Below are 144,179 nucleotides of genomic sequence, written 5' to 3'. Positions count from 1 at the left end.
CTTACATGAGATTTGTCATAACCAACAGTCTTATTTGCCTTCAGAGCCTGTAGGTTGTAACATATAATTTATGTACCCATTTTAAGAAAAAATTAATAATAACAATATGTGACACGATTTATACGTTAACGTAATGTAAGGTGTGCTCTGTGTACTGCCCTTTAACAAGATCTAAAATGCTATCAAACTGTAACATTACCCTTTCTTACTTCGTTGCTAATAATGATAACACTTTTGCATATTTACAGAGATCCAAAAGACAAGGAGTCTGAGGTGAAACCGTTTAGGCTTGACCTCTGTTGTCTCTCCCCTCACTGTGCCCGGTTTATGTTGTTTAGTCCTTAGCTGTGTGTGAGCACCATGCCCTCCCATTTCAGACTCATATCTTTTCCCCTCTCTCTCTCTCTCTTTCCCTCTCTCTCTCTCTTTCTCTCTCATCCTCTACTGCCACTCTAGGTCTAGGGCTAAGAGTGTCACTGTTTATTAATGGGGTTTGAGGTGGAGTCGGACGACAGGTTCGCTCTTGAAGATGGTGCCTTATTGCTTTCAGTGAACGTCTGAATATTTATGGAAGGCTTTTCCCTCTAACGTGTGGTAACTGCATCAGTGTGCAACCTGGCCCTGTATTTACAGAGCCAGACCTATTGTGTGTTATTTTGCGGGTATCAGAGCTTCGCGTGCCGTGATGCTGTGAGAATCCCGGATGGGGGGGGGGGGGGGGGGGGGGTCTGCAGTGCACACACTGGACAGCAGTGGGAAGGACACAGCAACTGCACACACACACACAAATCCTGGCCATAGCTGTCTGCACGGGGTGTCAGCAGTTCGCATTAACCGGGAGGGTTGTTGACCACCAGTTCATTTAATCGGGACTATTAGGAAGTGTAGATCAATTTGTGATACTTTCAGCCCTTGTATGCATTAAATATTAATGGCCATCAATTCCCCCAGGACCAAGCGGGAACTTTAAAGGGCAGTTCATTCTCTCATTTGTGTGATTAATAGCGACCAGTCTCATGGTATGACCATTAAACGCGAAACTGCTGTGGCCGTTTTTATCAAAAGTGATAGAACGCATCAACTCATTAAAGTTTGTTTCATTTTAAAATAGATTCTAACAGGAGTGTGCTGTCAGATGTCAAGCCAAAGAAAACTTAGCCTCCTTCATAACCTTGAAGAGAATGACAGTGCATGTGACTCTGAACACCACAAATTTTATTTGCTATATATAGAAGTCTTGTAATCAAATTTTGTACAAACTTTTGCTGAACACACAAGGTCTTGATAATTAGTAAACTAATCATTTTTCCATTAATATGTGAGACTTGTATTACTTGTTTAATAACCTATGGCAGCAATTAACATCAAGTAAGACTAATATTTTGTCCAGAATTTACCTAGACAACTTTGATGATTGCCGAAGAGTTTAATGGTAATGAAATGAAACACAAGAAACAATGTCTGATCAGGACAATCCAAAGCAGAGTCTTTGACGTGAGAAGTCTTTCACTCCTAACATTTTGCTCTTATATTGCTGTATTGGAGGTCCATTTCACTACGAAGTCTCTATAACTGTAACTGTACAGTCTAACTATATACTATATAGCGGGCCTGACGCTATGGGCGTGTATAGGGGTGCATTGCACCCCCAGACGGACCTCAGCGCACCCCCAGTTGTCTCCTTATATCCCGATGTCCACATAGTATTTATGACTTTTTGTGCACCCCCGTGGATTGCAGTTGCACCCCTCTGAATTTTCTCCTGGTGCCGAGCCTGCTATACAGTGACTGCAACTACACATGCTAACCACGCTGTAGTCAGAAGGTATCTGTAACTATGATTTCCCTATAGCCAGGGTTTCCCTCAAAACCAGGGGCTCTGAGGGAACCTTTTTTTCCACGGGACACAATCCATTAAATATATGAGAACCCCACTCCAGGCATGAAGGCAATAATGAATCATTCTGCCAGCTCCCCTTAAGAAGGGGCTGATTACTCTGCCATGCCTCGGAACAGGAACCTTATTTAAAAACATGTGATGTATGGAAGGCAGGCTCTGTGCTGCTGGTTTATTTCATACAACTTCATCCAGGGTGTCGTTCGATAAGGAAACAGCCTCGCAATGTTTCACTGGATTGTGGGTGTCTGATAATGTGTAGTACTTCCTGTGCAATAACATATCTTTTTGGGAGAGTGGGTGGAACTGACTCGTACACTCATCACTTGGTCTCTGATTGGACAGTGCACTGCTATTCATGCATGAAGCATACCTTATCATAATTTAGCACTGTCAGTTTGTGGTTTTATTCATGTGCCCTTGGGAACTTGGACTGCTTTGTGTAACCGCTTCCATTGTGCTGGATAGTGACTGAACACAACTCTGCTTTAGGAAAACATGAGCAAAAGTGTGAAACTGGATGGTTTTAGGAAGTCACTGTGTACAGAGGAGCGACTGTAGTGTAAAATGTTGCTTTTAAATAAATACGACAGAGCTGGAGTAATGACAGCCCACAGACCCATGAGTACCTTGAGGAGATGTAAATTACAAAGCTAATGAAGTCATTAAAAAGAATGGTGATGCACTCTTAAGTTCTCTCACTGCCTGTAAATTATTGACAACTATAATCATCTTATTATTAAGGTGTTAAGATGTGTCAGTTTATTTATTTTTTATTTTAAACATCATTTGATATTTTCTCATCCATACAAAATCATTTTCTGCATTATATGAGTAAGTGGTTATGTATTACAATGGCAGTTGTGATGTGTGTACTGTTGATGACTTGCTAATGAATTATAGTACAACATACATATTTAGACATTCTTGTTTCCATGAAGCATAAATAATAAGTTTTAATAAGCAATTAAACAAACAAACAAATAGAATTACATGGACAAAGCCAATGTGCACAGGAACTGAATTAAAAGAGTGAAAAATGAAACAATTTCAACCAGATTTGAAATGACATACACTGAACTCGCAAAGTGTTGAGTACACAGTGTCACAAGGAAACAACCATTTTGGGTGGAGGTGCTGTTTCTTTTATCTGATAAAAGTGCTGCAAGCTGCTGTATGAAGTTTCTGGATGTTATCCAGATGCCTACAGCAAATCCTGTGCCCTCCTGCTGGCAAGAAGGTGCTGTAGGTTTCTGTCCTGTTTTTGGCGACAAAATGACACTGAAGGTGAAAGAAATTAGTGTGGGGAGATTTTGATACTTGGAAGGCGGATCCCATAATGTGAAATCAAAATGACATTCATGGCGTTTTAAAATATCATATTGTATCATTTGAAACCTGGTTCAATACAGGGTTTTCCTGCTTTAAGTTGAGTGCAGGTTGCACGGTGGGTGACTGAAGAACGCCGAGGAGCACACAAACTTAATTCTTTTCTTGTTTTGTTTGTTGCAGTGTCGCCCAGGGCTGTTTTGAGTGGGTCTGTGCGAGTACTCTAATTTAATCTGCCATTTGCGGGCTGTCAGGTGATGTCTGAAAATGAGCCCGTCAGAAAGTGAGCCCGTGATTGGATGAAAGGAGTAACCTAATGCAGGATTCCATAACACCGTGAGTGCTGGGAACCGGGCAAGGGGGCCGTAAAAGCTGCTACACCAGCGTGACTCACAGCGGTTATGAATAAAACGTCAATTCAGTGTGCGATCAATCTGCGATGAACCGAACACAATGTGAGTGGGCTGAAGCTCCGGCGCGTGTTAAGCCTCACAGCCCGGCCCTGTATGTGGATTTTATGGAAATGCGTGGGAATAATTAAGGGTAGGGTTTTAAAGGTACCCTCATAAATAATGTAAATTCAGCATTAAATGTCCCTGACATACCATGCTTGCACTGCAGAAAGTCACCCCTCGGAAAGGCTGAGCTTTCTGTCTGGTCATCACGCTCATTCCTTGGAGTGCCATAAATTGACAGACCAGGAGACGTTGTGAGATATATGGGATGGCTTGAGTGAAGAATGATTCCAATTAATAATGTTTTCATCAGGGGGGATCACAAAGTCTGCAGGAATTCTGAAGAGGAGAAAATAGATTAATATAAATAATTATATTAACACCTGTCAGGCCTGCGAAGGCTTTTGCCTATGTTGTTCAAATTGACCAGGAAGATCAACGCGTCCAAGTTGATTTTAGGGATTGATAGGATTTACTCAGACTTTCATTTCATTTTGATACTTCTTGGCAATTTTCATTTAGTCCATCAGTCTCTAAAAGGCAACATGCATGTGATTTTTGAAAGACGAATTTGATTAATTTCATAGTAGCACTGTCCACATCTTGATTAACTGTGTATTTGTCCTTTTGGTGTGTTATCAAGAGAATAGCATTTTCTTCACAAAGCACTGAAGGAAGATCAGTTCCACCTAATCACAGTGGCACGAATACTACGAAATGCTGTTTGGAGAAAGTTCCACTTTCCTGAATATTGAATTCTGTATACACTGCAAATGAAACCTTTTATGAGTAATACGAGTTTAATGAAACAAACAGCAATGAATTTTACACTTGGGAGCTGAACTCTCAAGAGCAAGAATGAAGTAGTCCGTGATTGGGTTTCATTTTCATTTGATTGAGGAGAAAAAAAAAACCCATCCCTGCCAGACAGATAATGTGACGATGAATGACTCTCGTGGTATGAATGGAAGGAACCCTGAGATGCTGACGCATGCTGTTAAACAGAAAGGCCTTATGGGAGTCTCTGTGAATAATCCTCCCGGGCACATCAACCGCAGGTTCTATGCAGAACTGTAATTGCAGCACCGGAGTGGTGACTGAAGTTTTCCCAGGTGCGTGACAGCATTTTCTCTGCTACTGTGGCTGTGTTTACACCTGCTGAGGAGCCACTGGTGCGCTGGAAACTCGAGGTATGGCGCTCCAAAATGGCTCTGAGTGGCTGGCCTGCAATATCAGCACTTTGCAGGAAGTGAAAAATTTCTGCATGCGAGAACAAATACTTTATTTGCACCCTTAATTACAATGACATGATGGTAAGAAGGCTGGCTAATACCCCTAGTGTGTTAAACTATCAGTATGAGTAGTATGGGTAGCTGTTCCAAAATACAGGCAGTTAGGACATTGCTGTAGTCTATACCATTGGGGATGGCATGCTTCTGCACTGGAGTATTGAGCCAACATGGCTATCTACATATAGTTATATAGTGAGTGTTAAGGTTATTCCTGATTCATTATATTTACTCAAGATTGTTATATTATTGGCACACATACAGTATAGGCCATTTCTGTGGACCGTTCATCTGTGTGATCATTGGAGGTAGTAGCAATTTTATGTTCAGTTCAGCTTGATGCTGACTTAATTGTACTAATCAGTGCTTAACACTCTCCATAAAGCTGTTACTGCTCTGCCTTACTGTGGTTAAACCAGCAATTGGTGAACTCTAATCATAATGTTGTGGTTTGGCTTCCAGCACAACATGGACGTTATCCCTCCTCAAATGCTCTCTGCCAGACGTTTTGCCAGAGCAGATTGAACCATGACACTTCACTGAACACAACATTTGCTACAGCTTGCGTTAGGCCAGTATCTGTTGGCTTGACTTTGTGTCTGGGCCCTATGTGTTGCCTTATGCTGGTTACCACCACACTGACATGTTTACAGTTAGTGTCCAAAGCCTTCTTTCTGTCACCAGCACCTGGCTGCACAGGAGCAGATTTGGCTATGGAGACATCCAGGTCTCCCTGTGGCAGTTTTGGATGACCCTGGAAATCTCCAGGGGATCTACTAATGTAGCCAGGGCTGTGGCCGCCCTGAACAAACTGGTCTGTAGTGTGTGGCAGTGTAGCATAGTGGTAAGGAACAGGGCATGTTAACTGAAAGGCTGCTGGTTCAGTTCCCCGCTGGGACACTGCTGCTGTACCCTTGAGCAAGGTACCTAACCCAGAATTGCCTCGGTAAATATTCAGCTGTGTAAACGAATAACATGTGAAATTGTAACCTACCTAAGTCACTCTGTTCTGTAAGCTTCTGTTAATAGACAACAATGCAATGAATGTGTACTGACTGCAGATATGATGTTGTCAACTGCCACTCACCAAAGCATCTGGTGAACTTGCACCTTGCCTTCTGGGACACGGCCTTTCTGCCCTCAGCATCCCAGTGGCTGCTTCCCTTCTACCCCGTGGCAAATCAGAGGATTTGTTTTAGACATAATTAGAGTGTGGTTCCTCACCTTCTTAGTTCCAAAGCCACAGGGGCAAAAAATAAAAAAAAAAATCACATTTGTATGTCTGCAAATTTTACTTGTAAATGGTGTGTTTTAAGTACATGAGTGGCTGAGCTTTTCGATTTTTTTTCTCAAGTTTGAGTAATTTATTTTCAGGACATTAAGTGAATTTCATTATTTTTAATGATAATTTCTGAATATATACTTCTTAAGAAATACTGGATCTGAATAATGCATTATTCTCTGGGCTCGACTTGAGGGAAAAAGTGCACCAGGTAGGCATAAATCATGCCCTTGCAACTCTTTATCCCTTTGTTACAAACTCAATACTAGGGTGAGGAGTGCAGAAAATCGAAATCCTCCCTAGCTTGGACTCATGTGCAGCTACCTACTACTACACTCAATGCTGCTAGTTTGGATGGTCTGTCCACCTATCATTGAGTCATTTAAGTAATCAATTTCCCATTTAAGCAAACAGTGATTCAATGAATTTATCAACCAACCCAGCAAAACAACAGTGGGATTCCTGCAATAATGTGCAGACTGAACTACAAGTTATTCAGATATCTACATGTTTTATTTTTAATTCAGAGAATTGCAATCACAACATAAAATTGTTTCAAGACATCATGCATGGACTTATCCAATCAGTAAATGCAAATGCTACTGAATTCAGACACATGAAGTTTCTAATGTGAACTTTGTATCTCTTCGCAGCTTACATCTGGCTTCAGCTGCTGTCCCGCCCAAAAACTGTTGCACCTCCTTTTGGACCTCGCTAAGGCCTCACTAAGTCTGCTTGGCGCAGACCCATATTGTTTGTATGCCTGACATAATGTCTACTGATGCTCCCTGACTCCTGGGTAAGCATGCATGGTTTGAGAAACCACGCCAAGGTCAGTGCCGCTGTGTCACCACGGCATGGCCTTGTGCATCGTGTTTAATCAGAAACCTGTGTGAGATCAAAATGGACGTTGCTTTGCGGTAAAAACCTGTGCCACTGAGGCAACCTGTGTCATTATCCCCATCCACCCTTGTTATTCCTACCTATAAGAGCGATAATAACAAGCTCTCAATGCCTAAAACATGCTTTAAAGCCTCTAGCAGACATGGTCTGGAGGTTGTGGCACAACCCCCACTCTGTTTCAGCAGAAGGCAGTTTCATGCAATCACACCTTCATTTAAATTTGACAGCCTGCATCCTCCACTAGATTCCCCTCTCTTTCTGCAGAGCTACATCTGTTCATTTTAATCGACTGAATTCATATTAATAGAAATATTTGAAATATGGTATACATGCTATGTTACATGTTCTTATCCAGAGTATCTAAGTGCATCTAAAACATGAAAATTTGCGCAAACAGGACACCACTAACTACATATGAACAAGAATCAGTCCCAATGACATCTTCTATCATGTATCATCATGCTACATTATATCATCATATATTCTATGTCTTTATGGAATTGTGAATGGAAATGACATGGTTAAAATGCATTTATTTCTAATGTAAACTGCTAAAATCTCACCACCAAGAGGTTTCTTAATGCTAACAGTTTATTTCCAAGTTGGTTTTGTGATACTTAATTTATAATAATAATTTAATAATACATTTAACTTAGTTACCAATTAAACTGAATGTATGATGGTACTTAGTAATTGATTTAAAATGTCTTCATTGTCTTTTAAATGATTTAGCTCTAAGTAATATGTTACCAAAATGAACTGACCGGAGTAGAAATCAATTTGGCTCAGGGAGAATTTTATAATCTTTTTACCCAATAATTAATTTAATTTCAGGAGTACATTAATATGAACTACGTTATCACATCAGCTTAATATGTCATGGAAAATGCCAGCGTGACACTGTAAACAGATTGATCCCATGGAGCATAGGTAAAATGTCACATTATAATCAATTGCTCTGCTTTTTTAATTAGCGATTTTAATTAAGTAATGTAATATAATTGTCCTGAGGAAGAGGAATCAATGCTGATGTGCAGGTATGTCAATGTAACAGCAGAAGCATTCCACCACACGCAGAGCCTCCTGTAGAGTGAGAAATGGTGGACCTAATATTATGTGCAATTACACCATGTGTACTCTAAGAGTCATTTTATAAAGAAAGGTAAGCCTGCTCAATCCCGCAACCCAAGGACAGCAACACAGAGGCCAATAATTTATCCAGGTCCAAGCAGTGTCACGACGGGGGGAATATTAATGTTTATTTTTATGAGCAGGCGAACGACCTGCAAGGTCACCCTGCTTGGTGCTTTGCTTTGAGGGGTAGTGCTGACCTCTGCGGCCGCAGAGTGTGTTCTGAACACTCCTGAACACAGGCTGCGCAACTCAAAGGGGGCAAAAAAAACCCCTTACTTGTCAGAACACATCCACCAGTGGAGTGGAACTCCACTAAAGAGCCTCTGGAACAGTTTCCGTCAGCGACCAAATGCAGTGTCGCTCGTCAGTGGTCTTCAAGGTGGAACTAATTTAAAAGCCTTGCTCTTTTCAGGGGAGGCCACCTCTCTTTACCTGTCACCACGTTACTCAAGTGGAAACAGGTGTCTTATTGACCATGCTCCTTTGCTGGCTCTCACTTCCTCCTTTATTCCTGATGGCCCCTGCTTGCAAATTGAGTTGCTCGTCCCTCGGCTGGCTTTCTGCATGCTCTTGACAGGTCTGGGAGACCACGGAGACTTCCTCGATGACTGTCTGTCAGGGTTTTAGCTGAAAAAGGACTGATCCCTTTGTAAGGGTGGTGGGGGTGGTGGTGGTGGGGGGGGGGGGGGGGTGATCACTGTAGAATGATGATGAAGTCAACGAGACCTCTTCCTTCCCCTCAGTGAGCAAGGCTGAAGGAAACAGACTCTGCCAAGCTGAATGAAGATGCTTGTGTCACCAAGAATACTCTAATCTTTTAGCTTCAGTAAAGGTTCTACATCTCTTTCATTGACAGTCTTAAGCATAGTGTGCATGTCACTCGATTTGCGCACTCACAGCCTGCTTTGAGTCCCATTTTTTGATGTTTGATTGACAACATTTCTCCATATAGCTTTTAAAGTCATAGTACAATGCCATCAGTATATTGGACAAATCAGGGTTTCTGAACAGCAGATACTGGGATTATTGTTTTGACATTTTATACCCGCTTCAATATAATTGCAGTGCACTTTGTCCTTAACTTTAAATAACATTTAATGTTTAAAAAAGTGATATTTTTTATGTTTTTGCATAATACTTGGGCTCATGATGTTTTGTGAATGTTGAAGGAAAGGATACAAATATTATTCAAAGTTAGAGGCCCACTACATTTTGTAGTTCACTTAAGTCTGGGCCTTTGTTTGGTTATTTAAATCTATATAGCCACAAAGATGGAAACATTAATGTATTCTTATGGTGCATTAACATTTTGGGATACGAAAGAATTGTTAAAGCAATTCTTAAAGCTACAATTTCAAATGAGGCTGCACTGATTCAGAGAAATGTATATAATCCGTTTATACTGTATTAAACAATGTATTGCTTTTGATGTAAAAAAAAAAAGATTACATAGGGAAATTACCTGCTTTATGTGAAAAGTATAGGGGTTTATCTTGGGAAAGCAAACGTGAAAATGGAAACATTAGATGCATTTCACCTCATTTGAATATAAAGTGTCTATTTTTGTGCATGGACATTTCCTTCAGATTATCAGTCAGATCTCTGTGACTACACCAAGCCTACAGTCCTCCCCAGGGAATCTGATTTACAGTGCAGCAGTAATCAGTCATTGAAATTCCATTTGGCTTTCTGTTTACTTTGAATGTGAAAGACTCTCTCTTTCATTCTCTCTCCCTTCCTTCATTCCCCTCTTTTTCTTCTCCTGTGAATGCATTTTTTTCTCTTCTATAAAACAGTTTTGCCACAGTCGTTGACCTTTAATTAGAAAACTTTCAGGGACCCGTAACCTTCCTTTTACTAAAGCTGACATTTTCAAATACCGCGTGTCCCGCTGAATTGGCTTTTGTTGATGTCACCATAACGCGGCGCCTGATATTATCAGAGCATTTGTTAAGCACAGTGAGTACGGGGCATCGCTGAGACTACCTCTATGAGAAGCGATGCTGCAGGGCTTAACAGCCAGGCCATACATGTAAGGGGGGTGACAAAAACAGTCGCCATGGTCCCCGTGCGAGCCTATCAGTCACGACGGCGATGGAAACCAGAGATAAAGACGGTACTCTCCCCCGTTCCCGTGTTTGTGAGCCCACGACAAGAAATCAATAGCCAAGGCCTCAGAGACTCTTTTACAGTCCGGGCACCTCTCTGGCTTAAATGTTTGTCTGTTTTAGTCAATGACACTTCTGGGCAAACTATTACCCACCGGGAATGAAGAGCAAACATGAAACAAATAAACTAGGCGCCCGACCCATCCCCGGCATTGTTTACGCTTTCAGATGGAATTCGGATAGTGTGGAAATTTTCTTTACACAGCGTCACGGTGAAATCTATCAAGGCCGAGATCAGAGCCATTATATTGCAACCTTGGAGGAAATATTGCTTCTGTGCCGTTGCCCGTTCCTTTTTTTTTAATCTCGGAACTTTTTCTCCACCCGTCATGTGTGGGATCTGATGGTGTCGGAGGAGAACACCATCTTCCCCCTTGCCCTTGTGATAAAGGTGTGTTTCCTGACTGATACACAGGAGAGGTTATCTGGATCTGAGCGAAATTTATATGGCAGGCAGATCCAGCCACAGCTCTCCTGCCGAGAAACAGCACGGTGACACATACTTCTCGGCTGTACAAATAGGAATGTACTGCATTGGGAAGGCCCATATTCTCCTCCTTTCTTTTGCTTTACCAGAAAAAAAAAACAAAAAACAAATGTTTTTTTGTATATGTGGTCAATTGTGGTTAGCGCCTTCTTCCTGTTCTGTCAGAGAGCACCTTGGCCTGGTTTTAAGGTGTTCATTTTTCCCCGAAGAGGATCGATATGCTCAATAATGAAGTTCTATTTTTATATATTAAATGGCTGAAATAAAGAGGGAAATGTGCAATATATTTTATTAATGAGAAGCTGAGTGCTCTTAAAAACATAAGGACATACTTAAAGGGAACATGATTCAGATCCAGTAGTACTCATCTCTTCCTTCTTCTATCTAACGTCATTGTTGTGGATGTTTTTGCAGCTGAACAATGCTGAAGGCCAGCTCTGAGCACTTCAGGGACTTGCACATGCACATTTGTTCGGGAACTCTGTGCTGGCTTTTCTGGTGATGGAATATTAACTCATTGCCTGTAGGATTCACTTATGGTCATACTCATCTCTAGAACAGGAATTAATATTCTAATACTGGCTTCTAATATGGTTGACTCCTTACATGGCTTTTTGCTTGTGTTGTACTCTGCCTCACTTGTTAGTCTCTTTGGATAGAAGCATATGCCAAATGAATAAATGTAAATGTAAATGAATTATGTGAAATGTAATCAGCTGTTGGTTTCCTTTAAGATTTTTTCAAACCTCTCCTATAATGTTCCTTCAAATTATTTTTTAGTGAAACACGTTTTAGATGATTTCATTACTGAAAGCTAGAAAAAAAAGAAAATTTTGACAATTCTGTGTAGGAAAGATAAAAATAAAAAAAAAATAAATAAAAAACAAACAAACTGGTTGAAACTGAATCGAAGCAGTGCAAACAGGCCCCAGCTTGGCTTCACTCACCTGAAATCAGGCAGGATATAAATAGAAAGAAAAGCACTCTCTTTCTTTGTAAATGTTCCTTTGAATCTCTGTCTCCCCCATTACCTCTGTCATTGTGAACTTCTCAGCCGCTCTCTCAAAGGGCCTCTCCTCCCCCCTGGCCCTAAGCTTCTCCCTGCCCACTTATTCGAACCCCTGAGTTCAAATGGTTTATCCCTGTTCCAACAGCCGGCTTTCAGAATGAAAGTGGAGACAATGAGCAGGATAGTGCTGCTACCCGTGTCAGATTTAAATATTTATTGGGTTGCCAGATCTTTCATTTGCTTAGATTTTTTTTTTTTTTTGAGAATGAGTTTCCAGTTTTCATAGGTTGTACACAACATATGATTGTTGACAATATTAAAATACACCTGAAGGATAAACATCAGTTTTACCATGTCCATTAGCTTCTTCCATCATTGAAACAATGACCCACAGGTGTACAGTACCAGTCAAAAGTTTGTACATAACTTTTATTCTTTATTTTTACTATGTTCCACAGTAAAAATATGAACTGCAGAATTATGAATTATGCACTGAGTGGTAAGTGGTAAAAACCTGTTAGATTTTTCAAAGTAAACAAAAAATATTTTTTTAAATTAAAACCTTTTTTGGAAAGAAATTCATGCGTAGCCATCAACTTCATGGTTTACATTTGTGTAAGAACCATATTTCAAGCTTTAAAGCATAAGCCTTTAGATCATGAATGCATGTTTCCCATTATCTTAATCAGGTGTGTCCAAACTTTTGACTGGTGCTGTACGTTTCACGGTCATTTCCTCACCAACTTCAGAAAGTAACATTACCTCTGAAATGTTTTTTTATTTTTAGAAGAACATCAGTCAGGTGTATGCGGAAGGTGAAGAGTGGAGCCTGCCGTGACTCCTGTCTCTGAGAGGCAATGAGGAACCTCCCTCCCCAGGCTGAGGAGAGCTCTCTCTCTGCAGGGAGTCTTGATTGATTGAGGAGCTGCATGAAGCCTTACGGACACCCTTCCGCGCGGTGCAGGGGGAGGACAGGGGATGGAGGGAGTCTTCCATCTGCAGGAACCGTCTACATATATCGATAAATGCGGCCTGTCTATGTCCCATTTATGAGCTGAGGCACTTGTGTTTGCCTTCTATTAAGTTGCTACATATGGACCATGTTTCTTAGGACCCTGTGTCCTTGTGTCCTAGAAATGTGCGTGAGTGTGTGTGTGTGTGTGTATATATATATATATATATATATATATATATATATATACACACACACACACACACACACACACACACACACACACATATACCCTTATAGTGGTGATTTGTTTTGGGCACCAGCTACACTTCACCATTGCAAGTCCCTTTTCTATGAAGAATGACTTGCGGCAGTATACTGCATGCTGCATCGAATGTTCTGTCATTTTTCATGTCCAACGCAATTCATGTTTTCTATTTAGTCCTGCTTTCAGACATGCATTCAGCCAGCAGGAGAAAGTATCTTCATTTATTCATGCATTTGTTGGGAGGCACAACAAAGATATCAACTAGTACAGCTGAGTCAGTTTACTGTGAAAACTGATTTAGGTTCATGATCAGTTTTGGTATCGCTTAAGGCTAAAACCATGGGATACATTAGATATTAAACACTTTTAATTTATCCCTCGAGGTAGCTGTAGGTAATTGGCAGATATGGTATGGATGTGGTGTGTTTCTCTCATAGCAGAAGTGACATGTTACCTTCTCTTTTTTTTTCTTCATCCATTTCAGTCTGCAAATGATTAAATATTTGCAGAAGTCTGACACACAAACACGGCGTGGTGTCTCCCTCATAACAAATGAGCTTGGCCCTCCTTTTAAATGTTAATTGCCTTCCCCCATGCCTTCACATTACACCCATCCTAATTGATGCTCTCCGTATCCGGAATTTTCCTGCGTTCCGGGGATGGTATCAAAGTTCTGCAGTACTGCACCCCCACTGGATATCTGACTCAAAAGAACCAAAACCAGCTGAAAATGTGTGAAGTATTTTCTTGCTGAAGACAGTGCACAGTTTTGATGGAATGTTGTTAGTATTGTCTGTTGGAAAACATTTTTTTTTTAGAAAGAATGACAGCATTCACTCAGTGTCCTGCATGACCTCAAGCATAACACAATGTATACATCAGAGGATTAGTTTGCCGCAAGAATGCTTGCTGCCCATATAACTGTTCTTTCCCTCTCCCATGCTGCATGATATATGGGGCTACATCATTAAAGATCAGCATTTCCCAAATGATGTGTTAAAAATGGATAATGACTCAATTTTATAGGCAATGTGTTTTACAGAAATAAGTGTTTTGTGCACTTTAAATGAGGCCTGAAAATGTAGGAATGGTAGAAGGGAGAATTATTTCCGCACATTTCTCAGAGTCGACTTAAATTGCATTTTCAGTTTTTTATCTAAAACTGAACTTTTGTTTCGACGCCATGCCTAGTTAACCTGTTATTCATTGACATAGGTGGTTTGAGTGGAGATATACACCTGGTCAAAGAAGTGCTGCAGTGCTTTATGTTACATAAGTGTTTCTCTGTGGCCCTGTCCAAAGATCCAAGTGTCAAACTCATTACGGAAAAGAGGACGAGAGTGCCAATCCCTAAGAGCCTGAGGCCCTGCACCTCTGTTTTCAACTCAGCTCCAGACCTCCATACTATAATGCCATCTGGCAGAAAGATCAAAACAGGCTGATCAGAAATAAGGACTTGCGTTTCTCACAAAAAATAAATACATAACAAAAACCCGTCTCACTGTTTACGTAATCCCAAAATACTGATACGTGTTACGTGTTTCAGACTCTCTGGAAGTAAAAAAAAGGAAGACAAGGTGTTTAACAGTGCAACTCTGAAGGGTTAGCTGCTTTGACGTGCCATGTAATCGCCTTCTCCGCCAAACCTGGAGACTCCGCCTCCCTCTGAGTGCTGGTGTTAATCGCAGAATATTAATTCAAAACCCTGATTAGAGATTGGTGGGGAAGAAGACTGATGTAAACGCCACTGCTGGGACTTGCACAGTCCAGTTATAGTTTAAATATCGCATGAAGCCTGTTTCGCATCTGAAGCTCAGCCATGTAATTATTTGGACAAATTAAAATGTCTGACGCACTCAGGTGGATATTTTTACTTGAGTGTCTCGTATTGTCCCCTATTTGTCATCTTCAATTGCCTCTACGATGAACAACATCCTTTTTTTTCATAGCTACGCAGAAGAACGCAGCCTCCGTCAGACTGAGAATGCTGTCTTTCTTTTCTCGTCTGAAGGTCATGAATTCACCTGGTTGAAATATGAGTTCCATGATCAGATCTGAAGGCTACAATTTGAAACCAGGTGGTCTGTCATGACAGATTGTATGACAGCAACATATTTCTGTATAGTTAAAGGTTTGGAAAGGACACACCAATAATGAGACATCTAAAAGGAAATTAAAGTAATTGCTCAGTTTACTGTTTACACCTCATTTACATTACATATTTGCTTTGCAGACACACTTATCCAAAATGTATAATTAGTAAATTATTTGTTACATTTAAATTCAAGTCTGGAGATCAAAATGATGAGCTAAGAAAATTTATTTTGTGCACAGTTAGCTATTTCTTTGTAAATTTGAATGCATGCTTTGAATAACAAAATGCACATTTTCAGTATTCAAGCAAAGCAAAATACCTCAGCAGCCACGCCTTTCCCTTCCTTGTAACTTAAACAGCAGTAAAGTGTGGGTCAGCTGACCAGCTTCTGTTATAACATAGTTATTGACAGTGGTGGTAATGGTTACAGTGGTTATTCACACTTTATTTCCACTTTGGTGGCTTCTTTCCAATGTTTTCACTGTTTACAAATGGAACCAATTATTGCCTTATGATTCAAATTGAGGAAAAGCAGAAACTGCATCTGCAAAAAGTTTAGGGAATATTTGTATTCACTAAAAGGGGACGTTAAATCAAAATAAATGATTTGATGATATGGAGTCATGGCTGCATGTCAGAAAAAAACAGAGAATGATGTACACAATTCCTGTAGTGCCATTGGATCAATGCGCCGTCCAGGATTTCTGTAATATATTAGCATTAGGGAAAACAACCATGAATAATTTTCTCAGCATAAATATATCTATGCATCTCATCCAATATATCACATTATTTATTTGTCCCAGAGTTTCCCTTTAAATTGGGACAAACTGTATGACATGCAATTAATGTACCTATCAGCAAGAGGTTAAGTGCATATCTGTGTAATCCAATTTTTTAATTATAGTGTTGAGATTCGGAACATATGTATGGATAAGACTAATGAGCTTCACTACAGGAATCTCCTCGTACCTTATGATGTATCATATCATGAGCTGTATAATGCAGCCTCTATCTTTCCATTTGATTAGCAATTAACAAAGCTGAAGCCCTAATGTTCAAAAATAGAAAAGTTACAGTCCTGCTGGTGGTTACTGTGGAAACTGTCAAGTTTCAAGAAGTGGTCAAAATTGATCTTCAAAGGCATGTTAGAAAAGAACAAGCTAATCAGTTTTGTAAAATAAACAATTTATTTTTGTGTTTTAAATCTGCTGATTCATAATAGCAAAACCTTCTCAAAATCAGACTTATATCATTCTGTGTACCGGAATATAGCCTTTTTTATGGGATTAAGTATTAAATCTAATTCAATGGGGCCATAAAGTAGGTGAATCTGGTACATGCAGAGTCTGCAGCTAAAAGTAGAAACTCCAAAAATCCCTGCTACAGATGGGAAGGGAAAGCTATTTCAGTAGATGCCTCACTCAGCAGAAAGACAAAACTAACGCGCGCTAGTGTGTTTCAGATTTTAAGACCCTTGACTCTCAGATTGCAGGCTCTCGTAGAACACAAAGGTAAGACAGACCTTGTATGAGGGGTCCTGTGGGGTAGTGAGAGTGCACTGTCATTCTGTATTGCTTATATTTGTTTTCACCTATCTTCCTTTCATTGAGTTATTGCTCATGAAAATATTGCCAGAGTGAGCGGCGTAACATATATCTTTGGAGCAGGGTGGGATTCCCACGGGACCTGAGGGACTGGTGAAATTTTGTGTGGGAACTGGACCCTTTTGGCCTGTTGCTGACAGGAGGGGGTGGTCAAGCTGCAAGATTTGCATGGGACGCTATAACCAATTAGTAATTAAAGGATTTGTATTTTATTCATTCTAAAATGATAAAAATCCTGTTTTTACTACGTAAAATAGCCTGTAGCTGGTATTGCATGCGTCAGGCTAAAGGGAACATTGGCATGTAGCACAAGCACAATGGCTATTGCTGTGATCATCACACGTCTAAACTGGAAATGTCGACTTTCTCAAAGCTTACTCTGTATTGTTCTCACTCCAACAGGTCCTTGTTAGTCAGGTCTACCCCACTTTAATGACATTTACAGTGATTTACTCTGCACCGTTAAGGCTAGGATTGACTGTGTCTGAGTTCAATAAAGGTAGCTGTCCCTCCAGGTGATCAAAATGATAATGATGTCAGCTGTCAAGGTTAAATATGGTTATCCTGATACGCACAAATGCCCTGTGCTTGTGTGTGTGTGTGTGTGTGTGTGTATGTGTGTATGTGTGTCTGTGTGTCTGTGTCTGTGTGTCCACTGTCTATTTAATCATTAAAAAATTAGTAAAGCAGCATGCACATCTGCTGTTGGTGGGAACTGCAGGGTCACAATCTTAGGTCACATCAAGAAATGGATACTGCATATTACTTTAAATCTAAAAAGTTAATTTCCTCAAAAATCAGACAATATTTCCACCCCCCAAGATCTCCTTTTGCATTTTTGGCAGGATCCCGAGGCATAGAATGTTAGTCCGTAACACATGCGAATAAGTGTTTACTTTTAGGGAGCATTAGAGAGCAGTGCTCAGGCCCCCTGTTCCTTCCTGTGCATTCACACAGAGATGATAGACCCATTTCACTCACTTCCATCCCCAATCCCTCCCCCCCCGTCTCCATCGGCTCTCCTTCCGCCGTGTAAATCGCGGGGAAAAAAAAAAAAAAAAAACGGCCTCCGCAGCTCCCGGCGAGAGGAAGAATGGCGTACGGTCTGACTCAGAGGCGGGGAGGCGCCACGCTCTCCGAGCGAAGTTTTGGAGCGGCGAGAGGGCCCCTGCCGTCCTCCGCGTGTATGGGAGGTGATTGAAGTCACACAGGGCCACCGGGGGGTTTAATCAGCCCCCCTTTCATGTCTTTGTGCATCCAATCAAACTATGCTATGCGGAGGAAGAAATATGCACCGCAGGGCCGATAAGTGTCCTATTAGTGTCCTCCTCCTCGGTTTTAAACCCATGTTGCGTTTGGCTGAACGTTTCAGGAAGGCAATCATTGTCATTGTTCACTGATGGTGACTGCCGCCACTAATGCACCGGATCCATTGTGCCACGCATTGCCATTCTTTCAAACCTGAGAGGAATCTGGAATCATGAAAGAGAGAAGCCATTGTCTGTGTCTGCATGACTTCTTCACCTGTAATTGTTGGCTAATAGGGTCTCTATACTGTTTGTTCTGTGAAACTAAAGATTTATTCTCATAAATCCTTACTCAAGCACGTGGCATATTTCTGGCAGGGACACCATTGCGCTTCTGGGTCTTGTTGGAAAATGTGATATATATTTTGCTCTTCATTAGAAATAAAAACTCAATCTATTGCACTTTTTGAGGTACAATGGAAATTACACACTCATTTTGGTGGTCACATTTTGTATGCCCTCAAGCCTAAGAAACACAGAAGGAAAACTCACCATGTACAAGCACTGTATATGTGTAAAGTGGTGAGTGACTCAGTAGCTTCATTTAGCTAGCATCAAAAAAATCCATCACATCTGCATAACTTCGCCAGACTGACAGGGTTATCTGCATATTTAATCTACAAATGCTATACTTGTGTTTAGAATCAAAACCTGTCGCTAGGTTTCTCAAAAGTGGTTATTAAACAGTTACTTTATTTGTGCATTTAACTGTACAAAGAAATGTTAGAAACAATGAGAATATGCAGAAAACACATCAAAGAGTGACTGTTATGTCCTGGTGAAACGGAATAGGTTGACATGCATCAGTATGAAATAAGAACTAATGCATTCATTTTCATATTGTTTTTTATGTGCCTCCGCAATGGCATTTGACATCTAATTTAAAACCAGGGGCCTGAGGCACTCTGATAAACATTAATTATTTGCATACAGTAAGTAAGAAATGCCAGCATTTAGAAAGTGTGATGGTACTAATAAAAGTAATTGCATTCTAGAGGGGGAAAAAAGCTAAGCAAAAAGACGCTACTGTTGAATGCAGAGCGACAAATACTCCCTGGAATCAGCCTAAAATGGATGACGAATGGTGGCGATAGGTTGCCAGAACCAAATATTGCTGTAATTTGTTGTTGTGATTTGATGAGTTTATTCTTCAATGCTTAATTTCGGGGCATGGAAAAGAGAGGCAATTTGTGTCAAACGACAAAAGAGCTGCAGTCTTTTGTCCCGGATCTTTGCTTTTTTGAGATAACAGCTATTATTAACTCTGGAATGTGTTGAGAAGGCTGATAAGTACATAGACCCAGCTGAAAAACCCAGATTAGCTGAGATTTTAACACAATGAAATATAATTTTGGAAGAGGAACATTTTTCTCCCCCTTAAAAAATACATGTAGCCCATAGAGCTTTTTTTTTACTGGTTTTACCATGCCCTTTGTTTCTATTTGGGTGCTCACAAACACACATCTGTGATGAAACACAATGAGGTCTGTCTGAGGAGCAGGCACTTTGGCCCACAATTTGAGCCCACATCAATGCCACTGGCCCCCTCTTATTGTAATTAGTATTCTGGCCATGTCCAATATTGGCTGTAGGCAATGGATGATGGGCGAGGTTTATGCTGGAGGTAAGGAGAACACATCAGTCTAGCATTTTCGGTCAATACCCGTGCACGCTAAATGATGGAAGGCCAATCAGGCGGTAATAAACACAACATTAGCACTGGCAGCCTCCGACAAGGCCAAAACATAAATATGGGCTATGTATTTCTGTGCTTTTTTCCATTGTAGTTGATCATTCTGAAAATCGTATCGTGCGTTGTTTATGTATTATTTTTTGCAGTCTACAGTGCATATATTACATTTTACATGCTGCTGCCTATGGCTATATTACGAGTGAAGACAGGCCTTTCCTGCTTTTACCATAAAATGCTTTTGTTTTGAGTTTTGATTGTTGTGAATTTCATCCTAGACACAATAAGTGAGGATCACAGATGTAATAAGCAAGGGTTACAATGAAGAAGCTAGAAATCATATAAAAGGTTTTAGAAATGGAAAGATAAATAAGGGAAGTCAAATATTAACATGATATTAATACTGCATAAATATTTGTGTACATAAACTTACTTACACACATAAAGTAGAGTGTGATATGGCGACATGCTCTATGTATCAGATTGGGTATGATGGACATGGGAAAACAGGAAGGTGGAACTTGTAGTCTTTGTACTTGCATTTATCGACAGGGTGAGTAAGACAGTGCACAGAGAGAAAAATAAGAAGTTCACTCCTGGGGTTTATCAGATGAACAAACTAAAATCAGAAAGACAACACAGAAAATCAAACCATAGGCCTGAATAAGCAAACAAAACACAACTTTCCTGCTTTTTAAAGACTTTTTTAGACTGCATTCATTGGCTTCTTCTCACTATTATTCTCACTTCCAAGTCTCTCTCTCATTCTAAATCAAGACTTTGTGCCATAAAACAATTAATGGCAGAATTTGTATAAATGTTTATAAATACAGACCATAACTCGAACCCTTGTGAAGTAGGGACTGCCTATATTAGCATGTGCTTGCTCCAGGTGAAGCCCTCAGTATCAAGCCAACGACTCCCACCTAACTGAATCCCAATGACCTAAGGTTCATGAGGGCAAATGAGCATTTTTTTTTTTTTAGTTATGAACATTTTTCAGAATGGACCATTTACATTTACCTGCCCAATCCTGACAAGTAGTGAGTCCTTCCATTCACTTAGTGTGAGAGTAAATACTCCAGAGCAACAGACTTCATTTTTTTAAAATTAAGCAATTTTCCCTTCCTTTTGTTTTTGAATAGCAGACAACGAAATGTAATAAACTACCAAACCACCCTCTTACAGATTTCTGTTCAGGAACAATTTTGCACTGTTGCATTTTGTTGTATAAGGCTTTAACACGGTATTTTAATCAGATCCGCCATAGACTTCATCATACTGTTTCACTATATATACATACATACTGTATATATATATGTGTATATATATATATATATATATATATATATATATATATATATATATATATAATGTGTTCCTGCAACTGACTCACCAGTGCCTCACGATGCTTTAGTCTGTAGGATGCTACAGGTAGAATGTTGGCAAAACAGGTCCAGTCATCTCCTGTAATCTCCCGTTCACTCCCAATTCCCTACGTATATTGACCAGACAAGTCCTGACAAGAGTCCTATTTTTGGCTTGGTGTACATGGGGCTTAAAATTATTCTCACGTGACTTGCGTGGTATGTATATAATTAACTTAAAATCCCATTATGTTACAGTAAGGCTTGCTATCATTCTTTAATTTTAACTCCTCCCCCCCAGCTAGGCCTGTCTAATCAAAGAGGATGGATTTTCCTCCTCTTGTGCAATACTTGAATGTTTAAGTCGACAACCTGTATTAAATGATGTTATTGATTTATGAAATATGTAGGACTCATCATAAGGAAGATAAACTGCTCCTTTACCCAAGAGGAGTTTATTAATATACATTTAATATTTTAAACCAAGATGTGGATTTGATCAATATTTCACTAAGATAATATTTGCAAGAAATTGCATCTTGTAATTTCTCAAGCTCTGAGAGATCAGACGCCAAATTAGGTAAGTGTCTTTGTGAATCTTTCGTCATCAAAACAAGAACATTGTCGTAATGGTCCCGAGTAGTAAATTGGTTGTTTGCCCTGAGTACAGGGGTGTGGGGCTAATTGAACCATCTAGTAGCTGGTTCTCTCTGAAGTTTCCCTCAGCATAGCCGCTCAAAGTCTTGCACTTTTATCTAGTAAAAGGAATGAACAGAGGTCTTGGGACTAAGAAGATCTCAGGCTATTTTCAAGCTTTAATTGGGTAAGAAACCCAGCTCCTTGGCTTGGAGTTGGGCGTATGATTACAGCTGCCTAGTTAGCCACTTTCGGTAAGCAGTTACTCTTGTGGGGTAAACTGAACCACATGGGATGAACCATTGTTTTAGGATGACAACTCATCAAACAATCATAAGTGCTTATGATTTGTAAGTTTTGCAGATTATACATTTTCCATTTGGATGGAGAAATTTTGTGGAGTAACATTATTATCTGAAGATGATGTATTTTACAGTAAATTCCATTTCAGCTTGGAATCTTGTTGATATCTACTTATACTGGAAATGAGAGCTGAGCTTCACAACCAAGTGAACAAACTCAGTCAATCTTTCCTTCTGTTTGTGTCCATCTCCTCAGGTGGAAAAATGTCACCAAAGACAGTGCTTGTTCCCAAAGGTCATCTTATTATGCTTATTACCAGAAAATAATCCAACAATGACAACTAGCTTTACAAGGGATTTCCTAGCAATCTGATCAGTTGTTGATAATGATCTAAGAGGTGAAACTGAATTCTCATGTTGAAAAATCGGCAACTGTAGTCATAATGGTACTCTTAAAATCAAAAAAAGACAATGAGGGTTTCGTGGGGATTATGGTATTTCCTGAGAAAGTGAGGTCAGCCGTGTTTCTACACGGTCTCACTGTGTTTACTGCCATATGACATTTAACGAAATGACCAGACAGGCTCTTCAACAACTGCGTCCTCTGTGCAGAAAATATCACCTCATGCAATGTTATTTTTACCATTCTTTTTTTTTGTGACTTCTTGATGTTCTCCAGATGAAAGGAGTGTTAAATTACTGCTGAAACCAATCAAATGTATTTCGTGTTATTTTGCAATTTTGGGAGCTGACAAAAAGGCCAAAGAGTACAAACCTGCTATGATGAGTTTATCTCTTAAAGCTTTGCTATTGAGGTTTTTTGTCTGCTTGATTTTTTCCCTGTATTGAAACCGAAGCTGATTTTTAGTCTATGCGATAGTTTAATCATTACTTTTTCTCCCCTAATTTCCTTCTGTTATCATTGCATTGTAACTATTATTCAATGGCATATCTTATTGACATTACCATGACATGCTGTGTGTATATTTCACGTGGGTTTACCATGTTAGGCTCATGGGAACAGGATCATTTTTTCTGTTATAATTTAGAGACAGAAACATACACACCCTGAAAAATTAAATTAAAACTACACTTTACCATACATTGTTAATTATTCCAGATTTATAAATATGGCTGGGTGCAATAGAAATGTAACTTTTTTGGAAAGGGATCAGTTGTCTTTCTAAAACAGGAAGTATCTGAAGGATCAATCTATCTGTTGATGAAGAGGTTTTAAAAGACTGCAACTGATGTTTGTTACGGCCCAGAAAAACACATTATGGAAAAGAAAAATGTCAAATAAGGTTCACATTTTTGACTTGTGTTTACCCCTTGGGATCCATCATATTGTATAACACTGTGAGTGTCACAACCTGCAGAGAATGTAATCCTTCACAGATGAGTTGAAATTGTGTTTAGACTGTGTTTCTGTTTGTGCTTTGTGATATGCTAAAACGCAACTTGCCCTTCGGTGAAACGTGTAGGTGGGACGTTCCTGCTTTCCTTCTGAATGTCTTTATAGGCATTGTCTGAGTTAATTCCCTGATGTGACATGCTGTGTCACATGTGTTTAGAATGACCTAGGACAGTCTCACAACTTTCATAACTGATTCTTTTTCTCTCTCTCGTTTCGTATATATATATATATATATATATATATATATATATGTAAAGTTGTAAATTAATAACATTATTGATAATATAATTCTTTATGAGCCTTAAAATATCTACCTTGTTGTTAAGTGTACACCCATTGAGATATTTCCCCTATTAGTGACTTCTTAGGTTCCATCTGTGAATGTGCATTACCCAAGAATTACATTAGCTGTGACGATGCATACTGTATTTCACTCAAGAAGTTTGTTATCTTTAAACTTACTGGTACAAAGAAAGCTTTTCCATTCACCCATTTTCCTGTAAGTGATAGATTTAGCAGGAACTAGCAAAATGGCAAAGAGAAAAAAATAATAATAATCTTCTTGACATAAGACATGACAAGTGAGCAGGCATAAAAACCCAAGCCAGGAGAAAATTGGATTTTTGAGACAGGCTTGTCTAACAAAAAATGACCGGTCGGAAGATGTTAGCGAAGCAGACTGCCTTTCATTATATCAGTCTTTCGGTGCTGCTGAACCATGAATATGGCTAAGTGATCTCTTGCTACCTTCTGTTTTACAGCTAAAGTGAAGATTAAACGTAATTAGAGGGCCTTTGAATGTGCCGTAGACTTTTGGAAGTAATTGATGTCCTACGAATGAAGCCATTTAGCAAGCGTGCCTTTGTTTGGATTCCAGAGCAGAGAGAATTGGTCAATGCCGATCGATCAGAGTGGGATTCAGGAAATAAGCCACTGCCTTTCTTGATTTGCCCTGAATGTGGAAGTCATTACAGAAAAAATAACCAAACGTGTTACATCTCTTGTGTTCCATCTATTCATGGGAACATTAACTGTGAGACATAGAGGTAGAAAATAAGGCTGCAGGTTACAGCAGAACTTAACTTATAACCAATATGATAATACATAATATATGAATTATGTATAAAATTATATATAAATATATAATTGTAACCTCAAGCCTCTCTTTAGTAAATCAACAATAATCCTAAAGCAATTCCACAACCTGAAATATCTTGATGTGAGCAGCTTTAAGGAACCAAAAAAATTGGCAAAATAAAAATGACAAATGTCATTTCAGGAACACAAGGTGAGTAAAGTAATACCTGTATCCTCCTGACCTTTAAAGATACGAAATTCATAGATGAATAAGTCATGGAATGGATTCAAATGGATAAGTGATCTAATCTATTTTATTAAATATATTGTCCTCCCATCACCCACCCCACACACATACAGACTGATAATGAATGAGCAGGACTGTACTCCTTTCTATGGGTAAGTCATTACAGACCTGATATCCATCTCACCCTGTAGCACACAGTGGAAACACTGGATTTTTTTTTTTACACTTTTTGTCTGTGACACCCTTTCTGCTTGGTGATTCCTTTTTTTTTCCAGTGTAGGGTGAGAAAGTCAGTCTGGAGAGCATCATCATCATCTCTCCTATTGCAGTAATCACCTGACCCCCCTGCCCCCTGAAAGCACTATTCTCCAATTTGCCAGAACTGCTCTCCCAGTCTCTGTGCCTGCTCTCCGCTGGTGAGTGAGACAATGGTCTCAGTATGACTGCCTCTGCAACACTGCCCCAGTCATACGGGCGGAGTTCTCATTTTGTTAAAAACGTCTTTTTCCTAATTTAGGATAATTATCCGACACAGCAGGCAGTACAGAGAGATAATTGTCCACAGCGACAGCTGAGTGTCCCGATGTGGAGATGAAGTCAGAGAGGCTAGTAAAGGTCAGACACCATAGTGTGTTCCACTAATGAAATTGATGGTGCCCTCCATCACACAGGCTTCTCTAAATCCACATCCAGAACCATTTTAAATATATATTTTTAGAATATTTTTTTGTTGTGCTTCAAGACTATATTTCAGAATATCTGCCATCAGGAATATAAATCCTAGATGCCACTTCAACACAATATTAAGAAAATCATACCATGTCGTATTTATGCATCTCTGACTTCCTTACTATTTCTTGCTACTGCTATTGTGTGCTTTATAAATGTGTTAAAAAATAAGATGTGCTGCACAGTAGGGCAAAGAAAGCCAGCCTTTGTTTGCAAACATTTGGTTTGCCAGGATAACATTTGGTTTACTAGGTTAACAATGACATCTATTTTTATCAGATTTCATTGCAGCAAAACATCATGCATCATTATTTGCCCATTAAATAATTCCTTACAGTGTGAACACTCTTTGACTAAAAATGTACATGGTCTGTACAGTGTAAAATGTACACTGTTCTGTAAACATACAGTATATCAGTGGTTAATCATAGCATTAAGAAAAGTACTGTCTTGTGTTTTAAATTTTACTAATAGATTTTGCAGTTATCGCTCACAGTTAAAATTCTGAAATGTTTCACAGACACTTAGAAACCACGTTTTCCTAATCGCTTACTGTGTGTTTTAAGTTCAATGGATTAATGATTTCTCCTCAGTGAGCGGTTAGACGTGACTCCACCAGTAGAGAATACATTCCGTGCTCAACATGAGATAATACTAAAGGAATGTGTTAGCTTTGTCAGCTTCTGTATAAAGCAACGCATTATCTTTGTTGTACTATACCTCTGCTTGAAACAATAAGGGGACATAATTTATACAAAGAGCCAGTGAAGCTCTTTCAGCAGAATGGGAGTATTCATTTCTGTATCAGTCTGTATTTCATTTACATCCCCTGCTTACCGAAACAAAAAAGACAATACGTTTCAGCACAATGGCACTCAGGGTATCATGACAAGGAACAGAGGCAAACTAAAGAATGCATACCCACACATTATCTCTGCTCCTTAGCCTTTGTTATTAAAGTTCACTGTTTGTATTGAAGGTTTTTGTTGAGACCTCTGGCATTTTCTTACCTGGCGTCTGGCTCCTGTGAATATTAACGCATGATCCCATGTTCTCGTTTCATGTGAACAGAGACGTGCAGAAGATATGGCTTACGTGTAGCCTCAGACTAACATTTACACTACAACAGCTATGTTTACATTTGATTGCATTCTGCTGTTCTGGAATATACTGCACACAGCACACAGAGGAATACTGATGCAATTGAGAGGGTACGTGTAGAACTGATTATTCTATACGGTATGTTTGGACTTGACAAATTGTATCAAATTGAATCCACTTCCATCGTCATGGTGAGCGTTCCCGTATTATTCGGACATCCTGCACTGCTCGTGATCTCTGTCTGACTCTGAGCTTTTGGTCTGGCTATGCTACCTTGTGTCTGCAGCCACCTGTTCTTAATACTAATGAAAGGGCCTGATGCGTCCGCTCCTGCCTCTCAGATATCATGACTGGAGGCTGAATTATTGATCTGAGAAGATTGATCAGCGGAGAGATGATACAGCAACATTTGATGATTTATTCAGGCTTTAATATATTGTGGCAGGGCGCTCCTCGGGGGCCGCTCTCCTCGGGCCCCGCGTTCTTTCATCATTTCGAATATCAAAACCTTTTTACAAAATGCGCCGTCAACTCTTCAGTGGGAGATGGCCTCCGCTCCGCCAGCTCGGCTCGCAATGAAACCTGACTCTTTTCATAAACACACCGTCACGGCCGGCACCCTTCAGGGTTTAATGATCAATGCAATTTCAGCGCAGGGATCTCTTTTCTTTGTTGTTTTTTTTTTTTTAATTAAATAAATCAGATTTGAATGCCACTGTTTCCTTAGCACTTCATCGTAGCTTAAAGTTTTGTGCTTTGGTCAACTGACAATGAAAGTATTAATCAATATTCATGTGTTTGCATCAGAGAGGCTTGATATGTCCTCCCCAAAAACAACCTTGTGATTACAGCACACCAAGTGATCTTTCTTTCAATCAGGGATCAGCACTGAGAATCAGAACTCGCTCCCCACTATCCACAACTATTCCCACAACAGAGAATTAAGAAAAAAGTTGAGTAACAGTACTTTGGTTCAGTCCATATAATTTCATATTGGATAACAACATAGCTAATTTATTTACAGCTGGTCTTGTCTTAATCCCGCTGATTTCTGCTGATTTCTGTATGCTCTATGTAAGTACATAGCAGCACTGGAACATATGCCACTATCACTAGCTGTATCCCTCTGAGGTGGCACTGATTTCTCTCAGCCAAATTAAAGGACAATTACTGGGAACAGGTGTGCGCTGAACCGAGCCTGGGTGACAAATTCAGCTTGTGTGTGTATGCGTAACCCTGCGGATGGTTATACCCACGCTAATATTGTTATTTATATCCTTGTTTTGTCTCAGATTTTGGCCGGGCTGCACTGATGCCCATAGCTGGAGGGGGAGACTGGCCTGTTGGTGTGAGAAGGCCAAAGGGGAGGTGAGGTCCTGTCAGAGACGGAGACGGGGGTGGACTCTGATGTATGAGTGTTTAGGCTGGCGATGGAGGGGTCAGCTGTTCCTCCCAGGCCTTGCTCCACACCCCATCTGTCCCGCGCCTGCAGAGTGTGAACGGAATAACAAGTCTACACGTCGTTCCCCCCTAATGAGACCCTCTCAATCTGCATCAGGACGTCAGACACAAACAGGTGGGCAGTCGTGGCGCACAACAGAGCACTTAATTACAAGGCGCTCCACAGCAAACCAAGTGGACAGCATTAGTTTGCCACAATGTGTACAGTACCAGTCAAAAGTTTGGATGCACCTGATTATGATAATGGGAAACACGCATTCAGAGACGTTTTAATCTAAAGGCTTTTAATCTAAAGGCTCACAAGTAAATTTGTTTCTCAGACAGATGTAAATGGTGATGCCTATGTATGAATTTCTTTCCAAAAAACTTCAATTAAAAAAATACCTTTAAGAATCTAAAATATAAGATAGTTTTGATTTGTTTAACACTTTTTGGTCACTGTATAATTCAATTTGTGTTTTTTTCACTATTTCACTGTTTTCACTGTTTTGATGTCTATTATTCAAAAATTTGGAAATTAGTAATAAATAAAGAACAGTCCTTCTATGAGTAGGTGTGTCCAAGCTTTTGACTGGTACTGTAACACCAAATTATCCATTTAACTCACATTACAACTAGGTCTACCTTCTGTTGAATTTCTAATACCTATGTGATTTGGCACGAAGAATAAATGTAAATAGACTTTCTTATGCTTTTTATTACTACCACTGTCTTCGCTCACACACTACTTGTAAAATAATACCATAAAATGTGCATGGATATCCCCCCTGGTATTTTAGGTTGGCACCTTCTTATTATTCTGAGAATATCAGTGATTTCCCCATAAATCCTATGAAGATTTTTACTACTATTACCATTATTATTAGAAGAGATTATCTAACAACGCAAGTAAATGTATTATGCAGAAGTGTGGTAGTATCGAAATTGCACCTGGATGAATTTGAGATCCAGCTGGCATTTAGTTGTTTTACTTGCTCAAGGATGGAGCCTTTTTTCCATATAGAAGTGTTTTTATATTGAAGTGAAATGAATAGTGAATAAACAGAGAAAAAAGAATCTTGACTCATGAGGATCCGGGTAGAAAAGGCCATCTCTCACATCCATTTGTTCTTGCCTTATTGACGTATGAAGGTTGTGTTAAAACAGATATTTTACTTAGATATTTTATTCTTTTTATTTTATTTCTCTATACTACAGTCTCAGTGCCTGGACACACTGAGATCAGCAAAACTAATTACGTTTGTGTGATCACTGACCTGGTTTAGTTTGTTCACAGGCCCTGGCCAATCAACAGACTACTGATCTTATTATTAATTGGGCAGATGTTCTTACCCAGAGTAACTAGGGATTCATAAATTTCACAGGAGCAAGGAGAACAGGAAGAACATAGCTACAGCACAACTTGTAACATAGTTAGTTGAGCAGCCTGCTGAAGAATAATGCTAACATATAAGCATTTATTATTAAAGTTATAGCAAAGTTACTTTTGAGAGCAGCTTACCTTCATCATTCATTGCTAACGTGTGCATAGAGCCACATAAAGATCTATTACAGCAGCGTTAGCTTTTACCATAATCTTCACATAATGCCAAACAATCAAGAGCAACATTACTTGGCATCATACAATACTCATGATATATACACTACACACACACACACACACACACACATATATATATATATATATATATATATATATATATATATATATATATATATATATATATATATATATATATATATATACATACATAGAAACTCATAACTCACAAAGTAACCTACATGAGACTGTATCAGACTGAACGAAGTGTTCAAATACCAAGGTCAAGTCTGAGCAGGTGGAGTTTTTGGTCACCGTTGGAAGATGGTGAACAATTTTTCAGTTGTCAGGGTTTCAGGTAGTTCATGCCATTCATGTCTATTCAGGCTTTTAAGTTCTGGTTGAAGGTAGACATTACATTACATTACATTACATTACATCCATTTAGCAGACGCTGTCATTCAGAGTGACTTCCAACACAAAAGAAGAAGAAGTGTGTCCATTCAGGTTGAATGTAGATAGCAAGGAGCCATGCCCTTGACTTCCTGATTGGTTTGCACCAGGGTTTTGAATGTGATGCAGCAATCGGGAGGCAGTAAAAGGAGATGAGGAGACTTATACGACTTCAACACATATGTTGAAATGCACCTCCCCCCCCCCCCAGTCTAATAATTCATCTGAAAGGAGGCAGACAGTAGTTATAAGTTATAATTCAAGAGTTTGAGTTTGTGTGTCTCTGTAGAGGTGCTTATGTGTTGCCTGCACTCATATTTTAGTCCTCTACTGACACAAGTGTCCTCATTAGCATAATGAGGGAACTTTTCTACCAGCTGTACTGATTGTAAAGAGTAGCATATTAATTGGCCTCTATTGTACTAATTAAGTAAATGGAAATGAGGACTAATTGAATTCCATTATTAATTATATATATATGTGAAATAATTATATATTATCAATATAAAACATGAGGGAAATTGTTTACCAGCAACTACACTGACAAAATCCCATTATCTATACCTTGAGGGCTTACTTGTAAAATCATAATGCCAGGTTGTGAAAATATCTGAAAGTTATAAAGAGATGTTATTTTCCAGCTCGGGTGGGAGTGAGATTCATGCTTAACCTTCAATCAGACCCCAAAGGCAAAGCTAGACATTGGGTCTGGCTCTGTTTGCTGTTAATGCAGACACGCTACCATCATAAATGTTAATGGATGGATATGTATTTTATGGTTTTACAGAAGAAAACTGAAAGTGCCTTTTTTATTTTTACAAAGAACATCTAGATTTGCATAGGATTTTAAAACTCAGCCCAAAGGTTTATTTGTACCTTGTTAAATGTCTACATTTAGAATCAGAATTCATATGCAGTTCATTTTATGGTGTAGAATATTTAAAGAAAATTTAGTTTCCCTTTCCCATTTCTACCCAAACCTACATTTCCTAGACTGATGTTTCACTATATGGAATCTCCTTTCATAACCCTAGCAATGTTTCATTAAGGGCTGTTTAGACTAACCAAGTGTAATCTAGTTACTGTATTTGATGAGCTTCACATGTGGCAAAACAATTTGCATGCAGTACCTTACCTCTGACAACACTGCAACTAAGATCCCTATAACTGAACATCCCAGACAGTTTTCATTTGATTATGAAGACATAGTTGGCCTCTATGTCCTTTTTATACAGTGACCTGTGACTATTTTTTTGTGATTTCTTTATATAACCTTATTGTTGACTCCAGGCAAAGCCTGAATATTGGGATGTGGAGATTAGCAGGGTGGAGAAGCCTTAAACCAATGTTTCTCAATCCTGCTCCTGGAGGCCCACTGTCCTGCACGTTTTCCATCTTTCCCTACTCTACCTACCTTTCTAAACTCATCAGTGGCACTTTTGATTAGCTGAGCACACCTGATTTAATCAACAACACACTCCTACTAGTCTCAAAACAGGAAGTGAGCACTAACGCCTGCAGTAAACGTAGCAATTTAAGAATATTTTATCTGGAGAATTCGTGTTAAATGGGAAGCTAGGAAAATTGATGTTTGTTGTCTATGGTTTTGTTGTTTTAGAATTACAGCTGCATTTCGCCTGCTAATTTAACTGCTCATTTCGCTCGCTTCTACTTAGCGAGGTAGCTAGCTATTTTGCTAGCAGACTAACGATAGTTTGTTCCACTGGTGAAACAAGACGGAGCGACGTGGTCGCTAAGCGAATGTAGTGATGGCCCAGTCCGCTGACAGGGTCAAAGAAGTAATTTAATGGTTTTCGTGGCTTTGACAAATCTTTCAGAAGACATGATGATTCGAAAGAGCACGTCGGTGGAAGTGCTCGAAGGCGCTGGTGTCCAAGTGGCAAAGCATCACTAAAAGGTAAAGAAAATCGGGCATTTCTGCGACGCTTGATCCGTGCACCCTCCTTGCTGGTGCGACAGGACATGGCTTCTGGACTAGGGTACGACGAGGATAAAGATTCTGACAGGGCGACGACAAGGAGTTAGTGGAAGTACTTGCCAAATGTTATGAAGTTCTGGGTGGCCATTTTAAATCTTGCTTCCGGTATGTCAAAATCAATTTAGAATGATCGAATACTCTCCATTTTGCCACAGTGCTAGAAAGACCAAAGTTATCACAGCCTGTTTTTTTTTAACAGTAACGTTAGATGGATGAAACTATCGACATAACCTGTCGTGCCCGTCTCTCCATTATTCAGTGATATGTGGAAATTACAGCAATCATCCAAGAACATTTCATTGTTTTTTGACATTTCAGAAGGTGGTGATGCATAGTCAGAGTTTACTTTGTGGAAGTTTTGTTAGCCTTATTTGATATCTGGTATTTGTTTTCATTGGCAGCAGACAGTTTGCAGTGAGAGGATTCAGTTCAGGAGAAACAGTGTACAGGAGTATAACACAGACAGGTATTCCACATTCAGAAAAGGACATAGGACTCTCCAGAAGGCTGCACTGTCCTCAAAAGGTAAGCACTTGAAAGACTCTCAATTTCTCATACTGCAGTGATTAAGGAGTATAAGAAATGCTGTGTTGAAATGAAGATTTGAATCCTTTGTTCTTGTTCTCCTTCGTCCTTGGTGGACTGGTGTTTTTGCAAGTTAATTCAGTTTCATTTTAATTGTAAACAATGAGCCTGTATTATTGCATTTGTTGCCTGATTAATTGTAGAATTAAGTAATACCTTCCTCACAAAAGTTGTCAAAACTAGACAATAAGTGATTTAAAAAACTGTATTATTTTAAAATTTTATTACCCCCTTCTGTAGTTTTAACCTTCTGACCTTCTACAATGTTCTGCCAGACCAGACTTTTCACCAGTTAATATGTGTTACAAACATTTGAACATAAATGTTTCTATAAAACAGATATTTCAAACAAGTACATTTGAATCTGATATAAAGCAGAATGTGTGTGTCAAGGCCTTTTGGTGAAATGTATCTGCTAGGGATTTCAGTAAAAATATCACTGAAATATGCAAATAAATTGTATATCTGCCATGGTCTCAACTGCTACAATCTGTGAGGTGAATCTTGTGAACTTTTCATCTCCTGAAATTTGTCTGCCTTGGATTTGTATTATCTGTACAGATTGATAAAGAACACTGTAAGACATGATTTCTCCACTTTTCTGAACATGCCAGTGGTGTAGCTACAAATGTATCATATTCATCATATTTTAAACAATGTATTTTGCCCCACTGTTGTTTTCATCATAACCTAATGCCCTCCACATCAAGGGAAAAATACCATCAGGGGCATAGGTATGGACATAAGAGGCTCATGGCGGTTTTGTATGTATGTGCAGGTATATGTGCATGTGTGTGTGGGTATGCATGTGTTCCTGGTATTTTAACAGCCGTTGTTGGTTCCCCACTTCTTTCAAAGCACAGGTGGAAGTGGACACACTTGTATCCTTTACCCACCGCTGTCAAGGAATTCTTAACCCTCTGACAAAAATGCAATTCTCTTGAAAAGCTCCACAGTTCCAAGAAAGCTGGCTAAAGACGCAGATACGATCTAAAATTGTACAGCAGAGAAATGCCCAGAGAAGCATTTATGTTGCTGGATAGAAGCAGTCATGAGGCAAACATCACCTAACAAAAAAAAAAAAAGTTTACTCAGAGGGGATTTAACAAAAATTTGGTGTGACTGGCATTTTTTCTTTTTTTAAAGAAATCGAATACAAAAGAAACAGCAAGTGTGTGGAATGCTCACTGAGGATCCAAAGCTTCATTCTCTCTGCAATAATACTGCAGTGATGCTAACCACTCTCTGGAGAGTGAAGGTGGTCATTATTGATTGATAAATCATTTTCCTGCATCTTTATTTCTTGTGCCTGTCATGAAAATATAGAATCAGTGGCATGTGATTCATATTTATTTGCTACTGACTCAGTCAATCAGTAACACTGTCATTTCACTTAAAACAAATACACATATTCTTTATCCATTTGCTATACCCGATGTATGGCTAGTATTCTTGCATGTGTCACTTTGATGACATGTCAATCAGGGTTTTGTTAGGTATTGCCATTGGTTGTTGGTAAATGCAGAAGCAGAGGGAAAACCTACTTGTATGCATGTTTATGCATCGCTAAAAAACACAATATCTGTTTTTAGCGATGCATGAAATACGATAAACGGTTTCTGTCAGGTTTATTGCCAGATTAAACTTTTATGCCTACATCCCAATCCCTCTGCATAAATTCATTGGTCTGGTTGCTTGTTTTAGTGATTGTAGCCATACAAAATCAAATGAACTGAACTTGATTAAAACTTGATTAAAATAATAGCGCACGTTAGTCGTGATACATTTGAAATGTGTTTTCTGTCTTCCTCACATTGTCCCTGTTGATTATGTGCACGGACACGAAACTTTTCATGTAGTTGACCTAATTTTTCAAGTAGAAAATGACAGCAGATTGCTTAATTGCTCAGAGAATGGAGGTGTCGTTAGCTTGTAAAGGGTCAATGAAACATGATATCAGCAATATCATATTTCATTTAGGATTCCTCAGGTCAGTGTATTACTCACAGCCTAATCTCCAGGTGATGACCAGGATAAAGGCATCAAGGGTAGGAGGCAGTACTGAATTAATGAATACTGTATCAGCCACTTGTCCTTCAAATGATAAAGGAGGTCTGTCTTAATTTTACTGTATATGAGTCATAGGTTGGTACAGTATGGTGTCATTTCTCTTATTTCTGGTGCTGTGGTCTGAACTGACCTGTTTCAGTATGAAACTCGGGTCCCTTTTAATTGTGTCAGAATGTAAATAACGGGTTTTGGCTCTGTGGTAAAGTACAGTGGTCTCTGCCTTAAATGATGCAAAGGTGGACTTTTTTGTCATTGCGTGTCTTAGATCAAGGTGTTGTATAGCAAGTCATGTTATTTTGAAAAATAACTTTCTTTCCAGTCCAAAAATCCAAATTCAGTTTGAGTCTGTTTCTTATCATTTGGATTTTTCCATTCAGATAAGTGGATTGTCAAGATATCAGAATGTTACAATAAGGTCCAGTATGCCACCTGTTCATTGTAAAGCAGTGACTTCTCGGTAAACCCCAACCTATTGTATGGTTGTCTGACATTTCGGTGTGTGACAGGTGCAGACAGAAGAGCAAAAGCTGTTTAATTGATTTCAGAATCAGATACATGTCCAGCATAATTAATTGAAAAATACTCCCCTCTAAAACTCATAGAATACAAACCATACATTATTGGATGCATGTGCATATATTGCATACATTCTGAAAACATTTACTTGATCCATCATCGCTTTTAATATTACTTAAGGTGTATTTTGAATTGCCTCCACAAGAGTGTTGTAGAATGATGGTGAATTGGCCAAGGCATGTTAATGATATTCACTGTGTCGCGGCCAGCTCATATGAGATCTGGAGTGTGTAAACTGCAGAAAGAGATTGTATCCTGAGGCAGGGGGGGTGCGGTCCTTCAGAAAGGGGCCAAGGAACAGTACAAACACAAACATCCACAGAGCAGATCTGTTAGTGGATATGCAGCCCTGCAGCACTCTAGTGTGTGTTTGATGGGATGGGTTTTTTTTTCCTTTCCTGTTTGCATTTAATGAGATGGTCTCGTGACAGCGCCGGATCATATCTGACCGTGTCTTTTACTGGTCCACTTCCTCGTTCGCGGCGTATTTATTATACCCATCCAAACGCAAAATGATTTCATGTAATATTTATATTGGAAAAAGTGGAAATGTCAGGTGTAGGTGACTTAGCTGTTTGAAATGATGCTTTGACTGTCAGGAAGGGGTGTACATTTAGTGGTACATTTAATGAAATGATAAAGGACACACTTCAAAGTGAAATTTCATTTGTCTTTATTTTGTTTTACTGCATTTATTTTTTAATTCAACAGCAGAAATGTCTGTTTATTAATAAAACAAAGACAAACAAAATTTCACTTTGAAGCAGCAAGTTATCTCTTTGGTAAGGCTTTGGATGTCTCTATGAAATAGCACCCTTTCTTTTTACATTTTTGAGCATTTGAGTGTTTCTTTCCGCTTGGCTGCAGGGAGTTCATCACTGTCTTTCTGTACTCTCCAGGTACACTTCCATCCTACGCACTTTGTTTCATCCCAATCTGAAGGGTGCGCACACGACGCCCCGTACCCGAGCCCTCCCGCCCAGCGTCTCTGAGCCCAGAATCGGCAGCTCTTTCCCTGCGTTCTCCGTGTGAATCTCAACAGCGATCGCTGCTTTTAAGACCAGTTCACAAATAAAAGACGAGTCAATCAGACCTCCCCTCACGCGAGCTCAGATCGGCATAATCAGTGCTAATGACATGCGGTGTTAAAATGCCTCTCCATGAACCAAAGCTGCTGCGGAATTGCAAAACCAAGGGAAGAGGAAATTGGATTCCCCACCTGTTGCAGAAGGGCTGTGCCACATTTTACAGGGGCACGGACCTCAAGTTCCTACTTTATATAAAACCCTTCCTGTAAGTGCAACAAATCAGCGATTCAATCAGGGCTACTCTGTAAAAGAAATTGAACTCCTGTTTACAAGCGTGTCTCCGGGAGGCGCCGTCCTATTTATTTTCACACGCTTCTCCAAAACGAGTTTCAGCATGGTGTTAGTGTGCAGCTTTCATGATGGACTGATGGACGGTGGGGGTCACCGGCGTTCGAATTGGACTTTCAGAAACTCCGGCTTGCGATCCAGGCATCACCATGTAGCTAACACCATTTATTACTGTCTATTAGCCTAGCGGACGCCCTTATCCGGGGGAGACTTGCCGATGTAGCTCACATTTCGCATATTATGAGCTTTAACAGCTGGGGAAATTCATGGAAGTAATTCGGGTTAAGTACTTTTAGACAAAGGGGTATAATAGGGGCACTCCACCCAGGATTCAGTCCTATTTTATGGCTGCAAGTCTGGTCCCTTAACCTCTGACTCATTTTAAGTAACATTCTAGTGTGCCCCTGTATAGCTACACCAAACGAATCATGTTTATCATTGTCTGAGAAATTATTGCCTTGAGAGGTGAAGCAGGTGTGGAGCCTTATCGTGAGAAAGCTAGGAGTGTGCCTTTAAGGCTTACTGGAAAGAGATGCTGTCAGTCTCTCTCTGGCGTGCATGTTCTCCTGGCTTGCGCCAGGCTCTGGGTTGCAGTTTTCGTACAGTACATGGAAAAAATACTTAACTTATTATGACAGATATGTTATCTTTGGAGGAATGATAGAGCCAGCAGAGAGCACAGAAACCTCGTTCTCTCAAAGGGTTCTCTTGAAATTTTTTTTTTTTTTTTGGTTTTTGATTTTTTCCCTGATAAGTTTCTTATCATACTCTACTACAAGTTCAGAAGTCATGGAGCTTATTTCAGTCATTAATGTAGCCGCAGTAAGAATCACTTTAATCTACTGATGAGAAAATAGGCTCAAATGCAGTGTTTTTTTTTGTCTTTTGATAGGCGCAGGGAGTGCTCTCTTTCTCTCTCTCTCTCTCTCTCTCTCTGTCCCTCTCTCTCTCTCTCTCTCTCTCTCTCTGTGTTTGCTTCTGTGGTCTGTAGCTTGTTTTATGTAGAGAACACAGACAGGGCTGCCTGCTTTTAACCACTTCTTCTCCCTCAGTTTTTTTTTAATTCACCAATACTGTTGTTGCTTGTACACTCTCAAAGTGAATCCTGAAAGGGTGCAGCACTGTGTTTAAAGCTGTTTAATTCACCCCTAAAGGTTCCTCTAAAGGTCTCTAACTCCCCCCCCCCCCCCAAAAACACACACACACACACCACCCCAACGTGCCCCGCATGACTAATCCCATTTGGGAAATACACATAAATCACAAATTAGAACAAGTGCTTTTATGTTTCCTATTTACATAATTTTGTTTGGCAAGCAGGGGGAGAGGCCATTAACCGCACTGTAAAAGAGAGGGTGAAAAGAGGAGAATCGATACTTTATTTCAGCACCCCTAATGTCATCTGCTTACGGATCCGAAGGCGGACACTCATTTAAATTCGCACTGGGGGCTTGTGATGCCACCATTAATTCCTGATAAAGAAAAGGGCCGTTGTGTTGCCTGCCTTAATCTCTGACAGATGCTTTTTGCCAGATCAATAGTGTTTCGTTTTATTTTTTGTTGCACAGGGAAGATTGATCACTGAGAGCGGGCCCCGGCGTTCATTTCCACTTCCCTTGCTCCTCATTACTGCTCCAATTAGTCACTCACTGGGGACCTTGCAGAAGACATTAGAAACCAGAGCCCCCCCATCCCGCCCCCCAAGGGATTACCATCAAGGGCCGGATTTTCGGCCCGAGTAACCTTTTGGCACCGATTTAATACGGCGAGAGAGCGCCGACGCGGCTCAAACAAGTGGATTAAGCGGCGGCAGTTTGCGAGAAGAATCAGGACGAGAGGGAAGTTGCAGCTCTCGCCGGTGAGGGGGAAATAATCACTATGTTGCTCTCTCATGAATTATTAAGTAGCCCCCTGCCTCTTTTAGCTCTACTCAAAATGCTGCATTTTCATCTGTGGGTCTGAGGCAGAGAGCAAGGGTGGGTATGTGTATGTGTGTGCGTGCGTTTTTTTTTTTTGACAGCTGTATTACTGCTGATAAGCAGGAGTCTGTGAGCTGATCAAGTACTGAGACAAGGATTGGGAGCGTAGCAGCCACCAGGAGCAGAGGCGGCAGTGTAGCTTCGGTAGCGACAGCAGCGGTAGCGGCGGCAGCAGCAGCAGCAGCAGCAGCCACAGTGATCCTGCCTTTTTTTTTCTTTCTGGAGTTGAGATCTGTTGAGGAGGCAGAAGCTGGGGGAGCGAGAGGGTCGAGCGGAGCCCGGGCTGATAGCTGTTATCAAAACAACCTCCCCGCCCCCACCCCCAACTGCAGACCTGGCTGCCCACATGCCGATCGAATTTGTTTGCAAAATCAAATTTGCAGAGGAGGATGAGAAGCAGAAAGGCAAGCCGGACGGGGACAGGGAGAGTCTGATAGAGGAGAGCTGCGTGCCCCCGGCCAAGGACCTGGCTGGCTTCGCCGAGTCCTGCTCCCTGCACGGGATCAACCACATCTTCGTCTCGGGGCGGCTAGGGGTCCGGCAGAGCCTCTGGGCGCTCGCCTTCCTGCTGTCCCTGGCGCTCTTCCTCTACCAGGCGGCCAAGTGCGCCATCTCGTACCTGGAGCACCCGCACGTCACGGCGCTGAACGAGGAGTCGAGCCGGGAGATGGTGTTCCCCGCCGTCACCATCTGCAACATCAACCGCTTCCGCTTCTCCGCGCTCACCGACGCCGACATCTACCACCTGGCCAACCTGACGGGGCTGCCGCCCAAAAACAAGGACGGCCACAAGCCCACCGATTTGGAGTACCCCGCGCCCGACATGCAGGACATCTTCAACCGGACGGGGCACCAGCTGGAGGAGATGCTGAAGAGCTGCAACTTCAGCGGGCAGAACTGCTCCTCCAAGGACTTCTCGGTGGTGAGTTAACAAGTGTCTAAATGCATGCCGGTTATCCACCGATGCGTTTTACTCAGGCACACTTCTGTCTGAGCTTCTGTGTACCGCGAAAGGTGTGACATGCAAAGTCGGTAATGTTAAAGTGCCACGTGTAGGGATATGCTGTGCTACTGTAAGATTAGAAAGCAAGAAAAAACAAAGGAGATTCACAGCCTGTTGTAAAAAGCTCAAATGGCGAATTTTACAGGGGCACAGACGTCAAGTTCTTTGCACTTTTGTAGTTTCTACTTAGTATAAAACTTTCAGCAGCAGAGCTCTGGACCAATTAGTGCTGCTTTGTAAAAGAAGCAAAATTCCTGTTTTTAAGTCTGTCTCCAAGAGGTGCTGTCCTATTCATGTTCACATTCTTCTCGAGACCGGTTTCAGCGCTTCCGTTATTACGAAGCCTTCAGCATGGGAATGAGGACACTGGCGTTAGAATTGTTCGGATCATTCACAGTTTATCTGAGTGTGTAACTGTACGGAGCAGCTGCGGTAGCGCTAGGGGAGAAAGGCAGCAGGGTTGCCGTGTTTACTTTTCCCAGGCAAAGTGTGGTTTTATACTGCCTCCAATGCCGGCAGCCGAGAGGGTGCATGGCAACAGACTCCACTTTCACGAGAACTCTCCTCTCCGTAGCTCCTCAGAGCAGCAGCCTGCTCTCCGCCCCGATCCCCTTTCAGGAGGGAAGGGGTAATGTTCCGCTAATGTTGCATTTCAATCTCGCCAATGTTCAAATGAAATATTCAAAAGCACATACATGGTTCTTGCATTAGCCAAATTGACAAAGATGAATAAAACAATTTCCGAAGCTTTTTCCATCTGGACAAGGAGGTCCTGAGTGTGCTGTATACTATTTATTAAAGGTAGAGTCCAAATGGGAAATGGATTTTTTACCTCGCCAGACGGAATGGAATATGCGATTGCTTTGTGATGATTAAGTGCTGGTGTCAAGTCTTAATAGGACATGTTGCACACCGATACACTCACTTTCCTGAAAGCTGAAAGCTGTGCCTTATCATGGTGATTATATAGAATGAGCTTTGGAAAGCCGTCTTACTGAGAAAAAGAAAAATCCTCCCTACTTTCTGAATCTGTGGCAGTGTGTTTTTATTATTATTATTGCTGCTGTTGTTGGTATTGTTGTTATTATTATTATTTTCATTATTATTATTTTCATTATGTTTCTGTGGTGTATGTACTAATAATCTGATCCATCGGCGACACAGATGTGTGACCTGCTGCTGAGAAATGTCTTGCACTAGACAGAAATAATGTGTTATTTTACTTTTTAATAAATGGCTAAAATTCTGTTTTCCAAAGGAGCCATAGGATCTGTATATATGTTTCGTCTTTATCCGATATGTTCTATACCCAAGATACTTACATTTCAACAAAACAACATGTCTCTGACAGACACTGTGACAAGCCTCTGTTGATATATTAACATGAAATGTCTGAGTTCCAGTTTTGGGCTATTCCGTGTAAGTGTTGTGCTGGCGGTACTGCCCTGGGTTCCAGAAGAACTGCATTGTTCACTGAGGTGCTCGCAAAGTTTCTCTTGTCCCTTCTCTGTCTGTCTCTCTGCCAACTTGAGATCTGCATCTGTGGGACTGTCAGCTAGATTTGTTACAGATGTCTGTGTCTCTCTATGCATGACAAGCCATTTACCCCGTCCCCACAGGCAGCGCGACTGGGAGCCTGAGAGGAGCTTGGGCGGGGGCACTGGCTGGGGGCAGACGCAGTTCTGTTGGCAGATGTGTCAGACCTGCCTCTGGCTGTCTGTCCTCTGCTCTCCAGTGAGCACGGTCTTTGAGGGCATACATAAGACTTGTTTACACTGCGAAAACCCTTATTAGGACTGTCACCCAATTTAAAAACAAACAAAAAAAACTATGATTCATCTTGAGGTTATAATTTTTAAATTATAACTGTGGTTAGCCACGGTTTTTATTTTAACTTTGAACTGTGGTAAAATAGCATTTTTAGAGTGTTTAGCCATTGAGAATGTGTTAAACTAAACCATGAAAATGTATATAATTGTTTCTTTTGAATTTAATAAAAATACAAAAAAGTATAGGTTTTCAGTAAAGCTATTGTTTATTAGTGCAAAGTTCTGTGATGACACAGAATAAAAAGTTATCAAGGTTCACGGTTTCCATTAGAAGCACAGGTTATTCATAGATCAGTTGCTTTAAAGTAATAATACTTGGAGCAAAACATATTTTATCCTTAATGAAAGAATGAAATTCAAGAAAAACTGTTCTCCCTCTAAAGAAATGTACACTGAACACATCTGAAGGAAATTTCACATTCATGGGAAACATTCATTTAAGGCCTGAAAATAATGAACTTTTGACTTTGAAAGTGCCATATGAGAAATCTTTGTACTGAAGAAGGAAAGCTTTTCAGTACCAGTCTTACAACATAAAGTAAATGCTTCCCGCAGTGACAAAATGTGTCAAAGATCAACACTTTACTTCATAATAGCCAAACGGTCAGATGGTTATGTGTGTGTGCGTCCGCGTGCGTGCGCATGTGCGTGAGAATTTTCATGAACAGTTCATGCATGCAGGCATGCTTATATGTTCATGAAAAATTTTCACCAACATATAAATATTACAATAGACAAATGCAGCTGATTAGGCTGCCAGTAATTCAGATGGAAAAACATAAACAGCTCTGGCTGGCACAGTCATACTCCAGGATAACGTACTTAGTATGCTATGTGTAGTCTTTCTTTTAACGTTTTTTTTTTTTGCTGTTAACAGTTATGAAAATCCAGTTATGTTACTTTGTATACAGACATGCAAATAAGGAACAATATTTTCTATAAGAGAAATAACGGATATGTTTAGAATTAGTGGGGAACATGGTGTAAAGCGTTCTCATCTGCTGAGTGTGGAAGTGAATAGTCCAGAAAACTTTCCTTGGGGTTAAACGGATGGAAATTCCACCTATGTGAAGTGCAAATCCTATTGGCGTGTAATGTGCCTCTCCGCCAAAGTGGCCTTCACATTAAATTATCTATGAATAAACAATTTCACAAACTGTTGATTTCTGAAACCAACACAGCCTTGCACAGCCTAGGAATTACCATACCAAATAGGACACAATTTCACAGTAAATTTTGAGATTGACTTTTGTAAAAAAAAAATAAAAATAAAAATAACATAAAAAGATAGGCCAGTTACTGAAGCAGATAATCCTTATATTTTTCATAAGACTTGAATTTTCTTCTTCTGTACATTGTTACCAGAGAGAGACCCCTTCCCACTACAAAGCTATTACAAGACTAGTTTGCTTTGTTTAAGATTATTCAGGCGATTTTCCGTGATCTTTTTTCGCTGTTCTGACCTGTGTCATCTCAGCCCGCTAGCATTACATCTTCCTGGCCAACTTACAAAAGAGTTGTGGTTGGAGCTTGTGAGCTGCGTAACTATGCTGCTTCCACTGGTGTCAGGGCTACAAACATGAAATAGAGAGAGAGCGCAGAACTGGGAGAGGACCACCTCACAGTTCCTGATCAGTTAATAACCACAGCAAGATAGAAGTAATATTCAATGCTTTTTTTTGGAGGGGGATAACCTCAACCTTCAGCTGAAGAGGAAGCGAAGGCGGTCATCTCAATCTGGATAGGTGATCTCATCCAACATGGCGTCACCTGCTACAGCTCTGGTTGTAGGTAATGCATTGGAAAAGGAATCATGCTGTACCAGGTCAGCCAGCTGTGGCTGCAACTCATACCGACCTGAGTCTAGCTCTATACTGGAAAAAGATGTATGAGGCAAGATGACTGTGAGGCATTGTTTTAGCAGATGTTCGTCGTGAAAGTAACATGGTAAACTTTTGTGGGCTTTCATCATCAATAGTGTTTTTGCTTCTTTTAGCAAGCAAGCCACCGTAACTCCCCCCAGCTGAAATAAGAAACTGTACCAGTGTAAATGAAGTGTGGTTACTGAAGCAGTCATGTTACAACAACTGCCATTATACTTTAATGAAAATGAACACGCTACTGGCATTGTAATTAACTTTTTGAGTTAACTAGCTAACATTGAGAATGCTTCATTGTTATTGAAATGACACAATAATGTCATTGCTGAAGCCGAAATGGAAATAACGAGAGAAAAAATGTCATTTTTGTCATTTCTTTTTTATTTCTTTCTGAGGAGAAATCCACTTAAGTACAGTGTGGGTTCCATGTATTATAAGTGTTTCCTTGCAATTTCTTGTGGGTTTTAATGAATCGTTTCAGTATGGAGTGTGTGCTGTGGCTAGGTACTGATGAAACAGTTGTGACTCCTCCGGAGGATTTCAGGGGCACTGTATCAGAGTCTGGCTTGTTATTTTGTGGTGATTTGCTTTCTAAGGGTCGTAGAAATTTCACCACTGGTTGGTCTGGGTAATCTTTGATGGCATAACACCCAGTAATGCTTTTGGTTTCTTCAATAATTTGTTACTGAACTACAGGTAATGATAGATCATAATGTGTGTAATCAGAAAAAATATACAAACTTATAGCTGTTTGCTGTCATTGTCATTGTCATCTTTATGGTGGTAGTTTTGTCAACATTAGTCACTATAATTTATGATATGTATACTTATGATATGTACTATATATATATATATGAGTATATATAGTATGGCACTACAGAAATAATTTTGCACTGTGATCGTATTATATATGGCCAATTATATGTGCTAGCTGTCCTGGTATCTGTCCTGCTTCATGTATCCCTATGCTGTGAATCCTGGTAAGGACACATAGTACTGCAATTATAGTACAGTAATATAATGGTATGTGTGAAGAACAACCTGTGAAAACTGTGACTTAGCGTAGTTTCATGGAAATCCAGGCGTGATGCGAAGACTGGGCTACTCGGCTAACAGAAAGAACCCACCATGTGTAGCCATCACACGTAATGAGTAGATAGTCGTTTTCCAGATATCTCTTCACAGAAAGCCAAAAATAAAGGGGACGTGTAATTTCCATGTATCTGAATTGCATAAAAAAGACTAACTTTGCCCACTGATACTTCTTCCTGTATGTATTTTGCAGAGTAAGACAGCGTTATTCTTTGGCAGTGTTCCTTTGTCATTTATTTGTTGCTGTTGCAATTAAACCTGCTGTTAGCTTTTTGACACAATTAGATCAATAAATGATTGACTCAGTAATCACTTTGAAAAACAAGAAATTCATGAAAAGGAAAACGGAACAGATAGCCAGACATCTGCATGGTTTTCTTCCCTCAGAGTAATTGCTGGTTTATGACGGAAGTGTTTGTAAACTGACACCCAACCCAGTAGGGTACACAGTAATCCCCTTTGCTCTCTCGAGGGGTTTTGTTCTTGTTTCCCCATTGCTTTGGTCTATGAAACTGACATTTTATCAGATTATATTCTGCTGTAGGAGATATTCATTCTCCATACACTTATGGGACTTCGAAACTGGTAGGGAGATGCTGTAAAATTATCTATAAAAAAGCTAGTTCGATAGGCAAGGTGTTCAAAGCTCATCTACCATTCGTCATGTCAGCTTGTAAGGTCCCCTGTTACGAGGCAGGTGTATTTGAAAAGATAATTGAATATTTAATGACATGAGACCAACATGAGAAGGTGACCTATGCATGATAACTCCATCCATTTCATCCGGATCAAATAATTAACATTTAAACGTAATTTGAATCCATCTCTGTTAACTGTGTGGGCATGGAGACCAAAGAAGTCACAGCTGGTGAATAGGCCAGAGTCAGCAGGCTTTTAGATTTAGAGATTTTACCCAGATTTTAGCTATGGCATGTTTTAGTGAACAAGGTTGAGAGGTAGGCAGATGGGGTCAATTACTGGCTCCCACCCAGACTCAAGCACTCATGGTCAGAGATAATAATCTTGGCCGGTGTGATGTCGGTTCACGTGAATGTTGTGTAAATGAGGGGGTCTCATCATTAGTGCCGATAGCACAAGGGCACGCCAAAACCAAGGGAGGAGGTGAGGAGTTCACTGTCTCTGCAAGGTAAACAGGGGGATATCATGCAGATACGAACCTTTCAGCTGCTTTGGACGGCTCCCTTAATGAGGCAGGACAGTGGCTATGCTGCCATCACAGGTACTAGAGATTTCTCTAGAGAGTCAATTTGTGGCGAAGTTTGCATTTAACTCTAAGGGTGTTGATTTCTGAAATTCTGCTCACATGCACATGTGCACATGCAGTGAAGGGGAATGGAAGCATACAGGCAGGAGTGGGGTTCAGTGGGGAAGGGCCTAAAGTTGTCATTGGAAAGTTGACAGTTTGAATCTCAGCTGGGTCTTCGCCTACATGGCTCCGAGCAAGGCACCTAAATTTTTTACTGCTTCAGTAATTACCCAGCAGTGTAACTACATGATCTGTAAAATGTGGATGGCCTGGTTAAGGATGTAAATGACACATTAGCAGTGCTTATCGTTTTAGCTTTGTGGCAGCACGCCTGATTTGCCCTGTGTGCAGTTCTCAGATTAACGTAAGCCGCACTCGCCACCGTAGCCAATCCTGTTACAGCTTCAAACATCAGATTTAATCAGAGGTATGGCAGCGAGGCTCTTTGGCACTGGCTGACTCACTCCGAAGGTTTTTCCCGCAAAAAGTTTAGGTACAGTTTGTTTACATCCATTTTCTGACTGTGTTTTCCGTGAGGGGACCAGTGTGGCAGTAAGAGGTGCTGTCTGTTGTTTTAACGTGTTGCATTTGGTCTCCTGGGGTTGGGGGTCTGGCTCGAGGGGGGGGAGTACTGACAGGGGCGTACTCAACTGTCACGCGATCCCCCCAGCAGACGCAGCTTCTGTCTCCTCTCCTCCCGCCCCAACACCCCGCCCCCACCCCCACCTTCACCCCCCCCCCCCCCCCCCCCCCGCCCCCGGAGACAGATGACCGGGGAGCGTGAAAATGACCGACTGCGGGGAGCTTTGTCCAAAGTGGGTCGTCAATGTGCCGCGCAGCTCTGCTGCTGAACACCCCCTCAGCCTACAGTGCCCCTCCAGCCCACAACATTTGTCCCCCCCCCCACCCCCACTCCGGCTCGAACCCTCTGCCGCTAACAGCTCGGCGGGCCACGTGGCATTTATGAAATTTCGCAATTGGCACGCGGTGTGCTGGAGATGCGAGGCGTGGGGGGGGGGGGGCTGATGGGGGATTAGCACTCTTCCTCCTTCCAAAACCACCCTGCAGAGAGGAGTGTGGCACGCTGAAATGTCAGACCTTTTTCAGTGGGTGAAGTGTGATGCCGCCGAACAAAGTGGATGGGAGTGTAGCCTGTGTTCCTCTCTCTCTCTCCTCCCACGCACCACCTTGCGTGCGCTCGTACTTCGGAGACCGAGAGGATCTAAATCAAAGCCACATTAGCACGAGGAGTGCCTACGAGTGTGGCGCTGTTGCGCTCACACAGAGAGAGACCGGACTGGGGCCCGGTCAGCATGTTGAACGGAGCCGGCATGTTAGCATTCCAGGTTTTGACGCTCTCATGCCTTTGGAGTGGTAACCACGGCTGGTGACCTATCAGAAATTTTTTTTAATTCACTTAAGCAATATTTCCTGCTTGTGAAATATTTTTCACAGAAAAGGCCTTTCTTATCCCAGGGACCACCTACAGAGACATTTGTTTCTTTTTGACAAATACCACATTGTGGATGTGTGTATGCGTGTGTATGCGTGTGTATGCGTGTGTGTGTGTGTGTGCGTGTGTCTTTGTATGTGTTTGTACATGTTTGTACGTGTTTGTACGTGTGTGTGTGTGTGAGTGTGTGATCGTGCATGCATGCTTTTGTGGGGGTGTGTGCACATGTATGTGTGTGTGGGTGTGGATGTGTGTGGGTGTGGATATGTGTGTGTGTGTGTGTGTGTGTGTGTGTGTGTGTACACATGCATGCTTGCATGCATGTGCGCTTTTTTCTGGACCACAGAGACCCGGGAGGGTTGAAAATGACCCCCGACTTCTCTTTGTCTCCTGCTCTCAGGATCGATACATCATTCAGGCAGATTGTTTCCCAGCCTTTAATCCTTTTGTGACTAATTACGCCGGGCCTTGGTCCTGCCGGAGCCCCAGGAATCCCAGGCGTGTTTGTTAACGCTTGTAGGGCTGGGCAGGATTTCCCCCCGACCTTTGTGTTTGTGTAAACATAAAGGTTCCCGGTTAAATCCATATGACTGTGACTAATACTACCGCTGCCTCTCTCCCTCACTGGGATGAATAATGTACACTTTGCCTATTTTCTCCTCACGCTAGATTACAGTGGTCTTTTTATGCAGTCACCCCATGGAAGAAATGAACATCAGAATAGGTCAAGTTCAATAGAGATTTGAGACAAAGAGTTGCCAGGTACGTTACGTTTCCCCTGGGGATATTTGAAAGATTTTCTTCGCTTGGTTTCAGAGCCCTGCGACGGATTAATGAGTAAATATGCTTGTAAAAATTAATCATGCTTGCTTTTAGACCGAACTACATAATAGCGTAGTGTGCTCCTCTTTTTCGGTTATTTTTGTTTAGATTTATTTTGAAATGGACAGAGTATGATTTCTTTTAATGAGATATCAAAAATATACATCATCGTGCTGAAATTTGCATTAAAATGTCAGAGCCTGGCAGGACTTCTGTACAGAAGGAGGAAATAATGAGGATCCTGAATGTGATGCCAGATAGCCTCCCCTGGTTCTTTCTGCATGAGGAGCTGGTGTGTGTGCTTGGCCGGGCAGCTGGCTTGTCTTCTCAACTAGGGCTAATGTGGCACACTCGTCTCTCGCTCGTCTTTTAACTTCATTTCAGCGCTTGCATGAGTATTGTGTGAGCCTTTCCTGTGTTTTACAAAGCCTATTTCTGCATACCCTTTGCTCCAAAGTTATTGCTCGGCGGATACCCTTTCAGAGCAACTTGCAGTCCATTTTTAGACGTTTCTCATTTGTACAGCTGGACGTACCCTGGTGTAGTTTTTTTACTTATGTTTACAACAGAAATGCTTAACCTGAGAACCGGACTGTTTTTGCCCATGAGGCTTCTTCCTTAACCACTAAAATGTGAATTATGGTAGTATAAACCATAAGTGTTACTAAATTTCAGCAAGTGAGACGGGGTGTTGCAGTGATGAGTGGAGCACTGTTTATGTGAAGATAATCAATGAATGAATCAGTCAGTCGGATAATTGGGCTGCTGCCAGTACACACACATTTAAAGCCTTTGTTTACTTTGCATTTTTGCATTTGTTGCACAGTTTACAGGTTATCAAAAGATGAAGCATTACAGTTGTTAAGGATGATTTGAGTTCATTTTTCCATAAAATATCACTCAGTTATCTATCCAATGTCGCCGGTGTTTATCCCTGTCACTGGACAGAAGTCAGTGGACAAAACAGGCCAATAAGTTGCAATCATCGTAGGTGCGATACACGGGCTCCCCTGCCAGCTCTCCAGCCCGGTCACAGATGCGTCCAGATGCTGGCTGTCCGGGGCTCTTAATCCGAGGTAACGCTTTGGCGCGGTCGGCTCGTTTCTGTGCTGCACAGGCCGTTTGATGTTGAATGCATTACAGTGTTTGAGCGCGAGCCAGAAGTAGCACGCTGCTGCCGTGTTAAAACGAGCACCTTTATTTTTCATCTTTAGTCATTTTTCCCTGGCGAGGTCAGGCCGGGTCTGCCTCGCCCTGGATGCAGGTTGTGCGGCTGTGTAGTAATACCACCCAAGCATCCTCTTGAGAATGTTTTTTTTTTTTTTCCAGCTGGTTTAGTACGGTTTCCTTCCAGTGCTTCTTCACTGGAGTCTGCCTCTAGACACTCTGTTTGCAGAGGAAATGTTTGCATCAAATGTATGTGTGCACACACAGATGTGTGCGCGCACGTGAATGCATGCGTTTGTGCGTGTGCAAATTGGAAGCCAGCACGTGGTCATATAGGTTACTTTGCTGTGCAGCTGTGTGGGTGGCAGTGTGTATTAGTGGTTTAAAATTTGGGCCTTGTTACCAGAAGCTTGCAGGCTGTATCCCCAGGAGTGGCACTGCACTTTTCTCCTCAGGTAAGGCACTTTACATGAATCACTTAAGTGAATATTCAGAGTTACAAATAGATGGGATGTACAGTATGAGTTATGCTAAGTTACCCTGGCTGGGAGTGTTTGCTAAGCAAATTAAGAATAATTACATCTCACAGAGATGTTTGATCAGATCCTTTACTGTTAATTCATCTGAAAATGAGTTTATACATAAGTAATAAATGTGGTTTGAGTGTCAGCATGTAGCTGTGACTTGATAATGTTGATCACACGTTCCACCACATCCCTGTGTGACATTTCGCTGTGTCACACCACTTTGGGGTGCCAGGGATCTGGGGTCCCTGTCGCTGTTACTTACCTAGACCAGAGTCTCAACACCGCAAGGCGCATGGCATATTAAACAGTAATCTAATCTGGAGGTTTGGGCGGTGCTGACAAGCCGTTCGACCTTCACATGCGGAAGGGTGTCATCTAAATCATAACACAGCAATGATCTCTCACCACCCAGCATGCCAGCGGAGTGCTACCTTTCAGCTGCGAGGTCTGGATGAATCCATAATACAAAAACTTACAAGGAAGAAAGGAGACAAAATGACTGTATTATACAGAAAAATCTGTATAATAAGCACATGTGAAATTGTTGCAGTGAACCAACGTACACAGTAAGTGAAATACATTTTACATTCATCTCACTAATATTAATCTTGTGCTGTTTGTGATTATCAGATACCATATAGTATATACACAGAAAGAGTAAAGCAAATTTAAAACATATCTTTTACGTTTATTCGAGAACATTGTTTTTGTGTTATGACCTTAATAGCTATTGTTAACTAGCCTGAGTGCTGCATGAAGAAGAGTGTTCATATTGAGCCGGTACAGGTATCATTTCCAAACACTTCCGTGGAGTGCTGGCCCCATTTGCCTTGCCCTGCAGAGGAAGGGGATTACTTGGACGAGACTGCGGTCAATAGAGTGTAGCAACTTAAATAGCAACCCGTGCAAACAGATCATTGATTTGGGAGTGGATCCGGTGGCCCAACCAAGCTTAAAGGATTACTCTCTTTCTAGAAAATGAAGGATTGTACATTTCAGTGAAAGAGTGCCATTCGGTCTGTGTTCTACCCCTCCTCCAAACTCAGATGGTTTCACAGGGTGAAATTGTAGTATGGGGGTCTCATTTATTAATCACACATAATATTAGTACTCTATTTGTTAGTATCCACAGACTGTCAAATATCTTTGACTTCATCACTTCATCTGTGCGTAAACATGATAGAGTCAAGTAAAGTCAAGTACATGTTCATGTCTGTTGACTTTTATATGGAAAACACATCCGATTAGGTGAACATGCTTTTTTATCATAATGGATAGGTGTACTTTGAAATTCATCATGTATTGGTGTGGACAAGGCTGGAATGTATATACTTATATTTATATGCATCTGTAATCTTGCCAAATATGTTTGGGATTGATTTATAATGGCTCCAGCTTTTTTATTTATGTGTTTAGCAACTGTTGCGAATAACCAATAGCCAATATCCAATAGCCATAGACAGGCAGTCTCCAATGATTTCATGATGATTCAGCTAATGACAAGCTTTAAATAGTTTATAAATATGCTGCCGTTAATTATTTCATGACACAAAGTCTGGATTAGCAACAAGCCAGAAGGCAGGAGAAAAGAACAAGGATGTGAAAAAGCTAACACTAGTGGAAGTTAAACACATCTGTAAAACAATGATTTCTTTCCTCCATCAAAGGCCTTTGTTGTGTTGTCTTATTTTTTATCGTTGTTTTCATGCAGTGGACTCAGGTGGGGGCGCTGAAGAAGATTTACATCCTTTGAGAGCATATGCTTTTCCACTCACTATGTAATGAACGGCTGTCTAAACACAGTGATTTGCATCTTACTGCTGTCTGTGGCTTGTCATTCCCCAATGGGCGTGTGTCACGACACTGAATATTTATACTGTAGTTCATGGATAATTGTGTATGGGAACCACCTGTATACCTGTGCATTGCTATGCATATAGGGTGTAGCACTTCAAGCAAAATGTTTCTTTTCATTTAATGAAATTATATCGGACAGTAGTATTGTACAGTGGCAGTGCACACAATTAAATGGTATGGTCTTTTCTTTACAAGGTTGTTCACAGATAAGAAGTTATTAAAAAATGAACCATCCCAACCACAGGCATTTCATGCAATTACTGTGAGGAGGAGACAGGACTGTACTTCAGCACAGCATTGTCATCAGCACCTTCATGGAAAGAATGTGTGCAGGCTGAAAAAAAGAGTGTACATTTGCAAAAATTTCTATATAATGTTCCGCTTTCATTAATCACATGCTTTGTATGAAAATTTGAATGTGCACAGTTTAGAAACAAATTTGTGCACACAAACAGTCGATAAATTAGGCCCCTGGTGTCATGTCTAGGGGGTTGCTGGTGCAAATTCCCAGATGAGGCACAGTGCACAGCAAAGTACGAAACCTGTGCAAATATATTCAGCTGTAAGACGTTTAGTATGTAGGCTATGTAGGCTATGTCAGCGACTCGGGATATGGACGTCTTCTAATAAGGTGATTAATAATTCTCCTGTCGGTTTTTCATCGCTAATCAGAACTCCCAGGGTTACATTGCCTTTGTTCTACCGCTGCTCAAAGGGATATTCAAGCAGGTGACCGCTGAAGTCAAATGGCATTACCTTCACACACCAGTGGCTGAGAAGTAAAGTTTATATTGCCAAAACAGCATGTCACAGAAATCGTCTGGCTGGCTTTTACAGCAGGCATTCACCTCACACTACAAGCTGCTCACCTTTGTTGTGACACTCACAGAGAACAGACAGCTAACAGAAAAAAGCTTAATTTGTAAGAAAACATCTGTGAACACCGAATACAAGTGAGAGCATCCAGCGTTTCACTCTGTTAGTGTTTTAGTGCTGCTTAAACTAGGACCCAGACTCAAAGTGACACAAAGAGCTTTGATGTTAACTTTGTGTGACAAATTTAGCATGTTTGTTCATATACTTTTTATTATTATTTACTGTAACAGACAACGTTTTTCTTTCATTTAAGTGAGCACTATGTGCAATGTAAAACTTGGTTAAATCGATAATTTGACCCCATCTTTCATAATGTGTCGGTGCTAAGGGCAAAGTTCTGTTAGATCAAATCTGAGCAGGGGGTTGTGTTTCTCTGTAAACAGCTGAAAGGGGGATGCACACTTCCTCTTCCTGTCTGCCTGACCCCTGTGTGACCCATATGTTTGCTTGGATCACCCCCCCCACCGTCTCGAGTGAGCAGATATCGAAGTGACATTCACACTGCTGTTCATAGACGAGTCCAAGGCTCCAAGGACATGGTGTGAGTTATGGATTAAGGTCATCCCACGACAGCTGGGCAGCTCCATGATGCCACAAACAACCCCCCCCCCCCCCCACTGAAAACAGCACTGGGGTAAAAAAGAAATAAACAAATAAAGGAAATGTCACATTTCTCCCATTCCCAGATGAGCCATTGTGCCCTAGAGCAGGATACTTAACCTGGGCTGCTTCACTAAATATCCAGCTGCATGAATGGATAAATATGTCAAAAGCAAGCTCAGTGAGAGCAGCAGCCCTCCCCCTGCATAGTATGTTTGCTTGTGCAGTTAGATTTTATTTTTAATGTGGCATTTCTTGTAATGGGGAAAAAAAACATAACATTTATCATTAGGTGAATTTTTCTTTCTGTTTTCAAACAGTGGCATTTTTTTGAAGATTTGCATCTTTCATTAAGTGTTTAATTTATGTTAAACTGTAGCTTGCCTGTAAAATGTTTCCACTCGCAGTTGATTGCTTTTCACTCATGCTATGTGATCTGTCAGCTGTGTGAAAAGCCTAGTGTAAAAACTAAAGCATTTTATCTGCATTAGCACTCATTGGTGCAAATTGTCCCTTTACACCCATAGAAACAGTGTGTCTTCTGAAGAGTCCTCTCTGTGAGGATCTCAGACTCGTTAGTGTATTGTTTCCAGGAAACGTGTTAAGTGTTTAACAGTACATTCATGTACTGTCCTTAGAGGCTGTCTGCTGATGTAGTAACTTCTGTGGCTCCGCCCCCCCGCCCCCCCCCCCCCCTGTGTTGTCCTCCTCCTGTTACTGCCTCTCAGTCTCTCCTGGCCGCACAGTGATACATTCTGTTTGTCCTAGTGTATGTTAATGAGAAAGCTGTGGGGATTTGATTGTCGATAACTTGAAATACAGCCCCGGTCCCTAAATGCAGGTGCCGCTCAATAACCTATTAAAGTTGAATCACAGATAACTTGGCACACATCAGGAAGGCAATCTGAAATTTGCACTGACATTGATCCGCCAGGAAGAGGACCCGGTGGCTTCTTTTAACGCTTTGGTCATCCCGTTGAGTGGCTCTCTGCTCTCGGGGGGGTGCCATCTCTGGGGCGCTCTGCTGTTCGATTTATGAACCCTGGCAGACATGTGAGACACATGGCTGAAGGAGAAAAGGTGTGGCAACAAGTGCTCTGCCATGGTACACTATGATGTGCAACACACAGGTTTCCATTACTTTTTTTACATTACATTATTGGCATTTAGATGACGCTGTTATCTAGAGTGACTTACATCTGTTACAGATTTTTTACAGCTGGATATTTACTGGGGGAATTGTGGGTTAAGTACCTTGCCCAAGGGTACAGCAGCTGTGCCCCAGCAGGGAATCGAACCAGCCACCTTTTGCTTACAAGTCCTGCTCCTTAACCAATATGTTACCATGCGGCCCCAGTTTCATGTCACCAGTACATTCCCCACTATGTATTAGCAGACTGATACCTCTAATGAGGATGCTACAGTTCTTGATTCAGATTTGTTTGCTTTATGTACATTGTCCAATGTACAAGTCCTTAACAGAAAAATGGCCTCCAAGATACTTGATAAAATTTTCAATTACATTCCTGCCCACCCTCTGTGCAAACATCTGATTTAAAAATTTTGCAGTTATTAAATGCGAGTTTGCCCTCAGTGCTGTATTGATGAAAATACAGTGTAATTTAATGCTTTTTGCTGTGTTTTTCCTAACTGTTGTTTAATCTCTACCTTGTGCCGGGTTAGCAGCATCATCTCTCCTCTCCGATTGCTTATGAGTATGAAGCAGACACACCACAGAGGGAATCACATCCATCAAAAGCTTAGTGCCACCAGTGCAGACTGAAAAGACACAAGAAGCTAGGACTGCTGGTGTTCTATACACACTGGTCTGAAACAAACAAAAAACAGGCATTTTTTATGTATATTGGTTTAATATTTTCTGAAACAGCAGCAACAGTTTAGATTTTTCTAATCTCAATGCAAATGAAATCCCCCTCCCTGGATAATATAAACTGCTTTTCCTTCCAATGCCCTGGAGTGGTACAGGAAAATAAAAAAAAATGATAGATGTGGTCAGAATTGTGATCTCATCCCTTCCACCCCAGACACCCCGATAAGCATTTAATAATAATCAGTTGGAATAAATGGTGGTGTTAATGAGCTATGGCACCTCCATCATGCTTATGTCTGTCCCTCTGACATTCTGTACAGCACAGAAATGCAGGGTAATAAGGGGTTTCAGGATGGATCTGGGAAGCCCTCCTGTTGTAAGTAAATGTCACAGCACAGCATTTATGAATCATCTTGGATTTTTCTTTGTTTGGTTTTCCATGAATATATATATATGTGTGTGTGTGTCTGTGTGTGTGTGCGTGTGTGTACTACTATAACTGGCATCCAGCGAAAAGCAAAGATGTTGCCTACTATGCTGTAATATTACACACTATCTGTACTTACTGTTATTTCATTTTGTTTTTGTTTCAGAATGTTCTGCATAGCACAGCTGGTTCATTCATGTACATTGCTGAGTCTGTCAGTCCATAAATGGAAAACAAATAGTGAACCATGTCCACGGCATGCAAGTGTCTGTATGGAAGTAGATTTGTTTACTCAGATTGTCAAATTAAAAAGCATATCATGCCGCATTGTTCAAAAGAAGAATTGATTTGGCCAAAGCTAAACGTCTTCTCATTCTGACGCAGGCTAGGCCATTGAAAAGTGCCACGGATTGTCCTCAGCATGAAAGAAAATGGTCAGAATGATTTCATTTGCCTCTTGCTGACTGGCTTTATGGCGAACCAGTTGGTACTGGAGCCAAACTGAATTCATTCTTGGTCTTTACCTTGCATGAACCCTTCAAGTAAAGACAACCGAAGCATTTGCCACTTTATCTCAACTGGTATAGTTAAGCAGCTTTGCTATTTAATCATGTATAAAAATCATTAGAATAAGGCATATGGTAGCTATTTAAGCATGCTACTCAGATGCAAAGGATACTAACTTGTAAAAATCCATTTATATACAGGAGTACAGAAAAGTAAATCCAAAAGAGGATTCAAAGTAAATGGGTTATTTCCTTTGATCTATTCAGAGGTTGTGCAATAATAGAGTACTGTATTATCTTCTATTGACTATACAGTCAAAATATGCAAACTGGAATTTGCTAAATGGCCCATCAGCCACTGTGAACACAAAACAAAAGCTAGCAACTGCTGTCATTCTCTGGGGACACAGTCTGATGTTTTCCTGTCATAACACCACTTTAATTCTCTTTAAAATCAAGTTTGAAAGCTGATGGAGTCCCAACTCTGCCCTAAATTGCATTCACTAGACTGTTGCTGTAAGGATCATTTAATATTACAGATAAATGCATATATTCCCCTTTAATGAGAATGTTACCAGGTCATGTAACTAATTGCATTAATTAATTAATTGTACTCTCTCAATAACCTTCTTAAGACAGTTTTGTAAACATCTGCAATGTGCTTGGCAAGCCTGCATGCACAGACAGCAATGAGAACAGGCCTTTGGGATCACTATAGTGGAAAACAGTGCCAGCAGATTCGTCCCCCACCTATTCATTTCACCTCCTAATCCTATTCCAACCACATTATTTATGACACAAGGGAAGTCCTTTTAAAAATGTAAAAAAAAAGATAAAGATAGGAAAAACCATATCCCTGGTGGCACGACTGCGATTATCTTCACTATATAGCCATGTATAACCATAAAAAATAAACATGCATAATATTTTAAAAATAAAATGTGTGCATCCTAACTTGGAAGGGAGTGAGAATGAGGCAATATTTCAGTAAATTTAACATGCACACAGATGCAGAGTTAATTAAACACTTTGAAACTCAAAAAGTGGAATAACCTCATAATTATGATCTTATTACAACAGAGGGGCTGGAGATGGATTACTGAAACTGGGGCCCCAGCCATCTGCCCGTTTGCAGTCTGAACAAGGAAGAGAGTCGCTTGAATAGCTGTCTCTCAGGGAGATTGCACATGAAATAAACATACAGTATATTTTTCAAGTGAGGGGAAAGCCCTGCAATTTAATATGAAGTGTGTGCTGAGAATTGTCGGTCCTGGATTGAAAGCTTGACACCACAAGTTACTGGCTTCTTTTTTCCTCCCTCTACACAGCCCTCAATTGTGTTTTCAAGCAATGCCACAGGCTAAAGTCTGTCTGAGCTGTGAGAGCAAGCCCAGCTCCCAGGGAACGCGGGCAATAAATTAACTCCTTTGAGCCCACCACAAGGTGAACATTAGCATTACGATTGATGGATGGTAGAGGAGAGTGTAGCTCGCTAGATACGTAAGCTGAAGCCACACAGCCCCAGAATCGCATTGGCGAATGCTGGAAAATCTCCCGCTGCTCTTCCGCCTGTTATCTGCGACAGCGACATGCAATTACCCCCGATTTCCGTCCCGCAGACAGATATGCATGCCTAGTGGAGCCGCAAACAAAGCGAGCCCAGGGGCTCATCGAGTGAGTCTGCGCCCCATCCACATAATTACAACGGAGACTTCTTAAACGGTTTAACAATTTATGTTAGCCGAGGCGTATAGAGTTTACACGAGTCTCCTGGTCTTTAATGTTGATCTTGCTTTTTTCGGGATGGTGCTTGGCTCTGCCCTGTGGATGGTACACCTCTCATGTATTAATCAGCAGGAAGAAGGCTTGAATGGAGTTCAGCGGTCCTCTTTGCTGCCTTTCCTGTACTTACTTGTTTATTTAGGAGTCAGAGGTTGAGGAGTGTACAGGATAAGAGTGGATCTGAGGGTATTTCTGGAAACTAAAATGATTTTGAAATTGGTGAGAGTGCCCTTTAAAAGCTGAATGTGTGGAAGCGCTGCGCTAACACAAAGCATACCCGTTAGTTCGGCAGACATTCAATTCAAAACAGCATACGAGGTCATCATACATGTTAATCCAGGGACAAATAAGAACACAGATGCAAAAAGCAAAGCCTAAAATCAATGCAGAAATATTAGTATTTAGTGCCTAACAGTTATCCTTAATTAGTTGCCCTTATTTGACATCTAACAGTATCTGCCAGTGATGATGCGATTGGAGTAATTGCAGTCTCCTTCATGAATATTTTGGTTTTGTGGCGTGTGCAGTTTTCCCTGATGCTACATTGCAAAGAGCCTGGGATGCCAAAATGTAATTTAATGTAGGGTGGCATTTTATCAGCGAAAAAGCAAACGGGCAAACTTGGGTTCAGAGGCAACTGCCAAAAACAATTAACTTGCTACAGCTGTGATGGTGCAACTAAACTCAAACTTAGAACTTCCTCTGAACTCAAATGGTGCTCCCACTGCACATAACTTTCTCCTCTGACCCCCCCCCCGTGAATTCCTCTTTTTTAACCCCCCTCCCACCTGGCATCCCCTCCTCCAATCCCCATGACGTTTTCTCTCGAACCCAGGAGGCCACCACTCCACCTATGCACTTAGAGTCCACACATAGCTGCCCCGCCCCCCCCCCCCCCCAGTCCTTGCCCCTGAATCATGCACAAACTGAACATTATGCTCCCTTTCTCCCAGTGTCCGCAGAGCTGTGATCGCTGCAGTATAGTAACGTTCTGTCGGAGCAGTGTGTGTTGTTCAGATGCTGGTAGGAAGCCTGCTCTGGACGGTGTTCAGTGGCGAACGCACAGACGAGGCAAGCCTGCTAAAACACAAGTCTGGTTTTAGAGCCCCCCCCCCCCCCCCCCCCCCCCCCCCCGCTGCCTCTGGGTAGGTGTGCGCTAGCGAGATGTCCCCTGGATGACCCACTTGAGTGCGGCGGACATGTCACTGTGGAACACTTCATCATGTGAGCAGCGCTCCCGTGATGCACCGGGGCCCACGCTCTCTCTCACACGCTCCCGGTGACGCCCCGGCATCTGCTCGCATATCACCTGGAAGCTTTAATTTACAGCTAGGTGCTGATAATTCCGTTATCCCCAGCCATCAGTTCCCTGCTACACTCTCAGGCTGTTCCCAGGTGCCAGCGCCGAGTGCCATTTGTGTATATCTCTCTCGCTGTGACCTTGACAAGTGTCGGTAGCGTGGAGGGAAGTGAACCCGAACACCTTCATCTGTTTCGCCTCACACAGAAAATATTGTGACATTCCATTCAGAACAGACTGTTCATTCTGTGATTTAAAGATTACGAGACGTCACGCTGTTTTGAGCTGCAAGACGGCTAATACTGGAAATGGAAATGATACGATCAATATTATTATTATTATTATTATTACTATTAGTAGTAGTAGAAGTAGTAGTAGTGGTGGAAGGGTGTTTTTCAGCAAATGTCTGGACTTCACTGCGCATTCACTTCCTTGAGGGCGTCTCGACGTGCCAGCGTGAGAGGCAGTCTGATGCAGTTAGTCCGCTCTCCATCGTTTAGCTGATACCATCATCTATCTTGCAGGAGCACATGGAGTCCCACATTCATCCCGCATAGTTAATCTTGCTGATTGGGGGAAGTTTGTGAGCTGTCCATCTTGCTCAAAGCCAGCGGAGGACTTGACTGCCCTTGAGTGAGGGTGGGGTCGGGCGGGAGTAGGAGCTGGGGGAGATTAAGTCCTGCTCTGTGAGAACTTGTGAGAATTTGTGTTCCTCTGCTCACCTCCAGCGCTCTGATCAAGTCCTTATGTGTGTGTGATTAGAGGCTGACCCTGACATGACACGCCCAAGAAATTGTTAAACAAGCAGAAAAAAACCTCGTCAGATCTGCCCGGCGAACTCGGCCGAGAAGGGCGCAGGAATTATTCTGATGGTGCTGCTGGTCCTCTAGTCTTGGGCGCCTTGTGGGTAATAAAGATTTCATGTATTCGTTTTACTCTGGCAAAAATTGCAATCTATAATGACCTGACATTTCTTTTTTCTTTTTCTTTTTTTTTAAAGTAACCAGGAGCCTCATGATTTGAATTTTAAGTGGGATCCCATTTGAGTTCAGGTGCAAAGTAGCAGAGGAAGGAAGCATGCTTTGAATTTTTCAATCAGTTTCTGTTATCCCGGGTTTAGCTAGACATTTACATGGGCTGTAAAAAAGCACGTTGGTTTATTTACATATTTCAAACAACAGAAACAATGCCACGGCTGTTCATGCTGTCCTCATACTGTGGACATTAGAGGATACTTTATATTCTGCCAGTTTGAACTGAGGGATACTTTACATGTAAGGATAAATGAGGCAGTAATATGATAAAAATGTAGTAACGGTGACATGTTAAGTTGCAGTTACCTTGCAGATTCCCTCAGTGTGTGTGGATTGTGACATTAAAATAAAGAGAAAATTAACAATTAAACACTAGAGCTAGAAAGTAAAATGCTGCCGAAAGTGATTTGTTGTTGACTGGAGCTCTTACTACTTTGTTATTCTATGTAGTGATTGTTATTCTAATCTTTCTGCAGCACTGGACACCCAGGCATATCCAGGCTGGGGAGAAACCCTTTTTTAAAGTTAAAATGAGCCTGTTCCCATGGTGGAAGGACTGTCTGTGGACACAGACCTCATGTAGTGTAGTGTACCTGCCTGGCAGGTGTTCTCCGCCAGATAGGGTCAAACTCTATTCACCTCAAGACCTAATATTCCGCAGCCAACGCATAGCTGTTTACAGTACCCATACGCCAGGTCTCCATGTATTAACTGAAAGTCTAATGCAATTTCTCAGCTTAGGCGCAGAAAGTGGTGAAGATTAGAGTGTAAGTGGAAAGTTCACTTCTATTTGGCATTTTCAACAGCGGGTAGAGTTTGGAGTTGCTTAAAATACTTTCAATGCCTGTGGGAATCTCTTTAATGTATGCTTCATCCCTGGGTGCCTGGATGTCCAATCCTGACCCAAGTTTGTAATCTCCGTTAGTAATGAGATCTGCAATGTGCAGTCTTTCCCCTTCTCGCTGGGAAAAGCCCTGTCTCTGCCTGCTATTACTGCTTCCTCCTGGCTGTATTTCCGCTTTTTTAGAATGACAAAAGTCAGAATACTCATTAAAAAGAACACAGCTCTTGACCTTTGGGTTTGATGTTTGGTTTGTAACCATACAAGAGTAAATTCCAGCACAGACTCCTATGGCCCAAATAGCCAGATCTATGTGCTTAAACAGTTAAAATTGCCTCTCTCCCGTTGTTTGAAGCTACAAGCAAATGTTTGTATTGATGGAGCAGATATCCAGATCCAGCGTTTTTTCCATCCTCTGTCTAGAAGGTTGTTCAGATAAGGTCCAGTGCTGTCTGTGATCCTATGCCCAGTCTGTATGGAGTAGACCATCGTTTCCCAAACCTCTCCTGGAGGACCCTTTGTTCTGCATGTTTTAGATCTCTCCCCGCTCCAACACCGCTGAATTAAATGAACAGTTTATTATTAAGCAGCTTCAGGAGTTCATAACGAGTTGATCATTTGAATCAGCTGTGTTGGAGCAGGGAGAGGATCTAAAACATGCAGGACAAGGGGTCCTCCAGGAGAGGTTCGGGAAAAGCTGCTGTAGACCATGCCCCTTAGTGAGTGTTACATTACATTAAACTATCGGCATTTAGCAGATGCTATTATCCCCAGTGACTTACAATGTTATGCATTTATACAGCTGGATATTTTACTGAGGCAATTGTGGGTTAAGTACCCTGCCCAGGGGTACAGCAGCACTGCCCCAGCGGGGAATCGAATCGGCAACTTTTTGGTTATGAGTTCTGCTCCTTAACCACTATGCTACACTGTCGCCCTTGTTCTTAACAAATCAGCGAATTGGAAGAACTGTAGCTACAACAATGGAAACAATAGGTAGAATTTTTAGTGTTACACTATGACCTGATTATCTGTCCGTATATTGTATATAAATCAATGTAGCCAGCACCAGAACCTCCTGTTGCCAGCTGGAACCCCCAGACAAGGAAATACAGAAGAATGCGAGGGTTGAATATCTGATCAAAATATAGAGTATCTGTAATGCCACTCTTATGACAGTGATCTGTGCTGAAATCTGTGTGATTGATTTTTGAAATTTGTTGATTGATTGTTTAATGGTGAACTTATTACATGACACTGTATTCTGCGCACGTTCCTGGCCTCCCACAAAAAAAAATTAATAAGGCATATTTCCAGACCCATTTTCTACCTTCAGCCATTTGTATTCCAGCTTCACCTACCAAGGGAGGGGCACTTTGTGTGAGGCGTGTTTGTTATGCTATATGCTGTATAATTAATCAGGAGATGGACAAGCTAAATCCTCAAGGGTTCCCAAAACATTTGCTCAGTATTGATAATGAATTTTACCCTGGCGACGAGGTCGGGCAGGGACTGTGTTCTGTCTCAAAATTTGCAGAAGAAAATGGTCCATTCAGTCAACGCTGAGAAATGCTTTAACTCAAACATTGCATTAATAGCTTATATTTTCAGTATTTGTTGCAGAAGTCTCTGATCAAAGAATACCTTCTCTGCTGTCTGTGCCACTCTGTGATTGCCTTGCATGGCACTGAGAGTGGGAAGCTGGTAAAAAAAGATTGCATTGCATTAATTGTTTGCTTAGCAGACACCTCTATCCTGTGCAAATTGCAATACATTATTTGAATTTTGACAATTTATTAGTTCATACAGCTGGATATATGCACAGAACCAAGATTAAATTTTGTAAGGGTACAATATCCAGCGCCTTATCTGGAATTAGGGCCAGCGACCTTATGGGGCTCCAGTTCCTTCACTACTGTGCCATGGAAAAAGATGCATCAAGGTGTGCTCAAGCTTCTTCAGACCTTTAATAACGCATGAGCATGTTCAAAATCACAGCCACCACTTGAAGTTCCAAACAAAGATTTGGGAGGAGAGTTTTTATACTGTTCCTATGTAATTAAGGAGCCCACCCCGTCCTCAAGTATAAAAAACCCACTCACCACTTCCTTTTTGTATGGGTTGTTCATGGCACCCCTGCTCCACCCCATCCCCTCCCTTTTCTATCTGTTCCTGTGTATGATATACAAACAGGGGGATCAACAACTTTGGCCCACACCAAGGTGCAACCCATTCCTCAAACTCCAAGCCAAAGACCAGCACCCCTATACCCTCATTGACAGCAATGCTTCTTAACGTATTAAAATTCATATCTACTGAATTGTCTGTTTGGGGGCGGGGAACAGGTGGCGAGTGTGACGTGGAGGAGGGAGAGCAGTGCAGGCCAGCAGGTTTCCTCAAAGTCTGTGGAGTCAGAATCGCTGTTAGAAAGAGGAGGAAGCGTCTCATGTGAGAGGCCCTACTGGGGATTACAGATGGAGTGGACAGTATGAACTCAGCTGAGTCTGCACGTAGACACACACCAGTCTGTTTCAGCAATGCTTCTGCCGTGGTTAGCTTTTCATTTGATCTCCGCACCCTTTCTTGTAACGCTGAATTAAAAAGAAGATAAGGTAGAAGGGGGGAGTACATACATGCTGATAGATTTTCATAAGTCTGTGAAGAAACCTGTGTTAGGGAGCCTGCTGTATTGAGGGAGTTTGCCCCGAATGCAATGAAAAGAAATATTACAGAAATTGAATTATTCGTTTGAATAGTAAGTGCAGGTTTAAATGGTGTCTTGGGTTCTTTTGTAGAACAAAACATTAATTATGTATTATCTTATCTTAGAACATGACATGTCTTAGAAGAAGGGAAGGCTAATGCAACCAGTGGAACTCAGCACAGTATAAAACATTACTCAAAGTCAGTTTTGTTTTTGCATGTATTTATTTATTTATTTATTTTTTTTAAAACTTGTTTCTCAACAGGATAGTATTAGTAAGGGGCCCTGCAATTCTAAAGTCACCCCAGTGCTTTTCAGCGTGTTTATTGTCTGTTCCCGTCCTCCGGCTCTCTTGCCGTCGTTGTGAAAGCACTCCGCTGTCTGCCGCAGCCCACCTCAGCAGAGGGCTAATGCAGTGCCCCCCCCCTGTGGGAAGTCAATCAGAGTCTCTCGCCGGCAAGCCATTCCTCCATCTCTAACTGATCGTTTTCCCTCTGATGCTTCAGTCCCTGCTTCGCAGTGGTTGATCAATGTTGTTGAAAACGGTAGACTGTCCATTCTGACTGAGAGCAGCGGGGAATAGCCAAACACACTAAATTGATGACTTCGTAAGGGGCGGGCAGGTGGGGGCGACGGGAAGGATTCTGTCGCCCGCGGTCTCTCCCCAGACCCTGTTCTCCATCACAAATGAATTAGCAATTCAAAGTGTGGCTCAAGGGTAAGCGGTATTTATGTGGATGCCCAGTGCATTGTGGGTACATATTTGTATCCTGTCACTGCCCTGTCACTCACTTCATACATTTGTGAGTAATTAGTGTCAAAAAAGGCCTACAAAAATTCAGCCAAGTCTGAGGTTTTCATTAACATCAAATCCCCTTGCCTGCCCTTCGTTTGCACATATTTTCAGCTATCTAGCACGGCAGAAGGTATTTGCAGAAGCCCGTCACTGAAGTCAACAGTGAAAGTTTTCTTCAATGTTAAACTGTAATATGATTGGCAATCAATACTCCTACTTAGCACTTCAGAAGCACTCCAAGTAGTAATCAGATTCTGAGATTATTTTCTCAGGCTCTGTGATCAATTTGCCGTTTGAAGTGTCCTGTTTATAAAGCAGAATTTATTCTCACTCAGCAACTTGCTAATGAGAGCTACTCTCACTTAAAGACATACATCGAGTGCGATGATATCACCATATTTCATTTAATGCATATTTTTAGCACACAAGCTGTGGGAACTTTTTTGTAGCAATGCGAGATTGCATCTGCAGATACTGATTCAGTAGTTTGTGGAAGGAATAATAATGGTCCTAATTAAATTAAGACAGATTAAGCATCTCCATATGCTTTTGACATGAGTGTTCATAATTGTTGCGGTGCTGAAACACATGTTTGCATGCCTCATTCATTATGTGGTTTGTGGGATATAGAGTAAAACAGGCACTGGCTAATTCATTTAGGTGGTGTCGGTTTACATTTAAAATGCATGCATATCAGCTAATTTACATTTGTTGGAAAGATGTTCATTTTTGCCGAGATGTAGTGATGTACTTGCAGTGGTGCAGTGCCCTTGTGTTGTCATCAAACCTTTGAGTCCAGTATGTCAGAGTTCTCTTGCCTTTTTCATGTTTTCTTCATCTCTCTTCTCTAGCTAGACTGTACTTTCTAAATGTATCATTCTCAGACTGTTTTCACGTTTCTTTATGCATCAGCCTTATATCTGATGCAGGATTGCATGCATCTCTTCTGATCTTGGTTCCTTGTTCATCGCAACACAGCTCGTCGTGACACACGCAACACTTGTCCAGTCCTGGCTCTCATTATGCTAATGATCACTGTAGTTAATCCCCTGAACCTTCGGGGTTTGAAAGCTGCGCCGGGGTCAGAGGGTTAATGATGGCCAGAAATGTGTGGAATGCATAGAGATCTGTCAGATGTGGTGGCGGTTGTCACTGATGTACCGCACTTGGGAATCAGGCGTGCTTTAAAATGTGCAGATAGATTGTCCTTTAGAGTGTCAAGATCATTTCTGTTTCCCACTGAAGGAAAAGGGTACAGCCTACAGAGCTATGTGAGCCTAGCGAGACCTGGTAGATAAGCTGCAGTCCATTGTTGTCCATTGTTGGATGATATTTAACACTAGAAAGCAGGAAAAGCATTTGTGTTTATCCAGAGAGCTCGCAGTTTTCTGTATCCCACACTTGAAAAAATAATTTCCCTGTAATGTAGTTAAGTATTCAGCTACCCATGTTCTTTATGGTCATTTTGAGGTTGGAGCAGCTGCTGCCACCACACGCCAAGAAAGAGCATCTCACCAGAGAAAGCAGGATTGAATGTTTAACCAAAAAAAGTTAGTAAAGTATGTTATAGGACAATGTGGGTGTGATAGAAAGCAGTATTTTATGTTATTTATTTATTTATTTATTTATTTATTTTTTGAAGTACAGTGGTTTTTAAGATTATATTGTTTAGGAGTTAGCACGTGGTGGTGATTTTTCTTCTGTCACATTTTTTCCATTGTTTTAGGACTGTAGACTGTATTTGTAGACATTTTTGTCTGTCAGACTAAGAATATAGTTGAACACACGTCTGCATAGAAGTTCTCTTAAAATTATTAAATTTCTTTAGAATGTTGGCATTTAGTTGACGCTCTTATCCAGAGCGACTCACATCAGTTACATTTTTTTTTTTTACAATGTTATCCATTTATACTGCTGGATATTTACTGAGGCAATTGTGGGTACCTTTCCCAAGGTTACAGCAGCAGAGCCCCTGTGGGGAGTTGAACCAGCAACCTTTCAGTTATGAGTCCTGCTCCTTAACCACTATGCTACACTACCACCCCAGGCAGAAGAGATGGGTCTTCAGTTCAAGCTGGAATATGGCCACAGGTTGTACTGCATAGGGGTCAGAACATACAGGAAGTGACCCGGGATGTACAAGCCTGCTGGGAGAGGATGTTCAGGCTCCACCAAGGTTACAAAGTGGGCTGGGAGGTATGTAGAGTCTGACAATTGGTGTAGTGTAGCATAGTGGTTAAGGAGCAGGCCTCGTAACTGAAAGATTGCCGGTTCTATTCCCTGCTGGGGCACTGCCGCTGTACCCTTGGGCAAGGTACTTAACCCACAGCTGCCTGAGTAAATATCCAGCTGTATAAATGGATAACATTGCAAAAACCTGCAACTGATGTAAGTGCTCTGGATAAGAGTGTCTGTTGAATGCCAATAATGTAATGTAATGTAAATAGGACACATTGTCACCATGCAGTTCACTAATCCTGCCTGCATGAACTTGGACTGTGGCTCATGGTTAGCCATTGTTTGGCTCAGGATAGTTAAACCATAATATAACACTATCCAAAACCTGAACTTAGCAGGCGTGCTCCCGGCTTTACAGTGGAAAAAAGGTATTGTTAAATAATTTTAAAATAATAACAAGAGATCATATGTCATTTCAGATCAGGTGCTCCCAGCTAAATGTCAAGTGTTTATTTTCATCAGCTGTAACTTTTTTTCTTTTAATCATAAAAATTACAGTAATTTTCTTTAATGAAATGCCCTTGTTCCTCATTAAGAGAAATGAAAAGCTTGAGTTTTTTTTTCTTCATAATCAATAAGTACAGGGGTGGCTGTTGTCATGTTCAGTCTCTAAAGGAGCACTGCTGTGTCACCATGGCAAAGAAAAGCTACTTGTGGAAAATGACAGTGAAGGAAATCACTTCCAAAATGAGGCAGAAAATAAACTGCACTGTAACTGATTATAGGGTGTTTAGAGACAATATCCTCTGAGGCTGGAAGAACAGTTATTGCCAGATATCTTTCAGAAATTATTCTTCTGTATCTTTTAAAATTTATTGTGATATTCTTGTATGTCTTAGAGCCTAAACTAATTTGTGAAATGTAAAGGGGACTAATTGTACATGTCTGTTTAATTGTGAACAATCGAATTATCTGACACAGGTCCCCATGGTAGCATTGGTAGACACACTGACTATGGTTTATTTTCAGCTGCATTTTCTCTTAAATTAAGCTGTCTTGGGGGTAAGCCTTCAAATGAAAACTGTTCAACTGAAATAAATGGCATCTGCTGTGCATAAGAAGTGCTCTATTCCTCATTTTATTATTTTTTGTTCCGGTGTGCTCAGTGCATTTCATGGTTAATGATTTACAGGCCTAAGTGGAGTGACATTGAGCAATTCTCCATTTTGCTATAGTTTCTTTTATTTCTCCTTTTAGAGGACAGAGGGAGGTTGGTCAGGTGACACAAAGAATCTAAATTGCCCCTTTTGTCATGACTTTAAAAAATTTATACATCTTATTGTGCATGGGTCTCTAATAGGGTACTCCCATTCTAAAGGTTTCATGCCATTATTTACTGGCAAATGTATTCAGACAAGTTGAACCAGTTCTCTTCTCTTTCCATTTTATTCAGAAATAAGCAGCACGCTTGTCCTTTAAAGGACCTTTCCTCTGTCATTCTCAATTACTCTGAATTTGTCAGCTTATTTATGGGAAGGATGGGAGAAACACTTTTGGAAGAGCTAAAAAACAGTATTTTTTTTATCAGTTCTTTTGTGATTTGTTTACACTAAATGTTGCCTTTGTTGTGCCTTGTTTTGGCGTTTTGTTTTACGGCAGATTTGTGGCGGCCGTGTACATATTCAGAATGCAGGCAATTAGTTGTTTTCAACAGAACTGTATACATTTTTGCTTCTTTAGTCACTGTTTTCATTGAGTTTGAGTTTCTTTTATTTATTATAGTAAAGGGGTTCTGCCATCATTAATATGTATCAGTGTATGGTACGTAGTTGGAATAAACAGTCGTGTCCTGTTTAGTTTTTTTATTGTATTTTTTTTTCTTGTGACACTAATCACTTCTGATGCTAATCTGGGTTTGTTTCCATCGTTACCTTCTGGGAAATGAGTTGTTTAACTTAGATGGTCACAGAAATTTGTTTATATCTAAAGTGCTTGCCTGTTGATTAAAGTGACACCAGATGAACAAAGAACGTAGATTTTATTTTAATGATTCTGTGTTCACTGTACCACCCATTTGTCAGGGCTTGCTGAGAATGGAGCACAGGTCAGCACTGAATGTTGGAAACACCAATAGATTTTTTTTTTTTTTTTTGAAACAGCAAGCCAATAAAGGTTAAGAAATTCTGAACGGAATGGTCTGGTGGACACAGGGTCATGTGACCAGAAGCTCCTGTCAGCTCAAAGCAGAACGTGGTCTGTAACTCTGCACAAGTGCCACTCTGGCATCACGGCAAGTGAACTTTATGCTGTCATCAACATAATGAGGCTTATGAAAAGCATAGCATAAGCTCACATTGCCACAGCACACACAGAGCTAAATAAACTGTGATTCTGTTGTTAAGTTCTTGCCGGTATGTCAGATGGTGTAAAATCCCTAGGGCTAGATAGTCATAATCAGTCATACCCAGTGCAGTGGTGTGCAGTACTAATACACAAAAAATGCTGTCCAATGTGCTCCAAGGGAGGGGCTTGAAAAAAGGGAAACCGTTCAAGGAAGATCAGTTCATGTATTCACTGCTGTGCATCCACATTGTCTTTCATTGACAAGGCATGGATTTTTGACTTGAGTCTGCAATTTTCCCAGTTATAAGCCCCTGTTACTTTAAGCAACTGGAAAATTGATAAGTAACCTTAAATTTTTGCAATTGATTAATCATTATCACTAAATGTATTTATGTATGTATGTTAATAATACAAAACATCACCATAGATAAGGGCATTACCCAGGCAAATAAACAAAATTAATCCTAAATAATTAGTTTTTTTTTAATGCAAAAGCTAATATGCTGAATGAAATCAGACTGACCCTTGAATTATAAAAAGTAATTGTTATAAATAAGACAACAAACAACCCTTTTTAACCATTGCCAGTCAGGTTGGTTTCTGCTGGAGTATTCTGCAATCCCACAGAAAACTCAGCGATGAGCTAAAAACATTTCACCAATGCAAGCAAAGTAACACCTTAAGGGACAGTGTCTTTCCCATTCATATAGGGCACTATGCAGCACTGTGTCTGCATCGGCTCTGGTTTCTACAGGCTGAAAGAGACCAGGCTGGGAGAAATAGTGCAGTTTTTTTGTTCAGAGTTTTGTTCAGAGCACTGCAGCTTGTGTGTATGCCTTGTGCTGTTTGTGTGTGTGTGCGCATGTGTCTTGTAGTGTTATGATGTGTGTGTGTGTGTGTGTGTGTGTGAGTGTGTGTGTGTGTGTGTGTGTGTGTGTGTGTGTGTGAGAGTGTGTGATTGTGTGTGTAAGGCATTTGTGCTAAGCCTGCAGGAAATGCCCCTTGGCTGTTCCATCAGGCCTCCAGCATGAGAACATGAAGTTCAGATGACCTTGTAATGCTTGTCTCTCTCCTCTCACAACGGGGAGCGCTGTCATCCTGAGGTAGCAACTGAAGCTGCCTGTGCTCCCAGTGAAACCTGAGTAACCCGCTTCCTGTCTGTCTGTCAGCTTCCTCTTTACCTTTCCTTGTGTTTTCAGGAAATTTCAAACACGCTAGTTACTCGCTAGTTACAAGGCATTTCCTACCAGGGCTTTAAAATGAATTTACCCTGTTCTTATGAAATCAACCAAGAACATGCTGAATGAAAATAATGGTGTTCTGTTCATCTATATTCATCTGTTTGATACACAGATGTTTTCTGTTATAAAGAACATGTTTTAGATAAATGTCAATGTTCTTCATTTTGAACAAATAGTATTCTGAATAATTTTCGTCATTACAAGAATATTGATAAGTATATATCAATATTATTTATATTTTTCATAAATAATGTTTTTAATTTCAGCTGCAGAATTGAATGAGTGCTAGCTTTCTGATTACAGAAACCTTCTGAAACAGGAAGACAGCATGTTTACCATCATGACAAGTGTAAATACTCACCATGAAAGGGGAAAAAAGGGACCTCTTTGTCTAATGCAGAATAAATAAAAATAAATAAGACTCATTGCTGCCACCTACTTGCAAAGAGAGGGATTTATACCATTACAGTGTTGCAATGTTTAACTGGAAGTGAAGGGTGGTGGTAGATAGTGCATAGAAAAACAGCAGATAGGACTACACTACAGTAACGCATTAGTTTTATTGGATACATTTTTTTTCCAGTGTATGAACTTTGAAAAGCTGCACAGCATTGATAGGGAGTAGGAATATTACGTTAGTTGGAATGTTAAGTGTGGAAATATTAGTTACATTCACCTCTAAGATTTCATAGCTTCCATCAAAAATGTTATTGTTAAGACATTTAAATGATAAATTGTTTATGCTGAAAAAATGCGTTTACAGGAGACACGTCTGTGTTAGATAAATGAATTGGATGTGCAAAATGTTAATTTAACATGGTTGTTTCTGTCTTTTCATGCAAGTCTCTAATTACTTAATTAAGACTAGCATGACTGATTAAGTAATTAAGAGTCTGATTGAAAAAAAATTCCTAAGCCACAAGAGCTGTCAAAGAAATTAAATTAACATGGTTCGCAGACCATTTTATTTATTTATATATTTGTTTCATTTCAGCTTTCTTATGACATTAAAGAAACACTGGGAAGAAAAACTTTGTTGGATATATTGTCTCTATATTTGGTTCTTAATATAATATTAAGCATAATAGTAAACTTGCTCTGAAGGTGTAAACCAATCCTGTTGGCCCATAAGAAACATGTCATTAACCTGTCTGTGTAATATGGAGGTAAAAAAGCTCACCAGCAGCTACTTTATATTGGGGGTAGAGTTTGCTTTTCATATTTACATCCTATGAAATTCAAGGTGGAAACTCTGATCCCTTCATGTGTGCTGAGTGGCACCCTCCAGGTTTTGCCGTTGGACCTTTGCCCTGCACAGAGCAGAAGAGATAACAGAGGCAGAGACAGCCAGATGAATTTAAAGCACTGTTGCTTTGGCTCCCATTGACACGGTAATAAAGTAAACAGGCCGGGAACACTGTTGAGGCTCTTGTAGCATTTTAACAAGGGCATCAAATGCTCTTCCCCTCATTGTTGCACCGTCCTTTATCTCATTTGCAAAGAAACAAAGATGTATGATTAAAACACAGGGAGTGAATGGACTGAGTATTTGCTTGGCGCGGCATAACAAATGATAGTTTGATAAAGGTTGAGGCACCCGCGCTTTATTTTCCCTGCCATAATGTTGGCCCGTTATTGAACGCGCGTGTGACTAATGGCTTGTTTCGGAGTATAGGGTTTGGCTTGTCGCTGGCTCTTAACCGGAGGAAGAAGAGTGATTGTTTTGATTTTTCAGCACGTGCGCCCAGGGCCAGGGATACGCTTGTGGCCGTGGCTGTGCTCCAGAGGATTCTTTGATCGGGAGCCTTGGGAGATGGTCCAGAGGCACGGGGGGGAAACCAACACGGGGATGAGCAGATGTGCACCGCCGTGGAGCGGTGCTCGGTGCACTGGGCTTATGACCAGAGTTGCGGGTTTAAATCTCAGATTGAACACCCGTTCCTGTGCCACTGACTAAGATGCCTCACCTTGGTTGCGTGTGTAAGGATCAGTTAAGACTGCGAATATGTTAAAGGCCAATGCAGATATCAATTAAGGTGAGGTTATTCTTGCAGAGCACTGTAAATGCTGTAATGTGAACATTGTAGCTTTGTGTGAAGTAATCCTATGGAGACATGCTGAAGATCTGTTCATAACTCAAAAAAATGAGTATCAGTTTCTTAGAGGAATCAGTTTCTGAAACATATGTGCAATACATGTGAATAAATAAGATATAGCCCTTCCACAGATGTTCATACATCAAGCTGGGCACTACAGTGGCTAGTATAAATGCATTTACTTCAACATAGCAAAACAACAATAATAATGCCGTAATTGAATAAACTATAAGCTACATTTCAATAAAGGGCACGTGGGCTTGGAAGGTTTGGGAACTCCTCTCACAGAATAACGTATGCTTAAACTGTGCCACATTGCTTTTCAACCCACGTACATAATATGGCATAATGGTAAAGAAAATGAGTTTATAAGCAGGTTGTTGCAGGTTTGCATCCAATGGGATTTGCTGCTCTTGTACCCCTGACCGAAGTATTTAACCTGGATGGTAAAGTAAATGCCAACCCTTATAAATGGATAACATGTAGGAATATAAGCTACAATGTGGAACTTGCTTAGATAAGCGCATCTTCTGTGCAAATAAACAATGTAATACAGTAGTTCCCTGGAGTCTTTTCCTCAGCAGTGATCTGTCTCTCACATGGAGGTGAACTCGAAAGATCCATTAGGGTGCATGTTCTGCCATGAACTGTATTAATGGAGCACTCATAGCCATTAAAGTAAAGGATGAACACAAGACCTGTAATGTGTAGAGTATTTCAGAGGCTTCCCGACATGAGAGAAATTATAATGTAATATGTTGACCTTTTCTGTACCCCATTTCTGGTGAAGGGTGAAAGTTTCACAGCTGAAACACATCTGTGGGAAGAGGAGGTGGTGTCTGAGCAGAGTAGGCCTAGCTGAGATTTTGTGGAATGTTCTAGAGACTGGGCTGTTCACACCAAGCCTTTACACTGTCTGATGACATGAAAAATCGTATGCCTGATGCCTTATGCCTAAATCACAAGCCTAAATGTACCTGATGTAATCATATGTAATTACAGCACTACTTCTTTATGTGAAAGCTATGTTTGAAGCCCCATCGTTCTTAGATTCAGAGCTGGATTTCAATGCGTGAAGTCATTTTAGATGCGAGTTTGCTCCCAGGAGAGGTCTATAGTTCAAAGTGCTGAGTGCCAACCAGAGAGACTTTAGGTAACATATTTTTAGTTCATGGAGGGACTTGGCCAAGAAGAAGCCTGCTAGTGTCACACTAATGATTCCGAACACTTGAATAATACCACAGGTAGAAAGGAGGCTTGAAAAGCTGTGACTGTCAGTCTTCATTGATGTAAATGTATTAGTACATGAAGACGTCTTGTGCTGAAGGCATATATTTATTAGCATAAGTTATACTTTATGCGGCCCTTTTTGGAATTGTGAACTGCACATTAATCTCATCATTCTGCAACAACATCTGCTGTCTTGCAGGAGCCCTGAAGTGTGATGAATGCAATCTCTCGATACAGTTGCATGTAGCCAACGGCAGTTTTTTCAAACTCTCTCACACATTCCCACAGTGCAGCACAGCGAAGTGGGTGTCAATTGGAGGATAGACACTACATCATCCAAGAAAACTGCAGGTTCCTGATGACTCACAGGGTGCCTGAGAGCAGTGAGATAAGCAAGCCTTGGCTGACTTACTCATTCCAATACTTAGCGTAACAAAACCAATTTGTTAGCTTTGGGCTCCTCCTTGCTGGCTGATGACATGACTGAGATGAACCTGGGCCATAGAGCTCAACCAGCACTCAAGTTGAGGGCCCGGCCAGTTGAGCCACTTGGGAGCCCTGGATAAATTATATTTAATCTGAGCTAGATCAGAAAACAACGCTATTCAAATTACCTTTCAAATACTTTCAATCACGGTGCTTCCTGGTTATTTCAAGCTGACTGCATTTCAAACTGACCGCCAAGGCTAAGAGTGGACTGCTGTGATGATATTTGGAGGTAGTGGAGTGTGTAGAAAGAAAATGTAAAATCCGCTGCGGAGCCAGCTAAGGGAGGTAAAGCGCCTCTAATGGAAATCAATGAAACTACTGGCATTTAAAATGGGCCTTGATTAAATGCGTGAAGTAGCCAAGGATAGGGAAATGAATTGATCAGTGAAGTAAGCTCATCGACAGAAGAACGCAGCGAATGTGTCTCTGCTAATGGGGTTGTCTGTACAGGTCATGCGGGACAGGGCTGAGTCTGTCGCCATTGTATAGGCGGGCAGGGGGCAGGGCGGTCACCTACGCCACAGTCAAAAGACCTCACCTTATTGGAGGTGCCCTCATGCTGTCTCAGGGTTTGGACTGCAACCTGCACCTGGCTGAATCATTTACAATTACATTTATTCACTTGGCAGATTCTTTTATCCAGAGTGACTTACAAGTGAGGCAGAGTACAACACAATGTAAGGAGTAAACAATATAATCAATAATAATAGAAGCACTGCACAACCAAGTTTCCGTAGTTGGCCAGACAAGGTACAAGCTAGCTGGTAGAGATACGAGTACATGAAACCATAGATTTAATTTTTTTTTTCTTTAATAAGGAAAACAAAGTTTAAGACACAAGAAATTGCTTTTGGTGGTAGTGTTTCAGGTGTGATTGGAAGAGCCGTGTCATCAGATGTTTCTTGAAGGTAGTGAGGGACTCAGCAGGACGGATGAAATGTGGAAGTTCAGTCCTCCAGGGGGGACCAACGGTGGAAAAAGGTCTGGTTAGTGATTTTGTGCAGCAATGTGACAGGACCACCAGACGCCGTTTGGTAGCAGAGCGTAGAGGTCAGGAGGGAACCTGACTGACGTAGTGCCTCTGACTGAATCGGGGAGGCTAAGCTCGGCTCAGAAGCGCAGACACAGGCTGGGAAAATTGCTAAGGAGTATGAGCAAGGCGTGCTGGGAAGCAATATGAATCAGATGGGTTGACGATGCTCTCACTGGGGGAACAGAGCATGCTACGCATACATGCCATCCATTTGGAGAGCGTGTCTGAGTGCACTCTAAGAGGAAAAAGATGTCCAGCCAAAGAAGGTCTTCCTTCATTCCCTTTAACAACCAGCCTGTATCCTTTAATGACGTTCTACCTGAAAGACAGAGCCAGTAATAAAAACAACACAATAAAGGGTTCATGAGTCTCACAGAGCTCGGCTGTGTACTTTTATTGGTAGTGGACAGTTCTGAGTCAGTGGTAGCAAAAATACAAGACGGTGCTCAATCTATACACATAGATTGCACATATGATATTACAGACATGTACTTAGGTGTATGCACAGCTTTTCCCCAGATTATGTATTCACATACAACTCCTATGAGACAAACTCCTATGACATCAATCAGTTGACCTTTTTGGGGATAAGGAGTTTTGATAGTAATTAAGACACAGTTGAACTGTCACCTAAATTCACAGGACACAGGCTATAGAAGTATTAATTGCATTCTTTGCAAACACAATACTCAGTGGTTAGTCTGTGACTTAAATATAAGGCTTAAAAACTGAAGAGACATTTAATGTGGCTTACTCTGAGAACTATAGTGTGAGGATCAGGGCTTGTCTTTCACTGAATTATAACTAAAGGTTCTTTCAAATCACCAATTTGTTAACAATTCACCTTTACACTTAAAGCCTGTTTCTAGGTCAGTGCTCACGATATTCGAAGGATATTCACTGACAAGGAATAGAAAACAGGAAAAAAAAATATTGAAACTCATGAATACCAAGCAGTTGAAGGGAGGCATCCACCAGGTCTCCAACATCTGTCTCCACTGTTTGCTTGTGGCAGCTGAACGTGCACCAGAGGGGTCACGCCCAGGCTCTTCTCACCAGGGCCGTATTGACTCTCCTCAAGGGTTGCGCATAAGTGGCCATTAAAATCCCATGATCGCTTAATGCACCTGTCATTAGCCATTGCCTGTGCATTGACACTGCAAACGGCTCATACTACCGAATACAGAACGCTGAAAAACGGTATCGAGGACCAGTAATGCTATTAGCTGTTTCCATTCAATCCTGCTGTAAACTTAGAAAGGTAATACAGGAGTGTTAATGGAACATAAAAGGCTTGCGATTACGACCCGGGTGCTCTTCCCGTTGACCGTACTGCTAATATGTTTTTGTTTTGTTTATGTTTTTTTTCCCCCCTCATGCTTTGTATTCAAGAGGAGTAAACGAATCAGACAGCGGTGTTAGGACCTCGGCAAGCCTGTGCAACGGTCTCGTAAACAGACTCATAAAAAAATAAGTGGCTGTATGCTGAAATGGATTTTCCCGTAATTGTTTTTGTGGCCCGAGGCCTCAGATCCAGAGTTCGGTCATCGTTTAGGTGGACTATTTACTTCTAAGAACTTCAAAGTGAAAGGTTTTTTTAAAATTTTATTTCAGCCCAAGAGATTTGCGAATGGAGAGCTTCTCCCAGAGTGTTCACACATTTTTCTTGCTTAAAGCTGGTTTACACTAATTTGGACATTCTAGAAAAAATAATATATATATATATACATTGCTGTTGTCGGCTAATTGCCTTTCAACATGCCTCTCTATATAATATAAGGCATTGTGTCTGGTTCTTTATGTAGAATCACTGCAGAAGGTATAGCGTTGAACATCAGATGGATAGGTGATGGTTGCTTTTGCATGACTTTGATGATTGTTAACTGGCTCTTATTACTCAAACATCTTGGAAAAAAACACCACATTAGAAGTGGAAGGGGGGAACTTAATTTACGCATCCAGCTTCAATAACAGAAAATAAACAAATGAGGATTCTGAGGAACTGAATTTTAAAAAGTAGTTTTCTTCATGGCACCTCTTCTCCTCTACTCTCCTACACTCTTGTCTTGCCATAAACAAGGTTTGCTATGAATGCTTCTGCCATCAGTTGTACTGAAGCCTTGCAATGGAATTGTGACATGGAGTTGCAAAAATCCTCCTAAAGGAACCAATAGATGCTTTTATTTCAATGCAGATTCAAAAAAAAAGAAACAATGTCTCAGCATGCTTGTAAAAACGTGACTTTTGGAGCTCTATATGTGCACTTGGATGTGAATAACTGTCAACTTTGTTTGCTCCATGTTCACCTTCAGCTGTCTCGAGATTGTAATAACCTGATTCTGACGCAAATAATTCACACTGTGTGTCTGATTGCATTAATCGACTTGTTTTCCAGCCGAGCTAATTCACGGAGAGCAAGGTCCTTTTCCAGCAACACTTCACATTTAGTTCTGTGCGAGGGCGTTAGAGATGGCAATCTGGAAATTGAACGTTAAAAAGGACCTAGTCGATCCGTGGCTGAGAAAGTGCTCTTTGTCAGGACGACCAGGAGACACCAACAAAAGGCGGCCGTGAAATTATTTAGCCCGCATGCCTGGTGCTGGCCCGCTCTCCAGAGCCCTCACAGAAATGGCAGATTTGACATTTCTCTTTAACATGCCATAATAGCCACCTGATGAACTGAGTCCTTCGCAGTATTTGGTGCTCTCTGTGATATTTCATGCTCATTCACAAGGTAATTAACACTGTAAGGTCATACCGATGTGGGAGTGAATAGAAATCTACAGAGGTGTAGCTCAGGTATTGTGAGTCTTTTCATCTCGGTGAAGGTTTGTTTCATGCCGGCAGTAAAGTGTTTGATGCAGTGCATTTTACTCGGAAGGCTCGTTTATTCAGTCCCTTGGTTTAGCTAACGAGCACGCCCGCAAATGCAGACAAGGCTTCTCCTTCCAGCGACTTGGGTGAAATGTATGGTTTCAGAATGGCTTTTTAATACGCCGCTTCGAACCATTTTAAAAAGACACAGCGACACCGGTATTCACGCCTGTCGGAACGTTTATGTTTTAATTAACCCCGGCGGGAGGAAAAAAAACATCCGTCTCGCAAAGCCAATAAAAAGAACGCTGAACGTCATAAATAAACCTCGGCCTTCCACCCCGATAGCTCAGATTAATCACTCAAAGTGTAAATAATTAAAGAATTAGATAGATGAAGCGGTCACATAAAACGCGTGACCCCCTACCGGCTCTGTGGTACCGCTCGGCGGAGTGACTCTCTGCGGCTCGCCCCCGCGGTGGAGTGGAGGCTGGAGAGGAGCGCTTAAGGCTGGGGGAGCAGCGAACCTGCGAGCTCCTCCCTGCTGCACGCTAGTGCACCGCGGCAGCAGGAGGGAGAGATAAGGCCTCCACAGTCCTCCACAGATTAAACAGGCGGATTAACCTCTCTCACCACTACCGCTTTTTTCACCCTCTATCGTGCTTTTCCCCCCTTCCTGCATTTGCTACCACATATTTGTACAAATGTCATGGTCGGTAAATAAATAGTTTTTAACCCCTTTCTCGCTTCTTCCGTCTATACCTGTCAGTAGTTTTTTTGCCGAATGCAAAAAGAAAGATGCAGCAAAGAGCAGATATTCCTCGCGACATGGTGAAACGAAGTAAAATTTTAAGATATTGTTTTATTTTTCTTTACAAATAAAAATCAGGTGACCGGAGCTGACATGCATCTCTTGTTTTGACATAAAAAGGAGCAAGCAAAGCTGGGCTGAAAAATGTAATGATTGAGGAGGTGCTGCAATAAACCGCCGATTATAGCGAGCTGATCTGCCTTGATTTTTACCCTCTCTCCAGCAGATTTAATAACTTTATTGATGTGGTTGCATATTTGAGTTATTCGTGTTCAAAGGAATATGGATGCCGGGAGCACCCATAAATTGTGGATGTGATAATGCTGTCCTCAGCTGTACTTCCCTCAAGCTAAACAGCAGAGATGATTTATTGTTATTTATTTATTTTACACTTCAAGGTTCACGGCTGCTACCGCGCTAAACTAAATTGCCCGGCTGCTGCTCACTGCACTTGTTCAAATGTGTTCTGTTTCATGGCCAATGGATCGCCGCACAGGAAAAATAATCTTTGAAATATGTCGTCTGAAAGAAGCAATCAGGTTGAGTACTTTGCTCAAGGGTCCAATAGCAGTATCTTTTCCAAGATTCAGATATGCAACCATACGGTCATTAGTGTAGTCTCTTTACCAGTACCGCAAGCTCCATCTTATGGTAGCCTCTGCCCTTCCTCTAACTGAAGAAAGAGGATTGGAGAATTCATTTATACTTTACACACATATGCACAAATACTACATGCACATGGTTGTCAATCTGTACTAACAGAATACCTACCTATGTGGTTGCATAGGTACCAACCCACTGTAATGTAAAGTAATACTGAGAATTTATATCCGTTTTACTTATTCAGAATGAATATTTATGGTATGTCGAATGGGTTGCATGCCAAAGTTCACATTTAAAGTGCTAAATTTATTGGTTGAGGTTGAGCTACCATGCTTTACATATTTGATCAATGGTCACTTTGTCGTTGCAGTGTGGTCACCTTCATTCTCTGGAAATTTGGTTATTCATTTATATTTTATTGTTGTAATTATTAGTAATTATGTTGGCATTATTCCTGGTGTCACCACTTAGTGAGCCTTATTGTTCATGGCATGGCTCTGGCCTGCAAGTTTTACAGTGTTTTCTTTCAGGTGAAGGCCTGTTGTATTTTGTCTACCTCGTAAATGACTAGTGCTTTCGAAATTAACTGCAAAAATTAAATTTCTCCAGATTACCACCTTTAAGAAAGGGAACGTTGGTGAGCCCTCTGTAAAACAATAAATGGCCAGTGTATTCCCCCATCACTTAGCCCCCCCACCAAAATCCCCCCACACCTCTGTGATTAGCATAGGTACCTGTGATAAGAGGGCAGGCGACCGGACGCGCCATGACATTCCATTGATCCAGAAAATTGCTGCGGAGCCAGCCTTGAAATTAGTTTAAATTGCTGAATCAAAAAATGTTATCCCCTGGTGCCAGTAAGGCCAACGTAAGCCCTCCTGCCTCTAATCCCTGGCTGATTTGAAATGTTGTCAGCGATCGCGCATTCCACTGCCCAATTTTGGTGTGTGTGTGGGGGGAGGGGGGGTGTTGGGATTGCTTGTGACAGGGGAGACATACATACAAGGAAGCGGGCTTCGGCTTGGATGACACTTAGGTCTGCGAGGGTTGTGACTTGCTTTTTAATTTAGGGGCTTGAGGAATTTCAAGTCTGATCAACAGAGGCTTTGTGCCTCTCTGTTCAATTACGGGCCAGCACTTTACACACAGCGTCAGCCTCCGATCCTCAGAGTCTGGCCAGTCATACTATCCAGGGTATTGTGAACACAGGGAGGGAGATGCTGTAATGCGGGTCATATTTCTGTGCATTTTTCATTTGGATTTCATACATTGATACTTTTTTTGAGCTGTCAGATTAAAGTGGATAATGGGTTTAGCCTGAGCCGTATGGGATGGAATGAAAGTGTAAAGTGGTCCTAACATGACACAGGTGAATTTATAAGGTAGATCTAAGTGGCAGTGTAGCATAGTGGTAAGGAGCAGGGCTCGTAAATGAAACTACTTCTGAAAAGAAGACAACCCATTGGTAAGGCACAACCGAAATGTGCTTTTTTTTTCTAAAATGCTGCACTCATATGACTCATATAATAAAACATCATCATCCAGAAGTAGTTATGAATGTGCTTCTTAGGGTAATTGATATAGGCAAAACATCATTGAATTATAGGGGGAAAGGAAATACAGTTATCTTCACACATCCAGACAAAGGCCAGATGTTTAGCTGTTGTGTCTCATTTCAATCACAGTGCTTTGTGTATACACGAAAATGGTTTACACTCTAGGAGAGGTAGTGGTATACATGTATGCTTACATGTCATGTTGAAAACAATGCTTGCCTTTTTACAAAAAATGAAAGATAGTGTAGCTTCTAGCATTTGATGAAAGTATTTTTAACCTGTTGTGTTTGAAAGGGCTCCAGAAAATCAGAAAACTCCTGATGTAAAACTTTTCTTCCTTTTTCCCCCCCTAGTGGGAAAAGCCGAAGCAGATTCTACCTTTTATGTCCCCCTGGGAGATAGAAAAACATCCAAAAGGTTACCCAACACATTTTAAGTAAGTGCAGAAAAATCAAGACATGCAAGGATTTAAACATCCTTACACTGGTCTCTGTCAGTGTCTGAAACAACATGCAGTGGATTAGACAGATTAAGGGACATTATCAGCTGTCATTTTAAATGAAGTTGAAAGAAGGCAGTGGATCAATGTACAAGTGTTACTGCTTGGCATGGCCAGTTGCTCTTTTTGTACACGCGTGCTGTTCTACACACAATGATTCAATCAGAGCCCGTACAAACTGACAGGATTGAAAAAGTGTGTATTTTACATAATTACACATACCCATTCATTCTACACCTTTAAAGATCACTGGTTTCACACTGCTGGACACAGGTAGTTGATTAATAGTCATCACAAAAAACTCACAAAAGACTTGGCCAAGGCTGTATAATGCAAAAAGAATCAATTTGTTTTGTCAAGCAATGCAGAGTGGTGTAGTGGTAATGAGCAGGGCTCCTAGCCAAAAGGTTGCTGGTTCACTTCCCTCACTAGGGCACTGCCCTGTCATGTAGTTAATCCAAAATTCCTTCAGTATCCAGCTTTATAAAAGGATAATATGTAAAATTGTAACCTCTGTAAGTTGCTCTGGATAACCGCTTCTGCCGAATGACTTTTAACCAAAGGGATGAAGGCATTGATGCGTTAGTGAAGGTCCATTCATCTTTGAATCATGCACTATTAAGCAATGCACAAATCCCATGTTTTGTTCTTTTATGACAGGCCCCTGATTTGCATTTTAACATAGCACGGGCCCAGTGTTAATCCTGCAGGCAATCAGCACATTCAGCAAACACACCCACAGCAGTTGTGTTTGGTCATTTGAGCGGTAATGTGGCTACGCCTTGATTGGCCAGTGCATGGCCACGCCGCCCTCACACTTCCGGCTCATTGAGCAGTTTCCTGGCCCACTTCTGCTGCTGGTGGTGCCCTCTGCGGCAGTTTTTTTTGTGCTGTCAACATGCCACATTTAAGATGATTCCACCTCCTTTGAGTTTAAAACTTTGGTATTGATGTATAAATTGACTTGTGAAATATATGTATATGTATAGAATATGTTCTGTTTCTGTGAAAAATGATTTGGCTTCCGAATAACTCAGTAGTTAAGGCGCTCACCTTGAGCGCAAGGTGAGCTTTACAGGTTGGGTTAAAGCCGACAGTGACTGGGAGCTCACAGTAGCAAAAGAAACTGACTTTGCTTTGCTGGGGACATGGGTTTGTTCATCTCAACACTCTGAGGCAACCTCTGATTCATCAGGTGGCTGTACGTTTGCTCACATGAAGTCACCTGAGCAGTGCCTATCCTTCAATGAATGTCTGCTTTACTGTAGGGCACCGTTTGGCCTGCAGTGTGACAAATAGGCATTGGTTGCTTGTGTGGTATTTGACGATTGCTTTTTTCTCGCCTCATCGTTCCTTTTTGAGTGTGGAGGTTGTATTGGAGGGACGAGCCTACTGTAGTACACAGTTTGCGATATGAAACTTCGGGTTGCATAAAGGGGAAAAAGCATAAGTATCTCTCAAGTGGTTAAAGTTTTCACTTTGAGTGCATACTGAGCTCTGTGGCCCAGGTTTGACCGCGGCCCTATCGTCAGCTGATGATGACCAGTAGCGCCCAGTGGCAGAACAAATCAACTTTGTTCTTCTGGGGCTAGAAATGGGTGTGTCAGCAGGAGTTGCTCGATATAGCTGTCACAATATATATCGAATACCTATTTTTAGTGCAGTAACAGCTGTACCCAGTATGTGGCGTTAGGTTTCTTCCCGTATTGTTTTCGCTTTAGGCATACCTGATGCGGGAGGACACTTCTGGTTTTGTGAGGCCATGTGAAATGCTTGTGAAATGCCGGGGGTAAAAACGCCACTCGTATCTATTCAATGTTGATATCACAGTAACAGCACTATGCTGCTTCCATGCGGTAGAGAGAAACACATGGCTACAAAGATAAAAAGTGAAAGCATACGCTATGGGTTTTTCAAAGCTAATGGGTAAGTTAACCAACATATAGATACAAGCGATATTTTCCTGCCCCGGAAACATTTCACTGAACTTTCGCGGTGTGCTCCTGCATCAGGTATTACTAAAGGGAAAACAATACGGGAGGAAACCTAACGCCGCATACCGGGGATAGCTGTTATTGCGCTAAAATTAGCTATTCGATATATTGCGACGGCTGTATCGCCCAGCCCAGTTGCTTGTCTCGTTGCTCTCAGGCACCCTGTGATTCATCAGTCCGATGTGACTCATCCCACAGTTGGCACGTAGCTCACTGTAATGCACTGGATCACTTGAAGTGTGAAAGATAGTCACAGTTGGTGCGTAAATGTATGGGAGGCCTGCATTTGCTACATCACAGCACTGCTTCTTGAGTACTGGCAAACATAACATAGCCAGTTGCCGCTTCCTGAACAGAGTTACATTAAGCAAGAAAAAAAAAAAGCACATAAACAATGGATTGAGTTTGTGAAATGCTGCAGGGAGGTACCTGGTTCTTTTTTTTTGCATTTGTCCAGACAAGGGTTTTTATAATGATGCCTGAAAGTACATTAGGTGCAGTGAGATTATGGTTACCACTCCCAGCACTCACTGACATCAGCCTCAATCTGAGCAGTAGATCCTTTTCAAATTGGTTTCCTGTGTTTACTTGCCTCTCTGTTGATTTTGCCTGCTCTCCGTTTCAGAGACCTTAGATAACACACAAACTATTCTGTGGCCTTGTTTGGCTTGCAGAATGGGCACCAGTAAATAGACAGCCACACAGAATAAGGTGATGGTCCCTTATTGGTTGGTTTTTCTCATTGGATGCCCTTTAACGTTGAGTGCTACAACCCTTTGAGACACTAATCGTTAGCGTGGAATTTGTATTTCAATCAGTATTGATTAAACAGTATGAGTAATCCATTAGTGTGACCTTTTTATTTAAATGCTCTAGGCTACAGCCATTGTGTTTTGTAGGGAGGGTAATGTTTCCATTTCTCTCCCGAATGTCTGACTAAGGTCTCTTGTATTTTTTGCCTCAGGTTGCCTGCAGTTCATGTCTGTATACATTGTGTGCTTGGAATTGGATTTCTAGGAATTGTAATTTTAGGAATTCCATTTGAAAAAGCATTCTCTGTATGTCATCACAAATTAGTTTCCTTCTAATTAAGAATAGACCCTTACAGTTGTGCATCTGGACAGTCATAATAATGTTGAATAGATTTTGTTCACAATGCTTATTCTTTTTCTCAAAAATGACCTCTTTGTCCAACAGTAGCAATGTTGACATGTTGTATTATTAAACCCCCAACCATTCAGTGTAGAGTCAATAGCATGCTCAGGATGGTTTGTTAAAATATGAAGTTGACCATAGCAAAGTTCTCAAGGTTGAGGATCGAGACTTGTGCATATGAAGTTTTAGGTGAATTCTGTGTGTGGAGACAAACATAGATGCTGTTAAACATGTGTAAGATTACCACTTCCATTTTGATATCTGTAAGAACCCTGAAACAAGCTGCATTTGTACTGTATAGCATGATGCTATCCTGTATCTTAATGGCTTTGTGGATTACTGTAAATTCCATCCCAATATATGTTCTTAACAAATTACTCACTGTATATATACAGATACTTTCTGAACTCTTGTAGGTCTGATATTCAAGGAAAGTCATAATCATTCTTATTAATATTTTAGTTATCCATATTCACTTATTTCAGCTCAGATATCATATATGAAAGTAACAGACGCCAAGCTTTGCATGTGACCCATCATAAGTGACCATGGTCAGGGTGAAAACCCAAGAGGCTGGGATTTGTCACGCTTTGTCAAGTAACAACAGTGAAACAACACATGCTCTTGATGTGGGAAGGGTGATTACAATCCTGAGGGCCATACGCCTACGGCTTTAATAACTGCCTTTGTATTGCTTGTGGATTAAGCCCTAGAATAACAAATGAACTGGCTTTTCAACCAAATAAAGGCTTAAATTAAGCAATCAAATCCTGAGCTGGGGTAAAAAAAAAAAGACCCACAAGGAGGGGAATCGCTCACTCTGACTGGCATACAGTGTATTAAAGACATTACATGGAACACCTCCAGTTTGTCGGACAGCAAGCTCTAACGTGTGGTACCTTAAGACACAAGCATGTCTGCCTCAGTGTTATTTCCACTAAGCAGATGGTCTTCTCTTTCTTTAATGCACACGGATTTGAGGATGCACTCCTTCAAAGGCCTTGTATCCATTTAACCACTCTGTATGTTAAAAATATCACATTGCTTCTCTTCAAGATCTTAATTTGAGGTGTTGGGGGTCATGTGTACATAAACTGATTTTGAATGTATTTATACTTATACCAAAAAATTATTTCATCTTGGTAATGGCAAGATTGTGTCCTGGCTGCGGCAGCTGTTGCTTGCAGTTATCTTGTCAGTAAACATTTTGTCCGGTATTTCTTATTCTCTAAAATTACCAATCTATAGGATTTTCCATACCTGAGAGTTGTATTATGGTGCTAAATTGTGTTATACTGTTTTTTTATTATAACTTGCTAATATTTTCAATATTTATCAATATTTTACAAGGTACATGTATACAGAGTGAGAAATGGGGTCAGGTGGTTTTTGAAAACAATGAGAAAAGGTACAGGTGATTGGTGTAGAGATGATCGGCAGTAACTGGCTTGGCATAGTTTGGATTAGATTGCCATTCCTTCTGATCCTGTTTTCCATCATTCTCAGACCACAGTGTCATTTTCTGCCTATAATGTCTGTGGCTGAAGGCCCCAGGTATTGCAACATCGTTCTGTGCTGAAAGTGGCAGTTTCAGTCCTCTGACACGTTATAAAAATGCTCTGTTAAAGAGGAGGAATTCGATAGGAATAGAAAACAAGTTATTCACCACTTGCTAAATATTTAGCTGCCTCTCAGTGGGATGTCTCTTCAAGCAACCTGAAGAAATTATTTAGAACATTTATTTATTTCCACACCATCTGGTAATAATTCTACATGAACTGGATTTCATAAAGTTGGAAAGAATGGCTCTGTTGAGTTCATACCGATCTAGTTCTGTCCAGTTATGGCATATGCCAATCCACAATCATCAGTTGTAACCACCCCAGTATTATTATTATTTATTTTTTTAAAATTACCATGACCCATATACACCACCGAAGTAGTCTGATATATCCATTATGAATTCTGTTTGACACATCTGATTGAAATTTTGGTCCCTTTTTAAACATGAAATTTATTTTTAAACTCCATTAGTATCTTTGTCATTGCAAAAGTATCTTTGACAGGGTATATTAGTGGAAATGTGGCCTAAAATTGCCTTTCTCTAGAATGAAAATTACACTTATCAAAATGATGAGAAATAATTAACACATAATTGGACACATTAAAATGAAAGAAATGTCTTTTGAATATTCTGTTCACTTTATCTATAAAATTGTTTTGGGCTGGTGTTTATAACTTTATTTTGAACACACAGGTAAATTGAAACTACTATAAACCCTGCTGTATTTTCAAGGAAAAGTACTGTGTATATTTTATCAGCTTGGAAATATAGAGTTTATGATCATAATATGCGAAATTGCTCAGATAGATAGCTCTCAAAATAACAGCTGTCAAACTTTATTCCCAAGTTCTGCTAGTATTGCATTTTTCACACAGAGGGTGCGCACATACTGAACCCATTTTATTGAGCAATGAAACCAGCTTACTGCTGCTGACTGAACTGGAAGGAACAAAGACACCTTGCAGACACTCCTAAAAAAAAAACCCTTAATACCCGAGCCACAGCGTGGACTGCTCAAATTTCTGTACAAGAATGAATATGATGACAATGTAATGAAGATGTAATGGAAAGTATAATAATAATAATAATAATAATAATAATAGTAGTTGTAGTAGTAGTAGTAGCTGAAGAAGTAGGAGTAGTAGTTGTCGCATACAAATATGATACCTTTCATGAGAAAATGAAATAGAACTTAAATTAGATTTTTACATTTTATTAGAATGTTACCTTTACATTTCAACTTGAATGGATACAATGTTATATTATGCTGGATAAGAGCATCTGCTAAATGTATGGAATGTAATGTAACATTATAAATATAAGCTGTAAAAATACTGGGAAAAAAAAGGATTTCCTGCATTCCTTCTTATGACTCAACATCACAGGAGTTGTAGAGAACAGTAGGCCACCGGAGGCAAAGAAAGAGGTGTGTTGCTGATGGATGACCACACACAATCCTGCAGCTGTTTGTTCACCCGCGCTGTGTTTAAAAATGATCCATCATGCAAGTTCCACCGAGGCGTGCCACCGCCATCCACAGCCTGGAGAAGGACATGCTTGCTTGATTAATCCTTAAACCGTTGCTCTTACAAGGGGTTCTTGACACAAGCAAACCCTTCAAACGTCAATATCAGATGTCTGGTGTTCCCCCCCTTGGGACAGTCTGGCCTGAATCCACCCCCCCCACCCCCATATGAAGAGTTTCTGGCGTGTATCTTAGGGTTCAGGCAATCCTCAGACATTGATTTCTTTACCAATACCTCCAAGCCTGTACAAACACAGAGATACACACACGCATACAAACGCCCACACACATCAGCTGTTTTACTCTCGTATGGATTAAAATCAAGCAGTTGGAGATATTTTCATTAAGAGTCCATAAATTGCTGATGACACACTTGTGTAACTTTGCAAGTTTACTCAGATCACAGTCATTAAATTTTACACAGTTGAGCAGCGTACTTTGTAGGCTGTTAGAAAGAACAGTGACTGAGGGGAAAAAAGTATTTTCTCTGATTCTTTCAAAGTGTAAGAACAAGTGTAAGAAAACGGCTTTAAATCTTCAAGCGTTTGCTTGTTTGCGTAATAGTAATGGTGATTAACTATCAGACTGTGTAAAATATTGATGTGCCAGCAAGGCTGTGGGTCTCCATTAAGATTACTGAGTCTGCCGATCTATATTACATGTCCTGCCATTCATTCACGGTCACTCATGCGTGTTTAAAAAGAAAGTGCAACGCAAATCCACTTAAGAGCAGGACCCCAGAGGGAAAACTGCATGCAATATTGTGTTTCTGATCTTTGATTAATACTGGTCTTTCATCTGGGTGTATTGGTAGTGGTAGTATCACAGAGGAAACTGTTCAAAGCAGTGTATGTACACAGGAGAGAGAGAGAAAAAATGAGAAAGAACTAAACAGCATTTCTGTCAGATGGTTACCGATTACGGTTACTGAAATTTATCCTTAGCTTTTGCCTGTGTCCTGTGCTGTGACTGTGACTGCATTCATGCACAGTGAGGCATTGCTAATGAAATACTTGCTATCTTAAAATTAAGTTTTCAAAAAATAATATTCTCTTACTAGTCATTAAAATATACTTCAGTCTTGTATATTAAAATTGATGATTATAGATGGTTTGATTAAAATGTTCCAGTGCTCTGAAAAATATTTTTAATTTTAATGTTTTTTTAATTGTAGGTCAAAGAAACATTTAATTAAACTTCTCAGTTAATTTATTAATCACTTCAGACCTGGGAAGTAATCAAATAGGCTTTGGTTGGAGAGGGCAGGTCCAACATGAAATTTGCCCATGCTAGAACAGACAATATAGATGAAACAAAATAGTGTTATATTATAATTTCCCTTTCTCACACAAACCACAATCACAGAGAACAAAGTGACAAGAAGAACAACGTGTTTAACTTCAGTATCTATCAAAGAAAACAAATGGTGAAGCTTATTTACGTCATTTCTGTGCCTTCGGGATTTGACCAAAGTCAAAGATTCATGGACAGGAAATTAATTTGACAAGAGATTGTAAATGATGATTCACGAACTGAGTTTATGAAAGGAGAATCTTAAACTGAGAATCTGTCAATGCTAAATAGCATTGGGAGGAGTTGTTGCTTTCAGAACTGTGTTTGGTACAGAAGATTTTAAATGAATCTACTGTAAAAATTACTTAAAACATATTTAGACTTAGAACATATCAAAACTCAACCAAGTGCTTTTAGAAATACTTTAGCAATAATTTAAATACTTAAATTATTGCTTGATATGTAAATTATTACTTGCATATTATAAAGCCTGACTACTGAATTTAAAAATATTAAGGAGTTGGCTTGTTTTTAAAAGAAAAAAATAGAATATTATGAGAGGCTTTTGTTAAGCAATATTCACTACATTATTGGCATTTTAGTGGACACTTCATAGCCATTTTTGCCATACATTGCGGCTATGATTTTAATGCTATATACAGTACAGCTGCAGTTATACGTTTGACATTTATCCATCTTACACTGTCTCCATTATGACCAGTGTGTTTGGTCTAACTTTGGATGAGTTCATTACAAAATGTATGAAACATATTGATTGGGCAATCTCTTTGAACTGAACACAATATTAGAATTCGACCAAATATGAGCCAAATTTAAGGAGATTCTGCATTTTCATAAGCAATAACCTTGTTAGTAGGACACTGCCTTGGGGTGTGTTTGGCCACAAATTGGGCTTTGGTGCTTAGGGACCTCTGTCAGGTAGGAAATATCCCTCAGTATCATGGTCACGATTTAGCCAGCCGGCAGTCCACATGTCAAACATCTGTGAGTATGGCCTTTGCCCACAATGTTAATGGCCCTACTCCTCAGCACAGTGGGCAGCTGAAGTAATCGGCGCTGGGTCGCATTGTTGAGATGCTAATGCAATGAATTGCAGCGGATCACTGTGTAGATCTTTGCTGGTCGTACCCGAGTATTACAGCAGGGACATATAGAAAGCTAAAGTGTACTCTTGCATTGTAACTCATTCTGAATAAAATCACATGCAAAATAAAAGTTTGTGTCAAATGAGGAAATGTAATGTAATGTAAATGTCAAGTTGATTCCTTTAGCACTATACCCACGCTACTGTGCATTCTCTGCACAGTAGCGTGGGTGCATAGCTCTGACAACATGGATGCAACAGGATGCAACATCTGCCCCAGGTTTCCTGCCAAATTACCAGTTAGTTTTCAAAGCTAAAATAACGACATATACTACATTTGAATTTTTCAAACAGATCACTACCATTATAAATATTTATTATAGTTACAGGCATAGAAAGACAGAGTTTCAAATGCATGGTGTTTATAGGCTTAGCGTACACCCGATGGACCTTATGAAGTACTCCATTGGTCGTTTGAAGCTATTCATATGCAGAGGTGAATCACCGTGTTACATGTGTGTCTTGAAGCTACAATTATTTACTCAGAATCAGTGTCAGTCAGTCAACTTCAGATGCACACGCAAATGACAACTACTGAAAGCGTGATGCGCTTCGGATGCTAGGGGTGTTATTTGACAGCTTTTTTGAAGAGGAACGCTTCCTGGGATGTTCAATGAGTGTGGTGTCACATGGATCATCAACCAAACTTTTTTTTTGTACATTAATATCCAAGCCTAAAGGGCTGTTTTCACACACTGCAAAGTGTGGTGTCTGCGTATGTGTGCACAAAGTTGTGTTATTTATGGAAAACATATGTAAATTGACTATTTGTAAGTAACTCTTAATTCATATTGGCGGATAACCAGCTTCAGTTGAAGGTTTCTGTCAAAAAAAGCCACTTGCTCTATTTTTCTCCTTTTGCTCAGTGACATTGTTTGGAGCATTTCCAATTCACTCTCTGCAGCTGGCATCTCAGTGTGAATGCAAACCTTTAAAATGTTATGAATACCGAAAATGTGACACCGGGGCCACATTCATCAGGCTTCTCAGAAGAGGAAATAGGCCCTAAGTGCTGGAAAATTCTGAGTGACATCAATTTTGGTCGTACTCGTACTCCTAAGAGTAAAAAGCAATTCATTAAGATTCTTTAGACTGTGCTTCCACCTTGGCAAGTGTTTGGGAGTCACAGCGAGCTCTCCCAACCCGTTAGGAGCTGCAGAACAGGTGGCTGCATCAACACAGCTTGCACACAATTTTGGGAGAGCTGATAGCCTATGTTTTATATACATTTGGAGCTGTTACTGGTCAGATAACGAGGGTATTTTATTTGTCACTGACCTTGGCAAAAAGCATTGCCACTTCCTCTGTGAGAAGAACATCACCACTTACCATTTTAAATAAAGTAATTTGAACTTTGTTGCCTGGCTACGTAAAGAAGTTTTTTTGAAAACGATTTCATCCTGCTCGGATGTCATTTATTTGGTGAAAAGGAATGGCTCCAAAAACCATGACGACTCTATTCCCATGACTGCTTGCAGGTGCAGAGCTCAAGTACAGCAGGTAGCTATGCATCATACATTTGTTACTTTGCAGTATTCATAATGATATATGGCAGTATATGAAACCCATAAATGAAAAACTAATTCACAGCAATCTTGGCATCAAATATGTCATCTACAGGGTTCATAGTGTTGGAATAGGGCAGTTGAAAAACAATATTTCATGCTCTTTGTGAATAAATCCGGACACTGCCCCCGAAAAAGCCAACCACATAACAATTGTACAATTCTGCACAGTATCTGCAAGCTATGTTCTTGTGTTGAGATGTGAGATTTCTATCATACTCTCCTTGGGTGAAATTGGGAATTAGGAATCAGTATTAAGTGTAATGAAAAAATAATGCCCTATATTCTTGGCAAACATTTTGTTACTGTGATTATTAACAAAAACTATCTGAAAGATTTATATTTGTTGCTTTCAAGTTGATTAAGAAAGAATGGAAACCGTCCATGGTGACAGAAGCGCCAGCAAATTACATCTATGTAGTGTTTGATCGTGTTCACAAACTGCAGTGTTCTGACTACGCTACTGCTTTCAGCTACTACATTTACAGGGCATTTTCTCGACACATGGAGACAGACTGTGAAAAAGGTCATCACGTCTGTGGCACTTCACATGGCATAAAACTCAACTACCTACTCGTAGGAAATTACCTTACTCCCAGCTGGGTGAAGGAGTAGGAATCTTCATAAATAACTAGCACTGCCCACTCTAAAGTAGGAGTTTTTTTATTCCTAAAAGTGTTTTTAGCAGGAGCCTTAGGATTAATTCTGAGAAGCTTGATGAATAAGAGCCCAGACATTATTTATGTGTGAACAGACTTATGTGTCTTTAGTCCGTGGTTATACTTATCTCAAGAGGAGTGCTCTGGGCTCAGAAGAAACTTTCCAAGGCCTGATGAACAAAACTTGTATTAAAAATGATAACATTTTCTTGATGTTTATTTTTGTGAGTGATGGTACTTTTCCCATTAAAAAGTTCTTAATTTACATGTACATTTTACTTTTTAAATTACATTGAATGAAAAGAAAAGAAATGAAAAGAAATTTCTCACAAATAGTATTGGGTGATGCAGCATATACCATGGGAGAACAATAATTAAGATACAGACAGGGTCTGTGAGAGGGGTAGCACAGGATGCAAAATCATGATGGAGGTCAAAATAAGTGCTGGAAAATTATATTTCTATGTTAAAATTAAAATCCAACAAATTAAAGTCAGCAGAAGTGGGCAGTTAGGAAAAATGCTTCAAGCTAGGCTGTTTGCAGCTGTGCACTCAGCTAAGGGCACATCTTTACCAAGCTCAATCAGCCACAGACAAATAGAAAAAAAAGAACAGAGACACATTGACCTGGGAGTGTAAGTGGGGCACATATTTAATGAATGGGGCACATATTTTATTCTCTAACGCCGGCAAAGAGGTGACAATGACAGGAGGTCAGGAAGGCTCTTGTGATACGCCTCCTGATTCCGTGCTGTGGGCCCTGACTATCCAAGAGGAAAAGAGTCTTGAGTGTGCCTTGGGCAAAAAGGGCACATAAGTCTACTGTCAAAAACTGTTAGCGTATCTCACACACACACATGCAATTTACTTAAAGCATTAGCAGCTAAATGGATGGAGCCAGAAATACTAAGTCCATTATGAAACACGCTCCACACAGCCTACATTTAACACCAAGCAAGCTCTGGCAGCACTTAATAGCCATTTAAATGCACCAATAGATACAGGTGTGCAGTCATTTTTCTACTTTTTTGCATTGCTTCAGTGATAAGCCCATTAGGAAAAGGGGATGTATTGGTCTGCGCTACTGTGCTAGAAACCAAAGGTGTACACTTCTATGCGTAAATGAGGGTATCTGAGATTTGATCAGGTTTAGATTGCATTACATTATTGTCATTTAGCAGCCACTCTTATCCAGAGAAACTTACATAGGTTACAGGTTATACAGGCGGATACTTACTGAGGCAATTCTGGGATAAGTACCTTGCCCAAGGGTACAGCAGCAGTGCCCAAGTAGGGAATCGAATCAGCAACTTTTCAGTTACAAGTCCTGCTCCTTACCACTGTGCTACACTGGTCTAGCTGCCAAGGTAGTCATAGTCCAGTGTGCTTCCTTGACTGGTCTGCATCCACTTGGTCATGATCGTAGATGCCTCAACTCTACTCCACTCTGATTTTGGCATCTGTGTTGTTGTAACTTCATGCAGTAAAATATTCTAAGTATTTCACTGTCTTTCGTCTTACAGAAATGTACTGTAACTCTGTATGCCCATTGTCACAGTGGCTGAGGCAGGGATAGGGGGTCTCAGAGGAAAAGCAGGGAGGTCCATCTTTTTCCAGGATTGGCAATTTTACCCATATCGAAAAATAAGACGTACCAGCACTCGATTAGATGCAGTGCTTTAACTGGAGCCTGGATCTCATACTGTATGTTTCTTCCTACCTGCGCTTTGTACAATTGCACTGTACACAAAGAAGAGCATCTTCTATACTTCAAATTATTTGCCACCGGTACTTCAGTTACTACACTGGTAATAATACCTGTTAAAGGCTGTTTTAAGAGCCAAGCAAATTTACAGCCCATGCATCGTTCTCGCTTGTTACAGGCATGGCTCTCTGGGAGCAGTACATCTTCGGCACTCATTATGGTGGCTCCATAGCTCTGTAGAGGTTCTCTGTACCTAATTGTACCTGTTCCTGGAGACCAGCTGTCATACTGAGGGCTACAGTACGTTTAGTGCTAGCTTGGAAGTAGGCAATAAATGCACTGAGATTCCACTATGCAACAAGCACACAGCATTGACAGGGCTTTGCCACAAACCAGCTTTGCACACTGTTTGCAAGAACAATGAGTTACTCAAAAAGACATTTGTTTAATGAAGTTAAGACCAGACATGCAGTAATAATATGTTTGATGGAGTGCCAAAGTGATGTCTGAGACAGAGGCTGTCCACGTGAGTGTAGCAAATGGTGCTGAACAGCATGAGCCTCTCGTTCTCATCCTGCTTATGGAGCACGTCAACAAAATGCTGCAGTTTACTCCTCAAATGCAGGAGTTACATAACCTTTTAGTGTATGGTACAGAGGATTCTGCAGTCAGGCCGAGGTTTGAGAAGTGTTGACACTGCAAATGTAATTTGTTTCAGATGAATGTAGAATTTGTCCTTCAGCGGTCTGAAATGAGATGCTAGGGAATGATGGGCATATCAAAACAGTTATTTACAAGTGAAACACAAGAACTCTCCCCTTTTAGATAATATTCTTTATTTCTAGTATATAGATTTCTAATACTATTTCAAATGTATGTAATATATTTAAAATGAATTCACATGATGGTGATAGTGTTCTCATTAAAAAAAAGCTCAGTTTCTGAGTTTAGCTCTTATTTTAATGTACATTTTTACCTTAGGTTGAATGATACACACATACATACACACACACACATACACACACATTTCTGAGAACAGACTTCAGTGGATTTTTATTCAGAAACATGATTACATGTTGGCAGTATCCTTGTAAAATGTGTAACATCTGTGAAATCAGTGTTACACATATTATCCTGCTTGTCATCCTCTGCTGTATACTTATGAAATGTGAATGTTAAGCATGTACTTGAAACCTCTCCCCTTCTCTTCGACAGCACATCAAATAATGACAAACACGTTAGTGAGATCAAGCATACGTTATTGAATGCGGTCAAAGTTCAAGTCTGAGCAAGCAGACCTATGGCTGTGGAGATTATTGATTTCTTTCTATAGCAGCCTGGTGGGAAATTTGGCTGTGGGTCATCGCAGGTGAACTTAAAGCATGACTTTAAACTCTTCACTCATCAGACTGAATGCCCCAGACAGTGCTAGATGAGCCGGGTCATTCATCATTGATGGTCCTTTCCTGAATCCACTCTGAGGCTACAAAATAGTAGGGGAACAACATGAACACTCCAGAAGGCAGAGCAGTTTCTTGTGCTTATTGGATCATTACGTAAGTGCAGACTAAACTTTGTCCATGCTTTACACTCCACACACAGCAGGTCTAATGCTTAAATGTATACAAAGTCCATTGAAGAGTATCACTTAAAAGTAGGTGATTTATAAAATAATGCAATAATGGGATTATGGGAAAAAAAAACATAAATGTAAAAAATGTAATTAAAAAAAAAAAAAATTATTAGATTGGTTCACATTTGTTTCTTTAATGTTTGGCTCGGCCATTCTGAGACTGCTGCCTACACACAGAACAAATGCACAAATGGTCCAGAAAGTCACACCCTCCCACTCTCTGATTGACTGATCGGTTAAGGCTGGTTTTCATCAGCCAGCCAGGAATCTGCATATAGAAGTGGGAGAGGCGGCATTGAACTGTGTCTATCACAACCAACTGGTACCGCATACTGGGCAGATTTTTTAAGGTGATTTGAGCTCTGGGGTGGTCAGTCTCTGACCCCACCAGGCCCCCGACACTCGCACAGACACACATCAGAATGCAGTTGTTTCAGATTAATGAAGCTGTTAAACTTGAACGGTGCATTTCACCCCTATCAAAGTCTGTGTCCCCAATGTTTATGTATGCAGACTGTCAGGCAGCCATACAGGGTGTTCCAGGCGCCGTCGGTAATGAATTTAAATCTGCCTTGTGTACAAATGAAAGACTTGCCGGTGACATATGCTACAAAATGGCAGGAAATTTATGCTCTGGAGAAATGCACTCAGGCAATTCTGATGGATTATTTCAAAGAGTGTGAGCGAGCAAGGGAGACTGTCAGATGGCTGTCATAAAAAGAGCAGTTATGGCTTTTATCATGCTAGGGCTTACAGATTGCATGTTGTCTTCCTGAGCTTGGAAAGGTAGTTTAAATGGAAGGGAAGAAAGAAAAACAGGAACATTTTAAGAAAAAGCACAGCCAGAAGAGTGTTAATGGCCAGACATTAAGCCCAATTAAGCTGGTTGCTTGAAGGGAAAGATTTATGCAAATGAAATGTAGTTAGGCATCTATCCAAAATATAGTTTAGAGGCCATGGGTTGCATTTCAATGTGGCTAACATATTATTAATGCAGTAGCTATAGCAAAGATGGGGCATTTACGAAAAATGTCATTTCTGCTCACATTTTCTAATTTAAGACTAAGGCCCAGATTCAGTGTAACTACTATGTACTTTTTTAACTTCTTCCTTAGCAAATTTAAGAGTGTATGTTTTTCATACAAAAGTTTGGCAATTACTGAAAAAAAAACACTGTATGGAAATACATAAAATGCAAGGTGCAGTGAGATTAGAATGATTCAGGGCATTGGACTGTAAGCACAAGTAAGTGGTTGAAAAACTCAAGCAATAAAATCTCATATGAAGGCTCTGGAGTAACTCCGTGGTTAAGGCCTTCACTTTGACTGCATAGTGGGCTCTGTGGCCTGGGTTTGATCCCAACTAACGAGGAGCTCACAGTGGCAGAACAGAATAGGAGTGGGTATGTCAGCAGGGATGGATGCCGTCAGTGTAGCCATGCCTATCCTCCAGTTGGTGCTCAGCTCACAGTACACTGGGCAACTTGCAGGGTGAAAAATAGGCATGGTTGGCATGTGAGTCTATTGGTTGGCATGCAGTTGCATAAAGGGAAAATAAGAATGATAAAAGATCTCATATTAACCTTTTTCTTCTGTATGGGGAGAGAATACAGAATCAAAGATATGTAACTTTTATTTAAATGAGTTCTTGGGTTAAGTACCTTGCCCAAGGGTGCAACATCAGCAGGGATTTGAACCAGCAACCTTTCGGTTATGAGCCCTGATCCTCACCACTACACCACACTGCTGCCTGCTGTGCTGCGTTATCTCCATCCATTCCCCTGGTCTGCATCCCTGCTCTTTGCTTCTCCCTTTATTGGACACAGAGGTCACTCTGCATCCATCTGGCCGGGCCAGGCAGCTGTCTGCTGAACTGCCTCTCCTCCTCTCCCATGAGAGTGTGTATTTTTTTCCAGGCATGGTTTTGGAATATGGGCCATAATCTACCTATAACTGGGAAATGAGCTTTTGTAATGTCCTTACATTTTTCACATTTTAATAGACAATTTAGCTCTGTCTGGATCGCTTCTTGATGACAGTGAGGACACACCTGTTCCATCTGGACAGCCAGGTCTGCCTCGGTCATTTGGTCTCCATGGCCTGGCTCTGCTCCCCAAGGTCCTTCCTATGGGCAGATCCAATCTCACTGCAATGCACTCTGTCCACAACTTTCATTAATGAATGTAAGCAAGTGTCACTTTTTTTCCCCAATTCCTACACAACACTGTCAGTGACTATGAAACTGTTGAAGTATTGGGGAAAAAAATATACCCCATAATGCCTAAAAACATTACTCAAGACTAAGAACTTGGTGAGCTACATTAAAATTAATCCGGTGCCCTACTCTGAGAGCCTTGTAATAGTAAAATATGTTGTTTTTTTTTTCCATTTAATTCAAAAATATTTTAATATTTTTTCATATGATAATGTCAGTTATGTTGACTGTATCTGACCCAGCAGGTACTGTTCCATGTCTTGTGTTGCATGTGTACAATATTGTTTTACCGGTACTGAGACCATCTTGCTTGAATGCTCTATATATTCCTCTTGCAGTGTATTGAATTCGGCACTGGTATTCCAGGCTTTTGTCTCCACAGTAATCTAACTTGCACAGTAGTGCTGATGTGAAACAAATGCAATCCTCTGATACACTGACACGCAGCCGATAGCCAACATTTTCTGTTGCACCACAGATCACCCAGCGCATTACAGTGGAGAGGGCTGTCATTGGAGGATAGATGCTACAGCACTGACATTATCTGAGCAGACTCACAGGCACATCACATGAATGACAGGGTGCCTGAGAGTGGTGAGATGGGCACAGCCTGGCCTACCTACCCATCCATATCCCTGGTGAAATAAAGCCAATTTCCGCTTTGGGAATCCGCTGCTGTGGGAATCCGGCCATGGGGTGTATTTTTTCAGCCCTGGGGTTTAGACTGTGCTTTAAATCAACACCTGCAGACTGAGCAACCATGGGACCCTATTTTGCTTTTTTTTTTTAAGTTTCCATAACCAGTTATAAATATGTAACCCCTCAGAAACTGGCCTTAATTGTGCATTCTCTTGGCAGTCTCTGTGTGGACTCATGTTGTCAGGTGTTTGCAGCTGCATATTTGGGGAATAGATACTATATCATTTATATTATCCATTTAGAGCACAGGTTTGATTTGACTAGAAATGTTAATATTGATGGATAATGATTGGCCTGCTCAAGGACATACAGAAGAATCACTTGGACTAAAAATGTTCCCTAAATAGGAGATAATGAATTCAATTTTGTACTGGCAGAACTGGCCGTCTTTTAAAGTACATGGGCACACACATACACACAGAAAGGTGGTTGGGGACTTTTCAGCTGTAAGAATCTGAGTGTGTATTTCTGTGGTTTAAAAGCATGTTTCAGCATTTTCAATAGGAAAGAAATTTGCTTTCACAAGTTCAAAGCGCCCTTTCATCATTTTGTTGGCCTGGTTGGATTAACAATCTTCCAAAGTTTTTTATTTTCAGCAGCAATGCAGTGCACCTGGCTGAAATTGAGGTGCTTTACCTTAGTAACTCTAGGACAAGACAGAAATAGAGAAAAGGGTTCCTCTTTTACGCAGGCTCTCAGAGAGAAGCTGCAGAGATGTGGAGTGGGTAAGCGGACTGTTTTCCAGCACCAAGATCCAGGAACAGAAGCTGCTGTTTATTTATGGAGGTGTCATTTGCTGTTACTGTGCTCAATGTTGCTGCAATACCTGCTCTGTCAAAGTCAGAAGCATTGAGGAATACTTATTTAGTGACTTATTTAAGTATTCCTAAGGTGGAATACATTTAACACTGTTTTTTTTTTCAGCAAAATCAGATTGAGTTGGTGAAGCTTAAGTCTGTCAATGAGCCGGGATAAATCGATGATAGGTGCTGTTTACCTCCTGAACTGTTCTGAGCCAGTCTTTAAGAGATTAAACCTACAGCAAATTAATAGTGTCAATCATAGAGGGATGCTTACCAGTGACATTTTTATCCTCTGGTGCACATGGTGTCTTTTTGCTGTGCCTAGCATAAATATAGACACACCTGGTTTGGCCTTGATTCTGAAATTATCCTTTTATCCTTTTAACCTAGAATATAACAAAATGCATCAATACATTGACAGTTCTGATCATTTGAGATGAAGATTTGCATTATCTTAAAAAGTACAAATTAACTTTAATGTGTAAAGTTAAGTCTGATTAAACGTCAGGCAAATATATCACGTTCAGACTGTTTGCTCTTTGTTCAGTTTTCTTTTATACAATGCTGTGTTTTTTTTGGAATTGTGCAGTCATTTATATTGAATGTGTTCCACAAATTACAAGAGGTGTGTCTGAATCAGTATTCCTTTGTCACCTTTACTGGTAGTGAGACATGGACCATAAACAAAGCAGTGACATATTTTCATTTAAAATGGTTTTAATAACAAAAAAAAAATGCACTGTGACGGAATATATCATGTTTGGTTTGTATTCTGTTATCTGCATGATAAAAGCTATCTTTATGGAGCGGTTTTGTTTATTCGATCATATTTTACGGTTGTTTCCCTCAACGTCGGCCCAAAACTCCTCTTTTATTTGAAGAAGAAATAGTCTGCAGTTTGTAGCGTCATTTATATATTATCAAAATGGGACAGTCATGCTCATATTTCAGAACTGGATGGAAGTGTGATGAAACGGAAAATATCAAATGAAATTGTCAACAAATTACAAATCCTGTTAAGAGGAATTTTCAGCTGACCTCAGCTGGCTTTGCGTCTCTCGGTTGCATGCTGGTTCCGCTGAAATTTTCCTGACATGGTGCATTTATGTGGAGCAGAAAATCCTACACACAGGTACACTGCTATTCAGGGGGGGCTGACAGTAAATAAACATGGGGGTTCATAGGCAATGGTGCAACATTGTGTTTAGATGGCTGAAACTTAACTCCCAAAGGCTTCATGTTTCAAATTCCACGTGGGGTATTGATATCGTGCATATTAAACAAGGTATAACATGCCAAGAAATATATAACAAAGGCATACCAAGTAAAATGTAGAGTGCAAGTCACCTTTGTAAAGGTGTAATTATAAGTAGTATAATTTTTTGATGTTTAAGGCTTTCCACACACTGTGCACTGTAACATGGCATACCTACAATATATAATCACATATGTCACTGTAACATGGCATACCTACAATATATAATCACATATGTGATTACATAGGACTGGGACAAGTGGTCCCCAATAGTATGAATAGTATGATCATGTGTACAGCCTGTTTGCTTTTTTTGTCTCTGTGACGTGCACGTAGTATGCTTGCATTATTTAGGTTACCAGTGCAGAACCGGTCTGTAACATTATGATAAATGCTGTAACCTGAGGCATGTTTCCTGGAGTCAGTCCTGTGGCCTGCTTACAGGCCGTGAGGAAGTCGGCAAACGATCTCCCGCGGCAAGGAGCTCTTAAGTCACAATTGCTCTTGCTGTCACTGTCAGTCGTGCGCCATTGAGAAACCACTTAGATGCGTCTCACAGCCCGTCAACCTTTGCATTTTGGTGGGAAAGCAAAGCACTAAGCACTCCCATAAAATGTACATTTTTAAACCTGGCGACATGAAAGTGTCTGGGTTTTGGAAGGATTTTTTTTTTTTTCTTCAAAGGACTAATTTTACATCTTTAGGTAAATGTATCAGTTCACCAAAACAGGCAAACACCTTAAATAGTATACCATTATAAGAAAATACCTATATGTCAAGGAATTCCAAATTATTACTATATATGGTAAATAACACATTAATGTGAAATATAAAACCTAACTCATATTCATTATTTGAACAGGTGCATGGCATGTACATGAGATTACACAGATAACACATTAAAAATGTCCTATCCTTTTTTTATTCAGTTCCATATTATATTGTTTTTATCAAATGATTTTTGATTATATTGTCAAATTTTGTCTGCCATGCTGGTTGTGAAGGAGATTGGGTGAAAAATTAAGTGGTATGTTTTATGTTTCATTTTTTTTATGTCACCATGACACAACATGTTGATAAATTATAGTTGTGTGCAGGGTTAGACATCTCAAGGTGGCATGGTCACAACTCAGAATGAGCCACTTTATGGTTATGCCTGTATACATAGTCTGCTTCTGACCCTCAGTAACAGGGGAAAAGGTATCTTTCATTATTCATGAATACACATATCATCAATACATTCTTGAATGAAGTATGTCAAGGTGGCACTCTGAAGGACAGAAATACGTGCATATTGGTTGTTTGCCTCAGATTTACAAAGGTAAATAGGTCAAGACAACTCAGTCACCATTTAACAGTGATTGTCATGGTTGCACTGTACACTGGTATTGCACTATACTGCACTTTGTCAATCTTGGATGTATTTTCCTTCCTTCTTCTGGTGTTTGATGACAGCTCACACACATAAGAAAGGTGTATTACCGCCACCTGCTGTACGGGAGTTTTGGTTCAGCTTTTTCTGTTATAACGAATGATGTTCCAGTTTGATCTAGCATACATAGTTTGCCGTGGCACTTTATCTTATCTGCCTTGTTTTGGAGTTTCCTCTCGCCACACTCATCTCTTTGAGGTGGCTCAAATCATATTGGTATGTACCAGCCTTAAAACAAATGAAAACAACCCACTGTGAGCAGATCCTAATGGACACAACGGCTGCTTAGCAGCACTCTCAAATACATACTACTCTCCCTGCATGGATGTGACATGATCAATATTTTGGTAAGAGGAAAGAGCTCATCCCGTACAGGCTGTTGTTGATAGGACATTTTTTTTAAAAAAAAAATCTGAGCCACACACTGTTTTGCTCTCATTTGAAAACTTGCCCTGTAACCACACTGATAAAAGTTGAAAGACTGGTAATCAGGCCTGCGAAGGTTCGTCTCAGCCAGCTGTGATCAAGCTGGGTTCAGCTTTTTTCCCCCAGCAATGACGGCTTCATATGCCTCTGATGAAACTGCTGCTGCTTTCAGTCTGTGGCCTATTTGTGAATACGTGCTCTGTGTTGTCATGGTGTCCATCTGAAACAGTCTACCCCAAAATGGTCCACGAGCTACAGGATAGGTTTTTGTTTCACAGTCATCCTGAACCTGTTTTTGATTGTTATGCAGAATTCCCAAGCATGCAGCATCACCTATTAGTGACTAAATGCATTTTTCATTTGATTAACTGTGACATGGAAGGTGTGCCTGAGGATTTCACATGTAATATATGTTTTATTATTTTTTAGTTGGTAAAAAGTGACACTCATTTCTGATCTCATTTCTGATATAGTAAGAATTATGTAATTGCACCTGATCTTTGCTCTAATCGAAATGATTTGATGTGAATTTTACTTCATTATGTAATGTGGCAGCTGAGCCTTTGTTTTATTTATATGTGTATATATAGGCCACCCCCGCCTTGGAGCATTTCACTATTTCATCAGTGTCAGTAAGAATATAGTCCCACAGAATCAGAGGGAGCGCTAAATTCTATTGAGTACACACTGAGTTACATTTGGTGGTATTTTTAACATGAACAATTTGATCACAATTTTTACTTGTAGGTCTACACACGATATGGGAAGTGCTACACCTTCAACGGGAACAAGACAACCTCCAGGAAGACAAAGCAAGGGGGGATGGGAAATGGCCTGGAGATCATGCTGGATATTCAGCAGGATGAATACCTGCCCATTTGGAAAGAGACAAGTAAGCCATGTGCACATGCGTCTTAACATGTGTAGTCATTGCTTGAACTGTGTTCATTTAAATCTGTACTGCCCTACCTTCTCAAAAAGAATATTTCACATGGAAACAAAAAGAAATACTTTAAGCAGAACAGATTATAATTGAAACATTCCCATCTTTGGGTTTGTAGCTGTTTGGTAAGGTGAAATGTTTTCTTTATATTGCTGTATACTGAAGGTTTTTATTTGGGGGAAAAAGGTTTTATGCTATATTTTCTCATTATTGGTTGCATAACAGCTGACAAATGCTATTTTTTGTCTGGATTTAGGAGTTTGTGAAGATGAGTCTTGGAGAACTATTTTTTAAGTATTGCATTGTGTCTCTTTCACGTGCAAGATGAGACATCCCTGGAGGCGGGAATCCGAGTGCAGATCCACAGCCAGGACGAGCCCCCATACATCCACCAGCTGGGCTTCGGGGTCTCCCCGGGATTTCAGACCTTCGTCTCGTGCCAGGAGCAGAGGGTAGGCCCGTCGGGGTGTCGGGCGTCCCGCCGTTTTTCGCTCCTTAAGCGGGATCCGCGTGGCGCTCAGGTCTGACCCGTCTCTCTCGCCCTCCCCAGCTCACCTACCTGCCCCAGCCCTGGGGGAACTGCCGCTCCACCGAGGACAAGATGATCCCGGGGTACGACACCTACAGCATCAGCGCGTGCAGGCTGTACTGCGAGACCAGGGAGGTGCTGAGAGAGTGCCACTGCAGGATGGTCCACATGCCAGGTGCGTGTTACATCACACTTATCCAGAGCGGCTTCCAGCACAATAGAACATAAGTGTACACATTCAAGTTAAATAAGCAGCAGTGTCAGACCAGGCTAACGACACTCCCGGACCAATGAGTGTGAGCACAACGCCATTCAAGCCCTACCACAAGTTTTAAACTGTGCAACCTGACGAGGTATATTGCTGTCGTGCATCTGCTGATGTCACTCGTCAGTACGTCCCTAACTCGTTTATCCCCTTCGCTCAGGTATCGGTATGCCCCTGTCAGTCACACACCTGCGTGTGGCTCATTTATCAGCTCCTGTCATTCATTAGTGTGTTCCCATCAATCAAACACCTGGCTCTGACTCATTTACCTGCTTCTTTCTCTCATCAGTGTGTCCCTGTCAATTATATGCTGGTCTCAGACTCATTTACATGCCCCTGTCATTCATCAGTATATCCCTGTCAATCTTTACAGTACCTGTCACTCCTGACCTGGCAATATGGTGGCAGTGTGATGCGCTATTTTGGGAGTTCTGTGTGGAATGTTCTGTGTAGGGCTTTGATGTTGCATTTCCATGAGGAAAGCACTTTTAACATGACTTACTTTAATGTTCAGATGTGCAAATTGATGAAATGTAAAATATAAGATCTGTAAGTCACTGTGGATAAGGGTATACACCCAGCACATAAATAATTTAACACTGACAGAAAGAAGGTTGTTTCTGATCAACTTCATTTTGCATTTTGTTCTCAGGGGATGATGATATCTGCACTCCCAGCAAAATCAAATGTGTGGACAGGGCACTGGGTAAGATACATTGGTAACACTTTATAGGTTGTATTTGAAATGCTTAGTACATAATTAATGATTGCATTGCATTGTTTCTTTCTTAAAATACTATGTAGCATAAATTAATGGTAGTAAAGGTGCTACAAAGCACCATACAGTGCCCATATCATACAAGACATTGTACCCTTTGTGAATATATTTTTAAAAGCAATTAAGATAAAGATATGGATATTATATGCAAAGGTATTGCATTGTGTGGCAAGAAAAAAGAAATGTGTAAAGCGTGTGGCACAACTGGATGAATTGGGAGACAAGTAAAGAAAATGCAGCCCTAACACTGGAAGCAGTTAATTTCACCATCATCTGCCCATAGCATTGGATGGCTGATGGCATGTTCATATCACCAAAAAAGGAAAAGAACTAGTCCAACAGAGTTAGAGTGGGTCAAATAGAGTGGGTTATTTTGAGGCAATATTCAAACTGACCACAGTTCAAATATAAACCAGAAATCCTTCTGATTCTGTGGCATGTTTCCAGCGTGTTTGAAGCTCAACGAGTGGACTCAGAAATTGAAATGATGCCAGTTTTCTTGCACATAATATCCAAACAAGGTCCAACTTCAATATTGAGGATGCTCCAAGCTACAGCAAAGCAGGGCTTTTGGCAGACAATGACTTGCCCTGTGAAGCAAAGGTTGAAAAAACCCATGTGAACACAGCTTGAGAAAAGCATTGCTGGCTACTGTTATATCATCTGAGATGTATCAGAGCATTATGAACTTCAGGTCTAATAAACCGTAAATTGAATTATCTTTTCAAAGGGAACCCAACTCAATTTAATGGGTGGCTGAACTAAATCAAAATAAATCTCACAAGTGTAGGTCATATTTATACCCACTCTGGTTCCTATTAAAATAATCAGAATAAATTCACTGAGTGAGGTGCAATAACTTAAAGCATTATGTTTCAGAGAAAAGTTCAGTCATCCTCTTGCATACATCTTTTTCATCAGTAGAAAGGTTGACCTCTGTCTTACCTCTGCATACAGATAAAATCATTACTCTATGGTTGTTATAGCCATGCAATTCACAGAAGTCTGAATTACTGTGATCAAATTCTAAAATCTGCCTTAGTATTCTTTTGCTTTGAATTTGAAAAAATCCATTAACTTTGAAAGTACGCAAGAAATCACATCTGTGTACATGAGAGGAGAGGAGGAGAAGAGAGAGGGGAAGAGGCATTAACACAATGTGTTTGACAACGTATGCGTGTGTTAATGCTATAATGTGTTTGTGTGCATGTGTGCATTCAAACTGCCTGGCAAACGTTGATGGGAGTGATCATGTGGGCAACACCTTGAGGGATTCATATTTTGAAAATGACTCGCTGTAAGATATAACTCTCTAAAAAAAATAAATCCTGGAACATTGACTGGGTGGCAGAGGTTAAGCCTGAATACATTCACAGTGTGTTCTCATTTGTAGCAGAGCACCCGGGAGAACAAGGCTGCACATTGTGGAAAGGCAGGCATAAAAATGATCGTGAGCGCAGACTGAATGTGCCGGAGGTACTTTTGTGTAGTCTGGCTTTATCAGACCCTAATCCCCCATGCATACCCTCAAGCAGACAGTCTGGTTTTCTCCTGCAGCTGTGTTTCAGAAGAGCGCGGGGGAGACCTGTCCGTGCGAGACGCCCTGTAACCTGACCCGCTACGGCAAAGAGCTCTCCATGGTGAAGATCCCCAGCAGGGGCTCCGCACGCTACCTGTCCAGGAAGTACAAGAAGTCCGAGGAGTACATCAGGTAAACGTCCAAGAATACGTTTATTTGGGCCAAGTCCCTTTCTGTCTTTAACAAACATCTGAAGACTCGGCTTTCCCACTCTCGCCTGAGCACCTGAAACGCTACCACCTAATGGAATTTCTCATGTCTCAACTGTTAACTACTAAACTATTAAAAAAATGTAATTTAATTGTTTAACACATTGAAACCTGGACATGCAGCGCTTCTAATGTTGACTCCTTATGGTTTTTTACTTGTGTTGTACTCTACTTCATTTGTAATTCACTTTGGATAAAAGTGTCTGCCAAATGAATAAATTTAAATGTTGGGTGGCAGTGTAGCACAGAGGTTAAGGAGCAGGACTTGTAACCGAAAAGTTGCCGATTCGATTCCCTTCTTGGGCGCTGCTGCTGTACCCTTGGGCAAGGTACTTAACCCACAGTTGCCTCAGTAAATATCCAGCTATATAAATGGCTAACATTGTAAAAAAAACTGTAACCTATGTAAGCTACTCTGGATAAGAACGTCTGCTAAATGCCAATAATGTAATGTAATGAATACACCAGGTAAACATCCAACTCACCAAGATTACGTCCATGATCCGAGAGTACTTCCAAGGTACATCATGAGTTCCTGTGTCCCTATGACTGAAGGACACAGACACTTCAGATTGTTGATGTAAAAAATTACATTTATTATGTTTCAATACACGAGAAAATGAGGTTCAACAACCTGAGATTCAAGAGACAGGACCCAAGATGTGTAGTTTAGTAATGTACCTGACTGCAGCAATGACTTGAATATGTAGTTGATTGAAGTGTAGTATTAGAGTTTAGGATTGCATTACATGGTATTAAACACTGATTGCTATATTGAATCAAATTGACACTGATGTCAGAAGGGGTATCATGTGTTTGTTTTCTATTTAAGGTGGCTTCATCTGTGTGTAATTATTTGCTAAAGGTGGCATATGCTAAAAGTTATCCTTGCAGAAACTGATAGAATTATGAAAGTACAACAAAAAATAAGCATTTCATTTTTAAATGGCTTTTATTTCTTGTTATGCAACTCATCGTTAAGCTTCAGCACAACAAGGTACATCTGAGTGAAACTTTTTTTTGCAAGTTGAGCATGTTCCTGAAATTTTATTCATATACTTGAGTTGGAGCTCTGGCTGTGTGTTTGGTTTGAGCATTAATATTTAAAAGTGGTTTTTAAAGTTGAAAAGGTTGAGAGCATTTATGCTTTGAAAAGCACATTTAAGGTTGAAAGCATAACAAGCATTCCAGTTTGAGCTTGGTTTTCCACAGCTACTCACATAATTCTGTTAGTAATATGGGGTATGCTCCACCAAACCTTAACTTGGCAGACAGTATGTCTGCCATTCCAGTCTACCTATGGCAGTATACTATTTTATTTGTAATGCAGAACAACAAAACAATTATTAGTATAGAACTAAATCTGATTACTTAGAAACTTAGAGACTGTTTCTACTGAAGTGAATTCTACTTCCTTCCTTCCTAATACATAGTTTTTTTCATTTATATCATAGGCAATAGTATTAAGATGGAACTATAGTCTTGCTATTGTAAGGTGTCTAATAACTTTTTTCTTTTTCAAATTACAGAGACAATTTTCTTGTTTTGGATATTTTCTTTGAAGCCCTTAATTATGAAACTATAGAACAAAAGAAAGCCTACGACGTTGCAGGATTATTAGGTGGGTTATTTTTTTTCAGTCATATTGTTCTCATCATTTTCTGGTCTTCCTTGATTGCTGTGGCTTTCATTTCACTTGATTCATGAGGAAATCTGCCTGGACAATCATATGATGTATCAAGAGAGCAGTTGAAATGTGATGAGTTTTCAGGACATTGCTCTGTTGCACCAGAGAGACATAAAATAAGCACTTAGCACTGTGCGACATGTGCTGTGTTGTATGACCTTAATGTCTGCTGCAGAACCACTCCTGCGGTACACTAACTCTGCTTCCTGTTTAGGAGATATCGGTGGCCAAATGGGCTTGTTCATTGGAGCCAGCATTTTGACAATCTTAGAAATACTCGACTATATCTATGAGGTACTTCCACTTACACACACACACACACACACACACAAAATTGATTCCAACCTGGTATCACTGCTCAAACTCCTAACTTCATTTTTTTTATAACATGAAATATTGACATGTGATACAACCTCAAAACATCTCAAATTGATGCTTCACTCATCTGAGAAAAGTGTCATGTATTTGTGATTTGGGCTATGAAACTAGGTTAGTCGATTCACTTGAAAAGGTGGCTCAATGACAGGTTGGGTCCACTCTTTTGGTGGAAGTTTTTTCTGGCTGGAATCAGCTCTAAGACAATATTTCATACCGAATGTTTTATCCCCATTGATCTTAACTGCTGCAGCTACGGTATGAGATATGCACATTACTATGTGCACAGCTAAAGCATCAAATGCAAGAAACTCTTCCTCTATGAGAAAATGCAGAAAGATATGAAAACAATATGCAAATCCTCTGTTGAGCACTGGTGTATTACCGCTATATGCTCCCTGGCCGTTTGTATTATAGTTGTCTCACAGTTCTCTCTCCTGTTGCCCAGGTGATCAAATTTAGGCTGCAACGTCTGCTGAGGCCGCCGAAGGAAGAGAAAAAGAAGCAGGCGGGCATCGTGGCCATGGTGGGCCTGGATGATCTGAAAGCCAAGGTGAGCCAAATCCGTGTGAATCCGCCGGCGTAGCTGGATTCATGTGGGGGACAAACCCAGAGGAGATGTAAAGCCAGCACTTCAAATGGTCATACTTACGATGTTACTCCTGCATTTTAGCCTCAAAACATAATTAATTTATTTTTGAAAAAATCACACTTTATGTTTTTGCAATGAAAAATCAATCACAATGCTCCTACTCTTTACACTCTCTTGAGGCAGCTGGATTTGCCTCTGGTCTTGTGTGAAGAGCTGCTCAATTGCTCACAGCATAATGCAGTCTTCAGAAAATGCTTGTAATCTATGGAGGTGCAGTCTATGGAATATAATACAGTCCAGTATTTTCCATTAACATTATCTATGAAACATGTCAGAGTGATGGAATTATTGTTCAGAGGTGGGGCAAGTCTCAAGTCTCACATGTCCACTGTTTTCCCTGGACTAGGCTTTGTATGCAGTTGTTTTCTGCCTAATATTCTGTGCCTTTCCCAACATTGCTTTTCTCTAGCAGTGTTAATATTTTTGGATATAGTTGTAATCTTACTCTTTTAACTAGTTAATGCATTTTAGTCTTAGCCATATTTCAGTCATTTCACTCTTCTTATAGTTCAGTTTTAGTTGACAAAATCTGGACATTTTAGTCTTGTTTTAATCACCTTTTAGTAATATTTTAGACTGCTCTGTCTGTTCTGTTCTCTTCTGGGGCTGTTGTCAGGAGTCTGGCGAAATGGCGAGGAGTCACCTTGGGGATGCCTACGCGAAAACAATACTCCCAAACCACCACCATCACGCGCAACATGGAGTCTTCGAGGACTTTGCCTGCTAGAATCGTCAGAGGTCTCTGAGGCTTCTGCCTGTGTTGGATTTGGGCTCAATAATAGACCCTTGGAAGCCAGCTCTACCTTGTCATCACTGAAAGCTACAGCCAAAGTCGAACACCAAACCTGTGCTCGTAACAGACCTCTTGTACAGAGGCACAGAACAGACACCACAGAGTGGTGCCCCATGGGGGCTTGCACTCTTTCCCTCGTCGCCTGGGAAGCTGTCATCTTGGCTACTCTGCGATTTCTATACCGATGATTTTTTGCTACGTGGACACTTCAGAGAAACAAGACAGGGCCGTTTGTGTGGTCTAGACCCAGTTTATATTCTGGAAGAATGACCTCATGTCTTTGTCATGGTTTGTTTTTATATTTATTTTTTAAGGTTATTAACTAGTGGATGATTTTAATCATACCATGTGTTATAATATCCCTTGTCCCACAAATTACTACAGCTATGTCAAATGTGATGTATCTCAAATGTGAGAGAAAAATAACAGGAATTCTATTGCTTTCCCCTGAAGATGCCACTTTCTGTGGGTGCAGACATTGTCATGAAAGTTTCTGATTTATCAAAAGGATTGTGACTGGGCCTAAGAAAAAAATCTTTCCAATGACTCCAGACATTGTAAACATGCATTTCCTTCCGGTAAGAAAGCAGCATTGCATGCAGACAGGTCAAACCAAAATCAAGACTGGACCAGCTGCTTTTTGCTCCCCGATGCCGACACTTCTTAGCTAAATAGACACAGTGCATAATCCACACAAACTAATACATTAAAAAAGATTTACATGCCACATTGGCTATAGTCATTATCTGAAAATCCACAAAACTGCTAAAAACACACAAGATGTGTAACTGCTGAGGTGGAATGAAACCACTTAGCTGACAGACCAACACAGTGCAGTTATACAATACCTGTACTCCTCTCTGTGCTAGCAACCATGGTTTTAGCCACTGGGACGTTTTAGCAGAATTTCTGAGAATGGCCCTGATTTTCCCTGCTCTCAGATAACCAGACAACAGTATCATTTAGCTCGTGCTGAGATATATCCACTTACTCTACATGGGCAACAGAGTATAAAACTGCTATTTATGTTACCTGAGTGAGTCCGATGCAAGTTATTTCTGTAAGCTTCTCTTAACAAATAATATGAGAAAATGGCAAATGTTTAAAAATGAAAAGCATCAGGCCCAAACATTAGGGATTTCTTACATTTATTTTACAGACTTATTGATACATAGAGATTAATTATAGTATATGTACTATGGGGTTTTTTTGTAACTTGTTATTTATATATTAGAGAAAACAGAATTTTCAAATGATCACATCATGGTTGATATGTTTGTAGCAGTTGCACTGAAATTTTGGTGTTTTTAAATGTGGGATTTCACAATACATTAGTCAACTCAATCACATGACGAACAGTTTTCATGAAAGAGCTATTTGAGTTTGATACTGTTACAGTGAAAAAGATTACTGCATATGCTTTTTGGTAGCTAGCACAATTATGTGCAAGCACAGTCTCTTTTTTTTACTTGGACATGCTCCTTCCCACTCTAAATTAGTGGATGTGTACAAGTTCCACTGTACTTCAAGAAAAAAAAAAACATGCTGACAACAGCACCATTTCACATATTGCAATTTTCAGTATATATAAACAAAAATACTGGACTACTTCCGAGTCAGAAAATGATATAAAATTGCTGTGGACTGTCTTCTCCTTGGCTGGCAGAGCAGTTTTACAGCAGTGAGGAGAATTTACTGGAACGGAGGGAGAAGGGTAAAGTGGCGACCAGCTGGTTTATGGCTCCTGTTTTTGGGAGCTGATTGGTTGAGATTGATTGAGTAATAACTGATATGGGCGGACCCAGAACTCGACAGGTATCACCTTGAGCAACCCTGCACAAATTTATTACAAAGTCGTATCACTCAGCATACATAAATTTGACAGCTCTGATAAAAACCTGTTGATGGACTTCTCTCTTTTGTGGCTCCCTAAATGAAATGTCTGTTCCATTATATAAGCATACTCACTGACACAAACAGACGTGCAATCTTAGTTTCCTCATTTCTTGTGAACAATCGCAAGTAGACCTTTAAAATTATACTCACGTAATGTTCAATTTAAACGTACTCCAAAAATGAACCGTGTAACATGTATGCAACATATCAATGAAATCATGAGCTCCACATGGTTATCTAATATTCAAAATCATGCATCTGAATGACCTTTTCAAGGGTCCCCTATCAAAGACACTGGCTTTGCTCATTAATCTCGCTTCTCATAAATACCATCTTAAGATGTGCATAAAGATTTGTAGCAGAGACTGATCTGGGTCTTTCCACAGACCTTATTAAAATACCCTCAACACATCTTTTGCAACATAGCAAACCTGTGTATTTCTACTTGATAACTAGTAGATTATTCCTTTGTATTATCTCATACAGGTTGTCTAAGCTAGTGTCCAAAGCAATGATATCACACTTGTAAAAGGTTTCCTTGGGCTGATAATATCACATACCTTTATTCCAGGCTGATTTCCCTTTCTGCATTCCTTCCTGGTTTGGCTGAGAAGCTCCAGTCGCCATTTAAAGAGTTCTGGTGATGGGACATTCAACTGCAGAAACTGAGTGTAAAGCATACAGAGTTCAGTATTTTGGCACTAGAAAGAGTCCAGTAATTCCATGATGGCCCCTACTGTACTGTGTTGTTGTAGTTATCTCTTGTGTTCCAGCAACACCAAGTCTCTGGTAACTGTTGGCATTATGGTTCAGTCCATATCAGCACAGAACTGGTGTTGAAGTGTGGTAAATTTGTCCTTTCTCACCTTTAGAATCCATTAGTTAATTTTTTTTTTTTAACTTCCTCCTGTGTTTTGCCCACCTTTGGAACCCAGCACTGTGTATAGATTGTATATCCACATGTGTGAGCTCTACAGTGTTTCTTTAATGTCTTCCTGTGGTTTGATTATTCAGTTCTGTGTCTTCATGTTACAGGGGGCATATTCAATCTAACCGCCATAGCCCAATCTCACACATTGCATTATTTCAGATCCTTAAACATGTTCACAACTACATTGTACCTAGAGAAACTAACCTAGACTACAGCATAAGAGTAAGGAAATGTAAGAATAAATATATAATGCTTAATTCCTCAAATACTCATATTTAGTGGTATACTATGCAACTTTTTTGTCCTTGGAATTTTGCCACAGAGATGACTTCAAATCTTCATGTGATCAAATCAAATGACATCAAATATTCAAATGATGACTTCAAAGAAATCAAATTGCTGCTACCCCATCAAAATCCAACAAATATGATGCAAACATGATTTATTTGTGTATTTATACATATCTATTAAATGGGTGAATCTCAAGCAAAAGCCAAAGTTAAGTTCAGGTGACAGACTGTGATGAGGTAGCAAGCCAACAAATATACCATTTGACACTGATTAGCCATTAACTACAGTAGGTAGAGCTATAACTAACTAGACACCTAACCAACATAACATTTTAACAGCAATTATCCATTCACCAGGAGGCTCTATGACAGAATGCTTTGTTTTCCATAAGCTACCACGATAGACTTTTTTTACATCAGCTACTAAATAGCTAGCTACCTCCATACTGCAGCTCGCTATCAACCAACAGTTTCACTCTCAAATCCAGCAACAGGTATGACAACTCTTCATCTCTTTGGATGTTAAAATCTGTTTAACTTTCTTCCCCTGACCAAAATATCACCAAGTTATAGATGCCTTTCTCTGCCAACTCCTAAAACCCAGTCTGTTTCTTCCACAGCCATTTGCATCTTGTATAGAAACACATAATGTATAACATACACATAACTCCTCGATAACAATCCTGCTTTGTTTTAGTCTTTGGTGAAGAAGCGGATCAAGCCACAAATGAAGGGCTTAGGACTGAGCTAATAATCGCCTTTTGCATTCATCAGACATGGATAAAGACAGTGTATTTGATTTTTGATCCAAGTTTACACCATATCAAGAATTGCATTCTCTACTTTTGAGGGTAAAATACCACAGCAGTTAGTTTGAATACCCCCTAAATAAGAGGAGTCAGGAAGTAAAATCCCAATGGAGCATGCAGCATATGACAAGGTATATGGTTGTATGATGAGGTAAGCAAATGGAATATTCATCGAAATTAAATGGGAAACGATAAATCTATTTTGTATAGAAGTCTGCTGTTGTGACTGTATTTTTTTTGTTTGTTGGAGCACATTTTATAATTGTGGTAAGAATTACGTTTCAGAATTAAAATTAGGATTGATAAATGACATGTTTCTGTTTTTTTATGAAGTCAGTCACTTAGGCAAAAGAACAATGAGTATAGTTTATCTATGGGCCTCATCATTTGAACACACACAGTCAGGAAAACACTCAATCTGTAAGTTGGAATTTTTTCATGTACATGGTCTAAAATGAGCAAAGTTTTCAAGGGTTGCACAAATAAGCAGAACACTTGAGGATGAGATTGCACACTGCAATGCTACTGTGGTTATTCATCACACCATCGCATCACATCAATGTCATAATGCCAAGCGCTGAGGTCAGCCACCACTAATTACCTGTGAGGAATACCGCCAAAGCTGTGCTGTAGTATTAAAACAAAGCATGTTGGGGTGGTGCGATATGCTAACAACCCCAGACATACACAGTTCCTCTCTGTCCAAATAATCATATCTACACAAAAGTGCAATAAAAAAGTTGTTGAAGTAGTTTGAAATTTAGGCCCCTATTCAAGCAGAGGATATAAAGCTTTCAAACACAGATGCAACTCCCTGCGACAGTTATCTCCTCTTTAATATTATAGGTTGTGATGAAGGCGGTTCTGCACACGAGCCAGTGAGGAAGCTGACCATGATTCCTTTAAAGAAGTCTTTACCTCACCACCAGGGCAAAAAAGTTTTTTTTTTTTTTTTTTTACACAAAACATTTATTGAAGACTCACTGCACAGGATTGGAATACAGCTACACCACAACTGGTGTGTTATGGGAGGGGGAGTGTTAAATAGTTAAGTTAAATTTATGGCAAAAATAATTACAATACCTGAACTAGTCACACAAAGGCACAATGTATAACTTGCTTTAAAAGCACAATCCATTAATGTTCAGTAGTATGAAAATACAAAAAATAAATAATTAAAAACAGTGCATGGGCCACAAAATCCAGGGTCCTCCCACCACACCCCTCATCTAAGATTAATTCTGTGCTGATAATACTTCCTTCCATTTTAGTTACTTATTTGACATATTTTAACTAAGAAAATCTAACTGCATTAAACATACACTATATAGCTGTACAGCATTACTACAGAGCTCCTAGAAATGAAATGTCAAACAAATTCATCCTGACACAACACTGTGAGAAAGCTGACACAGTTATCCCCATAGAGTCGAAAAGTGTCTGGAACACTTACATAGCTAGCCAGTGGTCTGAACCACAGCCTAACTGGTCCTGACCACCAGTGGCTCAGACCACTAACCTCAAATTACCACAGACCACAAAATATGACAGCCCCCATGTGTGATTAGTTAGCTTGGCAAAGTGCCTGGACATTGATTGAACGGACCCCCTGGCAGTAATGACAGCGCTGACCGATGGCTCTCGCGATTATGGAAATAATCAACACTGTAAATTAAATGCTGGTTTATCAGCAGACACCTCTCCCACTCCACTCACAGATCACCATTATTTCTGATCAAACGCTCCCCCGTCACACTGACACCGCACCAAACTTTACAGCAGGTCTTAGGAGGCAGAACTCCAAAGGTGTAAATGACCTGCTGCACTGTATCAAAGTACCATGTTACCCCCCCCCCCCCCCCAAAATATCTTTGACCACCACCCTTCTTCACTGGACAGAGCTGTACCACAATGGGGACTAACATGGCCATACCCTGGCATTGCTGGGGTCATACATTTACTGTCTGCACCATTTTATGCCTTTAAAGTCAGGTTCAAGGTGTGACAACTGATTTATCATTATTGCACCCTCAAGAGCTCCACAGTATATTTTATTTGATTTCATGTACACTCAGTGGATATGTTAGACTGCTTACAAAGAAACCCTTAGATGAAGTTTAAATCATTAATTTGCACAATCCCTTTGAAATAAAAAGAAAAATCTTTGGGCACCTGAAATAGTTTTTCAAGATACAGTGTAATCAATTATAAGTCCACCTGAGGAAACAACAGCTGTTAGAGGAAACAAATGAATATAATTAATCCAAGGGGATATTGTTGGTGCTGTGTTAAGTTTAGAATTCAATTTTTCATTCTGTTTAAAGACATCACTGCAAATGCATAGTGCAAAAGTAAGAAAATGTCAAAGTACTTGTTTTTAGCACACAAGTCTTCCTCCTTCTAGAAAATGGCAATCTAGTGAAAACACCTCCACTGAAAATGGTCAGGGGATGATCTCCTGTTCTTTTGCTGACACCTTAAGGCGGGCCTGAATTTTGTTAAATGATTTCCCTCTCATTCCCGTCTTGGTCTTGAACATCCTTGGTTTTTTGGTTGCATTTGTCTATATTTATAACTTTTCACCCGCGTTTTGAAGAAAATTCAAATTTCTTGATTCAACACAAATTTCTGAAAATTGAAGATTTATTTCATTACTACAAAAATTCGTAGAATAGTGTGATAAATATTACTATGGCAACAGTTTTGTGAATCTCATTTTAATGTTGTCATGCACTGGTAAAATCAGATGCTTCATCTCTATAGAACAGCTACTTTGGTCATCCTTTTTAAAATTAAGACTGCTGAATATATATATAAAATTACACACCTTAAGAAATGCATCATGTTTCTTGCAGTTCACCTAGTCTGTTGTGGAGAGATTGAAGAGATTGTAGATCTACGGATCCAATAATGTCTGTCCCCTTTTCTATTTACAGTGTGTGTGATGGTTAGCTTTCTATTCTTTTTTTATTATTTTGAATTTACTGATCACCTCAATCAGCACCTCATTCACGCTGTGCCCTTTTCATGATATCAACATATTTATATAATGATAGTTACTTAAAAGTCTTCCATAAGGTTATGGTGACTATATCCACAGCTAAAACCACTAAAACTACAACTGCTCTACTACCACTACTAATAATAATGCATATTCAAAATCAATGTTAGGGTTTTCAGAAAATCAAAAGTCACCAAGGACATTTTGATGCATTGAAAATATAAATTCATTAATCTTTAAACAAAACCACATCCTTTCTTACACCCCACGAGTGCAGTACCGCAGACCCTGGTGCCAAAAGTATCCTTGTTAGCCGATTTGTGAAATTACATTTCTTGTGAGGATTTGTTTGAGTTGCTGGAGGCCCTCTAATCCTCCGTGTCCTGTTGATTGTAAATATTTTCTTTTTAAACAGATGGCCGATCGCAAGCAGCTGCCATCTGTATATTCATTCTTGCAGCAATATAGCAGAACATCCATTTCTGTGAAAAGCTTGCCTCATCACATTGTAGCCTTCTGGTAAAAAAAAAAAGAAAAAAAAAAGCCCTGTCCTCTCCTGACCGCAAACTCATATTGCACTCGCCTGGTAGGCTAGTGGCACGGAATGTTTGCTAAATTAGCTCTTTAACATAACAAAACACAAGGCCAATTTAATTGGACTTCCCCATTTGAGGTTAGAATTACATTAAACGTATTCTGATGTATTCTGTATATGTTTAAAAATAGAAGTACATTTCCAAGAAAAGCACTGTTACTGTATATGTAGAGTATCAATGGCTTATCATTATCTATGGCCTAAATTGCATTAAGCGTCTCTTACTTAAGCAGGAGCCAGAAATGATTTTTAATATTGAAGGCTGACTAGATTTTATCTAATTAAAAGTTAACTTTCATGTATTCATATTCCAATGGCAAGAAGCCACGGTATAGGCCACTTCCAGGTGTGCTGTTGTATGACAGTGAACCACATCCAAGTTGTTCACATGCTCAAGAGCATGGCATTACCACTTTATAAGGCAGTTATTATAAAGTAAATATTGTAGTTTATGACAATTGACAGAGAAATATAAAGTTCTCTCACGCACGCTTTCATTTCTTACAAAAACTCAATATCACTGTGTCCACCATGTCATTGCATAGCGGTTTTTCTGAATGTTTTACACAGCGGAAATGAAATGCTCATGAAGCTGTTGCGTGTGCTTAACAAAGGTGTTATGAAGATCCACCTGATATATAATGTGAACGCCGTGGGATACAGACATATTTTCAATGGGGTGTGATGATGAACTCGGACAAGGTCACATGGACCGGTACAGCTGTTTGGATTTATAAAGGGGGTTAGGCAGGTCCAACAGCTTGATGTATTTGTTTACTGCACAGTGAGTTCAGGGCCATTCGGTCTGTCTGGAAAAGGGTGAGTTTGAAGAATCACACACTGTCTTTAATCAACCTGCTGAAGAAAAAAATAAAAAAAAAAATTAGCAGGACGCTGGAGAGTTACAAGCAGACCCCGATATTAGTTTCTCCAGTCTGTCCCTCACGTTCCTCTCCAGACCAGTATTTCAAAGTGCTGCATGGACATTTAGCTGTGATATGGCAGCACTAAAATTTTATGAGCCACTATTCCTGAGGGCAACTTTACCGAGTGGAGGTCTTCCCGTTTCTTGTTTGGGAAAGTCAAACCTTACAACTTCAAATTAGTCAAGTCAAGAGTTATGACACCATTTCCAGATGTGAGACAGTTTTGTGTAACAGTCTGTTCTTGGACGCACTGCCGAAATCCATATAGACTGACACTTGTAACTAATGTTGATTTTATAAACAGTCTAAAAGACTGTTGCTATTGCTTGATGATATATGTGCAACTACCTTTTTTTTTACTCACCTCAACCTGTAATACTATTAAAAAGTAATTTCTCTAGACAATATTATTTGTAGAGCACTACTTTTTACAAACTAACTGCAATGAAACTGACCACATAGGGTCATATATGAATGCAACTGATTCCAAAATAATACCAAAGTTTTTGTTACATTTTTATGGGACTTTGATGAAGTGAAACAAGCTTGATCTGAGATTGCGGACACTCACCCCCCTTTGACGTTATCCGGTGGTAGATGACAGTTTGGACTCCTGTGCCTATGTAGACAGATGAGGTCAGCACAGTACCCGCAGGGGCCAGGCAAGAAATACAGAGAGGATGCTTTCACTTTAGCTGTCAGCGTGGGTTTCTTGTGACAGGTTTCATTTTCTCAGCTCCGGCCTGATATCGCTCTTCTGGGGTGGCTGCCGCCAGGGCAGTCCCTAGTCACAGCAGAGAGAGCAGCCTGACACGGGGGCTGCCCTCCAGACTCCAGCAGACAGCTCTCTGGTTAGTCCCAGAACAGACCAAACAATGTCAGTGTGAACTTTGCTTCAGGCGGTGCAACCTGCTTTGGTGTCGCTTTTGTGGGCCAAAATACATTTTGGAGAGCCACAGGTATGCTCGTCCCGCCACGGAATATTCTGACACCACCGGAGATTTTGAGCGTCTTCTGCGAGGCGGCGTGTGCAGGGTGTCCCTGGAGTCACGGGAAAAAGCCGTCATACACTGAGCTGCACATCTGGGTGATGTTTGTCACAACTAGATGTCCACTCAGTGTCAGAATCTGTGTCATCTCCATGGAGGAGATATGAGTGATGGCGTGTGGGACCCATGGCTTATGAATGAGACTGGAAGGCCATGCCTTCAGGTTATGCCATGCAAATCTGGCAAAAAAAAACAAGAACAATAAAACAGTGACATATAATTATTTTTAAAAATGTGAAATGGACTATTACAGTGCTCTTGTGCTGTATTTCAAACCAGGGGACATCACCCACTTGGGCTGACAGTGTCTGATTGCATCTGAAAATATCCCACTCAATTGTACGGAATGAAGATGCTGAGCTGACCACAAAATACACTGAATCATAAATTATCTCAGATGTTACTTACTTCAATGTCCAAATGAGGTTTGACATCTTAGGCAGGTTGGAAGATCTTATGAATGTGTACAAATGTCACACAGCATCTTTTCTTTATGACCAGAATAATACATGAGGAATCCTCATATTATCGGAAGCATTCCCCAAAGGACGCTACTCTGTGACTGTGACTAATGTGGTGTTCATATTCTACTCTTTCATAGTGTTATACTGAGGTCTGATACCTCAGGCGGGTTATGGGAAGGCTACTGTTTGATGGCACCACATTCTGCTTGTCTTTTGTGATTAATGCAGTAAAAGAGTAAAGAACATGTGTCAACATCATTACAAAGCTGCCTGTCTTGACGACATTTTGGGCTGTGCTGTTGTTGACTCTGTAAAATCATAAAGCCAACGGGCTAAGTGAAGAAAATGCAGTTCATTACTCTGCATGAGTGAATGAAGTCAGAGTGAAAGGCTAAAAATATGCATTCCATTCAGCATGGAGGGGTGACATTTAAAGCACAAAATATCCAAATGGTTCTTCACACCTCAAGGCCACACTTGTACATACTTTAAAATACTTGAACATGTACTCTGCAATCTAAGGGATAGAGGATTTTATAAATCATAATATTAAAAAAAATAAATAATGGCGTTTGAAAAAATGTGACCGGGATATTTATTTTCAATGACTACTTACAAATGGAGTGCCACATTTTTTTTCAATCCAACACTTGCAGTAATCAGATATTTGTACCAGTCTCTTTGAAGTGTTTTGTATTATTATTAAAAATAAATAAATAAATAAAAATAACAAATAAATTGCAGTTTTCCCTATCCAGTCAGCACTTTTTTCCTGAAAGCACCTAGGGAGAAGTAAAGCACTCTTCAAGATCAATTTTGCTACCTCGCAAAGTAAATAAATTAATATGACATACACCACAGCTTGGGCAAATAACTCATTCTGATTGGTTGAGAGGGTGTTCATTAAATTGCAACAACTGCATGACTGAAACATTTTAATGCTGAGCTACAATGCAGTTCCAGCATAAATCACCCAATTCCTAAATTTTAAATTCAAGTCTTAACCACATCATTTAATGCAACGGTAACATATAGGTAGTTAACAACAACAAAACAGCAGACAGTTATCGGCTACCCCAAACATGTGACTGTTTGGAAACTGCCGAGAAGCAGTTGTGCCTCCACTGTCCAGAGAATCCTCAGACCACACAAGGAGGTTTATTCGTCCCCACAGACGGATCAGCAAAAACAAGTTTGACAAACGGACAGCCGTGTAACTGATATTTGGCTATGGTTCACCTCATTCCTTGTGACTAATTATGTGTAATGACCTCATGGCATGTACTGCAGTTCATGATGTAATCATACATGCTCTGTAATGCTCAACGGAGGTCTCTTCAGTGAGATTAACTGAGGAAAGTCAGCAGCGGTGATTATACAGGTGATGTGTCATACCACAAATAACCAGCAGGGTGCAGTATCCGCCTGCTTCATGGGGTCATGGGGTACCTCCTTTGCCTGCAACACTTCTTGTCTTGCCAGTGGGCCACTGGCAAACTGACATCTCCTCCAGAGATCTTGTGAAAAACTGAATACCTTTCCAAATACTTGACTCCAAGAAAGCCTTCTGTCCAAATGAACTTCATAAACAGCCTAATGTTCATTCTTGCTTTTTAAAAAAATACTGTGAATATATTGTGTGCATATCAATCCTTTAAACTTTGTACTTTCCCATATGTTGCCACTTTGATGTTTTAATATTGGAATATACTCTGTTATTTTTGGACAGGAAAGATCTGAACAGTGCAGTCTACCATTTTCACAGATCTCATATCACACTAAATTTTACCAACAAGCTGTCAACTATACAGTGATCAATTTGGCTTAATCTGAAGGTGAAAAAGCTGTCAAAACTCCACACGAAATATGACTTCAGTCCAAGTCTCCTGCATCCCAAAGGTTCTGAGGTATAACTGACAGTAATGCATATGCCCACTCATTTGGATTTTGGCTCCCAGTAAGCAACATGTTTGCAACATTTTGCAAGAGTGAACAAGATTGGATAACAGATTTTTGACAGGTGGTAGTTGAGACTGGGGAAAGCAGAGACTGGGCCTGTTTCCCAAGGGGGGCTGAAGAGAGCATAAGTATACTGGGCTGTAGCAACAGCAAGAGAGAACAGTATTGATGTCTTCAGATGGTGAAGTTCAACAGTTCAGTTAAACTGTTGCTTGCTTATTATGGGTGGGCATGATAATCTTACAAACACTGTTCTGCTCCTGAAAGACCAACAGGATAGTGTGCGATTGATTTCTATGAACCATTTCAACTTTCTTCAGGCACTTGAGCAAATGCATACCATTGATACCTAAACATTGACTGACTGACTTCTGGTTCCACCTCAATGTCTCCAGCTGATACTGAATTTGGCCCCCATGCTACTATCCATTTCTATTCCTATGCCAGTCCAATGGCACTAACCCCTCTCCCATCACATGCAAACACAATACAGCCAACTCAATGCTTTAAAAACAGACTCAGCCAGGTAGAAACTGTTGCTCACCGTGACAACGTGGCTTAGTGCTGCCATCGCACTTCAGCGCCTTATTTTATTTTTTTAACAACTTCCCACCTTGACTGTACTAATTTTGTCGGGCGAAATGTGTAAGAAGAAATATTTTTTCCTGGGCACTTTCTTATTTATCGTGTTTTGATCACACCATAAGTATACATTCTAAATGGCAGCGCAGCTGCCGAAATCATTGCCGACATTTTATTTCCACGCTTGAAATGGTGGCTTTCGCGCCTGTAAAGGGAAAAGTGCATGTCCCTCTACATCGCGTCAGTTGGTGTAATCTTTCATCGGAGAAGAGGATATGAACATTATCATTGTTTAATATCGGCACATTTATGCAGCTGAGTGATGTGTACTTAGTCTGAAATGTTAACAGTGGAAACAAGTAACTTACCTGGCATTGTGCGCAGGAGCGGTTGGAGTGCGTTTACTGGCAAAAGGCACGCGCCTGTGCGCGTACCCGTGTTATAGACTTTGATGGGCCAATCAACGCACTTACGGGGAGTGCGTAAACAAACGGATTACAAAATCCCAGCCTATATATCATTTGCATAAACCTATATGAGCCTTTTTTGACAGCACATCATTGTAATTTGGTATCCTTGCACGGTTTTAAGTTTGTTATGATATTAAGGTAGCAATGCACCTATCTGAAAGGTGGTATGCTCCAGCTAGCGGGTCAACTGTAGAGTAAAGCGCATAGAGGACACTCTCTCTGAGGAGTTCGGGGGATTATGTTATGGACCTGAGCAGTGGCGGCGTCAGAGGATTTTGATTTCTGATGCTACGGGGTACTTGACCATTAAATCGGGTAGCTGATATGTGGATTATGTGTACGCGAACGACCAAACGTTTGTGGAGTCGCTGTAGGACAGTCGCTACACTGTAAACATATCTGAGTAACAATACACTCACGACAACTGGAGCCAAGCCAAACCAAGCATCATTACAGTTGCATACAGGTAAAACACACCAGCATCAGAATCTAGTTCAAAGACACACACACACACACACACACACACACACACACACACACACACAGCCAATATGTGACAGAAGCCTCCTGCACCACGAAGGCCTGAAGACTGCATTTCTAGCATCTATCTAGCAATACAATGATGCATATCAAAACCAGCACTGCCTTTGCCATTTTTCTATCAAATCCCCAAGTCATATAGAGCCTAAATCCATCAGAGCACCATTAAAGTACCGTAATGACAACACACGGCCCTAATAGTATATAACGTTTATACAAGAACAGACAAGCTAACAGGTACAAGCTAGCTGGTAGAGATAACGAGTGCATTAAACCTTTAGATTACTTTAAAAAAAAAAACAAACAAAAAAAAAAAAAAACAGGGAAACAATTTTGAGACATGAAAAATTCCTTTAGGTGATAGTGTTTCAGTTGCTCGGGTGAGAGCAGAAGAGCTGTGTCTTCAGATGTTTCTTGAGGACGGAGAGGGACTGGGTACAGTAGGTACAGTAACGACACAGAGACAACCATAGACACACTATATTACCCAGTGAAAACAAAAACAGTAAATAAATTGCAGACATTTCTTGGGGGACGCCACGGGGGTGTTATGGCCAACCTGTATGCTGAAGTTTGCTGTCAATAAAAACCAGCCATTGTGTTTTGGGCTTCTCCGTTTCCCTACCACCTCCCTTGCCTGACTGTGTCCAAGTACCTCTCATGTCATGTGGCAGCATACAGCCAATGTGAATTTATGATTTCCCTCATAGCTAGTTCTTAGGTAACAGTGGTCCAGGCAAGAAGGGAATAAATGTATGTGTTTGCAAGTAGGCCTACCTTTATGCTGATAATCATATATGTCTGTGTTCTCTGGAGATATAAAATATCCAGGGTTGGTATCTTACATAAATTAAGGACGCCATATACAAGGAAACAGTGTCTCAGAAAACATTGTTTCTAGTTGTGGATGCAAAAAAATTCCCATGCATGGACATTTTCAAAGTAGGTAAAATGCTGTTGCCTGGAGGCAACAGGATGTACCTACATTTCAACTAAACAAGCAAACTACAGCAGTATTTCACTGCTGCCACACTAGAGGGCAATCTTTCGTTTGTAAAGAGTCATGAGCCAGTCATGGCCATGGAGCCCCTTGGGAGTGGAGGTTTGATAGATTTTTACACAGGGCTGTCTGCAGTTTCGCCTGCTAGAGTTTTTATTGTCCTCTCCTCCTCTGTCATGAGGCAGTCAATCACACTGCCCTGCTGTAATGTGGACCCATGTCACAGTATGTGTGCTGTGTAATCTAAATTAAAAATGAAATTTGTACTTTCTTTCCCCTGCGTTCCCTAAGGTGATTCGCGCGCTACGGTCCCTTTTGCACACGTATGTGCCCAGCGGGGTGCATTTATCCAGAGGTAAGAAGAGTCACTGTTTGTTTCATTCTTTTAAATAGTTTTGAAAAGGTTTTTATTTTGAAATGGATGCACTTATGTTCTGTTGTGCTGGAAGTCGCTCTGGATGAGAGTGTCTGCTAAATGCATGTAGTATAATGTAATGTAAATAATATAAAAATATCTATGAAAAGATCTATGAAACACAATATCAGGGCACACTCACTTGTTGGCTGGTCAGTCAAGTATTTACCTTTCTTAAATGAATCTGGTAATTTCCAGTTTCATACAAGCCAGAGAAATAATTGTTGAATGTCTTCTTCCCTACACAGCTGGTGTTCATGTGCGTTTGCTGTATTTAATAGCTCTATTTCATTATGCAATGACTTCATCATTCAAATTATTCATAACGTGAAGCTGACTGTTTTAATATGCTTCATTTACTTTCACTGCAAATTGGCAATCAGTCACTCCATGATGTATTAATGTCTAATGTAATATACCATATTGGACATCTTATTCCATAGTCATGCATTTTGATTGCATTTTTACTGTACCAATGCAATTTAAAGCATAGGTACAGTACTTACCGCTGTGTATAGACAATACTGGAATATTATCGCCTTAATATCACAATGCTCTTAATGTTGGATATTAAACCATTCCTCCCTTAGGAGGTCACTCATACTGACATGATGGCCTGGATTCAATCAAGGTTTCAAGTGTTACTGTTTTTAGTAAAAAAAAAAAAGTTTGTTTGGGTGATTGCTGAACTCAGTAAATTAGTTTTCTGTGTAAAAAAATGTTAACTGAATCCAGGCCAATATCCATTTATAGACTACACCTTAATAAAAAGCCTTGATTCAGGTATACAAGATGGAATGCTCAAATCTGGTTCTCATTAAGAAGGTCAGAGGTCAGCGCCTTAGGGGATGTGTCACTCTTTTCTACGGGCCAGCACACATTGCTACAGGTGTGGGAACAGAGCATGTAGAAGGATGAGAGGAATCTGAGTCAGCCCTGACTCTCGTCGAGACCAACTGAACTCACCAGAGGATCTCGACGGGACCTTCCTTAAAGAAACGCTCTGCGCTTGAAACCCTATACAGTGCGCCGTCTTCATTAACAGATCACATATTTTACAGGGAGCCGTAAAAGCGTACTGCTAATCTAGCGTGTCAGTGTGTTTAAAAGGTTCAGTGTGATTGAAATTCACGCTTGTAAATATGTATTCTCACTTATCTTAGCTGGAATGAGTCCATTTCTGAGAAAAGAATGATACTTCTCTGTACCTGCATAGGTAGTTTGCTGTAGTTTTGTGTTGAAAGTGTAGGCAGTACAGATGCTCAAAAGAGAGGCATGGTTACTCAGATACCCCGGCCACAAACACAAAGGTGAGAGGTTCTCAATAAATCCGCTCAGCACAGACACACTCTGACTGGTTCACCGTAAATCACTTTATGCATGGGCTTGAAGATCACAGCAATAATAGCTTTTGGGTGATTTACCCAGCAATTTTTAATGTCTGTTTTTATCATCTGCTGTTTATATCCCCAGTCCTAAAATTAATAAGCCTGCAAATGCACTCTCTAAACCAGAGCCCACTGATCAAGTAAATACTATTTACTCCCTCCTTGGATAATTCTGTTACAAAGACCACAAACTGCTTTACAATGATGCTTCAAGGTCTGACTGATGGCCATTGAAAACAAATGTGTTCCATTTACTGTATCGTCTTGATGCAGTTATTCCCCTGGCAAGATCACAACAGTATAAGGTATACCACATCATCTGGCCTTTGTCATGGGATTGCTGATGCATTAACGGACTGAAGGTCTGTCAATGTTCATGTTCAACAACTTCTGGATATTTTTAATAGCTATATAAATACACATCACATTTGTTTCATAGGTTTCAAGGTTTAACAGTCCTCGCAGGTTAGATGTCATGATTGCTTAAAAATCTTAAAAATACTTGCATATAAGTTGTTTATCATTTCATTTTCACAAGAAGGAAAGACACAATTTAGCACTACGAACCGCTAGGAGACACTGTTCAGCAAAGTGATTAATATAAATTCTAAGTAAATCATACAACTCCTCCCAACAACTTCTCTGAAAGTTTGTTTCACGATCAGAAATATCGGGTTGGGATCCATGTGACACACTGGATGACTATCCTGTTGCAGAGGCTGAGCCCCATTTTGGTCTGTTTTCTGAAAAAAAAAAAAAAAACCGCACAGTTTCTGAATCATTTCACTGCATTTCTTTTATAGATACGTCTCAAATGTAAGAATGAATTAGGGGATACACAAGGGTTAGAAGAGGCTGATGAGGCTTTAAAATGCTTTCATTTATTTTAAAAAATGAAAGTGCTGCTCAGCTTATGTCCTAAAATATAAATGAGAACATTTTTCTGGGTGGGCTGTCATGCTTGTTGGTCTCAACAATAAATATGTCAATTGTATCTAAGGGGTCAGCACAGGTGTGCTAAGGGGTGAGAAATGGCATGTCTAGGATTTTTTAGTGGCAGATGGGTGGGTGGGTTGGTGGGGGGGGGGTTCTTTTAGGGGGTAATCTGGGGATGGGGGTGGCCCATGCTGGCTAACTTGCTTAAGAACTTGCATCATGCCACTGCTGTAGACTCTGTATAATCACCTAATTTTATTGATACATTTGAATATTCATTTATCATACAGTTTCAAAGTGACATGAAGGTATATCCAGCAATGTTCAATATAATGTGTTGGGGGGGCACAGCTTCCTGCCCCACCAACCACTGGCTCCACCCCTTAGAGGGAAGACACTCCCACTCCTCCTCCTCACCTCATTTGCAGAAGGCCCATTCCGCCCCACCCACTGGTCTTCCAATGTGCTCTTACATGCCTCTCTCCCTCTCTCTCTCTCTCTCTCCCACACACACACACACACACACACACACACACACACACACACACACAGGAATAATCAGGCCCTGCGGACCTCTCAATCAGGATTTACTGCATACCACCGTGTCTCATGTCTACCTAACCGAGCCTTCAAGCCCCACCGACGTTTCAGAGCTTACAAACGATATGCAGGATGTGTTAGAAAGCAGTAACTGTCACTTCACTTTTGCACTTCAGCCTCGGCCTTGGACAAAATACTTTAGCGCACAGTAACAAGTCCAAAGTTTTGCACATAGAGGTTGTTTGGCTGAAATAATAATGCCAGCATATGTGATGAATGCTGACATGGTAATTTGCATGGCTATTGCGTTTCACCTGGGGAGACTTGCTGCTGTGAAGTCTGAACCTTTGAAAGTAATGTGATTAACCTCAGTCACAAACCAACCCTATCGGGTTTCTCACTGAAGCTTTTCTTACCCTGTGGAAAAGCATGGCTTTTATGTGGTCGATCCTCTCTGCTTCATAACCTTGAAAAATTGGGTTTTATTTTTTGCCTAGCTAACACGATTAATTGTGATGTTTTTTTTAAAGGTAATGGTAGAGTATAAAAGGAATAAATATGTCAATTTAAATCTGTATTCATAAAGTTTTTTGAGATCTTTCCTAAGATCAGCTCAACCTGGATAATTCTTTTACCAGTGCATGGTAGTATGCGTATGTGAGTGACACGAACAGATGCCACTTTGAACAGTGCATGTTATTGAGATCCACTGTAAACTGGTTTTCAACTCCTGTTCAGTGGGAAGCTCTACCTCTATCTACCTCTATCTGATCTTTCATCAAAATAATGGTGCCATTTTTTTCCAGATGTAGCTGTGATCCATGCTGAGGGATTTAGTTCATGCAATTAAGGGTCACCATCTGATAACATGGCTCATTAAGAGATTTTTTCCTTCATTTTCCCCTCGTGACCCTGTTCCTCTTTTGCGGGCCACAGCTAACTGACCATGTGCAGCTGAGCTTCACAAGGTTAACTGTAACCCTCTAAGTTAAACCAACACATTTAATTTGCTGTGTAAAACCACCTTTCCCTTAGTAGGCCCATGAAAATGCAGAGCTTATATTGGGTCCAGCTCTATAGATACTTCTTGCAAGAGTGACTTAAAAAGAACAAGAATAAAGTGCATCTTATAAGATGGTGTGAAAGACAGTACATAACAGGACCCAACTGACCACAGGCAAACACACATCAGTCTGATACACTGTGTTGTGATACCTAGAGCAAACAAGCATCAAAGAGTATACAAGTGCCATGCATACAATAGATGTAGTGCAACATTCCCTATAATAAAACTACAAAAGTAAGGGGAGTTATGCTTGGTTAGGGCAGCCAAGGTGTAGTCTGAAGAGGAAAACAGCCAACAAGTCCTCTGTCCTGACCACTATGGGAAGCTCATCCCCTGAAGCTGCAGCAGGCAGTGACCTGGCTGGTGTGTAGGGTCTCATGATGGATTGAAGATAACGGGTAAACGTTCCCTTTGCCACCCACTAGGCTATCTTTGGCTCCTCAGTCTTTTATGGCCTTTGGTTTTGATTTTTTTAAAATATGATTTTCAGTTTGGCACAACTGCTGTTTTGCAGCACTCTTCCTCATCGATTTTGTGCAGCTTCATGTTGTGAAATAAAACCAAAATAACACAGGTCAGAGAAATTTTTTGCTGATTTTGGAAATTGTTCCAAAAAAAAAAAAAAGACAACATTTGATACTATTGGAGCAGGTCCATTTTGTGAGTTGTCTGAAACACCACAAACTCTTAAAACAGTTTTAATCTCTATGTCAACAAGTTGAGAAAATAAAATTATTAATATAATTTTCATTAGAATACATTCAAAACTCCTGACAGACTAAAACTAGAACAGTTCATATATTTGAGACTCTATTGTGCTGAACATCTGAGGATGAACTCAAGAAGGAAAGTTTTGCATTATCTTTAATGGTCTGTGGCATTAATTGTTCTACTATTCAAGCCTTAGAAAAAATTCATATCATATTTTGATGTATTTTGATCTTTTTTTTTTTGATAGTGGTAGCATCAGAACATGTTCATAGAAGTTCATTTGCATGTATATGCCCTTGCAAAAAGAATTGTTTTTGTCCATAAGAATTATATAGGTGTCAAACCAAAAATACAGGTTTTGATATGTATTATGTATATTGCACGCTGTATTAACAAATAATTATTAAAATAAATTCCCATATGATATAGTTAATCTATATACAGCAGTTACCTAGCAGAAATTTATGGCACATATTCTCAAGCGCTTTTAAGACAGGATACAGTCACTGAGTAAGTGGACACAGTTCTCCACAAGGTGGCAATATTTACTCACAAACCATCAGTAACCATCAGGTAAATGGGAGATTGTAATTTGGGAAAGTAGGTGTCATTTTTGAAAGAGGTATGCATCTCAAACTGTTAAGGAAAAAAATGTCTTCACTTCCTAGTCATGTGGCATACGATGTTTAACATTTACATAGAAGGTGCTTTTTAATCTCAGACATCCATATTGATAAGATCAAATCAGACTTTCCATGGTATACAGTTTTTTTTAACACTGACCTTAGACAACAATTCTTTGAAACAATATATAACAGCTCATCTTTTTAAATTCAGGGAGGACTTATCTGCCACATCTCGCAGACTGAGATCGGTTTCCCGAAAGAACCAAAAACTTCGATCCTACAATAATTCCCTTAGTGGAGTAAATGCGTGTAAGCGAACCGGGGGACAGCTCTGGCCGCGTGCTCATGCACTGTGACGCATATCTCTCCGATCCTAATGTCAGGCACTGCAGTTGAACTGACTATCGTACAGCCGATCGTCGTGCTGTTCATAATCTCTCAGCTAACACGCAACACAACAAAGACTTATTATTGTTATTTAACAAAAAGGGCCAAGTCACCCATATTTATTTCATAACACTTTATGCAATTTTTCCACATCTAAGGCAGCTGGTAAATGTTGCATGCTTAGTAATATACAGTACCGGGAAATATTTGCAGGTATATACATGAGAAGAGCATGTGTTAATGTGTGTCCCCTTTTATTTCATTTCTTTGTTCAGTATCTCAAAGGCAGGGCTGTTTTTATGCACCAACACTGGTTGGGAGAGAACATGTCTTCATAGGTTGCATAGCATTTAGTATGTGGTTCTATGTCAACGCTATTCACTAACAAAATGTGCTATTAACACTGTTTACAGCTTTTTGGAGAGTCTCTGGCAGAAAGAATGAATTAATATCACACGGTAGCCCCCATACCGCAATGGCATTTTTCTGCTGGCGAAAACACGGGCCTCACACCTCTCGAACAAGATACTTGAGAAGTTTCAAGGGTTTGTATAAATACGATTGTGGCCAAAAGGACTGTACCTGGTCATCAGAGCAGCTGGACATAGCAGAGACAGGCCCGGGAGTGTTGTGTCTCTCTTACACAGAACACAATGGGTGACACCATTGATCAGGCCAAAGCTAATCTAATAAAGAAAAGTTCAGCAGTGATATTATTATGGAGTATTAAATGTGACGCACATGGAAGATACCACCACTGCTGGAATTAATTAGGTTTCCAATAACCCAGCCCGATTCTGAGCAGAAAATCCATTGCTAAAGGGGTGATCTCATAATCAGTAAAAAATTTACTACATTTTATGGTCGGAATGCGTAATCTGCACTGGAACTATATTTATTTTGCGGAAGCAGGCGGTTTGGACTCTACACGGGGTCAGAGGGGAAATTAGTTGTTTCAGGGGGCACAAGACAGACTTGGGAAACGAGAAATAACCGTGATTTGCGGGTCAGCACCAAACGGCTACTGTCGACAATGAATAAAAACACAAGGTTCCTTTGAATGGGCGTTGTTCCTTCATGTAAATATTCCCTAGTGATTCTCATGGACACAGAGCCATTTAGCTAGAAAATACCAACAATGCTCATAACTGTACACCATATCTTACTCATATCTGCTGCAGCCCCAGGGTATCATATGATATTCCACTGCGTGTCATCTTCACTCATGTTTCTGCAGATATTCGCTGCTATTTACAGAAATCCCAAAACATGTGGCAACATCGATATTTTATAACAGCATCCCACTGCCAGTTGTTCAGGAATTTCATGAACTCAAGTTCTCCTTGGGATTCCAGAAATGGCTGTGGTTTGTTTAAAAAAGGTTAGGGCATATAACCATCATATGTTTTTGATTTGGCCTCAATTTCTAACTAAACCTTAAAAAAATATTATGTGTGACGGGATTTCTAATCATTTTAGACGATAATCCCCAGGGAGCGCGTTGACTACCAGGTTGCCAGTGAAAGGCTTAGAATTAAACGATTATTATTAGATATTATATATGGGATATAAAAAGGTAACATGTGGAAAAATAGGGAGGAGACGTTTCTCCCCTGGCGGCGCAGGCAGGCTGAGGGGCTCAGGTTCAAGGGCAGTGGGTAGAGATGAGAAAGGATGTGCGCAGTAAAAAGGGGCAGGTTCCCTGGACCTCTGCAGGAATCTTCCAAAGCCGTCTCAGTTAAAGACATACTCTGGATCATCTGAAGGCTGTTCCCAGGAAGGCTCAGCCAAGACCCCAGGCTCAACACCCTGCTGTACTTTGAAATGGGATCTTTATTGTCCATAATGTTTAAGCCAAGTATGAAAAATCACCCCTCCCCTGACAAAACACACACGTTCGAGCTCTTGGGGCTCGCTCTCTCTGCACCCGCACGCAGGCACACACTCATTCACTTACACAGGTGCACTACAGAGTACTGTGTGCTTTCAAGGCTGTGAAGTCTCCAGTTCAGCCAAAATGAAACACGGTATGAGCCATGGTAAGAGAGTTTCATACATTTCAAGAAGGCTTTTTGCCTAATTTCCATGAGCATTTAAATTTATACATAATTATTTACCTTGTATATGCGCTAGAAATCAAATCTGTCCCTGGCTGTTATTTACAGTATTAATTGAAGGATTTTGTAGTTTTCCTGCTTTGGATCATTTAAGTGTGCTCAGGAAATGGCAAACATTGTAAGACATAAACAAACAATAGTGTCCACAGTGTCCTCTTTCCTGCATCCTCCCCAATGCCTGCCTGAGAGAGTTACAGTATCTTCATGATATGTAGATAACTTGATTCCGGTTCTGCAGATTAAAATATCACAGAGGTAGCGGGGACTACTTCTCTCTTTTAAGTAAAAGATGAACAGTCGATACCATGACACGCCTGAAGCTTAGACAAAACTGCTCCCTATCTCCCCTTTGAAGTTAGCGGGAAAAACAAAGAGATGAAATCCAAAAGAAAAGCTGGTGAGATAGCAGGCAAGCGGCTCATCTGATCTCCCTTCAGCTGGAAGGTATCAAAGGAGAGATATGATACATGCATATATATATATATATATATATATATATATATATATATATATATATATATGTATATTATATACATGAACAGCGCATTGGTGATATTACGCTGTTGTCCCACATTCTGATTAATTTCTTCATTTTTCAGTCTATTTGAATGTAATCATAACTCTTCCGGAGACTACAAAAGAGCGACGGGTTTGGATTTCTGCTCAGTTATGTAGCCTCCCCACTTTAAAGCCTCTGGTTTGGAGACACATTTCTCTCTGATGGGGAAATACGACACACAGACTGTAGCTGCTTTGTATTTAGTATAAATGGATGTAAATCAAACATTGATAATGAAACCAGATGCTAAGCTGGCCGGTGTACAGACACCCCCACCCCCCACATGCGCACACACATACACACACACCCACACAGAAAAATTATGCACAGCATGTTACAATAGTGAGCTTGATAGCTTTGTGTGTTTGTGTGTATGTGTGTGTACATGCACACAAACACACATACACAGAACTGGGAGGACAGCAGGGTATGCAGCAGCTGTCTGCTGATAGCTGTAAGAAGGCCACATACCGGGTGGTATTACAGATGATAATAATAACTGTTGTTAGAATAATAATAATAACCAAAGTATTAAGCTTATAAAACTTTCATTTCTTATCAAAATGTGTAGAAAATGTAATGTAGTACTTCTGTCCCAGATATAATTCAAATGCTGTCTTTGAAAATGAGCTTGATTAAGCCAGTGACCTGCTCAGTTAATGATCATTTTAGAGGTCATTAGGCCATTGTTCAGGAAAGTGGACTTAAGACATACTGTGCCACAAGCAAATTATGGCTGTCTCAAATTCATTCCTGAAGGCCACCTGTTAAGTGCAATATCATCAATGGTTAAAATGCAGTTCTGAAGAGACTTATGTATACATTCTTGGTCAGAAATACCCTCTTCTCAAACAAGTAAGGCAGAATTATCCACATGCCTGAGTGAAAATAAATATTCATGTGGAAACTATGTTTTGCAACAAACGCCTAGTGAATTGATTGATACTGATCAAGGCCAACAGACAGTGGAATCTCATGAATATTATATCTGCAAATAAACCATGCCAGTCATTTCACCACGTAAAGAAAACATCAAATCAAAGTACAGGCCTGAATGACCAGAAACGAAAACTCTGTTTCACTGAGTTTAATGAGTGTGACTTCCCAAAGAGACAATATTGCATAAACTACGTATGGCTCTATGAATTGCCTCAGTTATCTCAGCTCAGACCAGTGAAGTGACTTGCACAGCTTGTTGTACAATAGAAATCTGATGGAACGCTCCAGATCATTCAAGGGTACCACAATTCACTAGGCAGAAATGCACAGAGTATGTGGAGAGAACTGTGCTAAAGAGAGTGAAGCTGAGAGACGTGTTTGTAGGCCTATAATCATTCTTAGAAAAAAAAAAATACACGTCTGGTGGGTCATTTTGATTTATTATGTGCCTCTTAAACATTTCCTCTTAGCTGATGTAAATACATAACAAAATGTAACAAAAACAGTATATACTAATTCCACGACTGTGGCACAGAAAGTGATGATAATAATAATAATAATAATAATAATAATAATAATAATAAATGTCAACACGTGAGTGAATGTCACAGCATGAATATCAACGCTCACCAAAACTAATAAACAAAAAATAAATCTTTTCCACATCACATTCTCACAAAAGGAAAATCAATGAGTACGCCTTTCTACAAGGCTTAACTATCCCCAAAAACTTGGTATAAACTGTATTTTCATGGCATCTCCAGTGCTCCTCCACACTTTACCTTTCTGTCTCAATCCTTTCAACCTGTCCCTGACAATGGCCCACACAGAAAACCTGAAATGAGCTCACCTCATTCCTGAAAGCTATTATTTCTTTACAGTAAACACAACACTTCTGAAATGTTTTTCTCTACCTTCTCCCTTAAGCAGTCACACTCATTCAACTTCATCCACAAATTATTCGACTTTTTTTTGAGTGACAGTAAGGACTTCTTTTGGCCCGGGGCGACGTCACGCCGGGCGGGAGATGAGCACATTTCTTCGTAAAGGCAAAAATACATTCTCGCTCGAAGGCTGAGGGGGAAGAGATCTTCAGTGCGTGCATGACTTCAGATGATGTCTTTGACGCCTACCTGTAGCCAGTCAATCTGAAACCACTCGCTGACTAGCAGTGAGCAACCACACCACATGCGGAGTCGGTATCAATGAAACGTGAATACAATATATATTTTTTCGAAATCTCAAATGGATATATTTTTCACATAACGTGTTGGCTGCGCTGGTTTACTTTCCTGCGACTCCTGCCCAAGGTCTGGCTTCTTTCCATTCCTCCGCGGGCTGTACGGATCCTCGCTGCCAGATCGAAATCGCTGTGCTATTGGAATTTAGGAGTTTTTTAGTCGGGGCGTGCTTGTCACCTTCGGGACAGTTCTTCTGGTCTTTGGGGTTGGAAAGCGTCAGAGCGCTGTGTAGCGAAAAAAAGATGTTGCCTAGCTGATCGCAAAGCAGATGTTTCTGTTGAATACACCGAGCTATCAAACTCAATAATGTGATCGAAGACGAATTCGCTGGACACTTGACGCATTTTGGGGGGTACAGAATTGCGCGAGACGTTCCATGGAAAGTTTTTGCATGACAGCTACACTTGGAATTTAGCGGTTTTCATCTTGCAATTATTTCATTTTTCTTCAGGGACCAAGTCACGGCAGGATGATCCCTCTGTCTCGAACTCAGCTTGCCTTGTTTTTTATTCTCCTGTGTCCGGTGAACATTATCGGCTTGTGGTGGTAAGCAATCGAGCGACTCGACGTTGTTAATTGGAATTTTAGCCATTGTAATGGGCAGCTTAGTACAATTTTAAGAAGTTTTGTGATCCTTTAATTTCTCAGAACGAGGTAGCCTATGTAAGCAGTCATGGTGTAGCTTCAAACTAAGTATGGGACATTGCTTTATGTATTCTACGTACCGAGGGAGCGTGGCAGAACTAATTAGCTTTCTAGCTGGGTCATTACCTCTTTCGTTGTTAGTCGTGCAAAGTGCACGCGCAGGTTTGGTGGTCAAGCTGATTTTGGTGGCATGGATAATAAGATGATTATCAAGCTGGATTCCAGCCTGGACCACGATTCATCATAAAACATTTGTGGAGAAAAGTACTGTAACACTATTAATCTGTTCATCTGTTCACGTTTTCATCTAATAATTTAGGCCTATTAAAAACGGGACGGCACGGTCATAATTGTTGTATGTTTTACAGTAGCCTATTGCCGGCTGTTTTACAGTACGTTATCTCCAAACTCGCACCTCTTGGAGTGTTTGAGATGTTCGCGGTGGACAGATCTGTGGTGCGGTTCAGATCAAAGGGATTGTGCAATCATTAATCCTCAAAAGTTCGCGTGCACACGTACATTCGATAATTTAAACCACTTGCATGCAATTTAAGCAAATTCACAGCACTCCAAAATCAAATTACGGTTACGATCATTCATGCAGGAATGTAGGCTTGCATTAAGTAGCTGACTTTTTAAATACACCATGTTATTTTCTTATCAGTATTCAAAACGTTTTAAACTATTTACTTGCTTTCCCCCTCCCGACTGAAGTCACAACAAATCATTTTCATTTTGCCATAAAACTTATCACCGAATGTCACAAACAATAAGGTTTTTATGCATAACGGATTACTCAATAATTAAACTCAGAATTTACAAGTCTGATAACATCACACAAACAAACATTCTGTGGAAAGGCTTGGGGGGGGGGGGGGGGGGGGGGTTCAGCCGTATCTTCTGGAGGTCTGTTAAGAGTTAAGTTACAGCCTGTGGTAAAAGCTATGAGACAAGAGGGGGTCAGAGTTGGAATTTTAGGTGGACCTGGAGGCAATGGATATGTCATCATAAAACAATCCGTAGTTCAGCGTGCTGAAGTTTATGAAGTTAGAAGAAAAAAAACCCTCTACATTTTATCTGAATGGGCAGACGACAGGAACTAAGAAGTCCCTTTGAACGGCTGAGTAGTGGTATCATAATTGCGCATTTCCAAAATTACCCCCCTCTCAAAATCAAGGTCGTCCCGTTTTGTTTGCTAAACAGAGGAGTCCGCCTTTGATAGAGGAAGGAGGATTCGCGCTCTGAGAGCACACCTGGACTCCGGAGAAAGCAGGGCGGGACAAAGATGCTTTCATCAGCGAGCCGAACTAGCCCTTGCAGACGTCTCTCACCTCTTGTCCTCTCAGAACTAAGTGCTTTGATAGATAGGCCACCGTGCCGCTTATTATTAGAATTCCTGGAGATGCTCGCTTCCTGAAGCAAACAGATTCGGCCCACCCAGAGGACCTTGATTTTTTTTTCATATCATAAATCTATAGGGAATTGAAGCCCAGACATTAAATGGCGGGGACAGCTTACCTTTACTGGTGAGACTGGTTCCTCAGATGTGCATGCGCTAAGAACTTGGGGTCTCTCTCCCTGCGCGCATGTACCCAGCACCAATCACCAGCTGTATGTCTCCTCATCAGCAGGGGCCAGGTTCAATCTAACTGCACCGTGCTTTGCCCTTAAATGTGAGTAAATTTCAAGCAAGTGTTGGAGTGGTTTGTTTCTTCTTCGTCCTCTTTATACTGATATCTTTCTTCATCTTCTTTTTCTTTATTCACATATTTGTCAAATGTGATAAGGGCAAGGTATTATTAAGGTACATTATGTCACAACTTTTTAAATTGGGGAGATGTGAGAGATTAACAAACAGATCATGTGTGAGGATTGAAAAAAAAGTATCACTTCACTTCGTAACCCAATGTTAAGGACAAAGTGCACGAAGGTTAGATTGAGTCTGGGCCTAGACGTTATCTCCCCTCTCAGATCTGCGAGCGAGACTGCATTTTGGAAAATGGCGAGATTTCCAATCAGGGGCAGAAAGATGGGAACAGATAAAGATGAAATGACGGGGTTTTTGCCACAGAGCGCGCATACTGGGTTTCACCGCAGAGCATGTGGGCTCCTCAGATTTCCACCGCCCCGGATTTTTCGCCGGGCGCGTCTTCCTCCCACTGTCCGTATTTATTTGGAAACAAACGTGTGACAGACAGCAGCAGTGCATCCGTGTCCTGCGTCGCCCCGCTCATCTGATTTAGTGCTGAGTTCTAGCGGAGATTGTGCCATGGCTCGGAGCCACGCACCGCAAGCGCTGAACCCGAGCCACCCGCTCGCTTTCCAGCGCTGTCGTGACTGACTTCATATCCAGCATACTTTGGGGATTAAGGAGGATGAAATTCGCTCATTTTCAAAGTGAAAAAGGGACTTATGTATGGCCGCGCTATTCGTAATGAAACCTGAGGTCCTCAGCAGGGGCGAAAGCTCGTTGTGGAGCTCATCCGCATTAGAGCCGATTGTTTGGATAAGTGATCCTTATCACGGTTTCGGACGCTATTTTTGTCTTTTTTATCTTCTGATATTTCATGCGTGACATTGTGCGGTGCCGGTTCCTGATTGCACAGATTAATTTACATCCTCAGTTATGTTATGAAGTGGTCTTATCTTTGCATTGTCGTGTTCAGGAGCTTCACTTTTAAGTGATAAAGAAATGCAAACACATCACATTGTATAGGCCTACAGACCGATCAATTGTTTATCTGTCATCCAGAATCCTGTTTCGTAGCTGATAACGCCTCTACTTTCCTTTTCTTTTTCTCTGGTAATGGTGTCTCAGATTATTGTGTGTTATTCTGAAGATAAAATATGGAGTTACATTGACAGACAGACAGTGCTTCACAGTGTACATATTGTTTAGGCTGTGTTATCAATCTTTTCTCATTTTACCAAATTTTGCAACTGTATTTCAAGTCCAACAGGTTTGCAGGGCATCATCATACCTAAAAGGCTTAAAATAATTCTAGGCTTTTTAATCACATGTATGAGGATTACAGATGACTTCATCAGTAAAATGTATTCAAAGTAAAAATAAAAAAGCAGCGGTACTGTATGTGACCATACTTTAGGTGATGGTAATCATACTTCTGTATGAGCGTAACTATGATGGAAGAACTGTATTGACAAGATACTGGCAGGACACGGTCAATGGCTCCTGTAGGAACATTTAAGAGCCTCTAGCTATGGAAATATAAATGGAAATGCTTGTCAGACAATGGAATATTGAGTGTGAATGAGGGTGTTGTTCAAGTTTTCCACTGAACCCTGGTTGTCGTAAGGGTTACCTTTGTCTTTAACTATGAAACATGATTTGGATAAGGAAAAGCTGTCTAACATTGTATGACTTTTTTTTCTTTTTTACAAGTCCACACCTCTTGCTGTAAAACGGAGTGCCGTTCTTTTTGCGAGACGCTTTCAGAGCCCTGCGTCAAAAGCCGCTGTGCTGGCACGCGTTCTCGCGCAGGTTTGGATGCCGCGGCACATCTGCTAATCGGCGGCTGTAAACGCGCAGGGCGTCTGCGGAGCGCTGTATCTACAGGCCCTAATAACACGGGGCCGCTTTCAGATGATTATGACCTACGCTGGAGATGCTGCTGTACGCGCTCCGTCTCCGTGGAAACGCTGTCAATAAATCGTCAATTTGTAGAAGGAGGCCGACGGTATCCAAAAGTCGTTACGGGCCGAAGCCAAAGGAGCAGCTCTAGTTCCCATACCATTAATGAGGAAAAGGCACAGAGATGTTCTCATCCTCACTGTCTGTTAGTTACACCCACCACTCAGTTTGGTGAGATGCTGTGAAATACTAAATCTGTTTACATCATATCAGTAAACACATTACTGGGATTATTACCTCATAAACACTTCGCGTTTTTCTTCGTTCAAGAAGGCCTCTTTTTAAACGTTAAATAAGACTAGTTTGTAACCAAGTGGTACCCAGCAGAACAGCTTGTTTTTTTGTGCAACAGGGTGAAACGATGAGTTTCTCATCATCAGTGTCCACCGATGATTTAGAATCTGACAGCTGCCAGCTAGTTCTCAGCACTTTGACATAGTCATGCCTCAATGGCTTATTTATCAGGGTCAATGCAACAGTGGCTGAGTATGGCAACTGAAGGATATTTGAAAAATACACTATGCGTTCTAATGTCATTCAAATCAGTGCCGCACACATGGTTTGACTTTTCTAGTCTCTGCTTTAATATGTATGGACACATATAATGCGTTCTTTATTTTTTCTGTATTTTTTTTCCTTCTATCCAAAAAAATTTAAAATATGTAACCCTAAAGCTATTGTGACTTACAGAGATCAGCATAATAAAAGACAGAATAAAAATTTTTGCTTGACAACAATGGGAGGCTCTCTGTGACTAAGCCATTTATCCTATGTTATATATTTGTTATCATAATGCGACGCTGGCTTTTCAGGGTTTTGTTTTGCCTTTTTTAAACAAAGTAATAAATGATGCGGATAGATATATTATGAGTGGGACAGATCGGCCCAGAGGTGGGGGCGAGGAGAGCGGGGTGATGTATTCTCACAGTCATACTCCCTCAGCTGCTCCCCCGATAACAACTGACTTCAGCTTCATGCATCACACTGGCGGAAACCGAGTCCGACACAGAGTTATTAAACAAAAAAGGAAGCGGAGGACAGTGCTGTTCTCACATTACGTCATAAGGGCTGTCATGGGAAGAGCTGGCGAGAGCTCCAAGCGCTGGAGCTCGGACCTCTACTCCCATTAGGAGCTGGAATAATTGATTTACCCAGCTGTAAACACACATCTGTCAACACTTCATAAGATACATAGCTATTCAGATACAGTTTTCTCCCCTTGCGTATTTTTTGTGTTTATTCTAAGGTGTTATCCGGCTTTTAGCTGTGGTTTCAGTGTCTGAGCTTGCGCTTGAATTACGACTTGGCGCTCAAGCATTTTATAAAAGCAAACGGGTGGCCTAACAACCAAACTGCACTTAGTAAGATTAAGATATATGATTCCATATAAAGCAGGACACCGTTCACAGATCTGCAGCGTTGATATCACCTGATATATATACACTCGTTAGTTGAATGAGATTGCACTGATACCGGTTTCTTAAACTCAAATGCACTGTCCTGAATGCATCGGACACATTATACCATTTACCATGATATTTATGGTCAGATTTTATGCACTGGATGGTTAGGCGCTGTACATATTTATCGCCTACAGTGAAAACACGCAGTGTGTTAGAAAGTGCTTTAAACTGTCTCACGCGCTGTGTTGCTTGCCGCAGGGCCGTGGGCAGCCCCTTGGTCATGGACCCCAACAGCATCTGCCGGAAGACCAAGCGGCTGGCGGGCAAGCAGGCGGAGCTATGCCAGAGCCAGCCCGAGATCGTCAACGAGGTCGCCAAGGGCGCCAAGCTGGGGGTGCGGGAGTGCCAGTACCAGTTCCGCTTCCGCCGCTGGAACTGTACCAGTCAGAACAAGTACTTCGGCAAAATACTGCAGCAAGGTGAGCACTCTTTAATACAGGTGGCGCTCCTGTGAGCACTCCAGGCTCACAGTACAGACGGCAGTGAGATGTAGTGGTAACGAGCAGGGCTAGTAACCGAAAGGTTGCTGGTTTGATTCCTGGCTGGGACACTGCTGTTGTATCCCTGGGGAAGGTACTTAACCCCCACTTGCCTCAGTAAATATCCAGCTGTATAAATGGATAAAATTCTAACCAACATAAGTTGCTCTGGATAAGACTGTCTGCTAAATGATGATAATGTAATGTACATAGTCTCTTAGTAGACCTGTCCCAGAGCAACTTACATAGTTTACATTTTGACATGTTTTACATTTATACAGATGGATATTTACTGAAGCAGTTCAAATTAAATACATTGCTCAAGGGTACGACAGCACTGCCCCACCTGGGAATTGAATGTGAAATCTTCATGTTACAAGCCTAATTCCTTTACCCACTATATATTCTACATGTGACCTGATTGTGCAGCATGGATTTTAATGATCCAAGTGCCTCATCCAAGTTACAATGGTAATGTCTTATCTGGGACTTGAACCCATGAACTTGCAGTTCAAAGTCCATTGCCCTAACTGCTACTCCTCAGTGTTGCTACATACCAGAGTCCTGATTCTGAGAGCAGTGGAGAACAAGGAAAGCTGTTGTATCTGAAGGAGGCAGATTTGCACTTGAGTGATCCTCTTATGCATCAGATTGCACACTTAGTATTATCTCCTAAATTGCCTCTCGTAACCATTGATCCTCTGCACTTTCTAGCCCTTTGAAGTCAGTAATAATATTATGTAGGCACGGCTGCCCTGATTTTTTTAAAGGCTTCCCCCACCTTTACTCTTCTTTTACAGTGTTGTCCATAGAAACCAGTCTTTGTGCTGGTTTATGCTTCAGGGCAAATCCTACATTGCAAACTTTATTGGTCTTTTTTGTCTTGCGGTTTTAAGGTGCTTAAATCCACACAGTTCTGCTAAAATTACCAAAAAAAAAAACACCACAAGAAAATAGACCTAAACAGGATTAGAAATTTATGTTACCCAATAAATAAAAAAGACCTACTGACTTAAATCCTTTGCAAAAAGAGGAACTACTTACCACTTAGTAATGACTGCTTGTATTTCACATCGTATCCAGCTCCTATTAGTCATGTTGAAGCCTGTAATCTTGTGTGGCAGCGTTAAGTAGTCTGTGGGCACATGAACACAGTGATGTTTGCTCAGTGAAGACCATGGGAATTACATAGATACCACTCAAATCTTGTGGTTACACAGTACAGTATACATTCACCCCTGTAAACTCTGCCTCAAAATGTTTGTAACAAAGTCCACCAGCAGAGGGCAGAGTGTTTATCAGCTGCCCTCAGTGCAGTTCCATCTTCTGCGTGATGCAGTGAGCACATTGATTTGTTGATTGTGAAACCTGATTTATGACGGCTGCTGTATGTTGACATTGCTGTTCAACCTCAACAGACGGACAGTCGCATAAATTACAATTCTTTTTGCTTTCGCTCCACACGTAGATGTAGGTAAAGCTATTAGGAGAGGTAGCAGCTGAAATGATTACACTCCTGGTAGAAAGGTATTCACGCCGAGACAAGATTGAATAAAGACATGTATCATTGTGTCTGGAACGACCACTTAAAATCAACTGGAAGGAGATCACTTGATAAAATGGAAATGAGTCATAAAGTCCCCAGTCTCCTTTAGGTTGGGCTTAAGTGCTCCTCTGTTTTGAAGAATTACTGCAATTGTCAAGATAGACCTACACATAATGAACACATGTCAGTGTGGAGCACATTATGAAGCCAAGACCACTTTCACGGTTGCAGAGGGCTCACACAACATGGCTTACATTTTTCTCCCTTTGCAAAAATATCTTGGGGCTATTTTCTTCTTTCTTTTGAAACGTATAAACTAAACCTGGTGTTTTCTTGGCCCCAGAGAGGAGCTTCTCATTGCCAAGGTTTGCTTTCCTCCTGGCTGCCCAAACATGTTGTCTCTAGGTTGTAATGAAGTAATTAGAGATCCTCAATGACAATATGTGGTTCTAATTAGAAAAATAATAACAATGCTCGTACGTATGTAATTCCTGTTGCCCCCCTCGGGAATGTGGTTAATTATTTCTTTCTGTCATGTTCTGCTGCTGTCTGTGTCTCTCCTAGCCATTTCTGTACCTGCCGTGGGTGATGCGGCTTTCAAAGACAAGGTGTTTTCCTCCAACGGCGTGTACTGTGCTGTGAAAAATGTTTCAGGTGATAGTCCAAGCAATGGGAGAGAGTTATGGCCACACAAAGGTTTGGCGGGATAGTCACAGCAGAAGGTGAGAGTCACAGCCACACAAGGTTTGAGGTGATAGTCACAGCAGTGGGAGAGAATTGCAGCAA

The 144,179-nt window shown here is 40.6% G+C and overlaps 2 protein-coding genes across 2 annotated transcripts in view; both read left to right on the top strand.

The window, feature by feature from the left end:
- Window positions 1–39,119: 39,119 nt before the first annotated feature.
- Window positions 39,120–111,212, top strand: LOC118785712 (acid-sensing ion channel 4-A). The gene is made up of 10 exons (XM_036540592.1): window positions 39,120–39,709; window positions 103,109–103,253; window positions 103,629–103,756; window positions 103,855–104,008; window positions 104,751–104,804; window positions 106,434–106,587; window positions 108,194–108,285; window positions 108,566–108,645; window positions 109,175–109,279; window positions 109,995–111,212. Exons 1-10 carry the CDS (start codon window positions 39,134–39,136, stop codon window positions 110,103–110,105), a joined length of 1,599 nt encoding a protein of 532 aa, XP_036396485.1. The 5' UTR covers window positions 39,120–39,133; the 3' UTR covers window positions 110,106–111,212.
- Window positions 111,213–136,077: 24,865 nt separating this feature from the next.
- Window positions 136,078–144,179, top strand: part of LOC118785382 (protein Wnt-6-like) — a 14,561-nt gene continuing 6,459 nt past the window's right edge. The window contains exons 1-2 of the mRNA XM_036539999.1: window positions 136,078–136,154; window positions 141,567–141,787. Coding sequence (XP_036395892.1) covers window positions 136,078–136,154; window positions 141,567–141,787 — 298 coding nt within the window. The remainder of the gene's footprint in view (window positions 136,155–141,566; window positions 141,788–144,179) is intronic.

Source organism: Megalops cyprinoides, chromosome 11 (genome assembly GCF_013368585.1).
Source record: "Megalops cyprinoides isolate fMegCyp1 chromosome 11, fMegCyp1.pri, whole genome shotgun sequence".
NCBI classification, from domain to species: Eukaryota; Metazoa; Chordata; class Actinopteri; order Elopiformes; family Megalopidae; genus Megalops; species Megalops cyprinoides.
Note: the sequence above shows the minus strand (reverse complement) of the source record. Positions and strands in the feature narration are given on the sequence as shown.

Bases quoted from the DNA above. Each gene is read 5' to 3' on its own strand.
- LOC118785712 (XM_036540592.1), top strand. From the start codon at position 39,134: ATGCCGATCGAATTTGTTTGCAAAATCAAATTTGCAGAGGAGGATGAG. The intron at 39,710-103,108 runs GTGAGTTAACAA...TTTTACTTGTAG, and splicing joins CCTCCAAGGACTTCTCGGTG to GTCTACACACGATATGGGAA. The intron at 106,588-108,193 runs GTAAACGTCCAA...TTCAAATTACAG, and splicing joins AAGTCCGAGGAGTACATCAG to AGACAATTTTCTTGTTTTGG.